General features: G+C 36.8%; 7 protein-coding genes and 2 long non-coding RNA genes across 11 annotated transcripts in view; 3 read left to right on the top strand and 6 right to left on the bottom strand.

Moving 5' to 3' along the window:
• Window positions 1-23574, bottom strand: part of LOC307147691 — a 46638-nt gene extending 23064 nt beyond the window's left edge. Inside the window, exon 1 of the long non-coding RNA XR_013819350.1 lies at window positions 23486-23574. This is a non-coding gene — a long non-coding RNA (uncharacterized lncRNA). The remainder of the gene's footprint in view (window positions 1-23485) is intronic.
• Window positions 23575-24747: 1173 nt separating this feature from the next.
• bmp2a (bone morphogenetic protein 2a) lies at window positions 24748-30857 on the bottom strand. The gene is made up of 2 exons (XM_079852505.1): window positions 29729-30857; window positions 24748-28958 (listed from the first exon to the last, which is right to left on the bottom strand). The coding sequence occupies exons 1-2, from the start codon at window positions 30057-30059 to the stop codon at window positions 28132-28134; spliced, it is 1158 nt and encodes a 385-aa protein (XP_079708631.1). The 5' UTR covers window positions 30060-30857; the 3' UTR covers window positions 24748-28131.
• A 1509-nt stretch (window positions 30858-32366) lies between these two features.
• Window positions 32367-35272, bottom strand: gdf3 (growth differentiation factor 3). 2 transcript variants are annotated; one of them, XM_079853663.1, is made up of 3 exons: window positions 35011-35272; window positions 34713-34910; window positions 32367-33370 (listed from the first exon to the last, which is right to left on the bottom strand). In XM_079853663.1, the coding sequence occupies exons 2-3, from the start codon at window positions 34870-34872 to the stop codon at window positions 32553-32555; spliced, it is 978 nt and encodes a 325-aa protein (XP_079709789.1). In that variant the 5' UTR covers window positions 34873-34910; window positions 35011-35272; the 3' UTR covers window positions 32367-32552. The 2 variants fall into 2 exon arrangements, with proteins under 2 accessions (XP_079709789.1, XP_079709788.1); XM_079853662.1 differs by lacking the exon at window positions 35011-35272 and having other exon boundaries at window positions 32462-33370; window positions 34713-35004.
• A 19325-nt stretch (window positions 35273-54597) lies between these two features.
• Window positions 54598-62805, top strand: LOC307148173. Its single transcript, XR_013819419.1, has 3 exons — window positions 54598-54878; window positions 55640-55778; window positions 62296-62805. It is a non-coding gene; the product is annotated as an uncharacterized lncRNA (long non-coding RNA).
• An 854-nt stretch (window positions 62806-63659) lies between these two features.
• crls1 (cardiolipin synthase 1) lies at window positions 63660-69826 on the bottom strand. Its single transcript, XM_079852574.1, has 7 exons — window positions 69174-69826; window positions 67444-67581; window positions 66667-66796; window positions 65789-65874; window positions 64823-64891; window positions 64115-64206; window positions 63660-64019 (listed from the first exon to the last, which is right to left on the bottom strand). The coding sequence occupies exons 1-7, from the start codon at window positions 69621-69623 to the stop codon at window positions 63929-63931; spliced, it is 1056 nt and encodes a 351-aa protein (XP_079708700.1). The 5' UTR covers window positions 69624-69826; the 3' UTR covers window positions 63660-63928.
• A 410-nt stretch (window positions 69827-70236) lies between these two features.
• On the bottom strand, window positions 70237-84435 carry mcm8 (minichromosome maintenance 8 homologous recombination repair factor). 2 transcript variants are annotated; one of them, XM_079852535.1, is made up of 20 exons: window positions 84369-84435; window positions 83780-83983; window positions 83411-83446; window positions 82836-82913; window positions 82624-82706; window positions 82396-82545; window positions 82188-82291; window positions 80247-80445; window positions 79894-79979; window positions 79220-79368; window positions 78142-78340; window positions 78026-78056; window positions 77660-77800; window positions 77412-77553; window positions 76837-77032; window positions 75057-75276; window positions 73816-74025; window positions 72946-73022; window positions 72175-72364; window positions 70237-70779 (listed from the first exon to the last, which is right to left on the bottom strand). In XM_079852535.1, exons 2-20 carry the CDS (start codon window positions 83964-83966, stop codon window positions 70687-70689), a joined length of 2571 nt encoding a protein of 856 aa, XP_079708661.1. In that variant the 5' UTR covers window positions 83967-83983; window positions 84369-84435; the 3' UTR covers window positions 70237-70686. The 2 variants fall into 2 exon arrangements, with proteins under 2 accessions (XP_079708661.1, XP_079708662.1); XM_079852536.1 differs by lacking the exon at window positions 83411-83446.
• Window positions 84436-84771: 336 nt separating this feature from the next.
• On the top strand, window positions 84772-94807 carry napba (N-ethylmaleimide-sensitive factor attachment protein, beta a). The gene is made up of 11 exons (XM_079852580.1): window positions 84772-85082; window positions 85362-85441; window positions 85709-85825; window positions 87141-87187; window positions 87323-87400; window positions 87508-87563; window positions 87730-87814; window positions 89933-90037; window positions 91276-91344; window positions 91707-91757; window positions 92449-94807. Exons 1-11 carry the CDS (start codon window positions 84985-84987, stop codon window positions 92548-92550), a joined length of 888 nt encoding a protein of 295 aa, XP_079708706.1. The 5' UTR covers window positions 84772-84984; the 3' UTR covers window positions 92551-94807.
• A 29-nt stretch (window positions 94808-94836) lies between these two features.
• Window positions 94837-117241, bottom strand: LOC307147644 (cytolytic toxin-alpha-like). The gene is made up of 5 exons (XM_079852543.1): window positions 117101-117241; window positions 108008-108098; window positions 98052-99755; window positions 95735-95823; window positions 94837-95623 (listed from the first exon to the last, which is right to left on the bottom strand). Exons 2-5 carry the CDS (start codon window positions 108042-108044, stop codon window positions 95297-95299), a joined length of 2157 nt encoding a protein of 718 aa, XP_079708669.1. The 5' UTR covers window positions 108045-108098; window positions 117101-117241; the 3' UTR covers window positions 94837-95296.
• A 22357-nt stretch (window positions 117242-139598) lies between these two features.
• LOC307147650 (uncharacterized protein) overlaps window positions 139599-144179 on the top strand; it is a 15932-nt gene continuing 11351 nt past the window's right edge. Inside the window, exons 1-2 of the mRNA XM_079852556.1 lie at window positions 139599-140023; window positions 142757-142819. Coding sequence (XP_079708682.1) covers window positions 139867-140023; window positions 142757-142819 — 220 coding nt within the window. The 5' untranslated portion in view covers window positions 139599-139866. The remainder of the gene's footprint in view (window positions 140024-142756; window positions 142820-144179) is intronic.

Genomic DNA, 144179 nt, shown 5'->3' with positions numbered 1-144179 from the left:
AGATGGATTTATACCACAGAAGAACCATTTTTTGGTTTCCCAAAGAACCTTTCAGTCTTAAAATATCCATTTTTTTTCTTATGTGAAGAACATTTTAATAACCTACAGAAACTTTTCCAAGATAAAGAACCTTTTGTAGAATGGAAAGGTTCCAAGAATGTTAAAGGTTCTTCATGGAACCATCGATGCCAATAAAGAACCTTTATTTTGAAAAGTCTTGGAACCTTTCCATTGCACAAAAGGTTCTTTACAGTGGAACAACTTTAGATTACCTTTTAAAAGATTTGTTTTGTTCACAGAAATGGAACCAAAAAATGGTTCTTCTATATATGGCACTTTTTTGGAAGCTTTATTTGAAAGATTTTCAATGTACTGTATAAGTGTGTGATTTACACAAACGTTTTGGTGCAATGACATATTTATAAAATCTCACTATTTTTCTTCCTGTCATTTAGTCTTTTAAAAACTAAATGCCTATTATTTTAACTTCACTTACATATAGAGAGCTTTTTTTTAATCATTTTTTTTTTGCACACAGAAAAATCCGTAAAATTCTTCCCCCGCAGCATATACGTCTTAAATAAACAGTTTACATCATGGAAATGATTCTTTAGGGTCATTTTCTGCGGTGGCTCATCAAACAGGAAGGGCTTACGCCCAGCCAATAATTACCAGCTAAAATACTTCCTCGGAAAAGACATCAGCGGTGTTTGATATTTCCTTTTACAGGCAGCCGCGGGTGAGGCTCTCAGCTCTGTTCCCGTCTCGTAGGCTGGTGGAGCGAGGCCTACACAAACAGATCTTATCGCCACCGGCGCGCACTCTTTCATCAGGATGTTGCGGCCGCTATGGAACACATTTATACTAACCAGCGAGTTTCAGCCATTTTTATTGGTCTGGATCTCAGAGTCGTCTCTACGACCCAGGCTTCTCTTCTGAAGGAAGTGTTGTAGAATGCTTGCGGTTACTCCAGCCACAATAAAGAAACTCAGTAAATATATGGAATTAGCTAAATGTGACACATGTAAGGTTTGCTCCCCTAAAGCACAATGTAGTGAACAATAGAAATGCTTTTGTTTTCAGATAAAGAAACCATCAAAGGATTTTTGGTGCTAAGCACAAGAGTCAAGGGTTTGCTCAAATAACTAACTCAAAGTATGAGCAGAAGTGATAGCTATTCTTATCTTTGTAATGATATTGATCTCACAAACCAAAGCCTATTTTCATATATATATATATATGTTTATAAATCTGCATTTTCCTGCAGCTCAAACAAGAGCATGGCGTTAGCAACACCAAGGTCATGAATTTGAACTGATTAAAAAAAAATGTAAGGTATTTTGGATAAAAGCATCAGCCACATGTATACATGTAAATGCATTTAATATTTAATGCAAATTACTGTAGCACCCCTTGTGGTCGTGCAGAGATTGCAACATGTACTTGCATTGCATTATAAATTGCATTTGGCACATTTCAGAAAACAGCAACACAAAGTCATGATTGTATAGCAAGAATTGTGTAAAGGACATTTTAGGAATTACATATAAAATAAAAATGCAGGTAATGCTTTACAACAAGATTTCATTTGTTAAAATTAATGTATTAACTAACATGAACTAATAATGAGGAATACATTTGTTACTGTATTTGTTAATCTTTGTAAATGTTAGTTAATAAAAAATACAACTGTTCATTGTTTGTTCATGTCAGTTCACAGTGCGTTAACTAATGTTAACAGATGCAACTTTTTATAATGCATTAGTAAATGTTGAAATGAACATTAACAAAGATTAATAAAAGCTGTAAAGAGCAGTTCATTATCAGTTCATGTTAACTAATGAAACCTTAATGTTAAGTGTTACCAAAATGCATTAGCAAAAACAGCCTGTTTTTCATGATCATTTTCCACTCAGGAAAACTAAAATATAAATAATAATAATAATATAATAATAATAATAATGCGTTTATTTTATATAGTGCCTTTCAGGAAACTCAAGGTCGCTTTACATTAAAGTACAAATAAACATGACATAGAAACAAGACATGAAACAATACAAATAAACCGAGATGGATAACATAATAGATGGTGGTACATAAACACAGAAATCAGATAATAAAGTCAGGGATCAGGGAAACAAGTAGCAAAAAGATATATGTTTTAAGTTAGTTTTTGAGATTGTGTAATGATGAAAGGTCGTGGATAATATGACTGTTTTTGGTGCCAGAAACCTTGACGAACCTTATAAGACTCAAGAGAGCTTTATTGTCACGTTCACGCCAGCCACAAGTATACAGATGAGGTGAACTGGTATTTCTCTAAAACAATATTCAAATTGACAACATAGAGAGAGTGCAAAAGTTGAATTGAGGAGGGAAAAAAAAATTAAAAGTGCAGAATAAACGTATATAATAGTTTCTCCAGCACAATGGCTGCCCCTTCCCTCATCATGTAGGCCCAGCTGGCCAAGAGATTTTTTCCCTCTATGAAACATGGCATCTCATAATCCCGTTTCGCTCATGGAGAGCAGTAAATTAAACTGTGGGATCAAGATGGGCGTTCATTCATTCAGCTTGTGTGGTAGACGCTCTCTCTCTATAACTTTCTTTTTATTGCCCATGGTGAAGGGTGGAGTGTGACTGGCAGGTGTGATAAGTCAGCGTACCAGGGGCATGTGAAACAGAGAATATAGTGGACTAACAGGAAAGCAGTCATCTGACAGCTTGACAATAGCGTCCAGCCCTGGAGGACACCAGACCTGCGCTGAGCCCAGACAATAGAGCCAAAACCTCTCCCTTCAACTGGTGACAAGATACCGTAATGGGAAGGTAATCATCGAAGAAAAGCGCCATCAAATATTCAAAAGCTGCCGCGGCATGGGGTTGATTAAATATCGACTCCTCTGTTCCGCTGTCATGCTCGGCTTTGACTTCTCGCGCAGGTCCCGCGGTCTCAGCCTGTTGTCAGGCTCGAAGGCATGCGAGACTTTCCCACCGCCCGCTTTGGCCTCTCGAAACTGTACTCGTCGAGAACCCGTTTTTAATGGACTTATCTAGTGCCTTCTTCCATGGTGGCTCATGCCTCTGAGAATGAATGTGGGGTTCTTTCATGTCTGAACAGCATCGTCAACGCAATAAGTTCTATATGCAGAGATTTTATTAACTTCCACAAATTGTCCAGGCCTGCCATGCACAAAGTCCCTGATATTTTTGAGTGAAAATGTACAACATCATAAATGCAATAAGTTATATACGCAAGTAAATACTAGCAACCACATAGCAATTTTCATTAGACCATAGAAGAAGACTAATGCTTATATAGGGTTGTCAAATACCGGTTCAGGGTGCCAGCTTTTTTGCAGAACTGGTTGTACCGAGTACTGTTTATATTCGGCACCAGCTGTTTTCAAACTCTATGAGCATCAAAGGTTTCTATTTCACAATCATATCTGTTGAGCATGTGAACGCAATGGCCAATCAGAGGTGCTAGTCAGTCAATTAGGCCCTTTCACACCTACCTTGTTTGGTCCAGATTTTCTGACTTTTCAGTTTGGTTCGAATCAAAATTACAGGTGTGAAAGCTCCCCCGGACCACGGTCCGGACCAAACACACGGAATTTGGTCAGACGAAAAGAGGTAGTCTCGGTCCGGATCAAACTGAACAAAGGTTTGGTTCGTTTCTAGTGTGAAAGCATTTTCTGTATGGTTCGGACTTTCAGAACATTTACTGGAAGTTCTGTTGGTTCCTGCATAGCCTAAACAACTGAAGAAGAATATTTATGTGCAGATCTGTCAGTCCTGCCCTCAGCGTTTCTTCTGACACACACACATATATTTTTCCTGCATCCTGGCGACAATAAAATGTTCGTTCATTTGGCGAATGTGAACTAGCCTCGAGTATAGTCGGTGCTGCAGGGAGTAATGCCGTAATAATTACAGTATAGTTGCAATGATATGCGTCTGTTCATTCATTCTTGTCAAAGTTACCCAACGAATTGACAACAAGCTGACGTCAGACGCACGTCCGTTTACAAACCAATCAATGTCAAGATGCAGCCCACATAGATGATGACGACAGGACACAAGTACGTCATGTAAAGTTCTTTAGTGCGCTCGCATAATTGCAATGTGAAACCAAACCAAAACTAACCACATGTATAAAATGCATCAAAACATGAACTTTGGTTCGGATCTCGGACTTTCAGGTGTGAAAACACTGCAGAAAATGCACAAGGTTTTGTTTTGTGGAACGCTCGCCGAACGCTCACCAATCCTTTAATTATAACCAACAAAATGTAAACACGATGTAAATCAGAATTTCATTGTACAATTAAGAAAGCTTTTTTATTAATATAACGAGGTTTTTCTTGAGAGTGCAGAATTCAGTGAGCTTGCGCTTTACAGATTGACAGCTTTAGTGAATATAAAGGGAGGCTCTTCTCTTTCTTTTTATTTATTACCCATTCACAATCTGAATACAAGTTTAGTTTTTTATGCTGCTAAGTACACTGCAAATTTTTTGGATTGACAAGCATATTTAAATGAGCGATTGAATCGTAAACTGCGATGATTGAAAGTGATAACTAATGGACGGGACAAAATTGTTTTAAAGTACTTAATTCAACAGTTTTTCTCTGGTACCAAAACTGGTACTGAGAACGGCAAAATATTGTTACCAAATACTGAAATTTTGTTTCTATAGGGGCTTTCGCACCGGATAGTTAAAGGAACTAACAGCCAGGATGGTTCCCTGAGAACTAATGGTTCCCGTAGGAACGTTTTCTGGTTGCATTCGCACCGCCTGCAGGAACTCTGAAGTGACGCAAGACACGCTTGTTGTTGTGACTTATTTCAACGGTGTTGTGGACCTTTATTTTGACGACGCTGAGAAAAGAGCCTGAGCAAATAAACAAAGCTCGCATTCTCCTTATTCATTAGTTTACGATCTGTCTAACAGTCCTAATATGTTAGATAGAACTAATATACATAGAAAGTACACAGTAATGAAAAGTTATTAGCGTATGCCGGTATTGTCAAACCGGTATTTGACAATCAACACTGGTTGATGTCCAGTGTTGCTGAGCAGAAATACATACCTAATCATGTTTCTCTTGGTCCCCTCAGAGTTGCGTTGGATTTTCTCCTCAGCGTAAAGGTTAAGAGGCCCATCTATCACTGTTTTCCATGTTCGTAGAGTTAGTTTGTGGAGTAAATATATAGGCTATTATCTGTGTTTACACAGCCTTTTTAAAAATGGCGTGTGCTGGTGTTTCGCGTGTGTTCGGCCAATCAGCGAACACTAACGTCACCGGTAGTTCCTATAGTGCTGGTTTAGAACCAACTCTGAAGTAGGAGCTAAATTAGTTCCTCCAAAAGGAGATCCTAGAGCTAAAATAGTTCCCAAAATACGGGTACTTTCGCCAATAGTTCCAGGAACTATGAAAAGGTTCCTCCGATGCGAAAGCCCCTTATGACACCCCTAAATGCTAATATGCACTATATCGCCCCTTGTGGCAACTCTAGAAATGCAATTTGCAATTTTTAATATATATATATATATATATATATATATATATATATATATATATATATATAATATATATATATATATATATATATATATATATATATATATATATTTATTTATTTATTTATTTTAACTTAAAAAGAACAATATTTAGCCAATTAAATGAGATAACTAAAAATGTGCATTCTTATGAGAACTATCAATGACTCTTTTAAGATTTTATTAACTTCCACAAGGTTTCAAGGCCTGTCAAGCACAATTGTAAAAGTAGTCTAGTAACACTTTACAATAAGTTTCATTAGTTAACATTAGTTAACTACCTTAGTTGACATAAACTAAGAATGAATAATACTTCTTCAGTATTTATTAATCTCAGTTAATATAAATTTCAACATTTACTAATACATCATTAAAATCAAAGGTTGTATCTGTTAACATTAGTTAATGCACTGTGAACTGACATGAACAGACAATGATCAGCTGTATTTCTATTAGCTAACATTAACAAAGAATAATAAATACTGTAACAAATGTATTGCTCATTGTTAGTTCATGTTAGTTAATACATTAATTAATGTTAATAAATTAACCTTATTGTAAAGTGTTAACAGTACTCTTTATGTCCAAACAGCATCATAAATGCAATAACCGCTATATGCAAATAAAGACATTTAGAAAACTGACCATAAAAGAAGACTATTGCTACCACCCCTTGTGGCAACTCTGGAAATGTAATGTGCAATTCAATTATATATATATATATATATTATATATATATATATATATATATATATATATATATATATATATATATATATATATATATATATATATATATATATATATATATATATATATATTTTTTTTTTTTTTTTTTATTATTATTTTTTTTCAGATATAATTATTTCCAGATTTGATATTACAATATTTTATTTAGTTTCTCAGACAAATGGACAGCTAAAAAGCCTTTTTTTACTGGAAAATATAAATGTTTTCTATTCTTTGTCTGAACAGCATCATAAATGCATTTAGTTCTTTATGCAAGTAAATAATAAGTAAACACCTATAACAATTTCTTTAGAAAATACAAAAATGTAGCTCAGCTATTTTTCTGCACTGTTACACATTAATGTACACATTTGAAACCCGCCAAGTAATGTTAAACTAAATATTTTTTGAGTGCCCACAACTCTGTCAAAGTCCAGCATGTTTCATACAGTGAGTGGTGATATAGACGCCGCACAGAACCTTATATCCTTGATTAAACCCAACGGTTTAGGCTGCAAAAACCCCACAATGCAGGTGCCTGCCATGCTTTATTAAGCTCAAATCGTTTCCAGAGTCCAGACCTGTGGACAATTTGTTATCTGAAAACAGTTCGTTCTGTAGTAATATCACAAATGTGTTGCAGGTTGAAAAAACATCAAAAAGGTTCAAGCTCCAGTTCTTTCAGAATGACGCATTTATGATCAGTTAAGATAAGTTTTTACATGTGTTGCATGGTATTTTTCATACCTGCAAACTTCATAGCTAAAATGAGCAGCAAATTATGAAACTTTAAAGATGTCTTATTTTCAGGGTTCCCATTCTTTTTGACCAATGCATTTGCACAACTTTACTTGTTACTGTGATTATGCTGGGTAAGTGTTAAAAAAAAACCAATAGCCACTTAAATATTTCATGAGCATTACTAAATGTATGTGTATTCTTTATAGAAATGTTTAAAGATTTCATTAATGCAAGTCAGACACATTCAAGTACACAAGCACTTAAGAAATGATGAGAAAGAATGGAAAAATGAATGAGAAGAATATTAATTAATGTGTGTGTACACTAAAAAATGCTGGGTTAAAAACAACCCAAGTTGGGTTGAAAATGGACAAAACCAGCAAATGGGTTGTTTCAACTCAGCGGTTGGGTTAAATGTTTGCCCAAGGTGCTGGTAGTTTTATTTAACTATTATTTAAAAATACTCAACTAATACTCAAACTACTCAACTATTTAAAAATAAATAAAAAATACTACATGGCTGGATTAAAATTAACACAATATAGGTTGTAAATTAAAAATCAGACACATAATAACTAGAGGCAACAATAATAATCAAAAGGTGAACATTTATCAATAAGCAATTTAATAAATGTTTATCGTTTAATTCTTCTTCTTCATTAAACATATTCATAAATGTTCATTTTCAACATACTTCGGGTTTATTTTAAGCAAAAAATACAGTAATTATTAAACAATAGTTGAGTTAAATAAAACTACCCAGCAGGTTGGGCAAACATTTAACCCAACCGCTGAGTTAAAACAACCCATTCGCTGGGTTTGTCCATATTTTAGAGTATATATATATATATATAATTTTACTTAAAAGAGCAATATCCAATTCAATAAAGAAAAACTAGAAATATGCATATGGAAAATTTGTTTAGATTTCTTAAGATTGTATTAGTCTCTATGTAAGTGCACAAGGGCTGCGTCCGAAATCGCATACTTCACTACTATAGCAGGTGGAAAAACATTATGTGACAAAAGAAGTATGTCCAAATCCACAGTACTCTTTAAGGAGTCGGCAAAAACCCGGATGGCCGATGAGATTCTGAAGCATGCTTACGATGGATGCTTTACTATCCCATGAGGCCACAGGAGAGGACTTATGAATGGCAGTGAAGCGACGCGACTGACGCCCTTACGAAAATAAGTATCCTTTAAGTTCATTTTATTAAGTATATAAGTAAAGTTCAAGTTCATTTGTAAGTATACTTTATGTAGAAAGTATACTAATATTAATGTACAAGTAGTATACTTGTAAGTGTACTATTTCAATACTACTTGGGACTAAACTGGCCCACTTTTTAGTGTAAAAAAGTATACTGAGAAGTATACAACTAGTTTTTAACAACGTTTTTCATTTGTACTGCAACTATATAATACAAGTGAACTTATAGGTATACTAATAGTTTACTAGTCAAATACTTGTAACACATATTTTTAGTTTGTGAAAGCACACTTTACTCTCAGTAGAAGACTAATATCTACTCTAGCGCCTCTTGTGGCAACACTGAAAATGACTTTTTTTTTTTAATCTTAAATTTTGCACTATATATATATATATGGTATATAATGGCCAGGAATTTAGAAACTTTTTCCCGCGACTTAATTCGTTCTCACGTTGTAGTAAATCATGGCCACAATCGCTAAGATTTAATTAAAACGAATGATTACCACGTGGCCACGATTTAGTAAAATGATGGGAAATAATTAGACCTGCTGACATATTAGTAATTCTTGGGAATTCATTGTTAATTTATGGCCACAATACATTTCCCCCCCCCGCATGTCATGAGCGAGGCTCCATAAAAAGAGAACAATACATAACCAAATAAATATTAGCATGACTAAAATAATTTTTATTAACTTCTACGCTAGAAGTTTTTTAATGAAAATGCAAAACACTTTGAGAATTACACTTTGAGAATTACAATACATCGCATATTTTTACGCCGGCCCCATTTCTCATGACAGCTGCCTTTCGATGACACTTTAACAAACAAGATCTGTGCATGTTCACTGTCCCGGCTGCGCTATCAGCACAATCGCTTTGCTAACAGGATGTTTATATATCTTTCATTTGCGAGGAGAAATCCAGCCCAGCTCGGAGGTTGACCTAAAAACTAATTGAGCGTTGAGCATGGTTGTTCTCACAGCGCAAGACGTGTTAGGAAGTCGAGGTCAGAGGTCATGCTGACACATTGTCCACCCCCAGTGTGAACATAAACATTTTAGAAAGCCTTTTGACCAAATTAACGGCTCTTATGAAAGCAGCGAGTTCAGACAGAGATGTGTCTGTGTGGCCGAGAGGTCTCGGGAGGAATTCGCTGGACTTTAGCATGCGAGATGTTTGCTTCTGACACAGGATGCTTGTGAAATGGTTTTTGGATAGACTCTCAACAGAAGCTGTTGCAACTGTTCGCCGCGGATGGCCAAAGCCTTCTGTCATTGTTTTACAAGCTGACTAACAGTCACTTATCTCGTGGAAAAGACTTCGAATCAGCAATAGCTCAGGGATTTAAGTGCTTCAAGTCAACACGACATCTAAACTGACCTTATTTACTTTCTTAATGCACATTCCTGCTCGTGTTGGGAATGGTGATTCAGTGCATGATATTACAAGGACAATTTTTTTTTGTCTTATTTAATAATTTCTTCACAACGCCCTCCTATTTTTAACTGCTCCATCCACACAGTCCCATTCACAGTCTCAAGAATATGCATACACACCAGTGATGCGCGGGTTGATCCAAAATGAGTGGGTGCCTGTGGTTACGAGTCATCCAAAAATGTTTTTAATAATATTCGGGTCGCGGTCGGTCGGGTCGTTTGAAATAAAGATGCCAATTAAATCTTTGTAATTTATATAGTACTAGACACAATTTTCTATGAACTACATAGGCCGACACTTTTATGACGCACGAGCTCAGTCTGCAGGTAGAGATGGAGGCAAGTGAAAAGGTGAAGACTGGGGAGTGGAAGCTCCGCAAATACACAAATGTTGTGCTTGTGAGAGCTTCAATTGGGCATCCATGTGGCGAAATAGCCTAAGCCTACTAATACAAGTGGGAAATCCTTATTTACCTTTTGAATGTTGAGCGTTATTAACTTTTGAATAAATCCTGACACGGGACAAAATGCCCGATTTCCCAACACGTTGAACTGAGCAATGCCATTGTACCATTTTAATAGGCTACTTTTAAACGCATATGGCTCAGTAATGTCAGTTTTATGTATTTTCTGAGAGGGGGCGGGATTTTTGTTGGGAAAGTCGGGGGAGAGACGCACACTTCGATTAGACTGGATAAACACATGCAGCATCTTAACTGTTACGAAAATGAAACGAAATAAATGAATAAATCAAGCCTTTATTACATAACACTAGGCTATATCATACAGCACCCCTAGTTCCTACGTCTATGGCCCAATGACGCTACGATGAGCATTTACTACTTTTAAAAAATGCGGGTCGGGTACAATGTTTTCTCTTTTTTTTTTCGCGGTCCGAGTTGCGGGCGGGTTAGTTGAAAACGCCGGTCGGGTGCGGGTTGTTTATACATTGACCCGCGCATCACTGATACACACACACACACACAGACTCTCCATAGACTTAATGGTTTTTATACTGTACAAACTGTATATTCTATCTCCTTACACTAACCCTACCCCTAAACCTACCCATCACAGAAAACTTTCTGTATTTTTACATTTTCAAAAAAATATAATTTAGTATGTTTATTAACCCATTCCCCTCGTGGGGACCGCCGGCTGGTCCCCACAATGGAGGTGATCTCAGGTTTTACTATCCTTGTGGGGACATTTGGTTCCCACAATGTAATATAAACCAAACGCACACACACACACACACACACACACACACACACACACACACAATGTAGGGTATTTCAGTTGGTCCCCAAAACGTAATATAAATCTGTACATACACACACATACACATTAAAGTAAAAAGAATTAATCATAGAAGAAAACTAACGCTAATATCCCCTATAGATGCACTTAAAAAAATGCACTTAAAAAGACATGTACTTTTAGACATGAAAATAACAGCCCCTGTCAACTTTAAAGGACTTCAACTTTAAATTATATATAAATTGAAGTCAGGTGCAATGAAGAACTGTACTAAAATTTTGACCTTTTACTGTGGCATAATGAATATTAATGGATAAATGGTGCATTTTATGATGCTCTCTCTCTTTATATATATATATATATATTCAAGTTCATTGCTTATGAAAATTCTTTGAGTAAATTTCCTCACTTTAGTTGGGATCTGCCCACATTTATTTGTCTGAGAGGCGTGACTCATATAGAACATGAGTGACCGATACTATAGTAAACACACACACACACGACTCTGATTCATAATTAACAGTTTCGCCTTATTTCACAATTGGATTTGTAAACATGTTTGTGTCATATCTAATGCTGCAGGCCTCCAGAGGAGAAAAGCAAGTTTGCCTGTAGCCTATGTAAGAAATTGAGTTTTGGAAAAAATGACAACAAATCTGAGGTGAACAGGAAATGACGCACACTTCAAACTAGGGGTGTAAGAAAAAATCGATACACTTGAGTATCGCGATATTTTATTTTGCAATACTGTATCGATTTTCAAAAACGCAATATCGATTTTTTTTTTTTTTTTTTTTTTTTTACGTCCAAAAATATTTATGGTAAGACCGCAAGACAGTGGTTCACGTTTATGTTGTTTAAATCCCTACCACTAGATAGCTATGCTGAGACGCACCACTAGTGTCCTCGCCAGGCTCGCCTATAACGGTGCGTGTCCACTGGACATTTTAGGATTGACAGCGGACCGGAGAAAGCGTTGAGAGCGACCGAGAGCGTCAAAAAGTTGGGCAGTTCCTTTATACAAATATCAAGCGAAAAACGCAGTCGGCAGCCAATTGCTGTGAGGTTCGGGATGTGACGTCTGTCTCTCTTGAGAGTTTAAACATATGCAAATTGTGCCGGAGTTTATGCTGGATTTAGTGCGTAAATCATTTTGTTTACAAATTAGACGTTGTGCAGTTGTTATATAGCCTATATGTTAAATATTTCATTTTGGATGTGTTTATTGTGATTATATTGGCTGGTTTTATAAAAGTTTATACAACTGAAAGGATATCTTTGCTTGGTGCATTTGGAAACAAAGCTTGTCTATTTCTAAATGTAATCGCGTGCATCGTTCACACCAAATGCGAATAGAGCATCTGGCGCGAGTGATTTCAATGTTAAGTCAATGCAAAGACGCGTTTACGCGCGTCTGGAGGTCCTGCGGCACGAGGCGTTTAGCGCGGCGCGGCGCGGTTCGCCTCATTCGCGCGTCCAGTTCTTTTAAAATCTTTTATCACATAAAACGTGATTTCAATATGACACATTCATTTTTTTCACTTTCATCCACTTTCATTCATTTTCGTCCAGTTCACGTTGTTGTTTTGTATTGTGACAGGGGCTATGTACCTATTTTCTTTTATTATGGCCTACTTGAGCATATAAAAATTTGCTCACTAAGAACCTGTGAACCACAATCCCAAACTGGCAGTTTGATTTTCTGTGTACTGAATTGTTTACCTAAAGTAAACTTCTTTAACTTTTATGCACATCATGTCTTTTTAAAAATATTTGTAATATATTTTACTTTAAAAAAATCCCAATATATCGCCTTATGCACAGTATCGAAATATATTGCAATATATTGAATCGTGACCCATGTATCGTGATACGTATCGTATCGCCAGATTCTTGCCAATACACAGCCCTACTTCAAACTACAGTTAGACACACACAATGACATCATAAGTGCCTTAAAATGAAGGTGTTTGAGAAAACAACATTCCCAAACAAGCTCTTGACAGGAGAAACTTTTTCAGGACAGTTTTTCTGCTGTTAATGTGAATGAGGGTGAAAACAAATATTTGAAAAGCCTATCTAAAGTTTCTGCTTAAAATAAGGGAAAAAAATCTGCCAATTGGGTAAAAAGAGAATTATTTGAGGGATATTGTCAAAATAAAATCATGTTTTAAAGGGTAACTCCCGCCAAAATGCAACCTAGGGTCCTTTTGTGAATCTACCCGAGGCGAACTTTCGTGTAAAAGCATAATTAGGATGGAAACGCCACTTTTAAGTTTGACTGTATTTTCGTTTTCGGTCAAATTGGCTTTTGAATGGGAGTGCTTGGGGCACGACTATGATAGCATCAAAAGTCGCTATTTTTAAAACACTAAGAAGGCTCGACACAACATGAAACTTTGCTCAAAGTATCACCAGGGGCTCTAGGCATTGAGAACATTGTGTACACAGAGTTTACTAAAAAGAAAGATTTTGAACAACTCACTGTCTCTGTGTCCGCCGGCATCTTGTCAGTCAAAAATAGTCGATCTCCGAATGCGAATAAACTGACTCTGAATTTTAGTATTGTTTCTAATATTAGGATCCTTTTTCAAATACAAGGTCAATATTGATTTTCACTAACGACAAAACAACAATGTTACGTTGCATTCGGAAATCGACTATTTTTGATTATTTCCTGTTATCCAATCACATGATCTGCTGAGGAAAAGTCACATTTTGTCAAAGTTTTTTTTTTTTTTTTTTTTTTTGGTAAGTGTGTCTCTGTTGTTGTGTATGTGGATGTTGTCTTACTGAATTAAAAAAAAATTTAAATCTCAATTTTATGCACATCTTGCCATTTCCACCCAACGTTTTTTAAGCGATACTCCAACATTTGCATCAAAATACATGGATGGAAACACAGCAAAAAAATTATTTTCTTACTCAGAATATTTGTCTGAAAGGATTAGTTCACTTCAGAATAAAACTTTCCTGATAATTTACTCACCCCCTCATCCAAACCAAACCATCGGTAATTTTCTAAAGAAAAAATTGCATAACATAATCATGTTGGAAAGGTCAGGCGGTAACCTGACGTATGTGGAAAATGTAGGGTAGGGCAAAAAACTCGTCCGACTACTTCCGCCGACTACTACTTCCGTGACGCTTGACCTTTCAACGTGATTACGTAATGTGTGGCGCATCACACTCACTTTTTGAGTATCTATACTTTACTTGAGTATTATTTCTTCTGGAAACTTTTTACTTTAACTTCACTACATTTGAAAGACAAATATCATACTTTTTACTCCACTACATTTCTGTCAAGGTCCTTAAGTAGAAAGTAGTAACGTCAGTCAGGGGATGTTTTTGGTTGGAAATGATTTTCGTTTTTCAACCACAATACAACGTCTGTCCAACGCTCGAGATTAATGTCAATCTGGCGTTGGATTCTGACATCAATCTGATTTTCATTTTCAACGTTGGGTTTGGTCTTCTAAATGTGAATTTTGTCATTGTTTTGGAGCACACTAGCTTATATATAACAGTAAGGCTAACATATTCATACTAAAAGCCAAATGGACCCATTTGGGTGTCCGAAACCATTGTGGACGCTATTGAGTGCGCTTATTCAATCTCACATTCAATCCCACTACTGGAACTGTGCTCTAGAAATACATGTGATATTGATATGAGGGAAGGCATAGATTCAGAGGCATAAGGTACTGTAAGTATTACATACAACAATGCAACAATAATAAAACAATGCATTGAAATTTACTTTTGACACTTAAGTACTTTTAAAAACAAGTAATTCTGTACTTTTACTTAAGTGAAAATCGGTCTTAACAACTTTTACTTGTAACGGAATAATATTTGACCAGTAGTATCTGTACTTTCACTCAAGTAAGGAAGTTGTGTACTTTGTCCACCTCTTATGTTTCTTTTTTTTAGAAAATGGCCAATGGTTTGGCTAGATAAGACTCTTATTCCTCGGCTGGGATCGTGTAGAGCCCTTTAAAGGGTTCCCGTTGAAGTCCACTATAAGGAGAAAAATCCTGGAATGTTTTCCTCAAAAACCTTTATTTCTTTTCGACTGAAGAAAGAAAGACATGAACATCTTGGATGACGTACGGGGAGAGTAAATTATCAGGAAATTTTAATTCTGAAGTGAACTAATCCTTTAAATCAAGATATATTTACTTGACTCTTTCCGGTCGGCTTTCCGTGTTTTCACTGTTATCTGGTAGGGGGCGCTATTAGGCATCTTCTGAAAGAGTAGAGAATCTCCGGATCAAAACACAACAAGTGAAGAAGATGCAGAAACAAGCGATATCACATGCAAGCAGATGCATATGTAAAATAACGTGATCATCAACATTAAACGGCATATAAATCAAAACTCAACAGATTTTCTTCAGAAATGTATAAGTCTAGTGACTACTGCCATCATCATTCAGTCGGCTACTCAGTTTCAGTCGTAATTGAATCATCTTTTTCAGCTTCAGTTCTCATAACGGACTTCAGTCTGTGTGTTCTCAGCAGTGGTGGTTCAACGGTCCAGTATGGCAGGGACATGTGGGGACAGACTTGACTTCCTCACACACACACTGACTTTATTAAAGGCGTTTGAGCGCGGCACGCTGCAGTTCTCTTATTGTGATGCAGCAGCCTACATTAGCTGGGCTTTCATGTGGCCGAGTGTGTTTAGCACATGACCGAACGGACTCAAACGCTGCACACACTTGGCACGTCGGCTGATCAGTCAGTGCCCTATTTTAGAAACTCAGATTAAAGGTTTCTGTTTGTCTTTGGTTACTTCCAAGTTATTATAGGCTGACTATGACCTTGGCATATTCTAAATTAAAAAGGTTATGTCATGCGTTGACTGTAGAGGCATATAATCTTCTCCCTCTTTGCTCTTTCTTTTTGTTTTTTTCTCCCTCCAGTCAATCACATCCATATAATCGGCGAGGCTTCAGTCAGAGGAAAAAGTGGATCAAATCAACTCAATTACACATATCTCAGGATTACTATCATCTTTAGTAGTAGTTGTACTATAGTGTTGTTTTGTAGTAATGCCTGGAGCGAGAGCGGATGGACAACAGAAGACTTCAATACAATGATCAATTTAAAGGCCTGCTCAAGTGAACTCCATGTGCAACTAGAATTTAAAATGAAACTATACTTTGGACATTTTCTGAAGAAAATACTGTATAAGTGGCGTTTAATCAAGCAAAATCAAGTAATCAAGCTAACAATGTGAATAGGCCTTTAGTTGTGCAAACAACAATCAAAGTAAAACAAAAAAACATATACAAAAATACGATTCGCATTCACAAGTCACATAAGTTGTCCAGATGTTGTTTACGTCGCAGTGTCTGGCGAGACATTAGTCGCAGAACAACAACAAATGCCTCAGATCAGAGATAAACACACAAATACACTTCAATCGTCACTCCGTCTGTGTATCAGTGCTGTTATTGTTAATTAGAACTATTTCAAATCTTGTCAGTAATTGAAACGAAGCAGAATTAAGACAATATATAAATATTGGAGGAAAAACTTGAACTTAAAAAACTTGAACTTAAAAAACTTGAACGAAATGTTGAGTTGAAGTACTAAATTTAATTTAAAAAATGTAAAGCTATATACATACATATATACATATATATATATATATATATATATACACACACACACACACATATATATATATATATACACACACATATATATATATATATACACATATATATATATATATATATACATATATATACACATATACACACATATATACATACATATATACACACACACATCGTAAAATTAAATGCAAAAAACTGAAAATATAAAAATAAAAGCTAAATCAAAATATTAATAAATAATATAAATAATAAAAGAACTCTGTAGTATTTTAATGCGCTTAATGTATATTTAATTGCCACTCAAAATTGTTTTGCAAACAGCAGAGTAAAGACAAAAAGTTAAAATAATAAATATATATAATAACAAAAAAAAATAAAAAAATAATTCATACTATTGTCAACAAATGCAATGAAATTCAGATGTTTTAAAGTGTGACTTAAATAGATAGTTCATCAAAAAAATTCCATACAATAAAAGTCAATGGTGTCCAATGTTTTTTCGGACCTCATTCACTTTCATTGTATGGACATTTTTTTCGGGGTGAAATATCCCTTACAAATGTCTAAAATATCTTCTTTTGTGTCCCTAAGAAAGTCCAACATGATCCCAGAATATCCATTTTTCTGTCTACTGTGCCTTTAACAGTCCCGAAGGCCTCTGTATAATGAAATATTAGCCGTTAACCCTTAAACTGTCTGTACGGCCATACGCTTCCACTTCTTCAGTAAGAGCAATGACTTTTCTGTTCCCTCGAGACCGCAGAGCTAATTCAGATCTACACTAATGACCGGTCGCTCCGCACAATCAGTTTAGACGTTTGGACAAGCAGAATAAATCCATTGTGTGTGTTTAAAGAAACACTTCTCAATCCAGCACGACATTCTCAGCGTCTGGAATGAAACGACCCTCATGCCTGTTGATTGGATTTGTTCAGCTGTGATCAAAATCCTTTCAGTTGAACAAATCTGCTTATTTTTAAACCTCTAAACCCTTCGCTTCCCTTCAGGCCGCTTCTGAACAGCACAACTACACAATAGTTCACTTTAACCAAGACATGATGAAATACTGTTGCGCTTTGCAGCAAGAGAAATGAGAGGACAATCTATGCGGCATGGCATGCATATCCTTTCTTTCCGATGCATTCCTGTCCAAGCAAAGTCTCGGAAAGCAAATTAAAAAATAACAGGATTAGCAATCTTTTTTTTTCGTCCGCCGCAAGCACAAAGATCTGTTTCTGAATTCCCGCTGAATGCGAGCGGCCCATGTCGAGCCCTTGTGTTCACGCTCAGGCTCGAGGTAAACATTTGTAAACACAGCTAATCAATTTCATGGAGAGGATATGACAACGATCTCCAGCTGTGTCTGCAGGGTGTCCGACTGCGCGGTTACGGGACTCGCCCTCAGAGTTCCCGATGTCGCATTAAATGCATAATCATTCATTTCACGGAGCAGCCAAAAGTTTTCAGGCTTGTTTTCGTCAGTCCTGCCCCTTAAACTCACCGTCAAACTTTTTTAAGAAGTGACAAGTATCACGGACAAGCTCAGTGTTCAAGTCTGTCATCCATTATCCAATACCGTAGCGACTGTAAGAAACACTAAATACTTAACAGGCCGCTGTAATTGTGCTGCGCACTGCCTCTCGGGGCAGATGTAATTAAGTGAGCCAAGTAAGAGCTAGTAAAACAGTAGGCCCAGATGGAAGCTCCATAACTCACTCAAGTGCACCATTAAAACGTTGCAGAAACAAGAAACTTAAAGCATTTAGAATTATTACGACTTCCTTAGGAAAGGAAATGACGATTAACAGACTCTTGAAGGGCTTGACTCAGAGCTTAAACAACAACACCCTGACATATGCACACACAAAAAAATAAAAACATTTTTTGTAACATAAGACAGCTTGTGAAATATAATATGCATTCTGACACAGGATGCATGTGAGTTTACACACCTAGCTGATGTTTTAAGAGTCAAGGCCAAATAATGCAGTGATTACTATAGGGGTGAATTCAGGGCGATTGGGACACTTTCCCCCAGTCATCTCAATGGCAAATGTCCCAATCAACCTCAGTTCATTCCTACTGTAGCCATGCATTCTCAAGGTTATTGTAAAATATTAAGAATTTAAACACATTTACACAGCAAGAAGAAAAAAGCTGTCTATGAAAGAGGACAACTAAAAGAAAAAGTCTTTCTATATCAGTGCAAGTAACAGTTGTGAAGTTAGTTTACACAGTTGATAAAGGTATAGAGAGAACTGAACGTTTAAGCTCACGTGTAGTCATTTTACAGCTTCATCTATTGATTCTAAAGCGTATTTATATTACCTTTATATAATTATGCTTTTAAACTGTGCATATAATAACTGATAAACAAAATGTTACATGTGTGATCGATTAAGGGTATTAGAATTACATAAATAATATCAAAATCATTATTATTCTAAATAGGCATAAAAGCCAGACGATTTTGTCGTTAAAAAGCATTTGCTATGTAGTGACCTTTAATTTGGAGTAGACTAAATGCATTTTATGAAGTTTCGCCACATGGGGGTGATATAGGTGCACCTCTGTCGGTCTTGGCGGAGCAACATGGCGATATCGTTCTGTTTCTTCTAAAGCGCGCGTTGTAGTTTTGTCATCGTTCAGAAAGTGATTCCAGCGATGGCCCTGTTTACACCTGGGTCCTGGACCATGAAGCTGGTTTAGGTGGATAGCCAGGTGTGTTTCAGTTTAGTTTGCGCCGCCAACCCTGGGTTTTAGGCACCATGAAAGTGTTCATCGACATAGTAACTTGCTCTCCTGGTCCAGGCTAACCTGGTCCGGGTCAGGTGATGTTCCAGGTAAGAGGTTGCAAACCGAATTTGCTGTGAGCAAAGGATAAAGTCACTCCACCTGTTTCTACTCCAGATTAAATGTCACTACATAGCAAATGCTTTTTAAAGACAAAATCGTCTGGCTTTTAGTAATGCTTATTTAGAATAATAATGATTTTGATATTATTCATGTAATTCTAATACCCTTAATTGATCACACATGTAACATTTTTTGTATATCAGTTATTATTATGCACAGTTTAAATGCATAATTATATAAAGGTAATATAAATACGCTTTAGAATCAATAGATGAAGCTGTAAAATGACTACACGTGAGCTTAAACGTTCAGTTCTCTCTATACCTTTATCAACTGTATAAACTAACTTCACAACTGTTACTTGCACTGATATAGAAAGACTTTTTCTTTTAGTTGTCCTCTTTCATAGACAGCTTTTTTCTTCTTGCTGTGTAAATGTGTTTAAATTCTTAATATTTTTCAGTCTCGTAATATTCTGCAGAAGAGAGAAGTGAATCGTGCTGCTTCTCTCGCGATTTAATTAGTTTAATAGTTAAAATCTTTTTTTTTCAGAAATCAAGACTTAATTTGCCTCTCAATGTTCTTAAAAAATGTTCTTAATTTGTTAAAAAATGTTCTTAAAAAATGTTCTTAATTTGTTAAAAAATGTTCTTAAAAAATGTTCTTAATTTGTTAAAAAATGTTGTTAAAAAATGTTCTTAATTTGTTTTAAGAATTTTTTTTTTAATTAAAACTAAAACAAAAAAAATGTAATATAAAATAAATGCTAATTCTAAATGTATATAAATACTATAATAGTATAGAAAAATACTACAATAAAACTGCTGTGTATTTTCCAGAAAACAAAACTTAATTTGCTTATCAAGTTAATGCATCTTGATTTAAATGTTTAATTTGTACAAGAAAACAAGAGTATATCCATCTATATCCAGCCCTCTATAACCACTGCATTAGTTCTCCACGATCAGACAGTTGATTTAAATCCACGGGCTCATCCAGAAAGCAAATAAGATAATGAGCGTTCAGTCAAAACCACTAATCCACGATGATTAATGGCACAAAGCCTAAATGGGCACTAAACGTTCTTCCCTATGCAAATTACAGCACTGATTTGTCTTTTAACACTCGTGTAGCTCGTAGAATGGAAGGCTTTTGGAAAATCTGCACCACCACCACCACCCAGGGAAACCGATCCCGCCCCTCCCAGCTGCCTCTGGACGTCCCGTAATGAGGCACAAAGACAGGGTGTAAGATACTTGCATTCTTCCCAGGGGCAACTCCAGCTGGGAGCTTGACACTAATGCAAAACCCACAGCCGAGAGACTGACATCTCCGCCAACTCTGGTAATATTAAAGCCCTTTGAAACCAGGCCCTGTTTTAATGGGCTGGATGACAGGGGAGTTGCCTCTGAAGGCTTTATACCTGGACGAGCGCAGGAGATAATTAGACCTTAGTCACAGCCGCTTTTGATAGCACTTTAATAAGCCTGTATGCTTCATCGTTTTTTAGTGCACGATAATAATTAAAGGTGAAATCAGACTGCGGGTTGGAACGCTCAATATTTTGGAGGTGATGTCACTGAAGCATCATCGTGCAATAGTTCATGATGTAACGGTTGAGCAGCACATTTACTGTAGAAATGCCTCTTGCATGAATGTAAGCGCAAGGATAGGTCTGCATTGGAGAATTTGTCATTAGCGCTAATAACTGAGATTTGCATCCGACATCCGTCAAAAAAAAAAAGTGCAATTCTAAAGCTTTTACTTTTCCAGCTTCTTGGTGAGAAAATGTGTGCATTGATTTCCAAATCTGTAAACGCCAAAGTCAACATTGACAAATTTGCGAGTGAAAGGAGACACTGCGAGAGAGAGAAACGCAGGGCGGGGTTTGATTGGATCCAGTGGGGATTGATTGGAGGACTGGAAAATAAGAGGGCTGACGTCAGCCGAAAAGGAAAGTTATTGGAGCAAGTTATTTCATTTTGATGAAAGATTACACAAATTTGGAATAAGGTGCACTAATGAATCATTCACAGTAAAAACCAGAAACATGCATGCAACAAAAAGGGTCAATGTTTGTGTCACGTTGACTTTAAATGGTATAATTTGAAGGCCCGGGCAGAAGAAATGACAGGTGCTGCATGCATTCTGGAAAAGTTTGGCATGTGCAAAAATGCAGGAAAGCATGACTCAAGAAAACCTAAATGAGACGAGCTAAATTCAGCTCTCGTATTCCACGCAACTCCGGTTTGAAGAGCTGATCACACACGTCGAAGCGGTCGGCACAAAAGTATTTATATCGGCCTGTGTTTTGTTTCAAGTCAGATGGACTAATGGTTGCCATCTGCTGGTGAGACCCAGTGGAAGTAAAGCATGTATTTACACAAAATAAATCTCCACGGAGACAGCCAACTGCACATGAAATTACAGGTCTGAATCTCCAGCACGACAGCTGAGTGTCAGAGCGAGAGTTTGTTATGGTGGAGGAGGGTTCCTGTTGCTAGCCGATCACGAGCCCAATACTTCTGGAACGTTCTTTGAGGCCTTTCGACTCAATAACGTTATGCTTTCTCTGCGATTTTCACAAAGCGAGCGTGTCCAGAGTTTGACAGTGACAAAAAAGTCCTAGCGTATAATTTGTTTAGGTTCCCATGGTTGCTCCGTGACCTCAGATGTTTATGTTGGAAAGGGAAACTGACAGCTTTAGAAGCACTTGTCGGAGCGCACGAGGCATTTCGGCCTTCGAGTGTATGATGCGCAACGCTGGCGCGTCACAAACGTCTTCACGTGAAAGCAGTGATTTGAGCCATGAATCATCTACTCTGTCGTGCACTCACTGTTATCTTTGCACAGCTGCACTGAATGATCATGTGTGAAGGTGCAAAGCTTGAATTGGCAGCCTAAAACTGCACCTCTTTTAAAACTAAACAAAGAATTTCAGGATGCATGCAGTGGAATTAGATTACAATTAGAATTAAGACATGGAAGTTCTTGTGTTTTGATAAAATGTAAAAATAGAAATATTATGACATAAAATTAGGATTTATTGGTCACTAATACAATAGGGTGACATTGGCCATAAGAACACTTTTGGTGATAATATCATTTTAATTTATTTATTTCAGTAATATAAAAGTATACTTATTTTAAATGATTAATTTACAATAATGATTAATAAATGCATTTCACTTGGAATTCAAAATCAAATTAAAACCTGATCATTTTAGAATATTAATAAAATAAAATAAAATATTAAATATTATGGCATAAAATGGATAATACATATTTGAGATTTTTTAGGTCAGTAATACAATAAATAAATAAATGTGTAGCATTGACCATATCAACTCTTTTCACTCATTTAATTGATATTTAATATATATATATATATATATATATATATATATATATATATATATATATATATATATATATATATATATATATATATATATATATATAAACCGTTTAAATTACATAATAGGGTGATAATATAAAGTGATTTAGAAAAAAAAAGTTCTAAATAAATGTTCTGGAATCTGGAATTCAAAATTGAATTAAAACCTGGAAATTTTAGGATATAAATCAAATAATAATAAAAAGAAATATTATGGCCTAATATGAATAATATTTCTAGCTCAGTAATAAAATATATAAATTTGTGACAGTGGCCGTTTTAACTCTTTTCACTCGAAAAATAAATATTTGAAAGCATTTAAATAATTGAATAGGGTAACTATTAACCGATTCATTTAGAAAACTGCGAAACAGAAGCATTTTCTCCAGCAGTGTCGGAGTCAGACACACAAAGCAACGATGCAGATGTGTTGAAGCACATTCTGTACACACACGAGATCATGGCACATCAAAGAGAAGCAACTTTGAGTAAGTTCAGCTGAAGGGCGTGTTCAATGAGCAAACAGGCCCTTTTGACTCATGCACAGGGTGGTATTTGAGGATTTATGCGTAAGAATAGTCAAATGACACAGTGCGAGCTCATCACCCGGCTGTGTCACTGTGGTTAGGGAATTTCCTCTGTAATTACCTGAGCGATCCCTCTGCACCTGGACACGATGCTGAACAAACCCACGGCTTTACTCTGACCGCTGGAATGTAAACACACTTCCTCTACAAGACGCAGGGAAAAAGCGTCAGAGAAATCAATACAAGACACGTGATTTCAATTATTGCTAAATAAATGTGTGGTTTTCTTTAAGGAAAAAATGCAGCCATTATTTAGCCTACTCACCCTCATTCCGAACCCATTAATCCCATGCAACACAAAGACGACGTTTTTAAACGTTCATGTTCAAAAAGGCTCCATAAAAATAGTTCATACGACTTGAATCCATAAAATTTGATCTAATTTGTGCATGCATGCAATCAAACTTAGCGTGACTAGATGCACGAGAGCCAGTGCCATGGTGGTGTAATGCACGAATGAGAAATGAGAGAAGTGGTGGAGGGGAAGAGTTTCAGTGAAAAACAACTTAACTTTGGGCCTCTTCCTCACTCGAAGCATCATATTTACATCTATTCATATAGCAGATGCTCGCAAAATAGTCAGCAGCAGAAGGTCTGGACTCCATCACAGCTTTCATTGGTCAAGAGGCCGTCTGACTGACATGTACAGCAACCAATCACAGTTCTGAGTCATGTTTAGGGGCGTGGAAATGTAAAGTCGATGCAATAACAGACAGGTATGTGAAACTTTTGGACGTATTTTAAAGAGTACTGTGAACTTTACACACTTAACATACTTTTGAAAATCCAGCATTTAGTTGATCCTGATAAGCCCTCATCGTCACAGCTGTAAACATTATGGCTTTCTTCTTCCATGAGGGGGTTTGGCTTCACAACGGCTTTGTTAAAGAACACACGCGTCTCCCGGAAATCCTGTACAATTCAACCAATCCGAGACGACTTTGAAACTCCTGGAATGTTTCCCATTTTGTGTGCCTTATTAGACATTCAGCCCACGGTTGAGGCGTTGAGATGACGAACATCACAAACAAAAACATTCATAATCAATGCCAACTTATCATACAGCAGAGCTGAAGTTGTCCTTTTTTTGATCATTTTAGAAGAACGTCCACTGTGAACGTTCATCTGGTGTTCTCAGTTGAAACTAAGTAAATCCTGGGTTTGGATCATCAACGTGAGGGTGAGTAAAGAATTTTTGTGGGTAAACTAATCCTTTATTGTTCTTTCCCATGACCACAAGAAAGAAACCAACATAAACCTCCCCCATCGTATAGAGCGCAGAAGATTCTGCGAGTATAAAAATGACAACTCGCTCACTTTTTTGGCCAAACTATATTTATTCTTTTGCCATGGCAGGAGTACAAACCTTTCAGGCTCCTTATGAAGCCGTACGGCCTGCTATTGAGTAAATATACAGTAAAGACAGAATCATTCTGTAGTCTGCATGTCCAGAAATTATGGCATTGCAAGACAGGACTTAGATGACGGAATATCTCCACTGCCCACAGCTGCGCATGAGTCCACACATTATATTCAAGCAGCGCGCGAACACGCTGTAATGCATCATGAGAGAGGAGTTTCCACACTCGCTGGCTCATGCAAAGTTTATACACTTGGGCAATGAAAACAAACAATTAAACTAGCAAGAGTCTAATACCCTCACAGGCATGAACCTATTTTCTGGTGCTGGCTTTGCGAGGACTATTCAAAGTTTAATGTTTGCACGCATATAAATTAACGCGTTGCCTCCTGAAGTAAATAAAAATACCAGCAATTGGCCACTGCCTCTGCAGCACTGCAATTCTGGGTCTATGATTTCCTTGCGCTGTGGTCAGGCCCCTACGGTGCAAATGCAGTCCAGATGAGTTCCTGGTTCACGGTTATGAGCTAAATGAAAGGCTTCAGGACAAATTCCCTCCATCAAACTCGCCTGAAATCAAGGCCTGCTGGTGTTCCAGCCGAGCCGGTCGCATGTGCGCATGTGCAGAGTCGGGTCACGTGACTGACTGAATTTGACGGCATTATGGTACACGCTTGAATTCATATAGCATCAGCGGGTCTTTTCGGATCGGGTCACTGACGTGCATAGTGTAACTATAGCAAAACAAACAGGCTTATCGGTGTTTAAAAGGGAGGAGAAAACACCTCCCATATCTTTTGTTGTTTATGTCAAAGGTCGTGTGTCCAATCAAACACAGTCGAATTAGACAGATGCGATGTTGACAGGTTGTGCGACATGCCCTCATCCTCAAAAACCAGAAAGTATGATCAAGGCAACATTAAAATATTAAGATAAACATGATTTGGACTGAACACAATGCTTTTTATGAGGTACGTTACTGGCTGCTGGAAGCATGAAAGCATCAAATATCCAAAAATCATTTATCCTGAAGCAAAACCAGGTGAGATTCACTGCATTGCATCATTTGCAAAATACATGCAGATAAACTAAATGGTAACACTTTACTTGAAGCGTTACAGTATAATGCATCATAATGATCTACATTGTAACGCATTATATGTAATCAAAGGTTAAATTCATTACATTTGCAGATTACTTGGTTACACTGGTTGCTTGAAATATGTATAATGTATTATAACTGTGGTTACAATTATTCATGAGATCTTTTAAAAGGTGCATTACAATGCATTACAATGCTTCAAGTAAAGTGTTTTTTGATGGCAAGCATGATTTAGAAAACCAGACATGATTATTAACCAAAAGTTATTCTTCTTTAGACACTGTAATCATTCTCCAGTGGAGGTCAGAATGTGGCATGGCACACGTCAACGCGATATTTCCACGTGTTTGGCTGTGAATCACATGTGAAGCAGGTGATTATTATCCTTCCTGCCATCAGAGAGGACGATTCTCTGCGCCGGTTCTGTGCTCTTATCTCGGTCATTAAAGCAATCTCATCACCAATTATGAATCATAAAGACGACCGTGTCGGCCACCTTATCTCTGGAATGCCACAGGAATGCAGGGCATCATAACATCTGCGTGTTGCCATGAGCATTCGATTGGTTTTATCTGCTAGCTGAAGCACTGCATGCGCGTATCGTTCTCCAGTAACCAGTATCTTGATAGGTAGGGTGTGTCTCTCCCAACATCTGCAAACCATACATGTTCATTTGAAGCGTCCACATGCCCTATAGCACAGCACCATACTGTTACCGACCCCTTAATGAACTCAAACTGTCCATTTTCAAATAGTTCGACATCAAGGCATTTTTACCAGCGGTGCATAACACGTTACATTTCAGAGAAACCTGCCTGCGCGAGGAAAGCTGTACTTCCCACAGTCCTGCTTTATGATCCATAAGAAAGTCAAGTTGCGATTCCTTTGACGTGTGTTTAACCTCAAGACAACCCAATAAAAGGCTATATTTTCTAGGGCCAAAGTGGAGAATGATTCACACAGGATAAGTAGATGTTGCTAAAGAGCATGTACTCCTTCAATTTTGGTGCATATAAAACTCTGGATTAGACTACAGTCATATTTTCACAAATGCATCTGATTTTGGCTGTGAAATATCAGAAACTCAAGCATACACAACCTACAGCTGTAGTAACAGATAAAAGCATGTTTATGGATCAAATTCTATTTTGTTCATTGGCTTCAAATGAAAGATTTTTAAGCTCAGCCTAACAGAACATCATGTTGTAGTTGTTTCTGTCAACGCATACATTTTGCATTCTGCACTCTTTATTTTGGGCAACTTAATTACATGGCAATCCTCACGTTTTAAACAACGTCCCTCTAATTAAACACTTCCTAGCTCTCGACTTTAGAGCACCATGTAGTGAATGGCTCTTAATTAGCCAGACTCAATAAGCTGACTTCAGTATAAAGCTGGAGGAAGACACCTTTACGCTACCAAAGCATATAAGGACCTGTGAGAAGAAACACAATAGTCATTGTCTCCAGGCAATAGGTCAATTTCAAGAGCTCATACTGTGGGACTAAACTCACACCGGCTAATTTCCTGAGCATTCAGTGTCAACTACCTGTCACATTGGTTTGAAATAAGTGCATTCACATTTACTGCTGTGTAACAAAGACCCATCTCTAAAACACTGGCATTCCAGTGCTGCGTGCTCACTGTTTTAATGGAAGTCGGTCTAGTTCGGCCAATGCCGTTCCAATGGAAACCCTCTAAGTGCTTTTACTGCATTTAATGCATTTCCACCTATAGGCGAGGAGCTCTTGCATTTTGCATTGCTTGAAGAAACATAGTAACTATTAATGACACATAGCTATTTTTTTCGTTGATTATGCATTAAAAACATGGTAACACTTTACAATAAGGAAAACAACAATTAGTAATCTTAATGTTAATCTCGCCATTTACTAAGTTGTATCTGTTTCTATTATTTTATGGACCTGAACTGACCATGAACAGCTGCTAATGTTAAAGATTATTAAATATCGTATTGCTCATTGTTAATGCGTAATGTTAGACCTTATTGTAAAGTGCTACCAAAACTATTCTCTAAAAAAGGAGTGCGGTAGAAATAAATACAGAATACGAATACTTCATGTGCGAAACGTACATCAGAAAATACCTTAGTTTAACTCTGATTAAAATATTTATTTTCCCAATAGTGAACATAAATATATCTTTATATACTTCTCCAAAATATGTGTTTTACTTTATTATAAATAAAGTTTAGTATTGGGAAAAATAAAGTGTGTGGAGACTTCAGCGGCATCCGCAGCCCTCCACGACCATGTCCTGGTAGTTTTTTAGGATCACCCGCTCGTACTCGTCCAGATAGAGCAGGGAAACGGGACTCAGGTCCGTGGGAACGCAGCAGGCCCGGGGAATGTTGCTGTTCACCGAGTTCACCAGTGTCTGTACAATAGCGTGGTTGGTGGAGTTCAGGTGGTCCGCCAGCGGGAACGGACACTCGCCCTGGCAGTAAAAGGCATGGTATCCTGGCGGGGCGACTATCCAGTCGTTCCACCCCACGTCGCTGAAGTCCACATACAGGGAATGTCTCTTGCAGTTGGGTTTGTGCTTCTTCCGCTGGTTTTTGGGCCTCGCTTGCCGCTTCTCGCGAGAGTGAAGCACGTTCCCCTTGCCGTCGTGGCTGTAGGTCACCAACAGAGGCCTCATCTGGGACCACGTGTCCTCCCTGTCGTGCAGGGACCTACTGACCCGGACGTGTCTTTTGGAGTCCTGGTCCGGGTGAACTATTTCCACCACGAAGCCATGGTTGGGCCGTCCGTCTGCGGTCCACCTCGTGACGGCGGGGCTCACGTCGAAACTCTCCCACTTGCTCAAGCTGTGCTGAACCAGCCTGGTGTCCAGGAGTCTCGTGATGGGTTCCTGAAGGGAAGCGGACGGTCTGATGATCTCGTGAACGTTAATGCGGTGGAATCCGTTGCTCGGAGAACTCACGATCTGCTCTCGGAAAATCCTTAGCTCCGCTGACGTCACGAACTCCTCGCCCGGGATGGAGGTCAGGTTGAAGAGGAAGCGCTGAGTCGTCTTTCCGCTCGAACTGGACAGATCCTCCGTGGATTCTGGGAGAAAAAAACAAAGACAATTTTGGAATAAATATATGGGAAGTTTATGGCTGTTTGAATCAAAGCCAGTTCCTTGTACTGTGACAAACTTAGTGTTTACACTCATTGACAGGATGTGACTTTTCCTGACCTCTTACTCTACACACTGGTTCAAAACACTTAAAAATTATAAATTATCATGACATGATTTACTTCAGAGGTGGTAAACTAACACAAGCGGCTTTTCTAGTTTATTTTAATGTCATCTAAGACAATCCACAGGATTAGTATATGCATTCAACATTTATAGTAAAAAAAGCACCTGCAACTCTACAACGCAAACAAATAAATAAAAATATACAAAACTATTGTATATACAGTATAGACAGTATGAGGACATGTACCCCATATATATATATATATATATATATATATATATATATAGGGTGAATTCAGCCTGATTGGGACACTTTTTGCCATTAAAATGACTTGAGATAATATATAAGTATAAGTATATACACACACACAAACACACACACACACACACATATACATATACATAAGCACGTATATATATAAATGTATAAAATGATTTAAGAAAAATTTGGGAGTACAGAAAATGTGTTCTCAACATAGGACTTTATACAAATAAACTGCCAATTCCTCATTAAATAGCCTGTAGATAATGTCAACTCCTGTCAGGAATGAAGGATAAAGCAGATAAGAAAGGAAAGAAGGAATTTAGGGAAGGTGGAGAGGAAGAATTCGTGAAGTAAACACTTGCTTACCATCATGATGGAAGCTCCTGATAGTGTTTGCGCGGCTGGCAGATCTTTCTGAGGCTTTCCCTAGTGAACCCTTGAGTCTGTTGCTGTTGTTCTGCTCCGCGTTCACCGAGTGCATCGAGTACAAGTCCATCATGTATTGCGGAACCACCGCAGACCTGCTGGGACTGGGTCTGTGTTTGAGTCCAAACATGCTCAGAAGTCGAAGTTCAAAAGCATGCAAGACATCCTGAGACAGAGAGGACCGGCCGATCTGAGGTACGAGTCCACTGGAGCCTCCAAAGAACACCTGAGTGACCATCAGAACCATCAGAGCGCCAACGGACGAGACCATGATCACTCTAAAGCTGACAGATCAGTGACGAACGAGATCAGATGGGCTCGGGCCAGGAGATGGGAACATATTCCGTGTTTAAGTGAGCCATTGTAAGAGTTTGGAGGATCCTTCGTGCATCAAAGCCACCTTAAGAGCCGCTTTAAGGAGGAACGCAAACCTGCGCTAGATCCATCTGGATAGGAGAAGGTCCATGAGTCCAAGTCTGTCATAATACTAGATTTGCGCTCTTCTTAAAATAACACAAAGTGTAAAAACTGAACATTCGAACTCTTCTAAATAATATGGTTTTCCACATCAGCAACGTTCCAAATAATAAAACGGAGGCTAAATCGAGCTCAGCGGTGTATTTGCAGGTTTCTCCGTAGGTGTACAAGTGCAGGACCTGAAGATAAAGTCCAGATAAAGTTAAAACTCCAAACGCGCAGCTGATCTTCTGTTCATGGCATATAGGATGATCAATGCAGGTTTTCATATAAAGCTGCTCCTCTGTTATAATTCCCCGTTTCAATGTGTTCCATCTTCGAGATCACCAAGGAAAAGCTGTTTATTTGGAGAAAACAGTGGGAGATTTCCAGGAGAACGCCCGCCTCTTTTTACTCATATTCTACCGTCACTGCTGTATTAAGAGAAGCTGTAGGTGCTGTAGCAGATAGAAAAGTCCACTTCATTGACCAAACAAAAGTTTCTTCCTTTACGAAGAGCGCAACTCGTCGCGGAGAGGGTTTGGGTACGTGTGTCTTTACGCGCAGTGCGCAAGTGTGCAACAGCGTCCGTCTCTCTCTCTCTCTCTCTCTCTCTCTCTCTCTCTCTCTCTCTCTCTCTCTCTCTCTCTCTCCTCATGTGTCTTTAACTCTCTGATGTCATGACAAAATTCATCACCTTTGAACATCAAGGGGTCCGTGTGGTCAATTGCTCCTTTGGAGAGCTCAGACATCATCTAATTAAGTAACAGGGGGGAAAATATGGAAAGTTCCAGATTTACTCCATTACTGCTTATTAAATTGAATGCAACATAAGGCATTAAATCTCTCTTGGACATTTTAATCAGTCCTCACTCTATCACATATTATTACTAACGATATATTTAGATCCATAAAAATAAAAATAAAATAACTTTAATGAAAAAAAAAAAAAAAAAATGAAAAAAAAAAAAAGACACTCACTATTTAGCGCTCATATTCAGAGCCAGTGCGCCAACTTGTGGAGAACTGAAGTAACGACGTTTGATGTCAGTAGGAGGGACCGGGGCTAGTTGTCACACTTTAGTCCATTGCATATACTCATGACTGAAAAAATAAGGTAACAAATGTAAAATCATCGTTTTATAATTGCATCTTAGGAAACATGACAACTTGCCCCAAGATAAATATGTAAAGGTGAGTGGTGAATAAAATAAATGCCATTGATGAATAATGTTTTTTTTTTTTTTTTTTAAAGAACAGCATTTATTTAAAATAGAAATCTTTTGTAACATTAAACATTACCATTCAAAAGTTTAGGGTCAGTAAGTCAGAAAAGATTTCTATTTTGAATAAATGCTCTTTTCAACTTTTTATTCATTAATGAATCCTGAAAAGTATCACAGGTATAAAAAATAAATCAGCACAACCGTTTCCAACATTAATAATATCTGAATATGAAATCATCATATTAGAATGAATTCTAATGACTGGAGTAATAACGCTGAAAATTCTGCTTTGCATCATAGAAATAAATTATATTTTAAAGTATAATAAAATGGAAAACCGTAATTTTAGATTGTAATAAAATTCACAATACACTCTCAGAAAAAAAAGGTACAAAAGCTGTCACTGTGGCGGTACCTTTTTAAAAGGTTTTAAAAGAGTGCATATTAGTCCCTCAAAGGTACATATTGGTACCAAAAGTGCACATATTAGTACCCTTTTGAAGGGTGCTGTCCCAGCGACAGCTTTTGTACCTTTTTTCTACTTTTTTTTTCCCTGTTTTTTATCAAATAAATGTAGACTTGATGAGCATAAGATACTTTTTTCAAAACAATAAAAATAGTCATGTTTCCTAAAATGTTCCTAAATTTTGACCAGTACTGTACATACATATGCCACAGATTTATCTGTCGTGGTTTTGTTACTCATTTACACAACAGAAACTACACAAATATTTCAGTCTGGATTGCAAAGTCCACTAACATATTACAATTTAATAGGAATTTAATTTGTCCTTGTAATATGGATATTTCAAACAGATTCCAATGAAGGTCTAATACATCATTAAACATGAACATGCCTCTAGTCTAATATATTAAAAACCACTTAAACCATGTTTGATGGAAAAAAAGCAATTTATTATAAAATGAAGTTTATTTTGAACACGTCACAGCTCCGTCTGCCTGCATCCACATTCTCCCATAATGTCCTCCATGTCTAAAAGCATCCACATTATCATTGTTAATCAACTCTAAAACACCATTCACCTTTTAATCAGTGTTTGAGAAAGATGTTTAAAATGAGTTCATCTGCATCCACACTCATCCACCACCATGTCTTCATAATGTCGAAGAACCACATTGTCGTTGTTGTCGTAGTAGAGCATGGAGATGGGCGAGAGTTTGATGGGAACGCAGCAGGGCTGAGGCGTTCCTTTCGGGTCGAACGAGTGCACCAGCGTCTGCAGGATGGCGTGATTGGTCCCGTTCAAACTCTCGCTCAGAGGGAACGGACACTCGCCGTGGCAGTAATTGGCTAAGTATCCCTGAGGAGCAATGATCCAGTCCTGCCAGCCCACGTCTTTAAAGTCAATGTAAAGCCTCCTGGGTTTGCACACGTTACTGGGGGTCACGGGTAAGTAATACGGCGCGCTCCTCTTTCTCCTGGACCTGCACTGAAGCGGGTTCAGCGACACCACCACCAGAGACGTGTGCATCTCCGGGAACTGCACGCTCTTCACGTGCGCATGCTCCTGAAGCATGTTGCTCAGATGCGTGAGCTGCATCTCAAGCTGCATCCCGTAGTTCTTCCCAGGTTTCCTCCAGGATTCAGCCAGGTCTGTCAGATTGACCAGCACTGACCCGTGCGCACCCGGCCCGAGAGACTGAGACTGGAGTAATCTACGGCTGGACTCGGGACTCACTCCCTTCAGCGTGGTCCTTAAAACCCTGTACAGGTCCACGCTGAAAACATGCTGTCCCAGGTGAGCCAGGTCCTGCTTGAACTTCATCTCCAGCTGCGCGAAGGAGAGTTGCTCAACATCCTCCAGCACCGACATGTTGAAAAACAGATGCTTTCGCTCACAGTTAAAGCAGTGGACGGCCGGAGCGGAGATCACACTACCTGTTTGGGGTACATAAGGGTTAACATAGGGTTTCATTTGGTAACATAAGGGTTATTATTATGGACAAGACACCCCAGATGAATAGGGTTAAAAAAAACAACAACAAAAAAACAATATCACCACACTTATAGGAAAAGGTTCTGTATAAGGAACCCTAAAGGGTTCAGTCAGGTGTTCCATATATAGAACCTTTCATGGGACCCTTTTGTGGATTTACTTTTAATTCATTTAAAAAAAAAATGTTTTTAATTAAACAGTTCATAAACGTACTTTACCAATAGAAACATTTAAAAGAACCTGTTAAACATGAAAGCATTATGCAGTAATTTAAGACATTTCCCCTTATATAGAAGAGTTGAGAATCCTAGAGTTCTATTTAGAATTCCGTTGAACCTTTTTTTTTTCTGAGCGTACTTTCCCAGTTGACTGATTACATTAAGAATTGCAAACATTTTTTGTATGCAAGTTGTGTTTTTTGTAAGTTTTCTGAAATGTTTAGATATGCAACCGAGGCATTATCGAATTAAACACCCACTAATTTGCATATATTTCCATAACAGAAATCTGAACACTGGAGGACACCAGGTTCAAAACTGCTTTTTTATTATGATATTAGAGACAGGTTTTTACAGAGGTGATTTTTTATCTCTTTTTATTGCTCTGTAAATCAGAAAATACTGTCAACAGCAGGGGGAAAACATTTTCACCATGTTTTTATGAATGAAATGTTGTATCAAATCAAGTGAATGATATCCTACTAACAAACCCCTCAGTAAAAACATCCAGAATAGATAGGAATAAAACTGTACATTTTTGGTGCATGTACAGGAGAAGAAAAAAAACTCACAACCTTTAAAGATATGTATTGTAATTGAAATCTACAGACACAAACAGATAAAGTGCAGTAAAATAAACACTTAAAGTATATTTTGGATTTTTTTTTCTTTCTATTAGTCTGAAAGGCATATAACAGGCTAAAATCTCAAAACTGACCAGTCTGTGGTGTTATTTCTATAAAAGGGTGTAAAAGTCTGATTACACTAACTTGATTTACACAATAATGCTTAATGATGTCCAACCACCCATAATGAAGTCACTTCCTGGAGAATCAAGTCATAAGTTTTACAATTTTTGTCTGTAAAAAAGATTTTACAGAAAACTAACATGGAAAGAACTAAACTGATTGCAATGATTCCCAAGAAAACTTTTTAGAGAACGGGACAATAAAACAGATGGCATCAATTCTGAATCAATTCACTTTGGTTTAATTCTGAAAACTTCCCCCAAAAAACTGAGACATATGATTTAACATAAGGTTGACCCAAATCCTCAAGGCCTCACCTTGGTCCTGGATGAACCTCACGATGTTTCCTCGGACGCCGTACTCGGACACCACGCATGGGTCAGTGTGGGACGTCCAGCTGCTCTTCTTGAAGATCTTCCACAGCAGAGAGGGAACCGGAGCCTGATGGGACGGTTTCGGTCGACTTGAGAGACCCATGGAGCTTAAAAACAGCTTTTCTTGCACGTTAACATTTTCTGTGTTTATAAAAGCAGGAGAACAGAGACTTAACATTAAAAACAGGACACTGAGATCCACACACACCATCATTAACATGAGCAGGACAGTCAAACACACCTCACGGCCCGGACTGAGACTTAAAACAGCTGATCAGCTTCAGATGGCCAGACCAGTGAAGATTAACACCTGTGAGCTGATTGGAGGAGATAACGACAGGACTGATGGATTGTGGGGGTGATGTCATTGATATGCAAATTAGTTACAATGCCTTTGATGTTTATAATGGATCAGATTGAGATGCTGACACAAAGATCTACATTTTTTCATAGATTTTGTTGAATTTTATTGAATTGAATTGTATTTTTTATTTATTTTCAGTAAAAACAAGGAAAAAGCAAAAAAAAAAAAAAAATTAATCAACATTCTGACAATGCAGTTTTTATATTTGACACACTAACACACACACACACACAAAATACAAAAAAAGTACCATGGTATTACCATGTTTTTTTTTGTTTTTTTTTTTGTAGCTGTACCATGAAAGTATGGTAGTATTTAAATTACCCATGTACATACTAAGGTACTTAAATGTGTGATAATGTGATCATTTGTATGTATATACATAAACACAAACTTTCACAATATAGCACAAGTCAGATAAATATGAAAAAGAAAAGGAAAATATAAACAAGAGAAAGAAAGACTAAACAAACGATGTGACTTTTAACAACTGATTAATGAGTTATTGTGTTTCATCCAATTTAGGATTTGCAATTTGATGTGTAATAATTTAATAATCAACTCCTAATCCCCAATCTAAAAGACACAAAAGTCGATTACAGAGAAATAAAATCATTCTCAATCATTATCATTTTATCTTGAAGAATTTGATGAGAAATCTTTGTGTTTATTTATATCAACATATCTATTTTTGATTGCAGCTCAATTATGGGCATAAAGTGAGACTTTACTTCTAAATCTCTATAGTGGAAATATTTATATTTATATTTAATTAAGATTTCACGAAGAAGTCTGATTGACCTCTGAATGGTTTTTGTGTGTGTGTGTGTGTGTGTGTGTGTGTGTGTGTGTGTGTGTGTGTGTGTGTGTGTGTGTGATTCTGGATTTATGATCAGAAATAATTTCCCCACTCATCAGACAGCAACACTGCAGCATCATTCCTGTTCTTCATCAGACACATTCCTGCAGTCATCGGTGAAGACGAAACACAATCGACTGATCCATCAGGCCATCACTGATAACAGGATCCTGACTGAACTCTGGGCCGGCGCTCCATCTGCTCAACTGACTGAAAAACAGAGACCAAACAAACAACAATACAAAACAACAAAATAAAAATGGGCTAGTGAGCTGTGAACATAGACAAAACAAAACAAAAAACAACTAAATAAAACAAAATAAAAATGGGCTAGTGAGCTGTGAACATAGACAAAACAAAACAAAAAACAACTAAATAAAACAAAACAAAAATGGGCTAGTGAGCTGTGAACATAGACAAAACAAAACAAAACAACAAAATAAAACAAAACAAAAATGGACTAGTGAGCTATAGAGACAAAAAAACACAAATAAAATAAAACAAAAAATGTTGTAGTGAGCTGTGAACAGAGAGAAAAAAAATGGAAATAAAATGTCAAGCTTTGGTAAAATATGATTATTATTATCATAAGAATCACAATCACAATAATAATAATTTTACAAAAATACAATAATAAAATAAAATATGGGAATGAAATGTCAAGCTTAGGAAATGTTTGTTTCCAAAAAAAGATGATGATGATTATTATTAATAACAATAATAATAAATAATATTTATTTACAAAATAAAGTACAATACATATTGGAATGAAATGTCCAGCTTTGGAAGTATTTATTTGCAAAAAAAGATGATTATTATTATTACTGTTATTCTTTACTAATCATAATAATAATAATAATTATTATATTTACCAAAATTTTACCAAAAAACGTATTTAATTTGTATTTAAATATATTTAATAAATATATATATATATATATATATATATATATATATATGGGAATGAAATAGGTTTTGTAAACTGACAATATTTATATAAATGTATAATATATAATTTCATAAACATTTTTATACAAATAAATAAATAAATAAATATAAATATAGCAAAAGTTGCTGCTTACCTTTTGGAATAGCCTTTGCGTGCCAATTATAAGGCTTTAGAATACAGCATATATCTCAAAATCTACAAACAAAAGACAAAAAAAAAAAACCCTGCAATTGTTAAAAACACATATATGGTAAATACATGACATGCAAAATGCTAATGTTGAAGAAACAGTTTCTAGCACGGTGTGAGGTTACAGTGCTAGCATTGTGACTGGAAACACAATAGTGTGTGTGGTCTAGTCAGGATATGAAATACGGCCGTTTGAATAACATGACATTGTGTTCACCCCTTCATTCATCACAAGCACACGTTGTGCTCTGAGGTTTCCCTCCTGATCTTCAGTTTCACACACACAGGACACGGAGAATATTCCTCAAACTGATGTAAGGATCACCGTCATGATGTTGTTCAAATCTCATGTTTCACTTGATATGGAAATATATTCTGTGTAATGGGGAATTTGAGCGAATTAAGCCACAGAAAGCTCATCTTTCACTGTTTACCTTCCCCTTCAAATTATGACTGTCACCCACATCTCCCTAGAGGTCAAGTATGAGTTATACTGAAGCTCATATTATCCACCTTTTCACCTTTCTGAAGCACATCTATATATAAATATAAATACATATATGTATATACATGTATATTTGTTTTTATTCATATTTTGAATGGGATTTTATTGGATTTTTATATTTTCTGTTTTCACTTTAAAGTTGTAGTAATTTTGTTTGAGTATTTTTGTGTTTTCTGTCTATTTAAATGCATTTTCTAGTTTTTTATACATTTTTATTCATTAGTTCAGGTTTGTTTAGTTTTAATTATTTTAGTACATCACGTTAAACTAGATGAAAATGTTGGCAACTGGCTGAAAGAAATGTAAGTTTTAAAGGGTTAGTTCACCAAAACTGAAAATTCTGTCAGTAATTACTCGTCCTCATGTTGTTCCAGCCCCGTAAGACCTTCGTTCATCTTCAGAACACAAATTAAGATATTTTTGATGAAATCTGAGAGCTGTCTCACTCCTTCATAGGCTTCTATGTTATTGAAACTTGCCGGCCCAGAAAGTTAGTAAAGACATCGTTAAAATAGTCCAAGTGACTACAGTGGCTCAACCTTAAAGGGGTGGTTGATTATGATTTGACTTTTCTAACTTTAGTTAGTGTGTAATGTTGCTGTTTGAGCATAAACAACATCTGCAAAGTTACAACGCTCAAAGTTCAAAGCAAAGGGAGATATTTGCTTTTAAAGAAATCGCTTTTTAAGGGCTACAACAAACGGCTGGTAGAGACTACAAGACATTCCTCCAGGGTTAGTGACATCACAAACCCTAGAATTTACATAAACCCCGCCCCCGGGAACGTGATTTATAGATTATCATGACAGAATATGCTAATCAATGACTAGAAGATAACTACACATAAGCTACATAAATTCATCAACTAACCATTCAGAAATGTCCTGTTGCTTCTACATGTTGTCACTTCTTCTTGAGTCTCTCCATTATTGTCTGACTCCGGTTTAAACATAAAAGGCTAAAAGTTTGTGAAATTTTCAGTGCATGTGTGTGTGAGGTAAAAGGACACAAGCTGTTGAAGCTCCGCCCCCTGTGCCGGGAGCAGCAGCTCATTTGCATTTAAAGGAAAAGACACAAAACGTTGCATTTTTGCTCACCCTCAAAAAGTGACATGCTACAGTATATAAAAATAACTGTGGGGTATTTTGAGCTAAAACTTCACATTCACACATTCACAAAGGGCATTATACCACCCCTTTAACTAAGTTTATCAAGCCACGAGAATACTTTTTGTGCGCAAAAACAAAAATAACTACTTCTTCCGTGTGGGCCTCTGAGTGAGTTCACGAGAGCAACACAACGCATGCGTGAGAACTGAGAAGAGGACGCTCACGATCATTTGATGGGAAAGTATGAAAGGTAAACCATTCATTTTGCGGCATTGGTAAGGCACTTTTACGTTTTCTCGTCGGTTTCTCACGATTCGGACATTCAGCAAATGCACACTACCATTTTAAACACCACATCGAGACCCATCTGCGTCATCTTCTCAGTTCTACCAGAAAGACTCGGGAGACAGAATGATGTAACAAAGCACTAATTTATTGACAGCCAAGCAAGCAATTATTTATAAGGCAGGGGCGCAGGCGACCCCCCGGAGGTATGGACAGGACCATCCTGGTGGTGGAGGGGAGGGTGGAGGTAATTGTTGCGTCAGCATCTGCGAATTCAAACATGTGTACCAATCTTTTATACAGCAAGTATTAGGACATGATTGGATAGATGTGAAGGTAATATGTAGTGTCTTCCTGGCAGAACTTATGCTAAAGCTTTCATTTCTCGCGCATGCGTGAACTCACTCAGAGAAACACAGAAGAAAATGAAGAGTTGAGTAAAGTCGTTATTTTTGTTTGTTTTTGCGCACAAAAAGTATTCTCTTTATACCCTTTATACCCTTTAAAGTAAAAATAAAGTTTTTTTTATATATATTTTTTAAGTTTTTAAGTAAGTAATTTATGGTTTTAGTTTAATTTAAATTTAATAATAATAATGCCATGTTATGAATGAATTTCTGAGCACTATTATTCCTAAATAACAGTACAATAAACATTTCAAATAGTATGCTGCTGTATTGTCACATGACCATCATGATGCATGTTTAATTCAGCAAACGCCAAAGATGTTTTCAGAAATAAATACTTGTTTTTGCAGTTTTATCAACTAATGAGTTTGGAAGAAGTGGGCTTGATATTGGTTATGTTCGAAATGGAAGACTACCGAATAGTGCACAGTATATACTGTATCCTGGCTGCTATTTTCAAAAAAAAAAATCATATGTTAAACAATACTAAAGTTATTCAAAGGCAGTGCACTCATATTACTTATAAATGGGAAGTCCCGCCTTAAATAAAAGAGCCAAAGTTCATGTCCGATGTTGTTGTTAATTTGAAATATGTTATTTTATTGTGAGTTTGGAAAGTTTTTGATATTTTAGGATTTCCCCATTCAAGCAGACAGGACTTGCCCATGCTAAAACAGACTTTGAAAGAGACTTTGATAATAAACCATATGCAAATATGAAGGCTATTAAATGTAGCTTTGTCTATTGTTGACACATGATCTCTTTACTGTATTACATGCATGTGTGCGTCCATCATCTCTGAAATAAATACTATTTTGTATGAATAGAATATATATATTTTTAAATATCTCGTTCTTGACCTATTATGTTTTATATGTAGCTGATTCGTTTTTGTTTCATAATTGACTATTTTTGAAACATGGACACACTGTTATTGAACTGAATTTGAATCAAAGTGGACTGTCTTCTGCTTATAGCTGAATTAAACTCATTTCATCAGCGAATCTTTACAGATATTGAACAGAACTGAATCAACACTGAACTGACTTCAGCTGAATGACGACACTATTATCTTGTTAGAGCTGCTTTACAGAAGAACTGAATTCATTTTGCATCAGTGAATCATTATTTTTTCAGTTTATCACTGTAAAGCTGCTTTGAAACAATCTGTATTGTACAAAGCGCTATAGAAATTAGACTTGACCTATGACATATGAATGCTGGATTACTACTTGCTTGCAGAAATATTAGTTAGTATGCATTCTGAACATATACACATCTCTATTACTAACCACCACCATCTGAAACCCGAGACCTGCAATGAAAGTAAAGACAAGACATAAGCTCAGTAAAATGACAGTATAAATAAGTATTGGTCATGCATCTGAGCATTACAACAGACTCAACAGTATTTGATGCAGGAGTTAACCACAGAAACTCCAGCTGGCGAGAACCAAAACTGAGATGTTTCACTGTACGATCTTCAGTTTCTGAATGTTTTAATGTTTCATCGGTTTCGCCAGGTGGGCGTAGAGACGACTGTACATCAGTTTTTTACGTGCTCAGGAATATTCCTCTTCAGCGTGTCTGTCTCCTTCACATAATTACAGACTGAAGCTGTTCTAGACGTTACATCAATGCCACAAACAATCATCTGGTGTCTGGCCCCTCGCTGGGTCATCTGTGAGCTGGATGAAGAAGATAACAACCTTTATCACACACACCATGATGCAGCGTTTAGCTTACCGGTGGAAGACGGCAATGGGTGGTTGCTGGAAAGACCCAAAATCATTCCTAATCATTCCTTCCCGGTGTTTTGATGCGATGAAGACGCACATTTGGTTGTTTACAGGTCTGCTAACAGATTAGTTCATGAGAGAATTCACATAAGCAGTGCTTGATTTCTGAACATTATGATTCATAAGAAGGTTTGCTGCAGGTGCTTCCTGTTGAAACAATATTTTAGAATCAAAATAAATAGATTCCACATATTTTTTCACAACCACTCTAAAATAAATGCATGGTTTCAGATGAAAAATTCTGTGAAATAATACACTAAAATGACTATAACCAATGATTGTGCTAATGTCAATGACAAGTAATATCTTATTTGTTCATTAGATTTACATGCCAAGTACAGTAAGTTACATGTAGCATGTGCTAAACTAGCTGTTGATTATAACATGTAAGATTAAAGGGTTCCAGGGGCACAACTTAAGTCAAAACTTAATTGAAGCAATTTGTAAAGCTATGCTACAAATTATTAAGTTCCTCTAACACAATGGACTTAAGTTGTCATAACTCATATATATAAATATAATAATATACACACATACACACATACACACACACACACACACACACACATATATATATATATATATATATATATATATATATATATATACACTCACCTAAAGGATTATTAGGAACACCTGTTCAATTTCTCATTAATGCAATTATCTAATCAACCAATCACATGGCAGTTGCTTCAATGCATTTAGGGGTGTGGTCCTGGTCAAGACAATCTCCTGAACTCCAAACTGAATGTCAGAATGGGAAAGAAAGGTGATTTAAGCAATTCTGAGCGTGGCATGGTTGTTGGTGCCAGACGGGCCGGTCTGAATATTTTACAATCTGCTCAGTTACTGGGATTTTCACGCACAACCATTTCTAGGGTTTACAAAGAATGGTGGGAAAAGGGAAAAACATCCAGTATGCGGCAGTCCTGTGGGCGAAAATGCCTTGTTGATGCTAGAGGTCAGAGAAGAATGGGCCGACTGATTCAAGCTGATAGAAGAGCAACTTTGACTGAAATAACCACTCGTTACAACCGAGGTATGCAGCAAAGCATTTGTGAGGCCACAACACGCACAACCTTGAGGCGGATGGGCTACAACAGCAGAAGACCCCACCGGGTACCACTCATCTCCACTACAAATAGGAAAAAGAGGCTACAATTTGCACGAGCTCACCAAAATTGGACAGTTGAAGACTGGAAAAATGTTGCCTGGTCTGATGAGTCTCGATTTCTGTTGAGACATTCAGATGGTAGAGTCAGAATTTGGCGTAAACAGAATGAGAACATGGATCCATCATGCCTTGTTACCACTGTGCAGGCTGGTGGTGGTGGTGTAATGGTGTGGGGGATGTTTTCTTGGCACACTTTAGGCCCCTTAGTGCCAATTGGGCATCGTTTAAATGCCACGGCCTACCTGAGCATTGTTTCTGACCATGTCCATCCCTTTATGACCACCATGTACCCATCCTCTGATGGCTACTTCCAGCAGGATAATGCACCATGTCACAAAGCTCGAATCATTTCAAATTGGTTTCTTGAACATGACAATGAGTTCACTGTACTAAAATGGCCCCCACAGTCACCAGATCTCAACCCAATAGAGCATCTTTGGGATGTGGTGGAACGGGAGCTTCGTGCCCTGGATGTGCATCCCACAAATCTCCATCAACTGCAAGATGCTATCCTATCAATATGGGCCAACATTTCTAAAGAATGCTTTCAGCACCTTGTTGAATCAATGCCACGTAGAATTAAGGCAGTTCTGAAGGCGAAAGGGGGTCAAACACAGTATTAGTATGGTGTTCCTAGTAATCCTTTAGGTGAGTGTATGGTTGCATTTATTTATTTTTAAATACAAAAAAAAATGTAATATTGTGAAATATTTACAATTTAAAATAACTGACATGCAAAATGTGCTGTCAAATCGATTAATCACATCTGGCATAAAAGTTTGTTGATATAATATATATATACACTCAAATAAAACTTTTTTAAATAAAGTCTTACCAATCCCAAACTTTTGAACAGCAGTGTTAGCTTTATATATATATATATATATATATATATATATATATATATATATATTATTATTATTATTATAATTATTTTAAGCTTTCCCTCCTTTTCAAGTTTATGGTAGCTCACTAACCCTTCTAATGTAATGTTTTGGGTTTTGTTTGTCCCAAAGTAGCCGGTACCTCCTAAGTATATATATATATATATATATATATATATATATATATATATATGTGTGTGTGTGTGTGTGTGTGTGTATATATATTCACTCAATTACAATGTAAAAATGTTCACTCTTTCTCTATATTTTGCACAACATGGCATTTACTGAACAGATAACCCATATGTGGATTTCACAAGAAAATGGATCCTTCCTCTAAAATAACACAGAAGCTTTTTGCAAACATTCATTCAACATGATACACAAAAATGACAAAGATATTGTTCTATCATCTTGAGCCATCTGGAGTCTCATACAGAATCTAATAGAACAGTTTGTTGTGTTGACAGCTCGCCTGACAGGATTTACAGCGTTTATTAATAATTCAGTGATGAAGAGGAACTGGTTAAAAGCAGCAGTTATCACTTTATCTGTGAACGGCCTTCAGAACATCACACGTGTGTGTGTGTGTGTGTGTGTGTGTGTGTGTGTGTGTGTGTGTGTGTGTGTGTGTGTGTGTGTGTCTCCTCTGGCTGTTTAACTGACCCAGACCACCATGAGTAGAATCCCATTGACAAAAACCTTCCTCTCAACCTGTCCCCAGAGGCCTGAAACCCTCATGAAGAGCTGCTGAACATATGTCATGCTCTATTGAACCTATTGGCTTTGTACTTAAACTTAAAGAGGAATATCTTATTGTTAGAAATAAAATGTGTAAAAGCAACACTATTGACCTACACATCTTTAGTGATTGATGTAATTGTGTTGGTCGAGTGAATAATAGAAAACTAGAAATAAAAATATTTTCATCAGGATTATTATTTTATATCATCCGCCACATGGTTTTGTTTAAACATACCTTCTTGATACTCAAACAACAGCAAGGTCATGGGTTTGATTCCCAGGGAATACATGAACTGATGAAATGTGAACCTTCAATGCAACTAAAGTGGCTTTGCATAAATGCGTCTGTCAAATGCATATATAAAATCTTTGTTCAACATAATCATTTGTTGTTTAAGCTTGATCTTTCAGTGTTCAGGTCGGGGCTAAATGTTTTCTGGTCCTATAATAAATGATAAATGTAAATAAATTTACTTTTTTTCATAATGCATGCCCTTCAATATTTTGTTAAAGCTGCTCCAAGCGATGTCACGTGTTTTTTAGGCCAAAACATTTTTTGTCACATCCAGCAAACATCTCCTCACTATCCACTAGCTGCCTGTCCCCTGAACACACTGTAGAAAAACGCGGTCTGAAAATTTACAGAAACCCTATAAAAGGGGAAAAAAAGATTAAAATCAAGTAAACATAAGGACAGATACAGGCGTCATTTAGAGTAAAGAACCCCAACATATAAGACCAATAGTGATATGGCAAAATTAGTTAGAAAGATATCATTAAAATCCTGTTGTTCTACACAAAATCACACAGGTATTCTGCATGTTTCTGATTGGTTAGCTCATTGTACTCTAGTGTAAATGCACGCTAGGTTGTTTTACGCTGCATTATACCCTGCACTAATTCAGAGAAGATCTTTTCTGCTGTTAGTATTGTGGGTAAGGGATCTTTATTTCGGCACGCTGGCACAGACGACGGACTGTCGATGTGTGTGACATTGATCTCTGTGGCTTGAGCTCGGCCTGACCAGTGGAATTTTGTGGATTTCAGTGCAACTTCCATTTTTAGTCATTCACCAGGAGTTCAGCTTTTCTACAACAGTCTCAGCATCTAAATCTGGATTATTAACTATCATCATTTTATATACATTTTTCAAACTATGCTGAAAAGGCAGTATACTGTGTGTAGTATGCTAGGCGGATACTTACTTCGTATATCTGTGATCCTCTGGTCTAGATATGGCTCAGGTCCTTCAATGTGCACCTCGGGGTTATTGGAGGAAACTAAAACTAAAGCAAAACCAAAAAAAAAAAAGTTACTTGAAATAAAAGTTGACTTATAATATTTTTAAAAAGTGATGTATTTTATTTCAGCTAGGTGGCAATGAGACATTGATCACTTTTATTTTGTTTTACTTGATGCACTAAAATAACAAACAAAAATGTCAGGGTTATTATAGTTAACTAAAAGCTAAAATATTTCCATTACTTGAAATAAAATATACGTTAACAGATATACAGAACGTTAACAGAACATAATATATATGTGTATATATATATATATATATATATATATATATATATATATATATATATATATATATATTCTTATTAGAAATAAAACAAACTGAAAGAAACATATATATATATATATATATATATATATATATATATATATATATATATATATATATATATATATATATATATATATATATATGTATATATAGGCCTATATATCTTACTAGAAATCAAATAAAACTGACTGAAATTAATGTAAAAATAATACAATTATATAAAAATGAGAAATTTTGCTTTGACAAGTAATATAAACAAAAATGTCAGGGTTATTATTTTAGTTAACTAAAACCAGAAAAAAATATTTTTGTAACTTAAACAAAACAAAAAAATAATTACTTACAAAATACTCACAAATAATTACATATTTTATTTCAGTTAGTTTGATGTATTTCAACTAACTTGATATACTAAAATAACTAATAAAATTAATAAAAAAAATATATAGAAATTTTAAAAACTAATATAAATGATAACAACACACACAAAGGGATTAAATAACTAAAATGAAAATGTAAAATGTAAAAACTAATTTAAAATATTATTAATAACACTGGTGCATCTGTGGGATTTTTTTTTCACCTTTTTATGGTTCATCAGGTGAAAATAATGCATTTGATCACTGTCAGTAAAAGCACATCTTTACCATTAAGCATGAGCAACAGTTGTAGTGATGCTCGCCGTAGGAAGCACATGACTAATAATGACACAGTATTTGTCCTGGATAGAGCCCCTCGAGCTCTGGTCTTCTCATTAAACCGGACAGATGTTTTCCTGCGGTTGCTGTTTAGTAGGAAATGATCATGATGATTGTGGCAACTGCTAGAGCATCACTGTGTGTGAATTTGTCATAGATTTGCATCCGCTGAAACTGGAATTTCCTGCTCTTAAAGGAAAATAAGCCAGATTTAATGGCATCCAAGCATGCATGGAGCCCATAATGTGCAATGTCCTAAAATGACATGCAGTTATTAAGAAGATACTTTCGGTTTTGCCATTTCTTATCAAAATAAATCCCCGTTCCTGATAAACCACATGCAGTGTCTAAAAGCCCTTGCAGCAAAAGTCCTGCCTATTTTTTATGCAACAAATTATAACGTTTATCTGTTCAATAAACAGATCAAATAATGTCTAAATAACCCCATGCAGCACTATATATATACTTATGTGTGTGTGTGTGTGTGTGTGTGTGTGTGTGTGTGTGTGTGTGTGTGTGTGTGCGCGCGTGTGTGTGTGTGTGTGTGTGTGTGAGAGAGAGTGGTGAAAACACTGGTGAAAATACAGGTACAAATTTATATATTAGGAAATATATATAAATATATATATATATAGCCTAATTAAAATCTATTGTAGTTATTTTTTTCATATATATATATATATATATATATATAATCTTTCTAAAATTTAATCTAAAAATTTAAAAAAAATCTAAAATTTCAAAATGAAATGTATGAAATAAATATACACTGCAGGATATAAAAAGGTATGTACATATGTACATGAATAATGTAAATGTATAATATATATATATAGACACAAATATTTTTTATAAATACAAACTTATGTTAGATGCGATTAATCCTGATTAATGGACTTGACAGCACTAATATTTACACACACACACACACACACACACACACACACACACACACACTTTCAGTTTAATCATTTCTCATCATAAAGGACACTTCCCCTTTCCTGCTAAACCACATGCAGAGTCTAAAAGTGCCCGACACTTGCAGCAAAAGTCCTGCCTAGTTTTCTGTGCAGTAAATTATAATTATTATCTGTTTCAAAGGCTTTCAAAGAGCAGGAGGTTAATGAGTCACAGAGCGCTTTCATGTGGTCGAAGCGTCCCGTCCTAAACACACGGTGTTGGGCTCACACACTCTCTGCTGTATCTGGGTCCGGCGCAACAGAAAAGCATTGCAAACATTCCCTTCTAATTGTACACTTGTTGTCTTCAAAGGACAGAAGCTGTAGTCTAGATTCATGGAATCTGGGATACAACAATAAGCCACACATCCGTCCAGCCCAAAGCCGCAGGCTATTTAAAGATAAAGTAGGCTGTACTTTTTTTGCCACTAAATGAAGCACCCACCCTTCCGCCGCGCTACATATTGGAAACAGATGCCGTCGGTTGTGATGCTCAGCTAATTTTTGTGGATTGTGTGTGTGTTTTTTTTTTTTTTTTTTTTTTTGCTCGATCTAGATTTCTTTGTGATCACGTATGGTCACCACTTTATAAAGGCATTTATCAAAATTAATTTATGACACACTTTGCGCAACTAGACTCACCAATCAGATTTGCAAAAATAATGACTGTTTTCAAACAGGTTGTCACTAGTCCCGCCCCCAAACTCTCGCCATTGGTCAATGTTACTCTTTTAGCCAAAGCTTTCAGTGGTTAAAAAAATAACACACTTTACCTTTAACAAACATGACTTGATTAACACAGTTTGAATGCCACTAATTACATCTATTGTCCTTCCATTAAGGCTTGGTCAGACTGTAGCTGAATAATTGAACATGTTTATAAATGAAGCATAACAATCATTATAAATTAAAGAAACACACCATTGGAGGTGAAACAACAGCAATATGATTAAAAATCATTGTTCAATAAATAGTTAAACTAAACCTCAAAAAAGCACAAAATATATATTTGATATTTTTAGATGTTAAAATACAGGAATATCAGGAAAATATATATTTAAATTGTATTTTATTTATTTGATATTCATTAATAATATCTATTTAAAATCAATTATAGTTATATATCTATCCTGATAGATAGAATATATAATACGTTTATATATATTTTTATAACTTCAGTTTGGAAAAGATAGTGAATGTGTGTATATATATATATATATATATATATATATATATATATATATATATATATATATATATATATATATATATATATATATATATATATACACACACACGCATTCACTATATGTCATCTTTTGTGGCAAATAATAATAATCAGATTAAACCATGCGTCCTCCAATAATATAATTCATTACTCTAATTGTAGGCTGTCGATTGTCACTTTACAAGGGCTTTGAACGCAGCTCATCCAATAAGAATGAAGGATCAAGCAAACTCTCCCTTTAACATGAATTAAAAACATCAGTCTGAGACGCATGACTGATCCGTCTATCAGCACATCCATTACGCAGCCTCTTTAATTTGAGCTGACAGTGTAAGATCAATTATTTCCCGTTTCGCGGCGTGTTTGATGTGCTCAGCTGTGTTGTGGTCTTGGCTACTGTGAGACGCTCCTACTTACTCACTTATACCATCATTATTGCATCTGCTCTGTATTTAAAGACCTCCAGCTCAATGTTTTGACAACTTTATGGCCACACTTAACTGTCAACGAGAGATCTAAAGTGATCCAGAGTGATTTTTTAGGGGAGTAATAATCGGCGACTGCAAATTTCTAGACGCCAAACACATCATTTCTGCGCAGAGATTAATGCAAAATAGTTGTCATCTTTAATACTGTGGTTCACATCTTTTCAAATGAAGAAGCTTTCTGAGACTCTGCATGTGTGTCATCCCTGATCAACAGCATTGCTAATACTTACTGGTGTTTGTGCCGTTGTTTTCCCACCAAAATGATGTCACTTCCTAGAGGATGATGTCACTGAGGCATTAGGTCATGGGACACAGGAAAAACATATACACTGATTAGAAAACATGTTTAATTTATCTTTATACATATATCTTGTAAAGTTAAAATTGTCTCAGGGTTGACTAAAACCATTAAAATAGAATTTTGTTCATCGAAAACAAAATAAACATGAACTGAAATAAAATAAAATATAAAAACCTTAAACTTATTTTATTTCAGCTAGTTGCCAAGGCAATATTGATCATTTTCATTTAGTTAAACTTGATGTAGGGTACTTCAATAACTAAAATTAAGTTAAAATTAAAATAAACTATAACAAAAATTAAAACTATATATATTTTTTAAGTAAATCTATTAAAAATGACAATTCAAAATATTATAATAGTATCTCAGTAATATTGCACTCTATTAAATGAGCTGTATAAATAAACTTGATTATATTCAATATTTATTAAGTTTTAAATTCATCCTAATGTTTACTTAAATGGGATAACTGTGCTAAAATTGTGATAAAATTGTTATCCTGATCCTAATAATAAATAGGAATATGAAAATGTTGTCCGATATCGATAACCGATAATTCATTATATTTGAAAGCCGATAACGGGTAAATTTGCAGATAAATCCAAATTTTTATAACATTTCTGAGAGCCTGATTACAAAAACAAAAGTCTCACCATTAAAAGCCATGTCCCAAACACACAATTATAATAATGTTCTCATTATAATTTCATGTAGCCTATATGACACTTTACTGTATTTTCCTTTTAAAGTGATATCAATCATATTTCAAGTTCTTCAAAACCATCATGTTGAACCGTGCGCATCTGAAGTGTCTCAGCTGAAGGAAATAATGCATTATTAATCAGCTTTAATATATCGGCACCAATATGGTGGCTGATATATTGTTCATTAGTAATAAACCGTATTAAATAATAAGCAAAACGGGACTTTTGAATGTCACCAGGTCAACTTATGACTAGAGAATATGAAGAGCACCTTTAATATGTTTTGAAGTGTAAGTGAACGTATAATTTTTCCCACGCCGAACAGAATCGCTGCATTCCATCACACAATGTTTCTCCCAGAATGATCTTGTTGTAGCAAAAGGTTGAAAGGGAAGATCTGAATGAAAGGCAAGGATATAATCATCTCTGGCTCTGCCACACGTGATGCAACCCATCCGAGGCTTTACAGGCCGACATGTGAGGGCAAGTGCTTTTTAAACAGACTTCTCGAGAAGAGCATCAAATAAAACGAAGAGAAGACGTGCCGGACAACCTGACATGAGACTAAAGACAAGCGTCCATTGTGTCCAAACGCATCCTGGGACACGTAATGCGTGTAAGGTGTGTAAACACATCACGCTGCTGTCAACTCTTTCAAGTGTTGCTGATGAATCCATTATTAAAGCAGTGGAGGGAAAGTACATCTCCTGAATGGCCCGCTAACATGCAGAAGCTTGAATCACGCAGTGCCACTGTACACACACACACACACACACACAGGCAGGTGTCTGTGGCCCGAGGGCTTTGGGAGTGCTGCCAGATGATTTTGTTTAGAGAGACAATAAGACCGGTGAAGTTTCAGGTTTCTGAGGATGCGAATGAAGACAGCATCGAGTCTGTCAGCAGAAGCTGGGAGTTCTGCCCATTGTGTCCATGAAGAATAACAATACGGTTATTATGAAGAATGAGTGTGTTTCCTGCGTCCGGTCACAGGTGCTTCTTCTGAACAGTCATACTTGATGCCGCTTTTCTTCTCTTGCAGATTGTGTGTGAGAAATGAAGCTTCTTTCGCGAAATACAGTATAGATGCTGTTCAAAAGTCTGGGGTCGGTGAGATTATTTCATGCTTTTCAAAAAGTCTCTTCTGCTGCATTTATTTGATCAAAAATACAGTGACATTATTACAATTTAAAATAACTGTTGCCTATGTGAATATATGTTAATATGTAATTTATTGCTGTGATCAAAGCTGAATTTTCAGCATCACTACTCCAGTCTTCAGTGTCACATGATCCTTCAGAAATCACTCTAATAAACATTTCTGATTATTATTAATGTTGAAAACAGTTGTGCGGTGATGCATTGCTGCTCAGAACTCTTTGATGAACAGAAAGTTCAAAATAACAATATTTATTTGAAATAGAAATCTTTTGTAACATTATAAATGCCACTTTTGGTCTATTTATTGCTGAATACTTGTATTCATTTCTTAAAACAAAAAAACTAAAATTCTCACTGACCCCAAACCTTTGAACGGTAGTGTATATATTTCATAAAGAAATACCTAAACCAATTTATACTCATTTACTCACCATCATGTCGTTCCAGAGCTCTGATTTTCTTTCTTCTATGGATCATTTTCAAGACCGTTTACACTTTTCTTCTCAATACAACAAAAACGAACAGGAACAGATGTTGCTGAGCTCCTGAAATGACAAAAAAGCAGCATGAAAATACTTCATTATGAAGTCATATGATAGCTTTATGTGAGAAACAGACCCAAATTTAAGTCATTATTTGCTAAAAGACTTGTCAGATATGGCATGAGACGATTCATACAGTAGATGTGATATCAGTAACTGACTTGATTAAAAGCACTAATGAACTAAGGTTGAGAGTGTTCAGGATGAACTCTGGCTCGGGTCACGAGGTGAACGGGTCTTCTTGTAAGCGTGTGAGTGGGCATGTAGATGTTTGTGGATGTGGTCATGATTAAGCATGTCCAATGAGTGAGATTTACAAAAGAATGACCATGGTAACCATAGCTACCGCCAAAACATCATAGTTACTATTATTGTTTTATTGTAAAACCACAAATTAATTTTGGAACCTCCTTTAAACTACATAAGAAACTTTCAGAATTCATCTGACACGTATTGTTATTATTTTTGTCATTGTAATAACTAAAAAGTATATTGGATAATTATGGTTCATTGTGTACACTACCATATAAACTTGAAATAATTTGATTCTGATATTGTGACGCTTTGCTGGAGCCTCCAGATCTCTATAGCATATACAAATACAGTGTATTCTGCATTTAAAATGAAAATAACACGCAAGTAATGCATTTTTTAATGTGGGTTTAAATATACTGCACATCCAGATACCGTACAGTGAGGTAAACGAAGAGATGGAGCAAAATGAATCAACGCTGCCCTCTGTTGAGTAAAGCACACAATACACTGATCATGAAGAGTTCCCTAAAACAACCCATCAGACACTTCTGTATTATGAAATGTAGTTAATATAATAAACAATTATCAGGTTATATTTGTCTATTCAAAAGGTTAATTGCACCTGAATGTGTCTGAATGTTAGATACAAATTATGCATGACCTATAAATACTTCTTGGTTATCATACTGTATGCTCAGTATGAATGTGTTGACCTTCAGACATTAGATGGATGGAGGGAGAGAGGGATGATGGATGGATGGATGGATGGATGGAGGGAGTGAGATAGAGATGGATGAATGAAGGGGATGGATGGATGGATGGATGGAGGGAGAGAGGGAGGGGATGGATGGATGGATGGAGAGAGGGATGGAGGGAGAGAGAGATGGATGAAGGGAGGGGATGGATGGATAGATGGATGGATGGATGGATGGATGGATGGATGGATGGATGGAGGGAGAGAGGGATGGATGGACGGATGGATGGATGGATGGATGGATGGAGGGAGAGAGGGAGGGATGGATGGATGAAGGGAGGGGATGGATGGATGAATGGATGGAGGGATGCATGGATGGATGGATAGAGGGATGGAAAGTGATGGATGGAGGGATGGAGAGTGATGAATGGAGGGATGATGGATGAAGGGAGGGGATGGATGGATGAATGGATGGAGGGATGCATGGATGGATGGATAGAGGGATGGAAAGTGATGGATGGAGGGATGGAGAGTGATGGATGGAGGGATGATGGATGGATGGATGGATGGAGGGAGGGAGGGATACATGCAAGGAGGGATGGAGGGATGAGAGAGTGATGGAGGGATGGATGGATGGATGGAGGGAGGGAGGGAGGGAGGGAGGGATGGATGGATACATTCAAGGAGGGAGGGAGGGATGCATGGATGGAGGGATGAGAGAGAGTGATGGAGGGATGGATGGATGGATGAAGGAGGGGAGGGAGGGAGGGATGGATACATGCAAGGAGGGATGGAGGGATGAGAGAGTGATGGAGGGATGGATGGATGGATGGATGGATGGATGGAGGGAGGGAGGGAGGGAGGGATGGATGGATACATTCAAGGAGGGAGGGAGGGATGCATGGATGGAGGGATGAGAGAGAGAGTGATGGAGGGATGGATGGATGGATGAAGGAAGGGAGGGAGGGATGGATACATGCAAGTAGGGATGGAGGGATGAGAGAGTGATGGAGGGATGGATGGATGGATGGATGGAGGGAGGGAGGGATGAGAGAGAGTGATGGAGGGATGGATGGATGGATGGATGAAGGAAGGAAGGGAGGGAGGGATGGATACATGCAAGTAGGGATGGAGGGATGAGAGAGTGATGGAGGGATGGATGGATGGATGGATGGAGGGATGGAGGGAGGGATGGAGGGAGGGATGCATGGATGGAGGGATGAGAGAGAGTGATGGAGGGATGGATGGATGGATGAAGGAAGGGAGGAGGGAGAGAGGGAGGAAGGATGGATGGATGGTGTGTTTGATGCATATTGATGCTGGTTATTTCATTAATATACATCAACCACACGATCACTATATTGACATTCTTGCAATGTAAGTGAATGTAAATGAATCTTGTGTCGTTAATAAGTTGCCAAAAACCTACATGACTGCCAATGCAAGTTATGCAAAGAAAAAACAAAAACTCCAACCAATCGAAAAGCATAAAACTCCTTTTTCAGGACCACAAAATCAGCCTCCAACAGCAGCCAAACAGTAGAAAAATCTTTAAACTCAAAGTCAAACCCTGAATACATGTTCAAAATATTAAAGTACAGTGTAAATATTGTATCTGTTGACTTCAAATGTTGGTGGTAACATCAAAATCAATATAACTCTATACATAACAGCAACAAAAGTCACTTTAATGGTGGAATCTGATAGAAACAGCTCATTAAGATCAAAACTGCATTTCCCATAGTGGAGAAGAGAATCCTTACTCAGAGGAACCGTTTGTCAAGTGTTATCAAGGACACTGTCAGTTAAAAATGCAGGAGGAAAGGAGTCGGTGCGGGGTGAGCATGTTGCCGGGTCAGGCCCTCACACACACACACACACACACACACACACACACACACGACTTATGATCACGTCCAGCTTCATGAACAACTGATTTACACTCATACCTGTGAAGGCGACACTCATTCAGTCAGGTATTAACAGCACGTTTACCAGACATGCAGATGTTGAGCGAGATGTGGCTGTCTCTCGTTCAGAGAATTAAATGTGAGAAAGCTCGTCAGATTTCAGCAGAGTTCACCGGTTAACAAACTCCCACTCGACAACATCTGCATTCCTGAACCCGTTCAGAGAAACACACACACACACACACAAACCTTCAGCAACTTCAGCTCGACGCCGTTTCTGACGCTTCATGCATTATACAATCAAATCCTGAGACGGAAGAAGATCTGTGTGAGTATCAGACTTCAAATCCTTCATTGTGTTCAGAAGAGCTCGTTGAACAGATTTACTGTATTTATAATGCAAACAATGCAATGTGTGTCTAAACTGAAGTATGCTCATTTTATTTTGCATTCGGTATACATTTTAGGTAACACTTTACAATAAGGTTTATTAGTTAACATTAATTAGCATTAGGAACTGCACTTCTACAGAATTTAATATTCTTTGTTAATTTCAACTAAAACATTATTAAAATCTTGTTAACATTAATGTTAATGCACTGTGAACTAACATGAACAAACAATGAATGACTATTTTTATAAACTAATGTTAACAAAGAAGATTAAATACAGTAACAAATGTATTACTCATGGTTAGTTCATATTAGTTAGTACATTAACTAATGTTAACTAATGAACCTTATTGTAAAGAGTTACCACATTTTATGATGCTGACAGTAGAAAACAAAGTTGTTTGATTTCTTCATAAGATTTCACCTGCATGTTCAAGAAGATCTCATGATTTCCTGCCATTCAGAACAAAGTATGTTTAGATGCTCCATAATGCATTTAGAAACAGTATGCATCATCCTAAAGTGTTATGAATGTCTCAAACAGCTTTTAGCCCTGCTTGAAATATTAATATTAGTCTGATTCACTGACCTTGAATTTCACATCTGAGTCAGCGGCACCATCAGGTCATCTTGTTAAAGAAATGCTTTAGTATTTCATTAAAATGTCTATAGTGAAAGAAAGTGCTCTGATCAACAGATCATGGGACTGGCATCACAGTATGCGGTAATGTGTGTGTGGAGTGCTGTGTGTGTGAGATCGCAGGACCCTCCGCTACTGAACTCTACGTCACCACCATGTTTCATTATGATGGGAGATAACCCGTACACTAAATGTGGTATGGAAATGCATTGTTATACTGTTTTAATACTATATACACATTACTTTTTATAAACTGTTTATATATATATATATATATATATATATCTATATCTATCTATCTATCTATCTATCTATATCTATATATATATATATATATATGAAGAGTTCAGAAGCAAAAGCCTCTAAGTGCCATCTGAAATTCTCTTCTAGAATGGTCATTTTTATCAAGCTCGTATATTTAAGTTCAGTAATTTCACTTAAATTACAATGAAAATAACCTATTAATTGTAATTTAAGTGAAATTACTGAACTTAAATATACGAGCTTGATAAAAATGATCATTCTAGAAGAAATTTTCAGATGGCACTTAGAGGCTTTTGCATCTGAACTCTTCATATATATATATTGTTTTATGATGCTTAATCTAACCCCTTTTATGGTTCTTAAATATAGACACCTTCTACCTTATTTTAGTTTTTCTCAGGTTAGGTAAAGTAAGTCAAATTCGTTCTAAGCAATATGTATTTAAATTCCCATACTTACAATTCTCCGTGGTTTAGTTCAGCTCAATTCTTTTATAAAGCAGAGACATTATGGCAAGTAATTTTATTATTTCTAAATCAATTAGTTTACATACAAAATGCCAAAACAAAACAAAATAAAAGCAAAATCATAAAATAAGCAGTTCACAAGCTTCAACTGCAGGTGGCAGGCTAGGACATCCAAACAAAGGAGAAGCTGTACTTTTTATAGTTCATATCACATCCCCTTCTCACATATTCAATCTCTTATAGTCAATTTATCCAATCCAAAATCTTGAACTATCATGAACTCTTTCAGTCCCTCCAAGCCTTGCGCTCCTTTGTTCTTCTCCTTCGAGCTCGGATTCTTTGTCGTCTTCTACGCTTGCTGCAACACAACAACTCGGTAATACTTGTATTTCTACTTTGCTAAAATACATACTTTCTACTACCTAGTGTTATTACTATCTACTGTAGGCTATTGTTTCATTTGATTAAATGCTTAAAATACAGAATACAGTATAGTCATTTCTGCATTATCTTAATAAATAACTTTTATAAAACAAGTTACAGTGTTTTTCTTAATAAACCAGTTTCACAATAAAAATCTTTATTAAACAAAATACAGTGTTTTTCCTTCACAACACTTTCACTTACAAGGTTACAATTGTGGTTAATACCATATATAAGCCTATACATATGAGGCATTAATCATAACAGAATAAATTGCATGTTCGCTTAACACGCCCCTAATGCAGATTTATTCTTCTATCTCCAAAGTCAAATAATGCATGAGGCATCCTTTCTTTTTGTCATATTTTGTCAATTTAGCATATACTTGTCCTGTCTCAGTGAAAACATTCATTTGAAAAATATTCATATAGTGTTCCACCCAGGTTCTGATATTCGTTGGTTTCATTAATTTAGTTTCAATAACTTTTCCATATGAGCAGATAAATCACTGTCTCTGACCTCTGGCTGGAGCACCTTACACCTGTTTTTATATTTGTCTAATACATCGACGTTAAGATGCTTTACCAGTTCAAATACATCCACACAATATTCAATTAAACCACATTCATTAAACCAAATCACTGTCTTTGTTTTATCAAAACAGGTGTTACACAGACTACCCATCATTAAACCAACTTCTTTTCCCCGCAACATTTCGTGGCAATTCATACACTCATCATCTCTAACTAAAACCCAGTAACTCTGATGTTTGGATAACACTTGTCCTGTAGTGGTTTTCCTAAGTTCCTACAAACAAATTACAGTTCAATGTACATTTTCCATCTTCCTTTTTATATTTCATACAAGAAATAAAAGATTATATTTTTTCCATATAATCAATTTATATTTACCAGGGTTCCAAAGTCATCCAGCATATCCAAAGTACTCTCAGATGGTCCAGGGGTGCTGAGTCTGCTAAAGGCCATGGTGCTAGATCTTCTTATCTCAAAACCTCGATGCAATGTGCATATACATCAGACATAACTCCCAATATAAGGCGGCCTTAAATCAATGTCGTTGGATCTGGTCACTCCCTTGTTACAACATTTGCTGTTTTTACACATTCTCCATATTACAGAACCAATCATCCTAAAAATCCTTCCTAACCCAGAACATTCCATGAGGATCAGTACAAACAGAATCGTTACCATAGTCAATATTAGCTTAAAATTGTTCACAACCTACTTTATTGTTCCAGATGTATTTTCTCCTATACCCCTCCTATTTGTAGGATTTTTCTCTGGGCTTCCTCACTCAGCAAAGACCATGTCTTTCTCATCTCTCCCTAAATACTCTGAATCTTCTGTGGCTCTCTCTCTTGCATTTTTTTGTCAAAAAATTGTTTTCTTGCTAACATGAAATAGAATGGAAATGGGGGCATATAAATAGTTTTTTCAGTTATCACTGGTTCATACAATAATCTGCATATCCCTTGATTTATTTCATTTCTTCTCCAATGTCCTGCATCCTGCATACATCCAAGGCTGTATTCCTCCAATACATCTCACAGTCCAGAAACTTTTCAAACTAAACATTTCTTCATCCTTTTCTAATTTACCCCAATAGTCCCATGTCATCTTGGGCATATCTTCCTTTCTATGATATTCCTTTATTTCTTTCAGAATAGCCCAAGTAATTATCTCATAATCATTTTTGTATCGCATTCGAACTATTGGTATCGGATAATATCTTCCTAATCTTTTATTGCTATACTGGACACTCACTCCAGATTGACTCAATTTAGAGCTCTTTGCTGATGTACTTTTAATATTAATTGGAATTATTTTTAATGGCTATATCTTCCAATAGGTCAAACAGTCTAAATTGAATTATCATCTGATCCGTGTTACTGCACCATCTTCCGTTATTAAATTTATCCACATCTGAGATCGCTTCAACATTGTTATTATTCTTACACCTTGACTCTTAATTCCATTTCCATTTGTAAATATTAACCAATGATCTTTGTCACTATCCATTCTTTTTGTGATAATTCTGATCACATTTCCATACACGCACATCCTATTCATTTCATAAGCTTTACAATCTTGATCATTAAGTTGGTCACTTCATTTTTCTAACACTTCATCTCTCCAGATATTATGTCATTTCCAATTGTATCTAGTTTTAACACACTCACTAAGGTCACCTTCAGGACATTCTTCCCAAAATGTATCAGTTTTAATACTTATCTGATAAAACTGTTCTTCATTTTCTGAGTACCTATTTCGTCCTAGAGCAACGTCAGCTTTCCGTACCGTCTCACTATACCATACCTATAGCCAGGAATTGGGTTACTTCATTTTTTCAATGTTTCATGGTATATTTCTCCTCAGTATATTGTCCTTTGCACTCTATACCAAAATATCTTTCCTTCAGGCTTTTTGTTTTCTTTTTACCACAGGCTTTGTCTCACTCAGTTTCTCCTTACGATCTTTCAGATCAATCTCTTCATTTACCACAAAAGTTGTGTCTATCTCATAATTCGGATCTACATATTCCGTATCAGTATCTTCATCTTTATCAGTTTCCTGATTTGTCATAGTTACAGTATCATTTAACTTAATCCTAATCCAAAATAACATAATAACCAACCCAATAGATATAATTGCCCCCATAAAGATTGGTCTGTTTAAACAGTTTCGTGTCATTCTGGGGCTCCTTGACCTCGAGGGCCAATCCTGGTGCTCAGACTCCGTGTCCTGCGAGATAACAGAGTTACACTTCCCTGTTAGGCCTCTTTTCGGTCGTTAATCTTTAGGTAACTCCTAAATTCCACCATTCTCTTTCATTCTAACTTCTTATGAATGCTTTGTGTGTTGAAAAGATTTTTAATAATTTAAACAATGTCTTTTCCCCCTTTTTAAAAATCTTTCAACACACGTTCCCCTTCTATGTAAAATGTTTTATACTTACATTGTTTGATATCCAAGCCATGCACCTCTAACTTTACATGTTTATATATTCTTTTTCACCTTTTACAAGCTCTGCCATTTTTAGTCTCGTTTTTTAGTTTTGTTTTATTCTTTCTGTATTCCGCTTATAGCTGTTTATTTATTCAACTTAATCCTGCAGCTTTGATTTTTGCAAACTTCAGTTCCACCCAGAAATCCTTAAGCCTTGTTATCTGAACATGATACCATGTTGTTCTGTCTTACTAGCTTCATAGGGGTAATTTATTCATCTATAGGCTACTGCTCTCACAATTTACGACGTGTCACTGTGCGCTGCTGCTTAAAATTCTTCTGCCTCTCCTCTCTTCTTAAGGAATTTTCAGTCTTTTACGATCATTTAATTAAAATCAAATTCCTCTTGCTCCAAAGTCCAATCTCTTGAAGTTCAATGTTTGTCAACAATTTTTATTACTTTATCTTTCTTTGTAAATCTTTAAACATCGAAACATCATCTAAACATCATCTAAAAAAAACACTTTAAACTGCCGATCGCACGTCAGACAATCCATTGCTTTGAGGCGAATATCGTAAAGCTTTATGCATCACAATATGTTTTTCATCTAACCATTCTTCATGGTAGAAGTATCGCTACCCTACTTCCGGTCTCGGTCGCCATTTTGTGAAATAGGCCTATAGTCCTCAGATGAAATTATACATTCTGTTATCGGTTCACAGGGCACTTAACTATCTTAAGTAGGACTACACTGCAATGCATTCTGGGTAAACAAAAAACATGGCGGATCGAGTAGGCGCATTCAACCGCTCAGTGCAGTTTACCCCAGCGGGAAATATGTGTTTGTTGGAGGAGTATAACAGTTACAAGGACATTTTACTTGGGAAATTTAGCGGAGAATGTAGTAACAAGAAGAAATGTGTAAATTATGAGCCATTTTCCCTTTTCTTTCGGCTGTTTGTAATGTAACTGATTGTTACTGCTGGTTGCCAAGGTAACATAGAGTCTTAGACCTCAGTTAGCCTTAAGGTGTCTAATTTTTTTGGTCTAAATTAAGTCCGTCTTTATTTTTGTGAAACAGTCTAGTCTATGAGCACATTTTAGACTTGTCTAACACTATAGACCGGTCTAAAATAGCTTTGTGAAACCGGCCCCTGGTGTCATTAATTCTTCCAAAGCTTTAATTGTATTTTTTGCATAATCTTTCAAAGCCTTAGCCCATATTCTATTTTAAAACCCTTCCACTGCAACCAACATATATTTATTTCTTAACTTTGTTCGAAGATTTAAAGGTCCAGCTATATCTAATGACCATTCTTGATTTATTCTTTCAGGAATTATTTTGCCGAAGTCATTTCTTATAGTCCTGTGATATCCCTTTCTCATGCAGTTCTCACATTTTGATTTAATCCCTCTATATTTTTCTCTCCAATTGGGAATACTTATATGATTATCTGACAACACCTTTCCCATTAAATTCATGCCAGGGTGTTTCATACAGTCATGTAATTTTTGAATCGCATCTGTTCCTTCATCCTTGATAATTATAATTCTTCTTAGTTTCGCTAATTTATCTACAGCGTCGTTACCTTTAGCGATCTCTTGAATGCCCTTTTTGATGAATTACTATTAAGTCCAAATTCTTTATTAAACCATCAATCTCTCATGTTCAATAGGCTTATTATTATATTTATTATACCCATTCTGCCTCCAAATGTTTCAATTTTCATTTAAACTAGTCTCAACGTATTTGCTATCTGTTATAATTATAATTTGGGTGGCATTTATTTCTTTGAACTTTTTAAGTGCCTGTAATACATCCATTACCTCGGCACTTTGAGCTGTGCCTGCAACAGATCCTCTGTCTGTCTGTTATCTCCCCACATTTCTTCCTTCTAATTATATATGTCCAGTGAGCATTCTCATCTGCAAGAGTCTTAGATCCGTCCGTATAAACTATCGCACCTTTGAATAACTTCAAATTAGTTTATTACAGCAGGATTTGCACCTGCCCACACTGCCAAAAGAACCAAAACCTGGTTCAATGACCATGGTATCACTGTGTAATTACTGTGTGATTTCATGTAATATTCTAATTTTTTGAAATCCTGTTTTCGTGGGTTTTATGAGCTGGAAGCCCAAATTATGTACAAATAAACAACTAAACACTTGAAATCGTTTAAGTTGTGGGCCCTGAATCTATCATCTATGGAAGTAATGTACTGTTATGTATATGTATGAAGAGTTCAGATGCAAAAGCCTCTAAATCCCATCTGAAATTTTCTTATAGAATGATCATTTAAATATAGATAAATAGGTAATCTTCATTGCCATTTAAGTGAAATTATTGAATTTAAATATACAAGCTTGATAAAAATGATCATTCTATAAGAAAATTTCAGATGGCATTTAGAGGCTTTTGCATCTGAACTCTTCATATATATCTTATATATATATATATACACATACATATAACAGCATATATCTCTTTTAACAACACATCATGACTCAATACATGAGTATTTTGCTTTGCTTGAAAATGTGAAGTATTAAGACCAAATTAACGGTTTGCATATACATATATTGTTGTAGATGTCGATACCAACCCAAACTCATCGAGTGCAGTTACCAACTCAGATCCCACTACAGTCTCTGCCATCAATCCAACATCTACAACGTTGGAATCAAGTACAGCGAAACCAAAACCAGCAACAGTCACACCTACAGTGCATCCATCTCCAGATTCACCGGATGAGATAAAGTTCATGACCAAAACTCCGACACAGAGTCCCATGATAGTGGATGAATCCATGCATAAAGACCAGGAAGGCGGAGGGAATAAAACTGGATCTCCGAACTGCACCTCTGTCTGGATGGGTGTAAACACAGAGGTGTTTCTGCTAGTGGTGTGTGGCGTCCTGATGCTGATCATCTTGACACTGAGCTTCTGCCTGTATAAACAGTGTAAGAAACAACCCGTGGAGAACCTCAATCTAACCAGGCTAATCTCCATCCCCAATCCAGCATTTTACAACCCATAGGAAAGAGCAAAGAGTGGAGGAACTTACCTTTCCTGCACGCTGCTGTACAGCGCCTGGCTCACAGCTGTCAATCAAAGTTTATTTCATATATATATATATATATATATATATATATATTTAGCTAAAGCTATTTTCCCTCCAAGTAACATCACTAAATAATTTCATATATATTCCAAAACCTTGCCTGCATAATAGCTGTGCAAGGCCAGAACTTCGTGCATTTACAAAACTGATTTTTGATTTATGCATAAATGTGTTCAACCGTGCATGATCAAATTAATATATTAATAAATATGAACTACACATTTTGTTAAGGTCCATTGATTGAAATCCATACATGAAAGAACACAGAATCACAAGGCGATTTTAAACACACACGCACACACATGTATATATATATATATATATATAATTTAGAAAAATTTGTATTGTTAATGTTCAAATTAGTATACTTTGCGATTTGAGGAGTACAAAAAAATAATAGTGCATAGAAACCTACATTTATATCCTTTGAAACTATAGTACAGTATGAATGAATGTTTCACTGTAATGGATTTAATTATTATATTGAAATATTTAATGACTACTTAAAACAGTTGGTCAATTTGTATAGTGATTCTATAAGTTCAAAGTTCAATATGAAAGCAGATTATTCTTAGCAGTTCAGGCAATTTGGACTTTGCTCCTCGCTAATATTCATGTAAACACCTAACCACTGATTCAGAATGTTTTCTATTTTTTAAACTATCTATAGTTTTATTTCTTCTTAAAGGAAACACACATTGTACACTGCTTCTAATGTCTGTGATCTCAGAATGTTTCAGTAAAAAGCTGTTAATCAAATCTACAGTCACACTACAATACATTCAGCGTTGAAATCTTTTTCTTTTTAAACTTGTTATAAACACGACTGTGTATTTGATGTCCATTTTTTATTTTCAAAATTGACCCAAAGTTCATTAAAAGTGATTTTTTAAAAAAAGTTTCCAATGGAGTTGAAATCATATGATCAGAAGTGACACCACATGAATTTAATATTGTAATCAAAATAATTTTTGACTTTATACAGACTAAAGTGCCTCCGTTAGAGAAGTAAGACCATGGCATTCATTTCCATTATTCACAATGACTGATTATTCCCAGCATTCCCGAATGGATCCGTCAAAGGTCCGATGACTGCAGGACTACTTGGTTTTGTTCAGAATCTCAACGGTCTTTTTGCCGTAATGATAGTAGCTGTAAGCAGACGCGGTGGTCGTCAGTGCGGTTATGTACCTGCCAACGCAACACACATTCATTTAGTTTGATTGAATAATGAGAATAATGTGAGTGATGATGATAAAGGACTGATATGAGGAGTGAAAGCTCACCACAGTGACTGCAGTAACACACTGTCAGTGTAGTGAAACACAGGCGCCGCCAGAGACGCCGCCACCAGGAACAACTGCACCGCCGTGTTAATCTGAAACACACACACACACTTTTCTATCTTACTGTACATTATCAGACACAAGACAAAAGAATATAGATATATAACACTGATCATCATAATGGTTCAGTCCGGCATGTCACAACCATGAATTTTGTGCTGACGATTAATAGTCATACAAATAATTGCGATTAACTTTTATAATACAATTAGGCCTATATGATTTACTGTGAATTAACTGAAAATTAATAATATTTATATAAATAATGATTTATTATAATGTAATAAATAATAGTTTATATAAATATAAATTTTCACAGAAAAATATAAATGTTTGTACTATGTTCTATTATATTATAAATAATCAATTTTACAAATATCATTATTTTTTTATATTAGATTACATTATTAAAAAAATAATAGTCTAGTGTTTCCCTAATTTGAATGACTGCACAATTATTGTGGTTATGCCAAATAACTATGATCAGACGATTCATTAATAATCGCGACAGGCCTACTATCAGTACTGGCTTAAATTTCTATGCATTCTTGGTTCAGAGTGATTCAAATCTGATATTGGTAGAAATACAAACTGAAACTTTAGTAAAAACATATATGCATTGAAACAAGGTTTTATGTTTTAGTCCACCTTGCTGATGAGTGTTGGTCTGAGTCGGGCAGTGGTGTAACAGGGGTTGAAGAATTTACTGAGTGTTACCTGTGCAGAAAATAGAGACAAACGTCACATATGTGAGCCTGGACCACAAAACCAGTCACATGGGTCAATTTTCTGAAATTGAGATTTATACATCATCTGAAAGCTGAATAAATAAGCTTTCCATTGATGTATGGTTTGTTAGGATAGGACAATATTTGGTCGAGATACAACTATTGAACATCTGGAATCTGAGGGTGCAAAAAAATCGAAACATTGAGAAAATCTCCTTTAAAGTTGTTCATTTATGTTCACGATTGTGCTGCATTCACTCACAAATAAATGTTTTATATATTTACGGTAGGAAATTTACTAAATATCTTCATGAAACATGATCTTTACTTAATATCCTAATGATTTTTGGCATAAAAGAAAAATTGATCATTTTGACCCATACGATGTATTGTTGGCTATTGCCACAGATAAACCCGTGCGACTCGAGACTGGTGACGTGATCCAGGGTCACATATTGTTACTTCATGAACTGTAAAACACACTTATGTCTGAGGACACAGATTAAAGGGATAGTTCACACAAAAATGAAAATTCTGTCATTTACTCACCCGCAAGTTGTTCCAAACCTGTATGAGTTTCTTTCTTCTGTTGAACACAAAAGAAGATATTTTGAAGAATGTTGGTAATGTTGACGGTAGCCATTGACTTCTATAGTATTTTTTGTTTCCATACTACAGTCAACTGTGTGATTACCAACATTCATCAGAAGAAAGAAACTCAACAACATGAGGGTCAGTATTGACTTATTTTTTGGTGAACTATCCCACAGTCCACATAAAATAAACAAGTGCAATGATGAAACATAAATCTGACAACAGCATTCCTTATTTTCTGTTAGAAATGTGATAGAAAGCACCACAAAACGGCTCAAAGTTCTTCACTTACTGGAGGAGGAACTGTTTTATAGCGCACATAGAAGACAGCAGCGATCAGCGCTACGTCTCTGGAGATGATCAGCACTGTCAGAGGAGCTTTGAGGAAAAACAGCATGAGTTTAGAGATCTGCACGAGTTTACATCTACAACTAAACAGCTGTTTGAGGAGTTAACTGCTATAATGCACAAGGTGCTTCCTCAAAACGTGAATAAATAATTATGCAAATATGGAGTGATGAAGCATAACGGTTGTAAGCTGGTAAGTGGTTGTTCAAACCACATAAAGGATTTTAAAAGAACATTAATAAACCAACACTGTGTGAAGTGAACTCTAAGTCAGTCTGGATACATTTCAAATTGGTTATTAAAGAGGACCTATTATGCCATTTTACAAAGTCTTGAAAACATATTTTCCTCATATTCTCAATTGTTGCGGCTCCTCTCTTCTCAGTCTGTCATAGTTCCTGTCTCTATGAAGCTCCTCCTTCTGAAAAGCACACTGTGCTCTGATTGGTCGGCTGGAGCAGTGTGTTGTGATTGGTCGAGTGTGTTAGGGAAATGTCCCGCCCCTTACCATAACCGGCAGTTTAACACACTACTAACTAACTCAACCAGGCCCCGCCCCTTTATTCTGCACATGAATTATTTAAATGAGGAATATTGTGACGTGTTCGTTCCCGGAAGAAACTCAAGACTACAATGGAGGCGTTTCAGGAGTTCAGAAACACTGACACTGATATAGAGAAGAACTCCCGCTGGAGGGACTTTTTCATGCTCAAACAGCAACTGAAGAAAGAGGAACATGGGAAATAGCAGAATAGGTCCTCTTTAAAGAAATTAAGCTACAGAGGTGAATAAAAAAATGACAGAAAATGAACATCATCTCACCAGGGATGAGTTGTGCGTATGTCAGACTGACGTAAAGAACACTGATGAGAATCTTATCAGCCAATGGATCGAGAGCGCTGCCCAGAGCCGACTTCTGATTGGGCCAGTTGCGAGCGATGTAGCCGTCCAGCTGAAGGCCAAACCATTGATCAATACAACGAAATCTCCTTTAGGACAGTTCATTATAAAATCCTTAAGCATTACACATCATAAGATCAGCCGGTTTCACAAAGACAGACTTTGACTATGGCTTAGATATAGTAGATAGTCAGACTTCAGATAGACATCTAAATCAGACCATTGCACAAAGCACTGAAGACTCTGACTATCTTAAGTAGGACTACACTGCAATGCATTCTGGGTAAAATAAGACACTTTTCAAAACAAAAAAACATGGTGGATCGAGTAAGCACATTCAGTTTACCCCAGCAGAAAAATATGTGTTTGTTGGAGGAGTATAACAGTTACAAGGACATTTTACTTGGGAAATTTAGCGGAGAATGTAGTAACAAGAAGAAATGTGTAAATTATGAGCCATTTCCCCTTTTCTTTTGGCTGTTTGTAATGTAACTGATTGTTACTGCTGGTTGCCAAGGTAACAGAGTCTTAGACCTAAGTTAGCCTTAAGGTGTCTAATTTTTTTGGTCTAAATTAAGTCAGTCTTTATTTTTGTGAAACAGTCTAGTCTATGAGCACATTTTAGACTTGTCTAACACTATAGACCGGTCTAAAATAGCTTTGTGAAACCGGCCCCAGATCACGTTCTCTTCAACTCACCAAGTCTGTTGCTCCAGCCAGTAAGAACAGCCCCAGAGAGACGTGAAAGTACTGTTCCATGATCAAGTATCCCACGACAGGAGACAGGGCGATCCGGGCTATACAGAGGTAATTAGGGATCGTCCAAGGATTCTCATACTGTGAAGAAATGGCATTACATAATATGGATATGCGTGAACAAAAGACATTTAACACACTTAAAAATGCATGTCATTGTTGTAGATATTAAAGAAGTATCAGCAGTATCTGTAGAGTTTTATTTAATACCATGTCCACATCTATGACTATCTTCATGGCAAAAACTGAATTACAAAAACACAAGAGTTACATAAATAAAAAATAAATAACAGAACAAGCAAACAGAAGAAAAAAAAAATATTAAAAAGATTTTTAACACTAAAATCTTACTAAAGTCCTTAAGTGAGCTTACTTGAAATGTTTTCTACTGCATTAAAAGCGGGACAGTCCAATAAAATGTGTTTGATATTAAAGCAAACTTATTTTTTTGTAAAGAACACAGCAATTTGATTTTCTAACTCAGATATTTTTTTACTGGAAAACAACACAAATTATATATTTTTTAGAAAATATCATTATTACATCAAAGTGACAATACTAGATCCAATGTTTCATAAGCTATTATTTTTTATTGTTTATTTATTTATACATCTAATTATTGTTTGATTTAATTCAATCTTTTTATTATAATTTACTTATAATTCATTTGTTTAAAGGTTGTATCATTGATTTCAGGCCCAATTTTTTTTTTTTATCACATTCATCTAATTCCAACCAATCACCGACAGGGGGTGGGTGTTGTGAGGTTTTGAGCCAGCTTCTTCTTCAGCTCTGACTTTATTCTTTATTCTTTATTTCAAGGATAGCCCCTTGAGATGTACCATCTCATTTTCGAGGGGGTCCTAACAATAATGACAAACAATACAAGATAATAAAAAGTAAATATTAAAGATAATTCCAAACACATAAACACAAAGACACACACACACACACACTCGCATACCCACGCACACTCCAACAATGCTCCCCGAAACTAGCCCCCCACCCCCATCACCACCCAGTATTACACAAACTTTGCACAGACAGGGTATGATCAAAAAATAAATAAATAAAAAATAAAATAAAAAATAAGTCCCTCTGCGAAAAATAGAGGTAGACATTTGTACACATAAGCATACTATACTTCGCGTGCAGCCGTGCACGAGCACAAAACCTCACAACACCCACCCCCTGTCGGTGATTGGTTGGAACACTATTTGTTTTGGTTTTGAGTGGTTGGTGAAACCAACTGTTTTTGTGTGCAGATCTCAGAGACTAGGCTGCCTACAGAGACGCGGTTTTGACGGCATGCTTATGGGGCGGGCAGCTAGCGGATCGTTATGAAAGATTAGATGAATGTGATTAAAAAAAAATTGGGCCTGAAATCACTGATACAACCTTTAACAATAGAATAAAATAAATATATAAAAGTACATTTATTTTAATATAATTTTAACATTTACTTAAATATTTACTTCTATGCATTTATTTTATTCTAAAAAACAACAACAACTTTTTTTTCTTCTTCACTGTTTTCACCCTGTGGCCCCATGGAGTTCCCCGGACCACAATTTAAAAAACGCTTTAGTACTTTACTAAGAAGTGAGAGAGGTCAAAACACAAGTGTGAAAATAATAAGAGTGTAATAAAAACTCTGATCTGTCTCGACTCACCAGCTCGTTAAACTGGAAATGTCCCTCTTTAGCTGGAGGTGGTGATGAGGCTCCTTGTCCTTGAACTTCCTCCTTTTCCCTTGAATCCTGCTTTGAACATTTTTCTTCCAAAACTGGCTTTCTAGATGCATCAGTGCAGAAGCCATTGGAGGCAGCACACACACTTCCAGCGGTGAAGCCTGGCAGATGAAGCCTGCACTGATGCCTCTGGAGCCTGGCTCTGCATATAACCGAGCTGAGGGGGTCTGATCTCTGATGAAGCTCCAGATCTGGTCCACAGGTCTTCAGTCTCTGAAGCCAGGTGAGTTGTGCTGCTGCAGTAGTGTGTTTGAGCTGTGTGTTTGCAGATCTTCTGTAGTGGCAGGTGGCAGCAGTGCTGACGCTCAGTCTGTGTGTGTGTCCTTTAGCACAGCCGAACCCGCTCTTCGCCAAACAAGCTGCCAAAAACATGTCAGCTGCTTTATCTCAGTCAAAGTAGATGATATATATCCGCGATCTGTTTAACCAAGCATCTAGCAGCATATTTCGACATTAATTCGTTCATATTCCTTTATATTTCAGACATTCATTGGCGACCCACATGTTTTTGCCCTGCCGTGTTTCGACCATTCGACCCGCCTGCTAATGTTTACGACAGTTGTCAAAAAGGGCGTGTATTAAAGGAGCCGCGCTCTAATACGCATTATAATAAACATAAACTAACGCATATTAAATGCTTCAGATCAAGTGGAAATATAATATAATCTGATGTTGATGGCAGCGGATACCAAGTTGCCACATTTTTACTGTAGTAACAATTATCTCTAGTGAGCAGCAATGGTAGTTTGCTTCGCTGTACCATTATCTTTTATATTCTAGTATAACATACATTATAAAACTGCATATATATATATATATATATATATATATATATATATATATATATATATATATATATATATATATAAAAAATGTATACATGTATAACTACATTTTTTAATGTATGATATTGATGTCATAATCATAATTAAAAGGAACTCCTTCAAATAGAGTAAAAAACTTTGGAATGTGTCATTTTGTTTGATTTGTTTATTTTTTTGTGAAATTTTGCAAGTCTTTAATGAATGCATATTCCATATTATTTTCATTTTAATCTATTGCAATTAAATGTATTAGCTTCACATGTGTTGGTTCTTATAAGGTTATTTTACTGTTACCTAAAATTGTATAAACAGCATTCAGTATTGAACACAGCAGGATCTGCTGAACGGACACACAGCTAACATTGCAATGCCAAACATATCATATAAACATTGTTTTAATGTTCAGAAATATGGTTACGGTTTGGTTTTTGTACATAGTATTTACAAGTACATGCTATTTAAAGAGAACTAGGTGTCTATTTATGTACATGAAAACAATGTACAGTTAATGTAAACATACATTACATAAATATAATATTTGTTGCATTAAAAAAACAGACCCAAGAGTATGGCACAATAACATTGTAAAAACATCATAAGAGATGGTTCATTCATATGGTTTGAAGCTGATACATCCGGTGGCCTTTCTTCAGAAGGTAACCCTGTTCATTGAGCGCACCGATGAAACCCTCAAAATCCACAACCTGAGAAAAGAATATGATAAATTAAAGAGGGAAGAACATTAAAGCGCCCCATTTAAAGGTTCCTAATTTTGTTTTGAATCTCAACAGGTTTACATGCATCAAAAAAACCCAGTTAATAACTTAAACGGCTAGTCGGATGAATCAGTCTCTCTAAACCCCACCTCTCTGCGAGCCAGCTCTGCTCTGATTGGCCAGATCTGATCGGCTCAGTCTGTTGTGATTGGTCTATCGCGTACAGCGCGTGTCGGAAACCAAACACTCATTACCATAACTGAACTTCAGCTCCGGAGGCTTCCTAAAGCTCAGCGATTGTACAAAGACAGTAAAGATGGCGTTGATTTTCCCGAGCGCGAGTCCGATGATGAAACATTGGAAGTTATTCAACTTGAACCTCTATCGCAAGGTTGTTTCTCAGTGATATGCTACTGTTTTGAGGTTCATTATGAGATGTTGCAGCTGTAATTCCTCCCCATGAGCATTAACAAGAGCATGTTCATCAACAAACCCATGGGTGCATTTCTGCACATGTGGGAACTGTATCATTAACTGTATCAATAACGGTGCGTACTTTAGCCTAGCACTAACGTGAATGACTGATGTAACATTAAAGTTTGTAAAACAGATCTTGCTCCATCCTTTATCTTTCCTCAAAGTAGTAAGAACGACAGATGATCTGCATTAATAGACAGTTTTAGTAATAGTGGCCCACAGCTGATTAGCAGAAGTACTTCAGTAAGAGTGATAACATGAGTTAACCGGCTAGCCAGAGGCCTACACAATATAAAACTCAAAACAAAGTATTTTGAACACCCGGTAGAAAATATATACGTCAATAATTAATCATAAGTACAGGTTGTGATTCTAAGGAGCAAGCTGGTCTAAATAAAGTGGGTTCTGTCGCATCTTTAATAGACCTCAGAGATATGAGAAGCAGTTGCCCGATTGCTGTTATATCGCTGTGGTAATTTAAACCACTGACTCTTCTCCACATCCTCATTATTTGGAAGTGTTTACAAAGAGATTTCACTTTTGCAGAGCTGAAAACAGTAATATAGAACCAGATACAGTGTTTGAGGACGGATCAAAGTAGACGTTGTTCGCGTTAGCCATTGAAGGCTGTAGGTGGGCATTATGCGAATGAGTTACCGAGTGAGACTGGAAGTCCTGACGACTCGTTTAGGCAGTTTAGAGTCGATTCTTTCTTTAGGGAGACAATAACTTTATTTATCATGCACTTTCGACTTTACAACTTTGCAGAGCATTTACATTCACAGACAGCTATATTACACACTGCATGAAAGGACATATTTAAAAAAGCATAATAGGGGCACTTTGAAAGAGAATTTCAAATTCAAGTCATCTGACAGTGTACTCAGTAATGTAGCTGATGCTCACCTGTACATGCAGATCTTTGGCGAGCTGTCGCAGCTCCTGGAGCTCAAACATGCTTTTGTGTGTGCGCTCAGCGAGTCTGTTTAAAGCCGTGACAAATTTCTTGACTTTCGAGCGGTTGCTCATGCCAGAGCCGAGCTGAGAGCGGTCGAAATCCAGACGGCCAAATTCATCAGAGTATGTGTCGGTCAAGCTAAACGTAGAAGAACATGAAGGATGGAGTTCAGCATTTGTTAAAAGCTCTTGTCACTCTGTTGCATGTATAAATACTTATCAATTTTGCAAGAATTAAACAACTGAGGAAATATAATCAAGACTGCCATAAAAATGTTATTTAATTTGAGGATGTATAGGGAGTTATCACATGTTTAACACAGAGATATCAATGAAGACACATTTCAGAATCATGCAAATTGTCTCCTAAATGACGTCCTCAACCATCAAGTGTATGAGGTTTAAAAGGTTATTTTGTGATCCAGCAGAGGAGTCTGATAGCCCTTCCCTTTTGGCTACAAAAATAGAGCTGCGAAAGTGCATGATCATGCCACACTTTGTTGTTTTTTTTGGTTAAATAAGTGCATCATCAGGGTATTTGAAGTGCACTTTTTGAAGTGCATACTTTGGGCTTTAGAATAGTGCAGACATATGCGAATTGGGATTAGAATATTTGAATTTTTCCAATATGGGTGTAAATAAATATGCATTACTTAGTAACAATCATAACTCACAGTCCTCACGTCAAAATTCTATATAACTCGTAGAAAACACAGTCACCTGTGTTTCATGATCTCCACAACGTCCTCTGCATCACTTTGAGTCGCTTTTTCCCTGAGCTCAACACGAGCTCTCGCCTGCAGAGAGAGAGAGAGAGAGAGAGAGAGAGAGAGAGAGAGAGAGAGAGAGAGAGAGAGAGAGAGAGAGAGAGAGAGAGAGAGAGAGAGAGAGAGAGAGAGAGAGAGAGAGAGAGAGAGAGAGAGAGTGAGTGAGTGTGAGAGAGAGAGTGTGAGAGAGAGAGTGAGTGAGAGAGAGAGTGAGTGAGAGAGAGAGAGACAGAGAGAGAGAGAGAGAGAGAGAGAGAGTAAAAAATAGAGTAATACAGTTTAAAATTAGATAAATTAGACCTCAAGGAATCAAAATTGATTATATTTTTGATTATATCAAAATGAAAATATTTTGATTGTATTTTTTTTGTTTCACTTTTTAAGTTTGTCTGTGGAAAACAGACCAATAATACTGAAGCCTCATCTTGCAACTGCGACTTTATATCTCACATTTCTGAGAAAATGACAGATTTGTGCGATGTGAACTATAAATACTATTTCTCAGAATTGTGACTTTATAACTCGCAACTTCAAGTTTATACAGAATCTCACAACTTAGAAAAAAGTCAGAATTTTTTTTATACTTTTTTCTCAGAATTGCAAGACATAAACTTGCAATTGCGAATTATATAGTCCGAATTGCGAGATATAAAGCAAATTCCTTTTTTATTTTTTATTCCCAGGTGGAAACAAGCTTCCATAAATAGGCAACGCCACCACTAAAAAGAAAATTGCCCATGCTTAAAGTCAATAATAAATATAAAACGGTAGATGCTGTGTGATGTGATCAGTAGATCTGATCTTGTATGGAGATCATGTCCACCTCTGTGAGCCGGATGAGGGACTCCAGCTGGCGGGTGGTGATGGGTGTGCTGTCGGCTGTCTGGTTCTGTTTGCGCAGCTCCAGGTAAAAGTCCTGCAGGACCTGTGCAGCCTCTGCGGAGAGAGACGGGTGAACGTAGTGCCGGGCGTAACCCACGTACTTCCGCAGGAGCTGGTGAGGAATGGGGTCAAAGTTCTCCCCCGGAACCAGCTACGGATGAAAAAACAGAAATGAAGAGTCATAAAGCTGTAATATACTGAAGTACAGTGACAATAAATGTATAGAAGGTGCAATAATAAAACATACTGTACATACGGTAAATTAAGTAAATCAAAATATGATCAGTAGCTATACATTCAAATATGCATACGCAATAGTAATAGTGAATCTTGCATAAGGAAACATTAATAAAAGTTATTATGAATTAGTAACACTACAATATTCTCATTTGTTAACATTATTTATGCATTAATTACCTAACATGAACTAAAAATGAACAATACAGCATTTTTTAATCTTTGTTAATAATAATAATAATAATAATAATAAATAGAAATTGTGTTAGTCAACAATACAATTGTTCATTGTTTATGTTAGACTGTGCATTAACTAATGTTAACAGATACAATTTTGAAATGTATTAATAAATGTTAAAATTAACATAATGATTAATAAATTGTTACTAATGTAGTTAACTAATGCTTGTTTAAAAATTAAACCTTATTGTAAAGTGTTACCATGGACTACCAATAGAACCAGTTCAGAAAAAAATCATAAATAAACACACAACACATAACAGATCAGTAGTTGTTGTACATTCAGATATGTATGAGAAAAAGTAATAATGATAATAGCAAATACCACTAATGTTAGTTAATGTTAGTAATGAAAGCTATTAGGAAGTCTCATTTGTTAACATTTGTTATTGCATTGGCGAACATGAGCAATGTTTTTCCAGCATTTGTTAATCTTTATTAATGTTAGTTAATTAAAAAATACAACTGTTCAGTGTTTGATCATATTATTTCACAGTGCAATAATGTTAACAGATATAGTTTTTGTATTTTGTACAAAATGTATTAGTAAATGCTGAAATGAACAAAGTAAGATTAATAAAAGCTGTAGAAGTATTATACAGGGTTAGCTCATGTTAATTAATGCGGTTAACAAGTGAAACCTTATTATAAAATGTTACCATTAAGGAGTATCAACAGAATTGGTTAAGAGAAGGTGAATGTTACCTTGAGTCTGTCTGAGAGCGGTTTCTCCGAGGAGACCTCCAGAATGGAGATGTTGGACTCCTGCGTACAGTAGCGTGTGACCGCAGCACTGCTGACCGCACCATTCTTCCCTGCTCGCATGGCCATCACGTGCTCGGACAGCAGGTGGTCGTGGTCCTCATTAGGGGTGTCCAACAAGATGAAGACCAGATCAAACCTGGACAGCAGTGCACTTCCCATTCTAGAGTGACACAGGCAAGACTTTTAAAGAGGGCCTATTATGCCCTTTTACAAAGTCTTGATTTTGTTTTTTGTGCTCTACTAGAACAGGTTTTCCTGCTTGAATGTTGATTATTTTCCCAATATTCTCCATTGTTGCGGCTCCTCTCTTCCCAGTCTGTCAGTAACGCTCCGTTTAGTTCCTGTCTCTATGAAGCCCCTCCTTCTGAAAAGCACACTGTGCTCTGATTGGTCGGCTGGAGCAGTGTGTTGTGATTGGTCGAGCGCTTCGAGTGTGTTTGGGAAATGTCCCACCCCTTACCATAACTGCCAGTTTAACACACTACTAACTAACTCAACCAGGCCCCGCCCCTTTATTCTGCGCATTAATTATTTAAATGAGGAATATTGTGACGTGTTCGTTCCCGGAAGAAACTCAAGACTACAATGGAGGCGTTTCAGGAGTTCAGAAACACTGACACTGATATAGAGAAGAACTGGAGCTTTTTCATGATCAAACAGCAACATTACACACTAAAGAAACATGGAACATGGAAAAAAGCATAATAGGTGCTCTTTAATACAACAGGGTGTCTAACTATTTAAAATCTTATGAGGCAAACGGTTATAATGATGTTGAAACTTATTAAAGGCAAGGCACCACAGGTGAAAAAGGCACAATTTTTAACTAACAGATACATCCAGTTAGTAAATCATAGTACGTTAAGACATTACATTTTGTATTACAAGGTTTCTAAAATGTTATGTTTAAATATCCAATTTATGCATAATTAAAACTTATTTGCTTATATCCAGCACAGAAATTTGAACACTGGAAAACACCAGATTTAAAATGCTACTTTCATTTTGTTGACATAAAGGTTAGTACAGAGGGGATTTTTAGATATTTCTTTTTATCACTCCATAAATCAGAAAATAATCAGCCAGCATGTTTTTAGGAACAAAACGTTATATTAATCAGGTGAATGATATATGGACGAACGAAACCCCTCTTTAGAAACCTTCAGAATATAGATGGGAATAAAACTGGTGTGTGTAAGTGCTGCTGAAGTGGAAATGTCTGTCTGAGAAAACGGCCTATTGTAATTGAAATCTACAAATACAAATAGATAAAGTGCAATAAACACTTGAATGAGTATTTGGGATGTATTCTTTCCACTAGTCTGGAAGTAAACATGTTATGAAAGCAAAATTTACCAGTGTTTGAAAAAAACAATGGTTTTGCCTGTATTCGTGTCTTGCCTTCAGTTTTCAAATCTAACGTTTGACATTATTAAAGAGCCAAAATATACATATCAAATAGTTAGTCTAACGAACTATGTTACTTGGCAGCTAAAGTGTTTATTATTATTAATTTATTAAACACCATCATATTGCTTTTGCTGATCTTTCATAAACCATTAGCTACTCAGGATTACTGCTGCGTTAACACTGATTTTATCGTGGTTTACAAGTCTATTTGTTACTTATCACTTTATCTTAAACCCAATAAACGTTATAATCAATGTACAAAAAAAAAAAAAAAAAGAAAAATTTGGTTTATTAGTAGGCATTGACTCACTTCAGGTTCTCAGAGACAGTCTTGGCTTTATTGTAATGCCCTCCGACAGGATTGGCCGCTGCGATGATGGAGGTTCGAGCAGGAAGAGTGCAGACAATCCCAGCTTTAGCCAGACTGATGCTCTGCTGCTCCATGGCCTCCAGAAGAGCCTGATGCTGACTGCCCATCTTATCAAACTCATCAATGCAACAGATGCCTGGAGGAAATATTAAATGCACTGTTTTTAAATGAGTAAACCCAGGTAATGCTCTTCCACATGTGTATCCCGAATTGATTCAGAAGACCATGTTTCTCAAAGTTTAAATACCTTGATCACCCAAGTATAAAGGAGGAGCGATGACAGTGAAGATCGAGAGAGGAACAGGCCTGGACTTATGTTGTGTTTTGTTTTATTATATGTGACAGCAGTCGTCCGTGAGAAGCTGTTGTCTTTTACTTTCGGTATTAAAATGTGTGTTAACGTTCGCAGGTTCTCCTTCTTCCCACAACATCTAACCTTGCTACACCAAATAACGCTCTTCCACATGTGTATCCTGAATTGATTCAGAAGATCATGTTTCTCAAAGTTGAAATACCTTGATCTCCCAACACCAGCGCTCCAGCTTCAAGAGCGTAGTCTCCCGATCCGCTGTCCCGGGACAGAGATACAGTCAGTCCTGAAGTGGTGGTCGTGTTTCCACAAACATACACACCCCGTGGAGCCACGTTACACACGGCCTGGATACACACAACAACAACAACAGCAGCACACATATGGCATATTAATAAACTTAAAATCATCTGACTAGGTGATAAATGCATCAGATATTATCATGTACTGTACCTGTAACATCTGACTTTTACCAAGTCCAGGGTCTCCAACGATAAGCATATGTGGGTCTCCTCTTATTGGGATACGATTTTTATCGTCAACATACTTCTGACATCCGCCAAAAAGAGCCAGAGCCAATCCTGCTTTAACAAGCTGAGAAAGCACAGGGATTGCAGACAAGTTAAAGGAGTCATGTCATTTTATGTATCGTTTAATTTACCAAATCTAAGATGCAAAAACAACTCAGATTTGGTCATGGTTATGATACAATCTCAGTAACATATGAACACCCAGAATAAAGAAGCCTAGTGATACATTAAACATTAAAATGACAGGAATAATAATTCAAGTTAAATGAGAACATATTTGGACACTCACCAAATGGCCGTAAATGGCAGGACAAAGAGAGCTGCAATCACAGTGACGGTCACATTAGCTTCTTCATTGATAATACAGTAAATGTGAACATGTTTTAGAGTCTAAATGTTACACACTTCACTATGAGCTTGAAAAGGTCCTCTTGCGCTTGGATCTCTTGGATGGCGTAGAGGTCTTTGATGGAGAACTCCACTGAAGGACCCGGGCCCTCAGATTCAGACTCGGCTTTGCTTTTCTGACCCTTCGAGTTGCTGACCGAATTTGCCTGGATGTACAACAGGAACATACACTTGTCCTTCTTGTTTCTGCCACTTCCTGAAGAAAGACACAAACACAAATCATGGAATAACTTAAAAATAACTTTTAATGTTACTTTATCCAGGACTGGATACTTAATCAATTACGTTTGGATGTGCTGTTATAAGACATTATAAATCTAAAAAGTCCAGTCACCTTAACCTAATGTTATCGAACAAAATAATATTGGTCATAAAATATATAGGTTTTTCTCTAATCAAAGCTACTAAAAGCTTATTACACAGCGACTTCCCGAATGAACAAATACAGAGGTTATTTACACTATTGATATGAGATGGTAATAGGGAGAAGAATGGGATCAGGAAAAGGCGGATTCACATTAAAAACTAATGTGAAAATATTTTTCTGTTATCAAAACAAAGTTGCAAAACAACTTTCCTGTTATCGATTCCTACTATTCCCACCATTTTCTTTATTAATCCTTTCTCTTCCTGGACTGGGGAGGAACGTAATAACGGCCTTGTGTATTTTGTCGGTTTTGTCTCACCCACCCAGACAATGGCAGGCTTTTTGAATTTAGTGTAAATAGACACTCTGATAAATATATAAATGGATATAATATATCCATTTGAGTCTAAGTAATTTTATTATGTGGAGGGGTATAACAGCTCAACACAAAGAGCAGTGAATGTGAGCATCATCTAGTAACTGAGTCAGACAGAAGGCCACCCGAGGCTGTCCTGCCAGACCGCTGAGGTCAGATGTAAAAATAGCACCCACTGATATTTGCCTGACTGTAATATGGACACATTTCTGAGATGCGAAATGAATGAGAATCAAACATTTGTTAATAAGAAATTGCCTTGAATCTAAGTAGCAGCAGCTTCATGTATACGAGTCTATCTTTGCACTGACAGTGTGGACAATGTGTCTTACTCTCTTCACTGGACACTTTAATGACCCCTGTGATGGTGACCATGTCTCCAGGCACACAGCTGTCCACCAGGTCCTGCGTGAGCTCACATTCAATGGTGCGCGGGATTCGACCGGACTCACGCTGGTCACCTGACATCATCTCCTGAACCCTGTGAAGAGCAAAGGAGGAGAAATCATGGCAATGAGTGATGGTGTTCTCTTAAACATCTCACACTTAAACTTAAACCAAAACTATTAAAAATCACTTTCAGTAATTGAAATAAAGCTCAAATTAAATAAAACATAAATATTTGATAAAAAAAAAAAAACTTGAGAAATAGCTTAAGGTGAAGAACTAAAATAACTAAAACAAATAAAAATGAAGGTTATACAGAAATATTTCAAAACACTAATAAAAATGACAAACCACATAAAATAAAATGTATATTAAAAAAAAGCTAATTAAAAATACTGATAAATAGTATGATAGTATATGGATGGATAATACTAAAATAACACTGGCAAACACTATTATAACAAAATTATGTTATAATAGAAAAAAAAAAAAAAAAGAAATGCTCATGAAACAATAGCTGAACATTCGATGATGAGATTTACACTGAGAGCAATGACAAATAAAGCTCAAAAAAGCAACATGAAATTTGTTCTGCTCGGGTAATTATATATTTTCATACTTTATTGTTTGCCAGTCGACAGTGAGTGTGAAAGGTGAACTTCTGTTTGGAGTGAATGACCGTCCGTGACATTCAGCCTGTAAACACTGCAGAGAAAATGAATAAACATCATGTTAGATGTCACTAAAAACAGCAACACTGACATTTACTACTTATAATATGCAATGTCTAATTTTATATGTATTGTTTACAGATTATTCTTTCTTTTCTCAGTAATTTTCCACAGTTTTTTTTTCCACTGAACAAAATAAAATATAGATATTAGATAAATATGGGTGGAATGTCACAAAATCAAAACTTGTTAAACATGTTATATACAAGTAATGTCGGTTGAAGCTGAAAGCACACTGTACCTTAGTGGGTATGGTGTATTTCCCATCAGGCAGTGTGACGCTCTGTGTATCTCCACAGCTGTTACAGGCGAACGCCAGCTTACTGCAGAGTGGTTTAATGTTACTCACTCTCACCACCGTTCCTCTGATCGCAACAAACTTCCCATATAAATTCGCTCTCAGACTCTTCAAAGGAGTCAGTGGCTCATAGTTATACAGCCTAAAAGAGAGAAAAAGAAACATACAAGAAATGAAATTTTTTTTTTTTTTTTTCGTCACAAAATGAAATATATATGGAAGCTTGTTTCCACCACAGAGTGAAAAATAAAAAAGGTAATTGCGACTTTTTAATCTCACAATTCTGACTTTTTATCTCAGAATTACGTGATATAAAGTCGCAATTGTGTGTTATAGAGTCAGAATTGCGTGATATAGTCGCAATTGTGTGTTATTAAGTCAAAATTACGTGATATAAAGTCGCAATTGCGTGTTATAAAGTCAGAATTATGAGATATAAACTCGCAATTGCGAGAAATATACTTGAAATTCTGACTTTAAAATACGCAATTGGGAGATATAAAGTCAGAATTGCATGATATAAAGTCGCAATTGCGTGTTATAAAGTCAGAATTGTGAGATCCGTCTTTTTTTCCTTAGAATTAGACTTTATATCTCACAATTCTGAGAAAAGATGTCAGAATTGTGAGATATATACTCGCAATTATGTGTTATAAAGTCAGAATTGCTTGATATAAAGTCGCAATTGCGAGAAAAAAAGTCAGAATTCTGACTTAAGACTTTATTTCATGCAATTCTGACTTTATATCTCACAATTCTGACTTTATAACACGCAATTGCAACTTTATTTCACGCAATTCTGACTTTATATCTCGCAATTCTGAGAAATAAAGTCAGAATTTCGAGATATAAACTCGCAATTGTGAGATAAAAAGTCGCAATTATCTTTTAAAATGTTTTATTCTGTGGCGGAAACAAGCTTCCATACCTGTATTATCGCCGAACTCTATAAATAAAGTTGGACATATAAGCATGTCTTTATCCGGATACATGCAATATATTATATCTCAACTGCTTGATTGCTAGTATTGTCACTAAATGTAAACTAAATTTACATTTAGATCTAAACTGCTAAATGCAACTATAAGGCATGAAGATATTATAAACATTAACATCATTATTTTCTATAAAGCTCCTTTTAAACAACGTGCATTGTGAAATATACAAATAAATTTGACTTGACTCTCAATTTTTAATTATTTGAATACATAAGGAAAGTAAACAGACTCACCAGGCGCTAGGCCTGTCGCAATAATCAATATATTGACTTATCGCACAATATATGTACGTGACTTCAATAATTTTTGGTGACGCAATATATCGCCCATTATGTTTACATGGTAATGAATGTCACCAACATTCTGCCTATCGTGCTGTCATCTTGTCTGTTCTCCATGTCAGAGGCAAAAGCGGGGTTTGGGCAGATCCTTCATGATGAATAGTTTTATTCATACACAGAGCGGTCATCGACAGGTGAACATCGACAGGTCTTTGGGCCGTTATAGTGTTTTCCTGACAACTACAGACAGTTTGAAAGAACAAGTCCAAATGCACTTGATTTCAAAGCTGCAATCCACTGTTCTGGTGCAAATATAAACGTCACAGCGTAAATAGTTTTAGCAGCAGACAAATAGTAAATTTACTATTTATTCAAGTTTTTTTTATTTAGGATATTTCATTTTTTGACACTTTATTTCCATGATATAAAGAATGATTGTTGTCATTTGAAAGTATGTAAGCCCACTTGCATTATTATCCTGTTATATTATGATTATATATTCAGTGGCATAAAATGGTCTTAAAATGGCAATAAAATTGTTATTCGCAATTATTTCTGGGAACAATATATCGCACAGCAAAAAGTAGTTATCGTGACAGACTCACCTGGCGCTGATATGTGGGGTGTTGATTATGGGCCGTACGCCTGCGGGAAGATCCTCCTGCCCCTGCAGTTCTGCTGCATGTCTCTCCAGATCCACAGTCAGCACCTGCAGAGAAACATTCAATTATTTCAGCTTGATCTTCCGAGATTTTGGCATAATGTTAAACTGAGAACAGTGACGCATATGTAAATGTGTAACACAAAACCCACCTGATGAATTGCCACACCCAAGCAGTCCAGGATCTTCTCAGGCATTTCTTTAAGATCTTTGGCAAGATCAGGTAAAGTGTGTGAAACCTGTTTGTTGGACAACAGGTCTTTGTAATCCACCAAAATGCTCCCTTTCCTTTCAATCTCATCCTGAGGGTGAAAAAAAATAAATAATATTTTGTTTTTCAATACTGGAAATAGGGAGAATCATGCTTTGAAATCTGATACCTTATCATAAAGATCCATCTGCGATGTGAAGTACCGTTCAAACACTTTTATCTTCTCAACATAAGGTGAACTCTCAACAAATCCTGGAAAAGGAGCAAACGCAAATCATAAACTATTGCAATCATGAATCAAAATCAGGAAGACGTTCAGACATATATAAATATCCCACAGGTCAAGAATACATTCATAATGGAAATGGGAAAATATAAAACCTTCAGAAAAATAGAGTCGCCATCCTTTGTATAGACACGTGATATCAAGGGTTGCTTGACTAACTTGTGGAGTAAATCCTGTGGAGTAAAAACAACAACATAAATAATAATAACAATAATTTACAAAAATGGCAAATGTCAATGAAACAAGAAATAAATTATAATTTCTCAAATACAACATTATTAAAGGGTTAGTTCACCAAAAAAGCTTGGAAGAGCCAGGATATTTTTTAATATAACTCAGATTGTGTTCGGCTGAAAGAAGAAAGTCATACACACAAGATGGCTTGAGGGCGAGTAAAACATTGGTTAATTTTCATTTTTGGGTGAACTATCCCTATTAATTATATTTAATTTGTTTCCTAGTTCAGTTGTTTTTTTCTAATCTAGCTTTCTAATAAATCTGGCATTCATACTATGAATACTGTTGTGCTCTGTGACGAATTGCTTATGTTTTTCTATGACAAGTTGGGTCAGATAAAAGTGTCAACTAAATGCATGAATGTAAATGTAAATTATTTTAATCAACTTTTATTGTCAATAGTCACAAGCTACCCAGCTGTTCAGACACTTACTATTTTGTGTATTGTTGGTGGAATAGTTCCCTCTTCCTAAAAAAAAGAAAGAAAAATCTTGTTGTTTTTGTGTCGAGGGAACCAGTGTGATGCGAAGTGCCAGTTGGCCTACAAAGCGACATCATACCTGTACCACTCTATTAATATAATTCATTTAATTAAATTTGTTTCCTAGTTCATTTAGTTTTTTCTTATCTGACTTTTAACAAACCTGGCATTGTATACTATGAATGAACACTGTTAGCTCTGTGAAGAATTGCTTATTTCTATTGTAAGTTGCTTTGGATAAAATGCATAAATGTATAAAATGTATTTGAATCAAGTTTTTTTGTCAATGGTCACAAGCTATCCAACTGTTCAGACACTTACTATTTTGTGTATTGTTGGTGGGAAAGTTCCCTCTTCCTCTTCCTCCTCCTCCTCCTCTCCACTGATGGCCTCTCCATCCTCCCCCTCCTCTCCATCCTCTTCCTCCTCCTCCTCTCCATCCTCTTCCTCCAGCAGATGAGCTGTTTGCACCCCTCCATGACCCCCGGTCAGAACCCTGACTGCTCATCCTTCACCCTCGAAAGTCTGAAAGCAAAATCACAACAAATAAAGCTATTAACGTGTCACAGACACATGTTCACCCAAATATAGATCAATATACACAATATACGGAATCAAATCAATTCAGACCTGCTGTTTTACTTACACTTTATCATCTATTATAATAACTGAACACGTATCTAATATTTTACTAAACGTAAAGAGACAAATAAAGAGAAAATAAATCTAAATTCGGCGATATCAGTTCTAGAATGAGTCAAATAATGACACAAGTAATTTACAAACTTGTTTCTAACTTTACAACGGCTCCAATTAATGTGGAAGAAAGAGCATACATTGGGGAAAATTTTCGACATATATTTTATCAAAGAAAGATAATTTAACAGATCTTATTGAGAGAAGTACTTACAGCCACTGTTTGTTTACTTCCTCAGTGAGTGACTTCAAGTTTGGCGCTAATCGTGACGCCACTTCCGTACATGCGCTGAGCCGTAAACGTCGTTATCTTTTTTTTTTTTTTTTTTTCGTCCTTTGCATGATGTTAGTTTTCTTTCGAAGCTACATTTAAATCCCATTTATTTTTAGCAAATTCACGATTTTTCGAAATGTATTTATAGCCTACATGTTTATTTGTGTATTTTTCATGTTTAAATTCCTTGTGTATTTCAGTATTTATTGATTTGATGCATTTGTTCATCCGTGGATGATAATAAAAGGACGTAGCTACGTCTTCATTCATGTATAATAATAAGAGGGCGTGATTACGTCTTCAAGTATGATAATATGAGGGCGTGGCTACGTCTTCATGTATGATAATAAGAGGGCGTGGCTACGTCTTTCAACCAAATAGTGTCGCAGTTTCTCCCTCAAGAGCGCGCATCATCATCAGCATCACCCGACAGCAGGAGGAGGAGGAGGAGGCGAGCATCCTTCATGATTCTGCATTAAAGCCGCACTCTATATCAACAAACACCGGGCCTTTACAGATCCAACAGCAGCTCTGCGTGAACACCACACATTAAATCATGGATAATTCCGGGAAAGAGAAGGAAGCCATGCAGCTGATGGCAGAGGCGGATAAAAAAGTCAAATCATCGGGTTCATTTCTCGGAGGGATGTTCGGGTGAGACAGAAATTATGCTGGTCACGATCTGACATTCAAAGACATCCAATTTCCTGTAGTATTTTCAAATAGCATATGTCTATAGAATGAAAATACCTTATTTTTTGTGCATTTTATACCCTAAGCACGTATAAAATGAGCTGTATCCTTCCACGCGCTTCTCAACATGTCCAATGTCAAATATTTTCTATGTTGCGACATACAATCTGCTTTGTATTTGATAGGCCTACATCATTTTGAAATTGCCTTTAAATGAAAGAAATGTTGATGTTTTCACAGGGGAAATCATAAGGTTGAGGATGCATGTGAAATGTATGCCAGAGCTGCCAACATGTTCAAGATGGCCAAAAACTGGACTGGTATGCACAAGTCATTTCATAATTGATATGTAAAGTGGTAAATTATTTCACCAAATGCTTAAAATTTTGTAATGCTGTTGAAGTAGGCCTATTATTAGATATTCACTCCAAAGCATAATTTGACCGGCCATCTTTGTCCTCGAACCCAGTTCATGATTAGTGATCTTACTGCAGTATACAGATGTGTGTTTAAGCATTCACCCTGCTTCTGAAGAGTTCTGTCATTATTGTCAGTGATCTAAAGATGTATGTGTTTCGCTGCTGTAGCTGCAGGCAGTGCTTTCTGCCAAGCTGCAAGACTTCACATGCAGATGCAGAACAAACTGGACTCGGCCACCAGCTTTGTTGATGCTGGAAATGCCTATAAGAAGGCAGATCCTCAAGGTGAGAGAGCTTAAAATAACACTGGTTTTAAAGGGGACCTATCATGCAAAAATTCACTTTTAACATAAATGTGTGTCGGCAGTGTGTTACACAACCACCATATAATGGTAAAAATCCACCCACTCCTCCTTTTTTAATCCCCATAAATCAGCAGTGTCTCAGAACAAGCCGTTTGCAGATTCTAGCATATGTGACGTCACAAATGTGTAGGCCCCGCCCACTACTGCTGACAGACTCCGCCCTATTAGAATAGACCCCGCCCTGAGTGAGCTGTACACAGTCCACCATGTTTATCTCCTCGCCAGAGCATTTAACACTAACATTCATGTAAGATTTCAGTCAAGAGCAGTGAGTGATTTTATATTTTTCTTTTGTTGTTTGATTCATATTAACAGTATAGACAGCAGTAGGTACTGTATATTACGCTGCTTTCACTTTAATACACAGATCTAATATACACATGCGATTTCAGACGTAATCGACTGTGTTTAAGTGAACTTGTTTAACATAACTGAGAGTATTTGACAGTTTAAGCGCAATAATATGTGAAAGAGAACTTAGTTTAATACTCACGGGACGCGCCGTCTGACATCCAGCTTTCTGTGCGCGTGCTTCGATGTGTGCGCTCAGAAAACCATATATCAGAAGTTTAGACTGATATGGTTTTAAAACACATGCAGATGATACACTTTCATGATGATGAAGAACTGCAATGTCACGTGAGCGTGACCGCGATAGAGATGATTATCAAAACCAAACATATTTGTAGTTTTTAGAGTATCTGAGGCACAAGCTGTAAAGGCTCCGCCCTCTTCTGGAAAGCTAATTTACATTTAAAGATACATGCACGAAAACAGCATGTTTTTCCTTCCACTCATAAATATTATATTACATCATCAAAACTTATATTACATCTTGTAAAAAGGGACATAATAGGTCCCCTTTACTCATAAATATTATATTACATCATCAAAACTTATATTACATCTTGTAAAAAGGGACATAATAGGTCCCCTTTACTCATAAATATTATATTACATCATCAAAACTTATATTACATCTTGTAAAAAGGGACATAATAGGTCCCCTTTACTCATAAATATTATATTACATCATCAAAACTTATATTACATCTTGTAAAAAGGGACATAATAGGTCCCCTTTAAAAACAATCTAATTTCCAAAAGTTGTAACACGCCTACACATGTCTGTTGCTTGATTTAATAATTGCTTGGATGAGATTACGAGTGAAGATGAATTTGTAAGAATTGCATTTGACTAATTTTGTTCTCTTCTGTTTGAATGAATCACACAGAGGCTATCAACTGTTTAAACGCAGCCATCGATATTTATACAGACATGGTAAGACACTGGGACTTGTGCGTATATTGATGCGTAATAATTTATGCATTTTTCTGTGGTTTGTTATGTGCCTGTTTACCGAGCATGTGGATGTTATATAACATTAAATCTCTAATTTGTATGTGTGATTGACAGGGAAGGTTCACGATTGCTGCAAAGCATCACATGACCATTGCAGAGATCTATGAATCCGAGCTAGTGGATATTGAAAAGGTGCTGATGCCTTTAAACATATATTAGATGCAGTCTTGCGCATTATTTCCCCAAAAATGCTTTTGAAGGTCAATGTAACAGGCCTGAATGTTGTGATGTTGTTTTAGACCATTGCACACTATGAGCAGGCCGCGGATTATTACAAAGGCGAAGAGTCAAACAGGTTTGTATTTTCATTGTTTGTCATTGTCGTTTTCCTCTGTGTAAATTCTATTAGAATGTCATTCAATATTTATAATTATCCTCCATTTCCTTTTATTGTGGGTTGTAAAAGAGCTGTCCACTCTTTGTAAATGCTCATTTATATTGCTTGATGTTTTCTGGTTAAGCTCTGCTAATAAGTGTCTGCTGAAGGTGGGCTCGTACAGCGCTCAGCTCGAGCAATACCCCAAAGCCATCGAGATCTATGAGCAGGTCAGTGGGACAGACTCAACCCTTCTGTTATTATAGCACTCATTTATTTATATTATTATACATAATAATACTAAATAGGCATGTTATATATTATTTATTTTAGTTTTTACAAAAAATGTAAATGCAAAAATACTAAATGTATTGTTATTAGTAAATAAATAAATAATATTTCTAACAGAACAGTACTACATTGAGTAGCAAAAATCACATAATAATGTAACATAGTAGAAACTAAATATTTTCCAAATAATTTTTACACATCTTTTTTTTTAACAGTATAAATTGAGTCTTTATAGAGTTGCACGATTATTGGTTAAAAGATTGTGATCTCGATTCAGACACCCACACTATCTTATTCCTATATTATGTCTGCGGTAACGTTAAAAATAGAGTAAATCACCTTTTGAAGGTAACTTGACGCTTCAAATAAAGATTGTATCAGTTACATTGGTCCTTAAGCATGTGGCGATGAATGACTGTTAAAAAATGTGTTTGTCATTGAATCTTTCATTCAAGTGATTTGTTCAAAAACGCTGATTCATTCAGTAATGAAACATGAGTAATGAAACATGAGTCATTGAATCATTCTTCCAAAAACATTGTCTGCATCCGAAATCGCATGCTTCCCTACTATATAGTAGGAGAAAAACAGAACATGACGAAAGAAGTATGTCAGAATTCACAGTACTCATAAAAGAGAAGGCAAAAAGTATTCCTTCTCTACCTCCGGTAGATTCTGAAGTGTGCATACAATGGACACTTTCCCATCCCATGAGGCCACGGGAGAGGATTTGTGAATGTAACTGATGCTGGAAGGTCACATGATCATAACAACATGGCAAATGTAGTCAGATTATATTCATACTACATACAGATACTAAATAGAACATATAGTATAGTATTCATATAGTATTTTTTAGTGGTCGTGAAGTAATTATTTATTAAAAATAAGTACCTTCTCAAGAGAGAATGCGATTTTGGACTCAGCCGAAGGTTCATCCAGTAATGAAACAAGTAAAGTCTTTATGAGTGAGTCAGTGAATCATTTATTCAACCTGGTTTTTCTTTTTTAATAATTCAAATTAATTTTTAATTAATAATATTCAATATTTTTATATTAATATTTTTTATATAATATTAATATTTATATTTTTAATAAAAAAAATCGAATTAATACTTTTAAATAGACTGCAGCAATTAACATTTAGCCAGAATATCTAGTAAAAAAATATATATTTGTTTAGTTATCTGTTCAGAATTGTAGGAGAATCGTGATCTGTTTTAAACAAAAATATATAGCTTCCTCACTTCCTATTGTAATGCATCATACGAAGGCAGCATTTGTAAGATTTCGGACGCAGCCAATATCTCATAAACCTAGATTACAGGTTAGTGAGTCAATAAGAGTCAGGATTAACGAAAGAGGATTCAGTAGCGAGTGTGAAAACAGTATTTATTAAAGGAGCTAATCAGAATAGATGGCGTGGGTCAGATGAACAGAGCCCAATCCGTCGTAGACACGAACACCGGGAACTCCAAACAATCTGACAAACACATGGTGGATGGAGGACAATAAATGGCAGCCGCAGCGCTGAAGATCTGATCAGTGGCAATCAGCAGCCACACCCACACACACACACACACACACACACACAGACACAGGGAGAAAGAGTCAGTGAATTCATGAACCGTGAAAATAAGTAAATTCGTTTTTACAATATGTTGTGGAAATGAGAGTGAGAAAGAGAAGTAAAATCCCTTCAGTTCATTTCAGTTCAGTTCAGTTCAGGACAGACGATATGAGAGGTAGGGAAGTGGTTTACAGTAGTCACCAAAAGGTTAAAAGTTTAAAGCACAGAAATAGCAATTCATGCATCATCAGTATTGGGAGCAAAATGTACTATAAGGAAGAAAGCATCTGCTGAAAAAGAATAATAATGAAAGAGATCTAAGGAGCATGTAACATTATTGAAGGAGACTCATATGGAATATAAGGATGGTTTAGGTAAAGTAAGCATGCTGAACACCAGTGCACCTTCATGTTTGCATTGTAAATCTAATCATATCCTTCTGCCCTCGGTAAATGATGAAAGTTAAAGCTGGTCTCTTCACATTCAGGTTGCAACCAGCACAATGGACAACCCTCTACTGAAATACAACGCTAAAGAGTACTTCTGGAAAGCTGCTCTGTGCCACTTCATCGTGGATGAATTAAACGCAAAGGTTAGTCATTTTTTAACTTGCAGTATAAAGTGTGTAGGCTATTCAGTTCTTTAATTCAATTACTATAGTCTCTTATAGCAACAATCCTTCTTGCTAATCACATTTATTTATCAAAAATAATTTTTTTTTTCAAAATCTTGTTTTTCATGCCGAGCAATAAAAACACATAGGAAAAAAAAATCCTGCCTGAGGTTATCATAATTCATGCATGAAAGTGTTAAAATAACAGTGTTAAGGCCTGTTCAGACCAAAGATGATAACTATAAATATTGAGTTAGAAAAATCGTTCTAAGTATTAAAGAATAGCAGAGTTCACACCACAGCTACAACGACACAGAGAAACAATATCATTGGAATCACATTCAGAATTATGAACGATAAAAACATTGACAGCCAATCAGAATCCATTCTGCTTTAAGAGCTTGAGCATTTAAAGCGGCAGACGACAAAACTGCAGCGTGTGCTTACAATAAACAAAACGATATTGTGCGTTGATGTGGATGCTAATATAGTTATTGTTATAGTTATCTTTCTTGGTGTGAACGGGCCTTTAATGTTGTAAAATTAAGCATTTATGAAACAATTTCAGTTGTAAAGCAGCTCTACAGAAGACACGAGTGTCATTCAGCTCAATTTAGTTCAGTGTCATTTAGTTTATTTTAATAACTGTCAATGTTGCAGAGTTCATCAATTATGAAACAAGTTCAGCAATTGTGTTATTATTTAGCTCAAGTTAGTAGTAATGGCGATAGTTCACCCATAAATGAAAATTCTGTCATCATTTACTCGCCCTCAAGTTGTTTCAAACATTTATAAATTTCTTTCTTCTGTTGAACACAAAAGAAGATATTAAGAAAAATATGGGTAACCAAACAGTTTATGGGCCCCATTGACTTCCATAGTATTTTTTTTTTTGGAAGTCAATGGGGCGCATCAACTGTTTGGTTACCCATATTCTTTAAAAGCTCTTCTTTTGTGTTCAGCAGAAGAAAGAAATTAATACAGATTTGGGATTACTGGAGGGTGAGTAAATGATGACAAAATATTCATTTTTGGGTCAACTATCCCTTTAAGCTGGTTGATATTGCAGTTGTCTTACACTGACACCTAGTGGCATTCATGCAGCAAACATTTTCAGTCACCAATGCCCTTGTATATTAAATATGCTGTTCCCAGTCAGCTGTCATTAATTCATTTCTAGCTCATCTGATGCAAATGTTCTGTTTGTTTTCTTTCAGCTTGCAATTGAAAAGTATGAAGGGATGTTTCCTGCATTTTCTGATTCAAGAGAATGTAAGCTGTTGAAAGTAAGTACAATTGTTTCATTTATTTTGCAGTATTGCGCTGCAGTGATGATGCATTTAGGCCATCCCAGAAGTTAGCATCCCCTCGATGAAAACCCAACAGGATTTTTTTCATGGGCTTTTGGATTATTTTGCTCTATGAGCAAACGTTTATGATTTTTACATGTTTTGTTTATCATGATAATCACAAATGAACACAACTTTTATGAATTTTGAAAATACAATCGGCAGAAGTAAAAGGCGTGTGGGCTATAAGTGAACAATCAGTGTAAGGCAATCGGTCAGTATGTACAGTTTATTGAGTGCAATAATGTGGTTGTCATATTTTGCAGTATTTGCGCTGATGGTTTTGTCTTCTTGTACAGAAACTATTGGAGGCTCATGAGGAGCAGAACAGCGAGGCGTTCACTGAAGCCGTAAGTTTAGAACCTCTGAAATGTGCAGTGGCTTTGGATGATCATACTGTACACTTTCGAATATAAAGGTTCTTTATTGGCATTGATGGTTCCATGAAGAACCTTCAATCACGTTCCATTTCACAAAAGATTCTTTAAAAATGGTTCTTTTAATAACTGATCACTGAAAGGTTCTTTGGGGAACCAAAAATGGTTCTTCTGACATCACTGCGAAAACACACTTTTGGAACTTTTGTTTTTAAGAGTATATAAGAGACACCGGGGCTAGTTGTCACTCGTGGACTCTGAGGTTTTAAGTCAAAAGTCCAGTTAAACAAATGCTTGTTTTGTTTAGTACTTTTATTTCAACTCTCTTTAAAAAAAATTGATGATACTGATATTTTTGTTACATTGTTACTGATATTTTTGTGTTGCTATTGTGTTCGTTATTTTGACTTGCATAATAGATTTAATTTTGCTGAAAAGACTATTTTTGAAGGTTCATGTCTATACATTAATTAACTTTCTTAAGAAATAATTGAGAAAAAGGTGTGACAACTAGCCCCTACGTCATATATATTTATGCATTTGTCATCTGTTCATGTTGTGGAACATACATCACAGAATCACTGTACAAATGTGTAGAAAAATCAGATGCAGCGCATATGTTTTTCTCATTTTGATCTCTAAATCATGTGCTGACCTCCTCCAGGTGAAGGAGTTTGATTCGATCTCCCGTCTCGACCAGTGGCAGACCACCATGTTGCTGCGTATCAAGAAGACCATCCAGGGTGATGCCGGTGACCTGAAGTGATGTGTCCAGGATAAATACTGTGGCATTATATCTAGTTTAATTTCTTACCGTATTGTGTGTGTGTGTGTGTGTGACAATCTGGTTGAACATTTCTGTAGTGATACTAGCTCAAATATCAGCCGTTTCTTGGAAAATTCAGAGGGAACTTGCATTGCAATTGCCTTGCGTTTGAGAAAATAGAAGTATATACAACACTAATATGGATAATTCTCTCATGGAAGGCATTTCTCTATCCCTTTACTTCGCCATGAGGAAATCTTTACCGTACACCCTTGTTTGTACTTGTGTGTGGCATGCGAGACCCGTAGAGCTGTTCTCTTTCTAATGTTCACCTCAGTGTTGTCACTGGCATTGTCATGCATGATAAATGTTTAAAGTGTGTTAATGTGCTGTAGAATATCAGGATTTTGTGAGTGCACTTTATTTCAGGCCTAATCAGCTGTCTACTCTGTTTAGATTGAAAACACATCGCCTTTGCTCAGTTAAACCATCTTTGTGCCACTGGTCTCAGAAATGCATCCTCACGTTGTCTTTGTCGATATGGCAGTGTCCGTTCTGTCGGAGTATTTGCTTTAGTGGTTGAATTAAGCGTTGTACATGTTTCATAATCAGTAGAATAGTGTCTCTTGCTCACTTATGGTGGTGAATTTCTCGGCTCAAGTGATTTTTCACAGTGTGATATTACAGAAAGCCTTGATTCTCTAATGCAGATCATGTTGAATATGTACATGCAAGTTCTGATTGCTGATTTCTTAAGTATTATTTGTAATTTTCACGTTTATTGGTTGTCGTTTCACATGGATACGGGGCATTTGTTGTTTTGGGCATTCAGACCTTATGGATTATTTTAGTTTGAGTGCTACTTTTTGTGCTTTGAAATTCTTTACAATATTGTTGATAATTTAATGAAGAATAAAGAGCTTTACTCTTTGTGTCGGTAATTAAATTGTTGATTGAATGCTCTATCTAATATGTTGTATGACTGAAAGGGGATTAAAAAATGTATGTTAAAATGTGCTTTAAAATAGACAAGTCTTATTAAGACGTTTTAATAAATGTTCTAACTATTTATTCAAAGAGAAATGAATAAATTATCATCCACACCATGTCTGGAGTTTATGGTCATATTTTATATACTCATGCATGGAAACTCTGAATAGCAAACATCTGCAGTAAGACGTAATTTTTCTGACAGGTGTATGTGATTTCAAATGCTGTAAGTATGTAAATATGTATAGAATATATTTAGACAAAATGATAAAAGCTTAATAGGGTTTAAGTTGCTGGACTGGCTTGCAATTGAAGCCCTCACACTAATACAGCGTCTCCACACTGTACAAGAGCAACAGGAGGACATTATAGCAGAGTACCTCTCAGTATTCTCTGACTTAGGCAAATTAAAAGATGTGTTGCTGTAATATCTTCAGAATTACTGAGAAGTCTTTATTTTGAAGTGCTGGTGCTTAATGTAACACTATATAGTGTATTTGATAAATCACGTTTGACATTTGTGCTGGCTACTATCAGGCCACCAGGGCACCATACAGACTTTATCAAAGAATTTGCAGGCTGCAGATAAAGTCCTAATTGTTGGTGATTTCAATATACATGTAGATAATGAAAAAGATGCATTGGGATTGGCATTAAGAGAATGCCATAATGCAGGGGACACTGTAATTTGAACTGCACCAGTGCTAAACTGTGCACTGCATCATAATTAACAACACAAACAATCAGTGTATGAATCAAACTCACTAAGACTGCCGTCAGTTTCTTTTCCATGCATCATTTTATTATATCCATGTCTGTGGTTACAGTTAAATCATATAAAACAGTGAAATCGCTCCAGAACTCTGCCCTGTCTTGCCTGCACTGGAGACGGTGACGTGAGCTCTGAAAGTCTTCACTCCTATTGGCTGTCGCTCACGAAATTCGCTGCTCATTTGCATAAAGTTAAACTTTCTTTAACTTTCGAGAAGTCGGATGTCGCCAGCTCTCCACTGAAAATGAATGGGATCAAGTCGCTGACGGTGGGAACAGGGCTTCAGTCATGGGAAAAAGCTTGTTGACAAACATTTTTGCACAACGAAATTAAAACTGTGAACTAAGCACTTTCTCCCTCACCATTCCAGACATCCGACCCTGCAAAAACTCATTTCCGGGTGGTATCATGCGACCTTCCCCATCTGAACATAAAAATTAACATTTGTGAGCAATAACTTGCAGCTAAAATAAAAAAAGCATGAAAAATACAATAATCTTCAAAAAACAAAAAACAAAAAAAAAAAACAGCAAGATAGGCTTGACAGACCAAATCAAGTTAAACTCTTTGTTGTAATTAAACAAGTACATCAAGATATTTTGAACTTCCACAAGGTACAGATGATACAGAACAAAAATATATAGATGGACATAAATGATAGAATAAGATGCAATAAACAAATCTCCCAGAATATCCTCAAATACAATCACTATTTATTGACTTACCCATAAATTTGATACTTTAAACTTGTCATTTATTAGTTTATTATGGTTCCATTTACATAAAAAAAAAATTGTTATTGTCTGATTGACACTTGAAAATATTTAATACTGCTGACTTATTCAGATTTGATACTTCAATCATAACCAATCATATCCAATAATACCATTATGTATTAGTAGGCTACATGATTGATGTTTAGATGTCATTATTTTAGATCTTCAGATATTTGGATACTGTCAGCAACAGATGTATAGCTGGAGGCTAAATGAAGTGGAAACCCAGAGCATCAATTTGATCTCCGCTTCTTCCCATAATGCCGTAACACCTTCCAGACTTCACATCCACACTCACAGGCTCACCCAGGTGATCACACTTAACAGATAATGATTTTTTTTCACCATTCATTTTGGCAACCACAAATTCCAGACCCCCACATCTGGTATGATCAGTATTTGGCCACAGTGTTGCAGCAACAAATTTATCATTTTTGTCAAGTTCAAATGTTTGTACTTTAGATCCTGCTACAGAACCAACTTTCACCATTTGGCCGCCAAAGTTTAAAATCACCTGGATTGTGCTCAGTGTCATCTGAAAAGCACAAATGTATTTAATGTTAATCAAGTAGCTAAATACAAACAATCTGATTCAAATAGTAGGAATCAAAGAAGATAAATTAGAATAAAAACAATCTTCACACACCTCATTGTAAGTAATGCTGATCTCTGAAATGCTAAAGCACTTAAAGGAGAATTCACTACCTCCGTTCCCACCCACAATCACATCTTGTGCTGAGAAAGGAATTAAGAGAGAGAGAGAGAGAGAAAAACATTTATGCTACAAATTGCTACATTTACACAGCAGCAGAATACAGTGGTCAGTCCTGTTTTAAAGAGCTAAATACGATAAAATTCACAGACAATTCTGTTAATAATGCGAATGACAACGGAATTCAATAACTGAACTGACTCACAACTGGATTTCCGGTAAACCTGCATAGTTTGAAAAGAACCGCACTGGACAACTACTATAGTTTTCTCTCAAGTCAAACAACAGGTCAGCCACACCGCACACATGCATGTCTCTCTGTGTTGCATGTTTTCATGTAGGGGTCCAGAAACCCACAGAAACTGAGATATAAGCTGTTTGTCATCCGAAAGTTTTAGATCCATAAACCCATAATTTTTGCTGAAAATGTAGGTACAAATGTAAAAAACATTTAAAGATACTATCCATTATCCATTGATTTTTTACAGCATGTTAAAATTGTCCTTTTTTGAGGGTCAGAAAAAACGCAAAAATGTTTCGTGTGTGTCCCTTTAAATGCAAATAAGCTGCTGCTCCTGGCACAGAGGGCGGAGCTTCAAGAGCTCACATGTTAGCAGCTCAGATTACCTCACGCAGACAAGCACTAAAATGTCAGAAACTGTTCTGCCTTTTATGTTTAAACTGGAGTTGGACAATGATGGATAGACTCAAGAAGAAGTGACAATATGTAGAACGCAACAGGACGTTTCTGAATGGTTAGTTGATGAATTTATGTTGCTGATGTGGAGTTAACTATCTTCAATTAGCATATTCTGTCATGATAATCTATAAATCTCTCGTGTGGGAACTGTTGTAAGATGCCTACAGAGTGACATGCTATTGCATTTGTGTTATGTACTGTATTGCATGTGAAAATACGGATGAGACAGCTTGACAAATGTCCTGTACTACAACAACTCTTCCTCTTCTCAACATGGACTGGAGTATCTATCCCTGTTCCAAAAGCGAAGTCTATTAATATCGCAGGCCCAGTAATATGGCTGGAAGTTGGGAGGTGTGAGGCATCCCTTAGCCTTAGGACTTTGTAGGATTGATTTCTTAAGGCGAGTTGGTTTATTCCTAGAAATGATCGCAAAATACTGCCAAAGCCAGTAAAGAAAGGTTTAATAATGAAAATAGGTATGTGTTGGAAAAGGTAAAGAAATAGGCAGAATAATAATTTTATTATGGTTTATGGTTTATAGGTTAATGTGACCTACAAGTGATAAAAGTCCCACCTACACAGGATTTGGATTCGGATTTAAGTGTTTGAAAATTGCTTGCAAATAAAGTAACATATATTATAAAAAAAATTTATATATAATTTAATATATATTATATATATGTATATAAAGAACCCCAGGTATTTGAAACCGTCAGAAGCAATCTTTAAGGGTAAATGTGATCGTGGAAGTTTTTAGCTTTAGACTAAACAAAAAAGTTTTGTAGATTTGTCTTGTTGTTAGAAAGTTGGCTAAATTTCTCTAAGATATCCAAAATATCTTTTTCTGGGGGCAGAGAGGCAGCATGGTTTGAGATAAATAGTAAAAGGTCATCAGAATAAAGAGAAAGTTTGTGAACCAATCCATGAAGTGCCATGAAGTCTTTTAAAATCATTGTGGCTATGAAGCCAGATAACTAAAGGTTCTATGGCTAGAATAAAGAGTAAGGGAGAGAGGGGCAGTCCTGTCGTTTCCCGTGTTGAAGAGAGAAAGAAGGTGACTGCATACCATTAGTGTGTACAGATGTCATATTTGAGGAGTAAAGAAGTTATTACGGCGAAATACAGGAAATACCAGGAAAGTCAGGTAACATTCACAATAAGCACACATTCACTCTTCTAATATGATGAAAACTGCAACATTAAAGTCCCTATGTCTTTGCTTGTCACATTAACAGTTAGGTTTACATTAGGAATTGTGTGACAAATAACCTAAATTACATTCAAATCAGTTAAATTTGCCAAAGGTGAGCATCCCTGGATATTACTGTAAGTTGTTTAACATTTTTTTTTATCATGAAACAGTTAACCAATCCCTGTATTCATTCATACAGTGGCAGCTGGAATACTGTATACTGTGTGAATGGGACAGTTTGAGAGTCACTCTTGTTATTAAATACAGTTAAATACAGTTGTCAAACTCAAAGATTGACTGTGTGAATGTAGCCAGTGAAAAAAAGATTATAAAAAAAATGTGCAGATGACACTTACCTGAAGATGGTACGGGGCCTACAGTCTCACTGGCTTCACTCACTCCCACTTTACCCACTATCCTGTAGCGGATCAAGTACTGCTTTCCATATTCCAATCCAGTCAGAGTAAAGTCTTCATCAGCTGTGTTTATGAAAAGCCACTCCTCAGCTTTTACCTCCTTGTACTCTACTCTGTACTGCACTGTTACTCCACTTGGAGACTTCTGCAGTTTCAGGGACACAGTTTGTTCCTGGGCATTCTTCACTATCGGTGGGGGCGGCTTGGACACGGGCTGGAACTGGTGGTCTGTCAGATTCCCTTTTTCGTACAAATAGATAGAGGAGCCTGGATTGGAGGGATCAGAGACAGCAGAAATAATGAAGCGGATTCCCTTTTCATCTTTGTTGGCTTCTGAAAAGCCTCTGAAGCTAGACAAGTTCTCTCTCATCTTTCTTATCACACCAGGATCATTGAACCATTTTCTGTCAGATGCATCATGACGCACATTTCTGTTTCCATCTAACTCTTTAAACTCATCAGATTTCAGGAACTCATTCAGGGTTGAAAGATACGGGTCTTCATACTTCAGAGAAGTGAAGGTCAAGCACACCACAACATCAGTATCAGGATCAAGGAGGATGGTGTTCAGATCATCCGAGTCTTCAATCCTGATCTGCTCCAGTGTCTTGGTGTGAGTTCTCAAGACGTTACATTCAGACTTTGCATCATTTAACCACTGGTTGAGCTTGTCAGCATTAAAAGGGGAGCTGTAGTGGATCTTCAGGATGTTTGCCAGTGACTGTTCCTCCTTCCCATCTCCTCGAATAGCAGGCAAGACCCTGGCCACTGCTTTCTGGAGCACTATCTTGTAAATGCTAAATGAGTCCTGAAATGAGACCAGCCTCTCTTCAATGTCACTGAAAACATTTACCTCTGTTCTTTTGGACAGATCGTTGTATGTCATCTCTAACTCTCCCAGCTCCTCCATTATACGTTCAGTGTTGGAAACCAGACTTGTGCTGATTTCTCTCACTAACTGAGCGGCTTTTTTGTCCAATAAATGAAGAGGATAAAGCCAGACATTTATTGGAACTGCATTCAGTGGATTCTCCTTCAGCAGAGTTGGGAGCGTCTTGTACACATCCAGGGCCTCCATGTAAGTGGTGGGGTTCTGCTCAAGATGAAAGTCACCATGAAAAGTGCAGGTGATGTTCTCAGCAGTTTTCTTTTCAACATCTGTCAATTGAACAGATCCTTCTCCCTCAATAGAAAATCCAGGAATCTTCTTGACCATGACATTCAGTTTTCCCTCAATCTCCTGCTTGCTTTCATCTTCTGAAGACATCTGATCAAACACCATGAAGGCCTGAGCTCCGTACAGAACAGCCGTGACCACATGAGTCGCAGTCTTCTGGTCAAACACCTGAGGGTAGGTGATCTGGCCAAGCTGGGTCATTGTGAGCTGATCGAATCTGGAGGTATCACTATAATACATTGTAACTCTGGACTGTTTGTGTGAGGATTTGGTGTCACGCAAGTATTTGGCAGATCCCCCTACCTCAATCAGCCCCCCCATGAAGCTGAGCTTCAGGGAAGCACTTATATCCATGAGATCGGACTTACTAGAGAGAGAGTCAGAGCTACTGAACTTCAAATCTGTCATGAGCTGAGGACGACTGTCCAAATCTTCAGTCAATGATTTCTTATCCCACAGAGTAACACCTGAAATGAGAAGTGGCTTTAACAGTTGTGTACACAAGTGATATAGTGCTGAAGTAAATGTGCAGGTCTTATATCTATAATACAGATTTAAACTAATTTATAATAATAATTATAAAAAAATTGTCACAGCATCAAAACGATATGCAGTATGGCGACTGGACAAGACACAGATGGAAAACAGCTCCCAGGTATGGTGTATGTTTTATAATGTGATTAAATAATGTGATAAATAACCTCCTAATGGCCCTCATTTATCAAAAGTGCGTACACCAAATTTCCAGCGTACACCTGGCGTACACCCAAAACCACGGTGACTTTGAGATTTATCAATATGGACGTTGGCGTACGGCACGCTCAAATCCTACGCCAGCTCAGGAGGTGGTGTACGCACGTTTTGAGTGCGGGAATGCGCAGAAAAACAATTCCTAACACCACAAAACGCACTGACAAACTAAAAGATATAATATATTATGACCCACTGTAAAAAAAACAACAACATAGTAATTATAAACTTAAGTGTTTATTTTTGTGCAACATGGACTTCAATGTTTAATTTGTGTGAATTTACCAAAGCATTTGATTTGTAGGCATATGTATTCCTTAAGTTGCGAGCCTGTTCGCTTTACCTGACGTTTCAAGCCTTGTTTATACTTTCGCCTGGCTCCGCAGCGCGAGTCTCCGCAGACTGCGCGCACACCTCCCCAAACGGACGAGGTGTTTATACTCGACGCGCTCGCCGTTACTATTCTTTGAAACGATGGTTAGGCCAGGGTTAGGCCCGGCAGGTGTGCACGGACTGGGTTTAGTAATGAAAGGCTTTCAATGACCAAAAAAATAATTCAGACTGACAAAATAATAAAAATGTCATTCTTCTTATTTTAAATAATAATAATAATAATAATACAAATAATAATAATAACGACATTCTTCTTCTAAATAACAATAAGCGTCATTAATAATAAAAATCTAGAAATCAATTTTGTTTCTTTCCACTTCCCTTTCGCTTTCTCTTTCTCAAAGAAGTTTCTCTTCTTTGCCGTCTTCCGTGTGTCCATGGCGTAAAATGAGGGCGTGGGGGAAGCGGAGACTTGAATATAGGGGCGTGTTATTCTAATGACGATCGATTTCAGCCGCGGCATTTATCAAGGGCAGGTATTGCGTACACCAGAATTTCAAAGGTACGCACAGCTTCATAAATCAGGCGATGAGAGGAGTGTAAGCATAATCTTACGCCAATATATACGCCCGTTTCTACGCAAGAATGATAAATGAGGGCCAATGTGTTAAAATGTGGTCATATTTAGTGTTATATTTGATTTATGTTATTGAACAATTGAAGAAACATTAACAGTATGATCGTATAAAACAGAGTTTTTTTTACTCTTACAGCCCTCTGCTACTTATACCAACAACGGAAATAAATATAGTTAGATTAGCAAAATATGCATTTCTAGAATGTCACTATATTATATTACAATAAATAGTATTTACATGCTGACTTTAAATCAAAAACACTTTACATAATTTGTAACAGAAAGGATTTAATAGCGGTAGTGAATAAATTATAAAAATGGTTACAATATACGTAGATGTATAAGATGATAAAACATGTACAGTTAATTCTACTCAGCATGTATTTGGAACGTTATCTGAGAGTTAAAGAGAGAAAGGTAGAGAAAGTGTATGCTTTAGACAAGAGAAGAGAGAAAGAGCGATGCCATTGAGGACTTGAGTCTGGCCTATGGCTTTTACAGTGTTTTATAGACACCCATGCTAAAGTTGACTAAAAAGAGGAATAAAAAATCATCTTTTGGAAATTGAACTTAATGCCTTAATTAAAAAAATGAGGAAAAATCCAACCTTTAAGGACACCAATTTTCTTGGTGAATGAATAATGTATCATAAATAAATAAATGTTCTTCCTTAAAATACAGGGTGCATAAGTTTGGACACCCCTATGTTAAATTTCCATAGAGGCAGGCAGATTTTTATTTTTAAAGGCCAGTTACTTCATGGATCCAGGATACTATGCATCTTGATAAAGTTCCCTTGGCCTTTGGAATTAAAATAGCCCCACATCATCACATAGCCTTCACCATACCTAGAGATTGGCATGGAGTACTTTCCATAAGATCATCTCTCAATGCAAATCAAACTAGCTATTAGGCTAACTGAAATAAAACCATGCCAATCTCTAGATATGGTGAAGGCTATGTGATGATGTGGGGCTATTTTAATTCGTTTAAAGACTCCATTTGAAGAAACACGAAAATGTATAAAAGGCTCCATTATCTTGTATATTACGTTATGGCCCCGTAGATGCAGTTTTTGTAAAAATAGGTTTAATGATTGCGTCATAACCACGCGACTCTCTGTCGCACAGTAGAGAGATTACAGTATGGACAGGAGGAGAAGCTCGCAGTCAAACGGGGGGACGTGGAGAAAAAATGACAAAATAATTAATCAGAATGCTTAGCAAAAGTTGCAAATCTCTGCAAGTTTCGGAAGGGAATGATTCAGATTTCTCTAAGCACAGCTACTAGAAGACTTACAACTGTCAGACAGGTTGCTCACGTCACATCTACGTCGTCAAGCTCAGTTTGAGTCTGCGCAGTATCTCAGCCATCAGGAAGTGAGAGCTTGACTTCACTTTTCTCCATTGAATCCAATCTTTTACTATGGCAAAGCTGCACAATGCTGCTTTAATTTTTCACTGACACATCAGCGCCTGCGCCCGTACACGGTACGTACATTTTGACAGCTAGTGAAGTGATATCAAATGTCCAAGGGTCCAAGTCTCATCTAGGGGGGTCGGGTCAAGAGATAGTTTTGTAAATTATCAAGTACCCTCTCCATTCCTTTTTTTTTTAGTTACTAGAACTCTTGTGTAAGTGAACTATACTGACTAAGCATTTGTCACATTGTCAGTACAACATACTATTTATATTTCACTGTGTGAATAACTTTGAGTCATTACATGTGGATTACCATGACCTTCACTTTATAATTATACTATATTATACTGTTATACCTGTCAGCTGCAGTGCCATTATGTACCATCAGATGGCAGTCTCATCCCTCAATGTCTCCATAGACTCTGTTATACCTGGACTCCATTTCCCAGAACCCACTGCTTATTATTAGTTGACTGGTTTCAGCTGTGTCTTGTTAATTATATCCTTACCCTGTCTATTTAAATGCTCTTTGCCATGTATTCATGAAGTCTTGTTTGGTTTGGCTTGGCTGTTACTGTCAGCATTCCTGAGTAGTGATGGCCAAATGAAGCGTTTCGAAGCATTATTGCTTTCTGATACAATTGTGTCGAAAATGGTTCATTACTCGAAGCTTCATTGAGATAGAAATTGCAGCACCATCTCCTGGTGAAATAAATGTAATGCAACAAAGCTGACAACCATAAAATGCAAGGCTTATTACGTGTTTACCGAGGCGATCAAAGCTGAAACAGTGTTAGTGCTGTGAAACTCATTTATGTAGGTGAATTTTACAGATACTTATGAATTTCATGTGTTCACCTTGATAATAAAACATTAAGCATGATGTGTGTGTGTAATTATTTCTTTAGACAAGGACAGAAAATCAGAACAGCTTAAAAAAAGTTGGAAACCATCAAATAAATTCTAATGGTTTCTATTAAAATACCAATAGGAACCATTGGCTTTTACCATTTAAACCACTAAAGAATTCTTTTTTGTAGTGTGTTTGGGACATATTCCATTAGGATTTAATGCCCCCACCAATAGAACCCAACACATATCAGTAGAGACCCACAGAGACCACTATAATTCCCATTACAACCAAATAAAATTCCCATGAAAACCACTAAATCCAATAGAATTTCGGAAATGGTTTCTAGTTTTTTTTGTTTGTTTTTTTGCAGGGCAGTAGCCTATCATGTGTGAAAGCTTTATCTTGTTTAGCTGTGGGAAGCAGAACTCTATATTGTTGGGACTGATATTTTTGTATGTTGAAAAGGATATGCTTGTGTAACTGGTTGTACTTGTATAGTTTTTGAAGTTTCTGTCTTTGATGCATGTTTTTATGTAACAATGTTCATATGTTCTCTAATTAATAATACATTTTTTTTTAAAATGTGGCAGAGGGTGTGCTTTGGGTACATGCAGAAGGCTTAGACAAAGTGTTAATTTAATGGTATGGTTTTTATTCAGAAATATTATTTACTGACTACTACTACAACCCACGGTGTTGCCATGGTTTGGCTTCACTTTTATAAGAAATACAGCCGCCAGGTTTCAAACCTGTCAACACTGGATTGGGCTGTCAAAGCAGTCAGGTGGTTCACTACAGGAGTGAACCAGTGTGTTTGCTTCAGAAGTCATTTTCACGTGACTAGTGACGTAATGATACAAGCTCCGAAGCAGTGGTTCATTGCAAGGACCGTTCGAGTTTGAAGCAAGCTTCGGAGCGTCGGTATCAGACGTAACATCACTATTCCTGAGCAGTCTCTTTGTTTCTGGTTATTATCTCTGCCTGTTAGTCTTGGATTTCTCATTCCTGTCTGCTTCTGTGGATTTTGTGTGTTCGGACTGATAACATGTGCTTTGACCCTCTACCTCAGAGGTCTTCAATCCTGCTGGACTCCTGGGCCCGTATCCCTAAAGAATTTTTGTGCAAAAAGTGGCTCCTAGCGGCCAAATTCTAAGAAAATTCTCAGAGTCATGACGTTTTCTTAGAATTTCCCCTAAAAGTGACACGAAAATCCCAGTTAATATAAAAGCTATTCCTCAAGATTCCTAGCGCTTAAAAGGGCTCCTAAGGCGAGATCTGCTAAGAGCAGGGAAGAGGACTTTTAGTGGCTTAGGAGTTCCCCTAAGCAGCTGCACAAAATGGCCAACAGAGGATTTTTCTCCATTTTCTGTGTTTGTAGGATATTTGTTAACAAGCCTGCATAAATAGACCAGCCAGCAATCACAGACATTGATAAAAGCTGAGCCGTGTTACCCTCGTTAAGACCACACTGAGTTGTAACGTTGCAATTTCTACTTCATTAAGGACAGCCCCTTGAGATAGGCCATCTTGTTTTCAATGGGGTCCATATGGGAGTGAAAGTACAAAATATGCCAGCTAGGATATTAATATGAGCAAATAAGACACAAATCATTATTTGAACAGGGTGTAGCCTAATGAGCTTAAAGGAGAACTCCGGTCAATTTTAACATTGAGCTCATTTTTTTGTACATTTGGAGTGCTGTCAATACAGAGAACAACGACAAAAAACGGTGTTGCCTACACCGAGTTATTCTATTTTTAAAATTTGCACCCTGTTGACTTCAATAGGGCAAGTAGTAAGCCTGCTTTTTAGCCTCTTAACATCCTTTAAGTGTCATTACAAGTGCACAGAAAATGTGAGTGATTCCTTCCGAGTGAACACGGGTGGATCTGACTGCCGTAGATGTTAGAGATATTAATAAAAACGAAGTTAATTCAGCCAGCGCTCATACCTTTGTTTACATCCTGTTTTCGGTGGAACGCCATAGTAATCGATTGTCGAGTTCACGCGCGTGATCATTGGTAACTAAACCTATGCGCGTGAACTCGACAATCGATTACTATGGCCTTCCACCGAAAACAGAATGTAAACAAAGGTATGAGCGCTGGCTGAATTAACTTCGTTTTTATTAATATCTCTAACATCTACGGCAGTCAGATCCACCCGTGTTCACTCGGAAGGAATCACTCACATTTTCTGTGCACTTGTAATGACACTTAAAGGATGTTAAGAGGCTAAAAAGCAGGCTTACTACTTGCCCTATTGAAGTCAACAGGGTGCAAATTTTAAAAATAGAATAACTCGGTGTAGGCAACACCGATTTTTGTCGTTGTTCTCTGTATTGACAGCACTCCAAATGTACAAAAAAATGAGCTCAATGTTAAAATTGACCGGAGTTCTCCTTTAAGTTTTCACATATTTTAGATTCTAATGTTAGGCAATAACCCCTACAGCTTACTATTCATTTTCCAGATATTTTCTTGAATGTGAAATATTATTTACAATTACAGTCTGCATAAGATTAGAGTGTATAATTATGTTTATTGATTTGAGGGTACATCCTTTGCTCATTATCACCAAAAGTTCATTTTCATCAAACTTGTAGGATCAACCAATCACGGCTTTTGAAATGATGACTCATACCTAGCAACGGGGTCAACCACACCTCCTCACTAAGATAGGATTTTCCATCCATTCCTTGCTCAGAGTTCACTGAAAATGTTCTGGAATCACTTCTAAGCTAAAACTCCTGGCAAGGAATTTTTAGGTTAAGTTAGGAGCTCTCTGAGAGGATTCTCAGAATCTTTAGGGATACGGGCCCTGGAGGGCCACTGTCCTGCAAAGTTTAGTTCCAACTCTAATCAAACACACCTGAATCAGCTCATCAAGCACTTCAGAATCGCTTGAATATTCAAAGGCAGGTGTGCTGAAGCAAGTTGTAACTAAACTCTGCAGGACAATGGCCCTCCAGGAGCAGGATTGAAGACCTCTGCTCTTCCTGGTATGGACTATAACTTTGTATTATAGTGAATAGATTGCATTGGATCCTCACTCTCTGCTAGGGATGGTCAAATGAAGCCAGAGAATGTCTAATAGGAAGAGAACTGGCACTCTCTGCTTACTTCCGGTTTCTGGACTGGCTGCAGTAACACGTCTCTGTCCATGCGGGGGCGCTCGCAGGCGAGTGCAGAATGAATGGAGGTCTATGGCGAAAAACCCTCAAAATCCACTTTTCTCAGGATATAATTTTTTGTCTAGTAATTTGAATGTTGTATTCGAAAGGAGATGCAAAGAAATTACACATTGCTGGGTGTTAGATTTTTTAGAGTCACTTATTTGGTTTAAAAAGTCTTTTAAAATGTCAATGACGTCAGAATGCTGACGTCATTAGCAGAATGCTAGCGTGTTATGGGCAACAACAACTCAACCTGTAAGAAATCGAAAAGAAATAAGTACTCATTCATTCAACTTTCGACCTATAACCCATGTTGAACTTGCAAAACCTACAATAAAATCTGAGATTTCTCAACGGCAATCGGGTGAAAGAGACACATTTAGCCGTCTAGCGCCATAGACTCCCATTAAGTCTGCACTCGCCCGCGATCACCTCCAGTGGAATTCTAATGGAACTGCAACCAAGATCGATACAATGGGGCTAGAAGTGCCAAGGCTCTCCGTAGACGGGCTCTGATGAAGCCTCATGAAACACTAAATGTTTCGGGAAAAGATTCGAAACATCAAGCGTGTTGAAAACAGCGTCATCTTGTGGCAGGTCAAATTCATTGCAGCCATGTTTATGAGCAGCTGAGTGTGCAGTGCCGTTGTTTTATCCATTAAGCACAAATAAAAGCCTGACAACGCTAAATGTTCAGTTTTCTGATAATATAATTCACATAATAAAATGTAGCAATAAAATAAATGTAACAATTATATTAATGCTAATTATAAAAATACCAACTGAGTTGCTTGATGCAAGTAAATGTTGGTCTAATTATTTTATGGTTTCTATATGCTGTTTATGTGTCAGAATATATGATCATGTAACATAGGCTATATGCTTATTTATATATATAAAACATTTTTTAGTAAATGGACTTAAACTTCCAAAAACCTGTAGAGTAGTGATCTGGGTTCAAACATTCCGACACACAAAGTGAAGCATTCACGTGACTGGAAAGAAAGTGAGGCTTCGTTTTTCATTGATCACGTGTTTCTCTGAAAACAAAACGCACTCCGGCATGGAGTTTCATGAGAAATTGCGCTGCGTAGCCAACTCGATATGCGCTTGGAAGCTTAAGTCTCAAATGTAACATCACTACTCTCTGCTCAATGCTGTTTTCCCACCACCAAATCATAACATAAAGCATTATTCACATTAATTATGGGCCTGTATATAGAGTAGATGTTCTTAGTACTCTGGGAAGTATGGGGAAAAAAAGTAATTACTGATGTATGTGCTTGAGACCACCTGAAAAGACTGGCCTTTTTTTGGCCTTTATATTGGTGAGACAGGGAACAACAAGGCCGAGAGAGGGAGAGGGAAAAGCATCGGTATAAATGACTTGAACTCAGTTTGCAGAAGACAGTTGCGCTATATGTGCAGTTGCACTGCCCACAAGGCTATGGCTCCCACATCATGCGCCTCTAATCCTGCCATGCAAGTACTGCAATTTAGCATTTGGGTGTAGGCTAAAAGTGTAAAAATACATACGCACGCACGCACCTGGAATGAAGGAATCCTTGCGGCAGTCATACAGCATACCAGGAAACAGAGGTCTTTAGGGCTGCAACTTTGATTGGCTCTGGTTCCATGGCTTTAAAAAATAAATGAAATGGAGAAAAAAATGATAATATTTATAATCTGTCACCTTTATTATTCTAAAATTCTTAAGGCAAGTTTTTAATTTAAATTAAAGTCAATGTAACAGGTTAGCAGGTACAAATAAAATGTTGAACTTTAGTTCTCACAAAATGTAAAAATCCCTTAAAAATATTTATACATGCAGTGTTTTTTAAAATATCCAAGGTAACACTACTGTTCCTTCATTAATGAATAACAACACAGGAACAAATGAGTAACTCAAAATTAGCATGCATACTATTAACGACAAGAAACGAATTAAGTAATATGTGCTCAGTCAAATGTGGGTTCACTATTAGCTAATCAATAAAAAAAAAAAATCATACCTACAGGAGAACAACCAAGAACTTGTGTGAATGAATAATGTATAATTAATTCTAAAGTGAAGGTAATGGTAACCAACTAGTAATGACTCAAGTATTACCAAATCCTTCAGAAGAAACAGTCTGGTCTCGTTGTTAAAACGCACAAATTAATAACTTTTAAAGACACAAAACATACTTTTTTATACATTTGGATAGATGCTGAAACGTACAATATGGACGTATCAGCAACATTTAAACGTAGCTTTATTACGTTTTTACAGCTACAAAACGTTAAATATTTACAAATCTTTCATATCATGAATATATCTGTATAATTTCCCTTTCACCATTTTATAGATAAATGTAAGATCCCTTAACCCTACACTATAAAAAATGAATAATGTGTCTTGTAATTTTAAAAGTCAAGTATAAACCGGTAAATTTCATTCACTCTAATTCACACTTTTGAGAGTCAATAGACTTCCATAGTATATTTTTTTCCTACTATGGAAGTCAATGGGACCCAAAAACTGTCTGGTTACTGATAATCTTCTTGTAAGAGCCATTTGGTCTTTATTTAAACCTTATGTAAGTGTGTGTCCAGTAGGGGTCTCTCTTTTGGGTAATTGGTTGCTGCATATAGGTAGGAACCTTCCTTCAGGTGACATGTGTTGCTGGAGGGAAGGTGCACACAGTTTTTTGACCGCTAAGCTATGCTACACTGTATGCCATGCTGAGGAAATCTGTATTGGTGAAGGACTTGGAACTGTGGATTTATTGACTGTTTGTTGGACTCTTGCTTACTAGAAATGAGGACCAGTCACGGTAAAATAAATCTACAATGTAAGCATATTAACTTGGTGTGGACATTGCAGTGAATAACACCCAAGCGAGCGCGTCCATTAACAAGCACCTTCCAGCAGCCATCAGCTGCTTAAAGTAATTGACTTGGCTGCTTACATTTAGTCAAAAAACTGTTTTTACTCAAAAGGAACTGAGTTTACCTATTTTTGCATTGGAGTCTCATCATCTGTTGAACGAGATTGAGTGGAATATTGGAGGAACTTTGTATCGATTTCGTTTACATCTGAGATCAGCTGCGGCCACGACAGGAGGACATCGCATATCTGTGGATTATATGTGTGCGTCTTTGCTTTTGGGTCAGGGACCATCTACCAGCGCATGGAAAGATACTGGAGCTGCTCTACAAACTTCAGCAAAGGAGCGAGCTTTTGTTCATATGGCGCCCAACGTGAAGAGGTATGTTTAGTAGCGCTACTTATTGTTGAATGGCCATTTAACTTTCTGTGCACACAACATGGGGACATAAATCCAATGCATTGGTGGTCAAAGAGTATAACTAACTTTGCGAACTAGATTCACTGTTGCTTCGATTGTGCTTTGAAAACGGTAGATTATGGAGCCTGCTGAAACTGAGCACAGGCCTATGGAAGCGCTTCAGTTGAACAATGGCGTTTTTACTGATGTTGATGTTCAAATGGACAAACAAAAACGTGTTGTGAAATTAACTCCTAAAGCGTTTGTAGAAAAGGTTGAAAGGTTGCAGAGTGATAGAAAATCTGTATTAACTAAAGCTACTAATTTAAGGAAAAAGATACAAGGTCTGATGCAACAAAGAAATGTAAAAGAGGTGCAAAGTGCTTTTGTTGATCTTTTGGATTTGTGTGATGAAGTAAAAGGTATTCATGGTGCTTTGATGGGTATGTTACCTGAAAGTGAGAAGGAAAAACATGACACATGGTTTAAGGCAAAAATGATTGTAAATAATGATTTTATTTCTGAAATCAAAATGTGGGTATCATGTAATGAAAATGTTGAAATTACTACAACTGAGGTCATGAATGACAATGTTGATGGGGTCAATCCAGATGATAGTATTTCAAATGTTGGTAGTAGACATCCAAGTAAAATGAGTACAAGCAGTAGTGTTTCTTCTGCCAGAATTATAGCTGAGGCAAATAAGGCTGCACTGCTTGCTCGTATGTCAGCTTTAAAGGAAAGACAGGACTTGGAGGAACAAGAGCAGATGATTAAGAGGAAAAAGGAGCAACTGGAACTAAAAGCAATGCTATTAGAATCCAATGCTAAACTTGCAGTTCTAAAGGCCGCTGAAAGTCGCAGTGTTTCTAATGCCTCTCATGTTGTGAAGTCTCAATTGGAAAAGGAAGAAGGGAAAGCATCTGCAACCATCTTAAATCCAATGGCAGAGGAGTTTGAACTTGTTGGCTGTAGCAAAACTGCAAATAAAGTACCAGCAGTGGATCCCTCTTTGATGTCTTCTGTGCCATATCAGGAAATTCGTCAGCAGCCTTGGCATGAATGTATGGACTCAGAAAGGTGGAATTCCCAGCATGCATTAGGAGACACATCAGTTCAACCTCATAGACCTTTTGTATCTGAAATGATTCCTCGACCCACATCAGTTCAATATGGACAACAAGCATCTGAAATGATTCCTCGACCCACATCAGTTCAATATGGACAACAAGCATCTGAAATGATTCCTCGACCCACATCAGTTCAACATGGACAACAAACATCTGAAATAATTCTTCGGCCACAAATGCAGAGTCAGTATGGTGACATTGGCACTATAATGCAAAGGCAAAATGAAATAACATCAGCTCTTGTCCAACAGCAACGTTGTTCCTCTTTACCAGCCAGAGATATACCTTTATTTGATGGAGATCCTTTTCAGTATGTTTCGTTTATCAGAGCATTTGAAAAGGGAGTGGAGGAGAAGACAAGCGGTAGTGATTGTTTATATTACTTGGAACAGTTCACCAGGGGGCAGCCACAAGAGTTGGTACGTAGTTGCCTGCACATGACTCCGGACCTTGGATATGCTAAGGCAAAACAGTTGTTGCAAGAACATTTTGGCAATAAGTACAAGATTGCCACTGCTTATCTGGAAAGAGCCTTGTCTTGGCCCACAATAAAAGGCGAGAATGTCAATGCTTTGCAATCGTATGCCCTTTTTCTGCGTGGTTGTTGCAACGTCAATGAGGAATTGCAATACCTTCAGGAGTTAGATATGCCAAGCAATATGAGAGCTATTATATGTAAATTGCCTTTCAAGATCAGAGAGCGGTGGAGAACTGTCGCACATAATATTCTGGAAAATACTCAATGTAGAGCTTTGTTCAAAGATCTTGTGAATTTTATTGAAAGACAGGTGGGCATCCTAATGGATCCTTTGTTTGGTGACATTAGGGATCTGCCAACTATCACAAGACCTGTTAATCGACCAAGGCTATGTCCAGAAGGCAGAGTTAAGGGAAACATCTTTGCCACTAACATTGCACCAGTGGAATCTGGTGAAACCTCTAAGAATATGAGGACAGAGTTGCCACCAAACAAATCTAAAGTGATTCCATTATGTGTGTGGTGTGCTAAGCATCATGTCCTGGAGTACTGTCAACAATTCAAAAGGAAGAAGCAAAGGGAAAAGATGGACTTTCTAAAGGAGAAAGAGCTTTGTTTTGGTTGCTTAAATGCTGGGCACATGAGTCGTAATTGTGACAAACGGTTGACTTGTAGGATATGTAGTCGGCACCATCCCACTGTGCTTCATGTTGACAGATATACGGCCAATTCAGAGGAGGCGGATGCATGCAAGTTCGTAGGATCTGCCGAAACATGTGGTCATACAGGGGCCGGAAAAGATCGCTGTCTGCTTTCTATCTTACCAGTTCAAGTCAAGGCCAGTAAAGGAGATCAGATAATCCAGACGTATGCATTCCTGGATCCTGGCAGTTCTGCGACTTTTTGTACTGAAAGTCTTATGCAGCGGCTTAATCTTTCTGGTAGAGGAACTCAATTTCTGTTACAAACTATGGGACAGGAAAGAGTTGTATCAGCATACGCACTCTCAGGTTTGGAAGTGTCTGGTATTGATGGTAACATCTTCTATCAGCTCCCACAAACGCTCACACAGAAACAAATGCCTGTTAGTTCTGACAACATTGTGTCTAAAGGAGATTTGTCTAAGTGGCCTTACCTGGCAAAGGTTAAAGTTCCCCGCATAATGGCTAACGTTGATTTGTTGATTGGAAACAACGCTCCTAAGATGTTAGAGCCTTGGGAAGTCATAAACAGCCATGGGAATGGCCCTTATGCTATGAGAACGGCATTAGGTTGGGTCATCAATGGTCCTTTGCATGCAGGTAGCTTTGAGGCTGAAGACTGTTCTGCAGTGGTTAACAGGATTTCTGTGTGTAGATTGGAAGAGATGTTGTTTAAACAATACAACCATGACTTCAATGAAAGAGCTGCAGAAGAGCAAGGATTGTCAAGAGAGGATATTAGATTTTTGGAGATTGCAGAGAATTCTGCCAAGCTTCAGGACAACCATTATACCTTGAAGTTACCCTTTAAAAAAGAAAATGTGTATCTTCCTAACAATTTCTCTGTGGCAAAACAGCGGATACTTGGATTGAAGAGGAGATTCCAGAGAGATGATCAGTTTCATCAGGAGTATGTATCATTTGTAAATGAAATGATCAAAAATGGATATGCAGAGCAAGTGCCCACTCATCAGCTTAAACGTGAGAGCGGAAAGGTGTGGTACATTCCTCACCATGGTGTACGTCATCCCAAGAAGAGGAACTTGCGGGTGGTTTTTGATTGTGGTGCTGCATTCAATGGAACATCTTTGAATCAAGTCCTTTTACAAGGTCCCAATTTCACAAGCACATTGATTGGAGTCCTCTTGAGGTTTAGGCAGGAGTCTGTAGCGGTCATGGGTGACATACAATCAATGTTTCATCAGGTTTGGGTGGCAGAAGAGGACCGGGACTTTATCCGTTTTTTGTGGTGGCAGAACGGAGATTTTACAAAAGAAGTGGCAGTGTTTCGCATGAATGTCCATCTCTTTGGGGCTGTCTCTTCTCCGAGTTGTGCTGCCTTTGCTTTGAGAAAAACAGCCGATGATCATCAATCTGAGTTCCGAGAAGAGGTTGTTCAAACTCTCAAAGAAAACTTCTATGTAGATGATTGCCTTAAGAGTGTGGCTTCTGAAGATGAAGCAGTTTGTTTAGTTAATGATCTTTCCATTCTTTGTCAGCGAGGAGGTTTCACTCTGACAAAATGGAGTAGCAACAAGCGCACTGTCCTGCAAACCATTCCCGAGGAGCACCGAGCCAAAGAGTGGAAGGAGCTGGATCTGGACAGGGACAGCCTGCCGGTTGAGAGAGCACTTGGATTGCTGTGGTGTGCTGAGACTGACTCATTTAAGTTCAAAATGGAGGTCCAGGAGAAGTCCTGCACAAGACGTGGGATGTTATCAGTTTCCAGTTCAGTATATGATCCACTTGGATTTTTGGCACCAGTTGTGCTGCCTGCTAAGATCATGCTACAGGAGTTATGTCGGAGGAATTTCGGATGGGATGAGACTGTGCCCTACGACATTTTGCGTGACTGGACAAGGTGGTTGAAGGAGCTGAATGCACTGTCTGAATTCAAAGTTGAGAGATGCGTTAAGCCCATAAGCTGTGGGTCTTGCATAAATGCTCAGCTTCATAATTTTTCTGACGCAAGTGAACAGGGGTATGGCACGGTCACTTACCTTAGAATCCAGAATAGCAACGGTGACATTCATGTTGCCTTCCTCATGGGCAAAGCCAGAGTAACACCTTTAAAGGTCATCACTGTTCCCCGTTTGGAGTTAACTGCTGCTGTGCTTGCTGTTCGTGTTGACCTGATGTTAAAGAAAGAGTTGAGGCTCCAGTTGCAAGAATCTGTCTTTTGGACAGACAGCACATCTGTGCTCAAGTATGTCATGAATGAGGACAAGCGTTTTCATACTTTTGTTGCGAACAGAGTCTCTATTATCAGAGAAAGCACAAAGACATCACAGTGGCGATATGTTGGCTCAAAAGAGAATCCAGCTGATGATGCATCCAGAGGAAGGAGGGCTGGAGATTTTATTAAGAAAAACCGATGGATAGAAGGTCCCAAGTTTCTGTACAAACCAGAAGAGGAGTGGCCCAAAAACCTTGTACACACTGCAGTATGGGTTGACGACCTCGAGGTCAAGAAAGAAGCTGTTGTAAATGTGGTAAATACTCAGGGTTCACTGAAGGGTACAGATTGGCTGATGGCTTACTTTTCAGATTGGAGGAAACTTCGAGTAGCAGTTGCCTGGTTGCTTAGGTTGAAGAGGATATTATTGTTGAGAAGAATTCGCAAGAGGATGGAGGCAGATATTGCTGATGCCAACAAGCAAAGTGCCTTGGTGCAAGAGAGTCGAATAGTTAAAGGTGCAACAGGAGGACAACCTTTGTCAGCAGAAGATCGTATGGAAGCTGAGCTGGCCATAATTTGCTACTGCCAACAGCAAAGATTCCCTGAGGAGATCGCTGCTTTGTCTTCTGGAAAGGATATAGTGAGCAAAAAGAGTACCATCTATAAGCTGGACCCATGGTTGGATGATGGGCTTTTGAGAGTCGGAGGGCGGCTGACACGAGGCTCTTTGCCAGAAGACACAAAATATCCACTACTCCTCACTAAAGATCAGCATGTGTCTACCCTCATACTGAAGGATTTACATCAACAGCTTGGGCATAGTGGGCGTAACCACATGTTGTCTACATTAAGGAGGAGGTATTGGATCACAGGTGCCACCTCAGCTGTTAGAAAGATCATAGCAGAATGTTGTTTCTGTAAAAGATATAATGGCCGGATGATGGGGCAGAAGATGGCTGACCTACCCAAGGAGAGGATTCTGCCAGACCATCCACCATTTACCAACACAGGTGTTGACTATTTTGGACCAATAGTGGTGAAGAAGGGAAGAGGCACAGCGAAGCGTTATGGTGTTATCTTCACCTGCTTGGCCAGCAGAGCAGTTCACCTTGAATTGGCTACTTCTCTTGACACAGATGCCTGTATTAATGCTCTGCGCCGATTTATCAGTAGAAGAGGACAAGTGGAGCATTTTCTATCAGATAATGGTACAAATTTCATAGGGGCAAAGAGAGAACTTAGGGAGGCACTATCATCATTGAATCAGGCTAACATTCAAGGAGTTTTATGCCAGAAGGGCATTAAGTGGAGTTTCAATCCTCCTGCTGGGTCCCATTATGGTGGGGTTTGGGAGCGAGTCATCCGCATGTTGAGGAAAATCCTCACTGCAGTTCTCCAACAGCAGATGCTTGATGATGATGGTTTCCATACGGTCCTGTGTGAAGTTGAGGCCATCTTAAACGATCGTCCAATCACCAAATTGTCTGATGATCCAATGGATCTTGAAGCTCTGACCCCTAATCATATTCTGTTGCTGAAAGGAAAACCGACATTATCTCCTGGATTGTTTGATGCACATGATTTGTACATAAAAAGAAGGTGGAGACAGGTCCAATACATTTCCGATCTCTTTTGGAAGAGATGGGTGAGAGAATACTTACCTTTGCTGCAGGAGAGGCAGAAATGGAATAAAACTAAGAATAGCCTCAAGTCTGGAGACATTGTGACCATTATGGATCCAACGGCGCCTCGAGGCTCCTGGCCACTCGGAAGAGTTTTGGAAACATTCCCTGACTCAAAGGGGTTGGTTCGCTCTGTCCGTTTACAAACTAAGACCAGTGTTATAGACAGGCCTGTAGCGAAGCTTTGTTTTTTACACGAGTCTATGGGCTAAGGGGTTTTGTTATAAGTATCACTATTTGTATTTATGTGTGGCTCTTTGTTATGTGTTGGGAATTGGTATGTTGATTCATCCCAATTAGGGGCCGGTATGTAAGAGCCATTTGGTCTTTATTTAAACCTTATGTAAGTGTGTGTCCAGTAGGGGTCTCTCTTTTGGGTAATTGGTTGCTGCATATAGGTAGGAACCTTCCTTCAGGTGACATGTGTTGCTGGAGGGAAGGTGCACACAGTTTTTTGACCGCTAAGCTATGCTACACTGTATGCCATGCTGAGGAAATCTGTATTGGTGAAGGACTTGGAACTGTGGATTTATTGACTGTTTGTTGGACTCTTGCTTACTAGAAATGAGGACCAGTCACGGTAAAATAAATCTACAATGTAAGCATATTAACTTGGTGTGGACATTGCAGTGAATAACACCCAAGCGAGCGCGTCCATTAACAAGCACCTTCCAGCAGCCATCAGCTGCTTAAAGTAATTGACTTGGCTGCTTACACTTCTAAATATCTTCTTTTCTGTTCAGCAGAAGAAAGAAATTCATACAGGTTTGAAACAACATGAGGGTGAGTATATGATGACAGAATTTTCATTTTAAAAGTGAACTACTCCTTTAATTATGAACCTGTATTTAGTAGTTCTTAGTAGTCCTCTGGGAGGTATGAAAAAATAGTTATTGATTAGCTAATAGTGAACTACCACATTCGACTTTGCACTATTACTTACTAATAAATTAATCATAATTTCTTGTTAGTTAATAGTAGTTAATAGAATGTTAATAGTGCATTACTCATTTGTTCCTGTGTAGTAATACATTAATGATGGAACATGCAAAAGTGTTACCAAATCCAATAAAGAAATTGAAAGAAGTATTTTTTTCCTTCAGTGAATCCACTAATATTTCTCTCTTTATCTAATTTAAAATTAATCTATTTCAAATTCGATTAATTCTTATAATCTTGACTATTTACAAGTCTTGACTCACCTGGAGTGTCTTCGGTATGAAAATATGTTGTCTTCTGAAGCCCACTGGGTTTCTGTAGTGATATTTATATTCCCATTATGTAATGTTTAACTGGGGGAAATTCACCGAAATGCACAAGAAATTTTTGTTTTGCACATTCTCATGAAATGGCTTACTGTACATCCGGGGGGTGTTTCCCAAAAGCATTGTTAGTCAACAATTTTGAAACATAGATGACAAATAAGGGTGAAACAGCATTTTTTTTAAAACAAAGTTCTAAATTGCTTGAGAATTGTATGATTTTGTAAAGTTCAAATACTGTTGTTTTTAAAATTGTTAGAGGTTAGCAGATTTTTTTTTCTCATTATGTAATTTATTAAGCTTTTCTCACAGCTCCAGGCAAAATATGTCCTGCTGTGTGACATGACATTACTATAAAATTCAAATATTGAAATATTATTATTTTCAAATACAAATCAGGTATGTTTTAAGTTTAACAAGTATTCTTAAAGAATGATCATTAAAATTCTGCATTTTTTTTACAGCTGTTTTTCTATTATATTCTTTGCTTGTGCCATCTTTTACCACTCTCTCCAGTGGAAATATTGTGTAAAATGAGAAAAAATATTTGAAAATGTTTATTATTTTTTTATATAGGTATATGCAATGTTTTCAAATGCATGTAATCATTTAAGCTAGTTAACATAGTAAAAGTCATTTAATTGTGTTTAAAGTGATGTCACACCACAGGACATCCCGTCACACCACAGGACGAAATGAAACACTATGAACATTTATGGTGAAATTTATTGAATAATTTTGTAACAAACAAATTCATTTGCATCTCTCTTTGAACATTAATGAAAATGCAACATATCAGTACAATCTTATTACTTAGTCTTAGTGTATGAATTTGAACTAAAAACATAGTGAACATGACAAACTGAATAATTAACATTTTGGAGGCGTCAAATCAGACCCCGTAATAAAGACGATTCATTTTTATTTTTAACTTAAAAGATTAAACAAATATCTTGTTTCTCAGGAGAAAGTCATTAAAATCATGCTAAAATAATTAAAAGCATGTTAAAATCATCAATTCAGCTCTTTGAACAAAGATTCCAGTGAACAAGAGAAATTTGACTTCATCCTGTGCTAACCTTTCCCTGTACCTCCTTGTCCTTTCTTTGCTCATGCCTAAAAACTGACAAAAATCACTTTAAAAACAATGATCAGTGACTGTTAACATACACATACAACAAACAAATGAAGACAGATATATATTTAAGTTTAATATATGTATATTATAGGTATATTATGTATAATGAAGACAGATATATATTTGTTTAATATATGTATAATATATATAGGTATATTATATATAATATTTGCAATATTTGTTTAATATATATATATAGAGAGAGACAGAGATATATTTATATTTATGTTTAATATTGCAAAGATAACAGACGAGAATCTAGCTAGACATCTGACTTAATTATGTCACACTACAGGACAGGCTGTCACACCACATGACTCTTTCACCTTTGCAGCCATTTTGAGTCATTGCTATACAAGACTGACCTTGGGCATTACAGGAACTGAATAAGTTCATTGTTTTAAACCTGAATATGATTCTTTTTTTAAAATATTTTAATTTTTTCTCGAACTAGATCAGTCTAGATCAGTCACACCACAGGACTATCAAAAATGGACACGTTCATAGTCTGACAGAAATTATGAAATATATCAAATTAATAAGCGATTAACACTCATCTTTTAACCTCCTTAGCACATCCAAACATCTGGGGGATTTCCTGGTAGTGGTCTTGACTAAAGGACCCCTATGGATGTCCATGTAACTGCCAGTACAAAAATCTAATATCCTATGTCACTACAGGACAGCATTTGTGTTTCAAAACTAAATGTACTGTAAATATTATTTTAGTATTTTTTAGCATTTTGAAAACTTAAGTTAATTAAGTAAATACATACAAAATAATGCCAAGGCATTTATTAGCTGCCCCAAACATATCTGCTTTATTTTACTAATATTTACATTTGATGAGTCATCAATGTTACAGTCACACCGCAGGACATTTTGCTATTCACCTTGAAATATGAAAAACACCAAATACATTTTACGTCCCAAAATCATAATATTAAAATAAAATGATGTTCTATGACCCACTGGCATGTGTTGTTTTAGTTGAAAAATGCAGTTCAGTAAACATTTACACTTGATTACAGAAGTAACATGCGTCACGTCATCTTCCCACTACACACAGGTTAAAACAGGTTAAAGAGATGTGTTTTTAGTCTAGATTTAAACTGGCAGAGTGTGCCTGCTTCCTTGACAATGTAAGGAAGACTGTTCCAGAGTTTAGGTGCTAAGTGCCCGTATGTGTGTGTGTGTATATATATATATATATATCACAATCATTTGAATTTATACTTTACCTTTGCAGTTTAAATAAACCACACATTTCACATATTTCAACAGGGTATCTTGCTTTATTTGTTTTTTATTATGAATTTCTTAACCAAACTAAAACAACATAAGGGCAGATCCTTTGAGCGCTGCTGATGACGCTGTGAAGTGACGCTCGAGAGATCAAGTATTCCAATATATAGAAAAGCTTTCATTCAATTCCACCATCCTCCTTTTCTTTCCTTGCAGCCTTCCCTCGCATCCTACAGGGGTGGAACTGAGATGTGAGGAAAGGAAACGAGGATGCAAAAATAAGAATTGAGAAGCACCCATAATCTATCCACATTATTCCTATGTACCATGACACTTTGCGCAAACTTCCATTAAGCTGTAAACAATCAGTGAAAGGCTAGCTCTATGGACGCAATAATTTTTTTTTGTAAACTGTGTACAATGACATTACAATATTCTACTCGCCCTTCAACCATTTAACATTAAAAGGACATTTAAAAGTGTAAAAACATCAACCAGGTACTTTCAACAGACCATAAATAACCCCAAAAGTGTGAATCTTTCCACAGCAAAAAAAAAAAAAAAAAAGAGATTCCACGCGGTTCCATGAAGGGAAATGTGAGCGGTGTCATCGTGGTGTGTCAGCACTCACTCACATTTACGTCTGACAATTTCAGTCACAAAAGGGAAAATCCCACCATAACTCCGTTTCAAAAGGGCAAAGTCCAGCCGGGCTCTTGCCATTCAATAGCATCAGCATTCACCACAGTATACGGCACTCCTAACTTCCCATCTTTATATGGCCTATACTCTCTCACCACACCCGTTCTCTCTACGCAAACTTTAAAAACGTGAACCTGTGAGAACGCTTATGGCGTGCACATGCGTATTACAAATTCAGTCCATATGTATGCCTGTAAAATAAGGTATAGGCCACAAATCTGTGAGTAGAGTTACTGGTAGTTACCCCTACTGGTACTGAATATTACACCTGTCAGGGACGGATTATGACTTGTAAAGGCCCTGGGGCCAGTTATCTCCAAAGGCCCCCCTCAGTTCCATAATAAAATCGTTTTTTTCGATAAATATAATGCACAATGTTGTTGTTGAAGACAGGGCTGCCAAATCTCACGCATCGTGTTGACACTGTTCTCCGTTTTTTCACGCAATGAAAAATCCCGAAGCAAAGAGGCCACTGACACCAATAGACAAGACAACGCAGGCTACTTTTGATCAGACGCGGCGTCAGACGAGTTTGCCGGGGCTTCAGCCCCGAATGTATTTTCAAAAGTTGACTGACAAATATGAAACCGGACAATAGCCTATGTAAAGCCCCGAAATCATAAGCTGCCTTATTTCTTTTTGCTTTGGCTTTGTTGCTGTCTCTGACTGGTGATTGTTGAAATCTCTCACACAGAGACGCACCACGAGAGTGATTTCAGCCTATCCTAGAATATCTCCAGGATTTGTGCGCAACAGTAAACAATTTCACAGCAATTAAAAAATAAATAATAATAATGCAGTCAGCACTGCCTCACAGTCCTCTGTCAGATGAGATGTTTTCAGGCTATATGCAGGGGCGTTTCTAGGTTTTAAAAACATCAGGGGCTGAGCCCGAAACGTCAGGGTCTGGGGTTATAAGATAACATGATTAATTCAGCCCTGGCACTGTAGCCACATCAACCCACCAAGTTGCTTTCAGCAACTTTTTTCTTTCTTGAGTTGATCAATGTTTTTGGCACTAATCAAAGAAGAAAACCAACTTTTTCTAACTTCTAACTTTTAAAAAGAAAAAAGTTGCTGAAACCAATCTTTAATGCTAATATATAAATTGCTCATTTGCCTCTGGACACAAAAAAGATTGCACTGGTGTTTGATTGAAATGTAACATCTACTGTATGCAAAATAATCCTTGCACAATTTCTCATTTAAGGCCATTCCTAGGAATATGTGATTGTGTTGTCAACAATATACTGTGGATCATTCATTACAACATTTATCCCCATTCTCATGGTTAAGAATCTGTTATCTGCTTGACAAATAATTTATGCTACTGCCCACTGACATGCATTTAAAGCTATTGTTATCCAATTTTTTGGCCTTCAAACACCTTAAAATGCATATATGGAGGTCTGAGAAATTCACATTTTAGAAACCCCCTATAACTCACATTTCAATGCGTGTGTTTGTGTGGTAATGTGGCTGGTGTGGCTACAGTGCCAGGGCTGAGTTTATGACCCAGTCTGCCCCCTGCATATGGCCTATAATATTATTCTCTGTATCGAATCATGTTATCTTCTAACCCCAGACCCTGACGTTTCGGGCTCAGCCCCTGATGTTTTTAAAACCTAGAAACGCCCCTGCTTTTGATATGAAACATAGTCTCAGCTTTCAAATTATGTCCATTTTATTATGAAATCTAAACAATAAATACCGCTTTGGCGCTCTTTAATATGACGTGACAGATCGCTGTAGCGCCTCGGTTCAAGCGACATGTGAACTGATCTAAAGCTCTTCTTTAGTTAGTAAATAAATTCGAATGAATTACTTGCTGAAATGTATCATGTCTCATGTAATCACTCAATCATTGCTTCAACGACGGAAATAGGTCAATAAAACAACTGGAGAATAATGTCACATCACGTAACGTAACATTTACCTCAGAAAAGCCATGACCACAGCATATAGCGAGAAAAATTAACTTGGCCTATAGAAAGGAGTATTGAGAAAGGAGTAAATGGAGACAAAGCACCTGGGTGACGATCTTACACAAAGCATGCTAATGAAGTATCCAGGTTTAGGAACCCGCCCTAGAGTTTAGAGTGTTACCAATCCTATGACAATCAGCATAACTATTCAAAGACTGGGACAGGGGCTCCAAGATCTATTAAAGACAGAGGGTGAGAGTCTCAGTAATCTGACTCATTTAACTTACAATAGAGAGAACAGGACTGGCACAAATCTCTTGCTGGAAACTTTGATTAACAGCTGATATCATCATCATAACCTTAAATGTTAAATTCAATGTGCTCTACCTTAGATTTTCATGTTATGTTGTTATGTAAGGACATAAGATCAGCAGATCTTATACAGATTCTTAAATTTGTAACTCCACAGGGCCTTCATATTCACATAGGGCCCAAAAGTAAGTTCCAGGGAGCCCTCATAGTCCAAGACAGAGCCTTGTTTAAGAGGCCCTGTGTAGGCTATGGTACACATATATTACAGCATTAATAAACATTTGTTTTCATTGTTAATGGGTTTTCCGAACCAAACTGGATTGCGTGGCCTTAAACCCCAGGGCCCCCCGGGGCTTCTGGTAGTCAAGGGCTCCTGGGCACTGGCCCCATAGGCCCGGTCAGTAATCCATCCCTGCATGCACGCACCACTTAAACAGATCAGAGCTTTACACACAGGCAAACACGGCTTGGGTAACGCAGGAAAGCACATTCCTATAGTCTAGTAAAGTAGTGTAGTTACTGATATTTTAAGTGTAATGCATTACTTTATTTCGTTACCCAAAAAAGTAATATCGTTACTGTAATCCGTTACTTTGTAACTCGTTACCCCCGACACTGATCGGGCCATCCCTACATTTATGCCTAATGTAGTGTAGGAAATATAAGCTGACTACACCACCTCCTTATTTAAGGCAGGAGGAGCCCTGTAGAGGTCACAATATGGATTATGGACAACAAATGTAGTTTATAAAAAAAGTAACAATTTTATTGTTCCAATAGAACCATCAAATGTTAAAAACTGTTGATAACATTCACAGAAGTTGGAATAAGCTCTCAAGACTGCAAGAGGGTCGGACCTGCTCTTGTGGACCTCCTACCACCTGTAAGAGACAGAAGAAGACTGAAGAAACCCCACAGCATACACCGCAAATAAGTAGTAACCTTTAAGTCACTATTTCAGTGCCAACCTCCAGTACACACCACACAGCAGTGACACACCACCCAAATCACCTACACCGAAGGAGGTTTAGTGTAGATGCAGGCCCGGCCCTGTACAAAGTCTCTGACCACTGGAACACACAAAAGGAAGAGAGCAGTACCAAAGAAACAAAGCAAATGACAAACAACATTTAAGATCAAAATCAATATCAAATAACAATAACAAACCACAATATAAATCTAAAATATACAAGAAACAGTGGCTGGTCTGCACCTTTAACAATAAAGAAACATGCATGTTAATATACATCACTGCAGCCCACAATTTAAAACAAAACAAAACATAACCTATTTTAGAGAAAGTACGACTGCAACAGTTACCCAATCTCAGCTCTCAATCCCCAAACATGATTGATAAAAGGTACTATAAAACAAGAGAAAAGATTACCACAACATCAAATACATTTGTATATTAATTGCATCAAACTCATAAATAATCGGTCTTAAAGTGTATATACTGCGTTTACCGTTATTCAGCATTCCAACACGGTCATCAGCCCATTGAAGGTACCGCAGCAATAAATGTTTGTCTGCCTTATTTCCCAGACAGAGAATAAAACCTCTTAAATAATCAGCCTAAAAGAAGAAAATAACAAAGATAGAAACTCCACGCAAACAACCCAAACAACTAGAAACATACCTATGAAAGGGTACAGAGGCTGCACGTTGAGCACAACAAACACACGCCAGAACTGCAGAAAAACCACCATCTGTTGCTGTAAGAACCCTTTATGCAATCTTAATGATAGAACTAACCACCTACACCTGAAACTGATTGCTGGCCAGTCTCCTCCCACACTAGCTCTGCTGGCCATTGAGAGGACACTGGTCAAGTCACTGGAAAAGACGCCTAGTTGTACGACAGGGTCACAGAGCATTTTCTTGAAAAGGAACGTTGGGCAGAATTTACGTATAAATAAATGGACAATTTTTATGATGTAGGCCGAAAATGAGCTTCCCCTCTTTGAAAGACCAGCAGCCGCCACTGCCTTGTACATAGGTTTTTTTTTTTTCTGTATTCTATTTTGTTAATAAATTTTGCTTTGTATTTTGGCTTTCTCGTGTGTCCCTATTTTTGTTGTGTCCCTTTTGAGCCACGGGGCGAAACGGGTACGGATTGAAAAAACAAAGCAACTGTACGGTTTACAAATCTGAGCACAGCTTTTGACTTTTTCTCTGGTACTTTTGGCGTAGGATATTTATTTACGTCAAGGTCAGGCTGCGATGTCAAATGTATATTCCCAGGAATGAGCGATGCGCTTTCCGCTTTTAAAGTTTTATAAAATAAGTAAGTGACCGCCTCACTTCATCTGCAAACCACCAGTAGGCCTACGAGCAACAAAAAACTATTGGTCACAGACACAGCTCACATTTTATTGCGTGTAACTGTAGTTTTTAAGTGTGCTGTTGGTATTTATTATGGATTTGTGTGTACGATTGTAACATGATTCTTCTCTGCCAGAGTGAACTTTTTAAACATATTATTTAGACTTCAAAATGAATCACATTACAATAGCCAGTTGTACACTGCATATATTTAAAAATGTTAAAAATCAGCTTTTAACACAGTCGTGCATTTTAACACTTTCTGAAAGAAATGCTCAAATAATAAAGTGAATTTCATTACAGGGCCTGGGGGGCTCAATGCTGTGGGTTCAGAAAACCCATCAAAATGTTTGTTTATTTATGCTTGAATTATGTCTCATAGCATATGCAAGGCCTCTTAAACAAGGCTCTTGGACTATGAGGGCTCCCTGGAAACTTCTGTTACTGTTGGGCTCTATGTGAATATGAAGGCCCCAAAACCTCTTATAGAAATATTGTCCCATGGTTTTACTTATTTGAACCACTCTTTGAGGTTCTTTGCAAACAAACTCGATCTGCTTTGCAAAGGTAAACTGGCAAACAAACAGAAAGCCCTGTGTAAGTACAAAGGTCAATTTGAGTGAAAATGCAGTGGAGTAACAAATGTATTGTGTTTTACAAATATTAAATAAATGAGCCTAGATAATATTTCACAAATAAATACAAACCATCCTTCAAATTGCATGTAACCCTTGAACAGTTTGAGTTTGTTTGCAAAATGCTGGATTTGTTTGTTTAATTATGGCACAAAATTAACTCCATACTTCTTTCTTTGTGTAAGGTATTGGAAACATAACTATTTTCTATAAGTTGAAGACTAAATTTTAAAATATTGCCTAAATTCTAAATGATCCAACAAAATGTGTCTAGAGAGAGCAATTGAGCATGTTTTAGCGGGCTTATGATTTAAAATTAAACAAGTAATAAAAACTCGGTGAGTGTTTTAGCGCAATTTTCTCACCTCATGGGATCACAACACTAAGAGATAGTAAATCTTTTCCTGGATTTTTTTTGTGCGTTCCCGAGATTAGACCTTCCTTAACATAATGCTGAAAACCCGAAGTCTCTAGGTGGTCTGGTTGAGGAGTAGATAGAAGTGCAAGATTGGTGCGCACAGACGCACAGAACAGAACAGTTAACAATCGCAATTTGTCCGGTGGAAAATTGCGCTAAAAATTGTGATCCTAAATTCTAAATGATCCAACAAAATGGGCCTAGGGCGAGCAATGGAGTATGTTTTTTAGCGCACTTATGATTAAAAAAAAAAAAAAAAAATTGTGATCCAAGCCACTCTGAAAACACTGGATCTTGAGCTGATAATGTGATCAAAGTCTGCACTTCATACTAATTTAATTGTAGCATTTTGCAATTTGATAAGGACACTATTCAGTGGCGCAAAAACGGGGTATGTAGTACATAGGGGCGCCGGACGGGAGGGGGGCGCCATTGTAGCAAAATAATTCTTTGAAAATATCCTTTAATAAAACTTTAATAATAATCAAAATTAGGAAACGTATTTATTTAACTTTTGTTTAGCTAACTGATTATTTTATTATATAAATATCATCAACCTCTCAACTTGCGACTACTTTAAGTCTGTCACATGACCAAAAATGGATCGATGAAGCGATCTGCATGGGGAGCAAAAAAGGTAAAATGATAAGCTTAACCTATTATTTATTATTTATCAACATTTAACAACGGTTAACTTTGCATTTCAGGGCTCGACAATAACGCTTGTTTACTTGTCCGGGACAGGTTTTTTTTTTTTTTTTTTGAAGAGGCAAGTTAAAGAGAATTGTACTTGCCCGAATGCCCGGCCTAACAAGAAGCTTAAAAATAACTTGGGAAGCATCGTAACGCGAGAATGATTCTGGCTGTATTAGCTACATTCAGTGGATTGCTAAAGCATAGTGTAACGTTATGCCTATTTCTGGTAACTAAGTTGCGCTTTCTGTCTCTTTCTCGATTAATACCGAACTTGTCCTTTAACTAATTGTTCCGCATTTGTCAATGAGAGCATACGTAATTTTGATATATTTTTAAGATGGAAAAATGTGGTTTTACAGATACTAGACACGTGACTTTCTAATGAAAGATTGGTATGAAAGAGCACACCCAGGTTCCTAACCGACGACGAAGACTTAACGGAGCAGTCATCAAGTGTTAGACAGTAAACTGATAACTTTGCATTTAATGAATGAGCACTGTGTCACTGTTTGTCCGACTGTTTATACTGTATCTTATTTTAGTCTTTATTCTAAACTGTTTTAATTATTTTTAGTTCTTTCTCGTTTCTTTATTTTAAACTGTTCTTTATTCTAAACTGTTTTAATTATTTTTAGTTCTTTCTCGTTTCTTTATTTTAAACTGTTTTGTATATTCTTATTTCTTCTGATTATTTTTAATAGTATGTAAAGCACTTTGAATTACCATTGTGTATGAAATGTGCTATATAAATAAACTTGCCTTGCCTTGCCTTGCCTATTCTAGATTATTACCTGAGAACGTTTTTTGTCCAATAATTACAATCTCTGGGGGTTTTTTTTCTCAGAATTAAGAAGTATGAAATTACTAGTGATCCAATTTTTTATATCAGCTATGCATTCCATTAATTTTCTGAATGGGTAAGTTTCATCAAGGCGTGAAGAAATATAGAGCTGAGTATCATCACATAAGAGTGAAAACTAATTCCATGCTTCCTATTGATATCTCCCAAGGGTAGCATGTACAGAATGAACAGCAACGGTCCTAGTACTGAGCCTTGTGGTACGCCATACTGAACTTGTGATCGAGAAGACATCTCTTAATATACTGCTACAAACTGATAACGGTCTGGGGCCGTATTCACAAAGAATTTTAAGGCTAAAAGTAGCTCCTAACTGGCGAATTTAGGAGCAACTCCTAAAAATAATGGGCGTGTCACTCGTAACTTTAGGACTCCTAATTTTTTTGACTAAGAGTAATTCACGAAGCATTTTAGCCCTAAAAGTAGCACCTAAGCCTGGGACAGCTTAAAAGAAGTCGAGAGGACTCCTAACTCACTAAGACCTATTCACAAACCGCTTTTTGTGGCGTTTCACGTTGCGATGTTTTGAAATGCGTATGCGGCGGCTACAGGAGCTTCCAATCGCGAGGGAACAATGTATGCATTGTATGCACATAATGCAATAACGCCACCAACAATAACCAAAATTAGGCTACTCATTGTAAACTATTTGTAACGTTTCATTGTGAATCAAATTAAAATATTCTTCTCTTTGCAAACGTTGGCAGAGGCATATAGTGACAGATTAATTCAATAATGTTGCAAAGATATTGCATCAATCCATATGTTTCATTAGGCTACTAGGCTATTTGTTTTGCCTTACTCTTTATTCATTTCGGCTATTTATTCAGTTATTCATCATCTTCCGTCCTTCGCACTACTTGTGTAGCGCACATTCTCAGACCTGTCACCTGTCACTCATCATCGTAGGGGAGGTGTTTGGAATCATTCCCGCGTTACAATCATCAGCCAATCACAGTGGTCACTTCAGTCAAGCTCGTGCATGAGTAATGACGTCATCCATAGCAACGAAGACTCACTCTTAGTTTAGGAGTTGTCATTTTTCTTTACTAAGAGTAGGTCTGAAAGGCGTTGTGAATAACTTTTAAGAGAAAACTCCTAGCTAAAATCTTTTAGTGCGATTTAGGAGTACTCCTAGCGGTAAGATAAAATGCTTTGTGAATACGGCCCCTGATAAGGATGATTTAAACCATGATTATGCAATTCCACTAATGCCAACATAATTTTCGAGTCTATCTATAAATTACAGGAACGTCTGTCTGTCTGTCTGTCTGTGTCTGTTCCTCGCATATCTCTCGAACCGTTAGTCCGATTGATTTCAAACTCGACAGGTGTCTCGCCACGGGCACGAGTAAGTGCAGTGCCAAGTTTGACGTTGTTTGGATGAGAAATGCTAAAGATATCGTTAAATATATCATTTTTAAAAGGTTGTGGTTTAAAAATAAACATTCTGACATAAACACTCAGTCAGCTACACTGTTTACTTCTGAATATTATAGTTTGGTTCCAGAACGTGATAAATACATCTATCTATAAATTACAGAAACGTCTGTCTGTCTGTGTGTTATTCGCATATCTCTCGAATGTGAGATAACCACTAAATGTGTGAAAACCACTATTTTCTGTTTCAAACTTTCACATAGCATCTTATTTTGGTTATAATAACATAAAAAATTCAAATCCAGACTTTGATTTTCAAAGATTTATTATAAAAACGGATAATTTTTTCCCAAAAATGCAATAAATTCATGACTTTTTTTTTCAAAATGCAATTAATCCATTGAATCAATATAAAGTTATTTTTGATCATATTGCCATCGCAAGAAATATCTCCTTAACTTTTTTGACGGCGATCAGCTCACAAAAACTGATTTTGCACGGGCACTTTGCACTGCTCCCTGAATTGAGGCGCTTATTCATTTGTGGATGTAAACTGAATCTGTAACTCAGCTATGCTGTTTACTTCTGAATATTATATTTCATTCTGGTGCGCTTAACGTTATCGCCTCTGTGTAATAGTAGCCTATGCTATTCACCAACTAAACATATCCTATTCAATGCGTTCACAGTCTCTTTCACGGGCATCATTTGTAGTTGCCTATTCACAAACTGTTTACTCAAGCATAGCGGTTTCTCGGAGTTCACTGTGTGCTTTCTACCATGCACAAATAAAAATGTCACTGAACTTTTGCTGTGTAATTGTAACAATGAGCACTCAAACACACCAAACCAACAATTACTAAAACACACACAAAAACTGATTTTGCACGGGCATTTTTTGCACTAGTTAAAAAGAATGTTGTGGTCAATAGTAGCACTAAGATCGAGTAACACCAATAGCGAGATACAACCACGATCGGATGATAAGAGCAAATCATTTGTTTCTCTAATGAGAGCCGTCTCAGTACTATGGTACGGTCTAAATCCTGCATAGTTGCAGATATAATTTCTTTCTAAAAAGGAACATAGTTGTGAGGATACTGCCTTTTCTAGTATCTTTGACAGAACAGGTAGATTCGAGATCGAGATTGATAAAGTCTGTATGGTGCCCTGGTGGCATGTATGCATTAGCCAGCACAAATCTCAAACATGATTTGCCATTTACACTATATATTGTTACATTAAGCACTAACACTTCAAAAGAATTATATTTGAAACTATAGTAATTTTGAAAATATTACTATAAATTACAACAACGCCTCCCCCTTTGCCTTTCAGACGATTTTCATGTTTATAACAGTAATCTTGTGGGGTGGTGTCAGGGTATTGCAGGTTGAAGACGAGGAGACAGGATTTCAATACATCTGGTTTATTCACAAACTCAGATTACAGGAAAACTCAGGAATATAATGACATTCAACACTTGACACTTCAACGACCGACAAAGACTGAAGGAACACACAGGGCTTAAATACACAAGGAAACAGATCAGGGGCCGTATTCACAAAGCATTTTAAGGCTAAAAGTAGCTCCTAACTGGCGAATTTAGGAGCAACTCCTAAAAATAATGGGCGTGTCACTCCTAACTTTAGGACTCCTAATTTTTTTGACTAAGAGTAATTCACGAAGCGTTTTAGCCCTAAAAGTAGCACCTAAGCCTGGGACAGCTTAAAAGAAGTCGAGAGGACTCCTAACTCACTAAGACCTATTCACAAACCGCTTTTTGTGGCATTTCACGTTGCGATGTTTTGAAATGCGTATGCGGCGGCTACAGGAGCTTCCAATCGCGAGGGAACAATTTTGCATTGTAGGCATAACTAGGGATGCAATAACGCCACCAACAACAACCAAAACTAGGCTACTCATTGCATGTAAACTAATTGTAACGTTTCATTGTGAATCAAATTAAAATGTTCTTCTCTTTGCAAACGTAGGCAGAGGCATATAGTGACCGATTAATTCAATAATGTTGCAAAGATATTGCATCAATCCATATGTTTCATTAGGCTACTAGGCTATTTGTTTTGCCTTACTCTTTATTCATTTAGGCTATTTATTCAGTTATTCATCATCTTCCGTCCTTCGCACTACTTGTGTAGCGCACGCATTCTCAGACCTGTCACCTGTCAATCATCATCGTAGGGGAGGTGTTTGAATCATTCCCGCGTTACAATCATCAGCCAATCAAGGTGGTCACTTCAGTCAAGCTCGTGCATGAGTAATGACGTCATCCATAGCAACGAAGACTCACTCTTAGTTTAGGAGTTGTCATTTTTCTTTACTAAGAGTAGGTCTGAAAGGCGTTGTGAATAACTTTTAAGAGAAAACTCCTAGCTAAAATATTTTAGTGTGATTTAGGAGTACTCCTAGTGGTAAGATAAAATGCTTTGTGAATACGGCCCCAGGGGCCGTATTCACAAAGAATTTTAAGGCTAAAAGTAGCTCCTAACTGGCGAATTTAGGAGCAACTCCTAAAAATAATGGGCATGTCACTCGTAACTTTAGGACTCCTAATTTTTTGGACTAAGAGTAATTCACGAAGCATTTTAGCCCTAAAAGTAGCACCTAAGCCTAGGACAGCTTAAAAGAAGTCGAGAGGACTCCTAACTCACTAGACCTATTCACAAACCGCTTTTTGTGGCATTTCACGTTGCGATGTTTTGAAATGGGTATGCGGCGGCTACAGGAGCTTCCAATCGCGAGGGAACAATTTTGCATTGTAGGCATAGGGATGCAATAACGCCACCAACATCAACCAAAACTAGGCTACTCATTGCATGTAAACTAATTGTAACGTTTCATTGTGAATCAACTTAAAATGTTCTTCTCTTTCCAAACGTAGGCAGAGGCATATAGTGACAGATTAATTCAATAATGTTGCAAAGATATTGCATCAATCCATATGTTTCATTAGGCTACTAGGCTATTTGTTTTGCCTTACTCTTTATTCATTTAGGCTATTTATTCAGTTATTCATCATCTTCCATCCTTCGCACTACTTGTGTAGCGCAAGCATTCTCAGACCTGTCACCTGTCACTCATCATCGTAGGGGAGGTGTTTGGAATCATTCCCACGTTACAATCATCAGCCAATCAAGGTGGTCACTTCAGTCAAGCTCGTGCATGAGTAATGACGTCATCCATAGCAACGAAGACTCAATCTTAGTTTAGGAGTTGTCATTTTTCTTTAGAGTAGGTCTGAAAGGTGTTGTGAATAACTTTTAAGAGAAAACTCCTAGCTAAAATCTTTCAGTGCGATTTAGGAGTACTCCTAGTGGTAAGATAAAATGCTTTGTGAATACGGCCCCTGGTGTGTATCTTTCAAATGTCGACTTATTTAATTTATTCACCTTGACAAATGGTTGTGTAGACAAATAATATATATTTTTAGGGCTGCAACAACTAATCAATACAATCGATAATGAAAATAATCAAGAAAGAATTATCGATTAGTTGGGTCTGTGTCATCACTGTGGAAAATCCCAGTCAGTGATGTCACTTCACAATGGTGAAAAATGCATTTCTATGCATAAAAAACGCATCTGAAAAACAGAGTAGATGTCGCCGAGTTAGCTGCTGCGGGAAAACTGCACAATACAAAACATGAGAATGTTTTATATTAAGTTCTTCAAACTGACTTGTAATTGTATTAACGTGGCCTGTTTTGTCAGATGCTGCGACAAATGTGTGTGATGTTTAATGTGTTTCGAGATATGTTTTCCTCAGCATTTTACACAGTGTTTTTATGAGAGCATAACTGATGAGATTATGTAATGGTATATAAATGTTAAAAATCTCATATTTACTGAATAATACTGTGTTCAGAAAATTTTATGTGTGTTAACATTCAACCTCTAACCAGTTTACACTTAGTTTGTGCTTTTGTTTTTACATTTAGCATTTTTAATATAGTGGTTTATAACGTTATCATAAATATATATATATATATATATATATATTCACAATGTATAGTATAGCCCACGTAGATTAATTTACCGTTTTCAGGCTTCAATTTACACAATGTTTGAAGGAGAGCATTGTGCAGAATAAAATTTCCCTGACAAAATACAGAAAATAAAAAATTGGCCTTTTAATCCAACCAATTGATTAATAATTGACAGGTTAATTGATTTATCAAAACAATTGTTAGTTGCAGAACTAGTATTGTTATTGAAAAGAGTTTTGAGTTTTAATATTGATGTAGTATCAAAGGTTTTGGTCAGGTGTATATCATGCTTAAAGCAGGTGCTCCTGCCTTCTCAGGTTGGGATAGTGTCATGGTCTACCTAGCCACCACCTCCAAGTGGAAAGAAGGGAGCTGTAAAGATCAGTACCCGGGAAGCTGTGGACCATGTAATCAAATTTCATAAGGTCAGTGTGTCCTGATCTCTAATTGCAATTGTGTAACCCCCCAAATTATTGATCGATTTCTTTTCAATGTCACCTCCACAGAATTTTAAGTCTGATCATTTGTTTTGCCTCCTTGAAGTGCATAGCGAATAGAGAGTGGAGTTCACCTCTTTTGACTGCAGTCTTGTGCTCGTTCATTCTTATTTTTAGTTGTCTGTTTGTCTTGCCAACGTATTGGAGTTTGCAGGGACATGTGATAAGGTAACCAACATTGATGACCTCAATGTTTAATTCCCTCTCTTTGTGTGACCGTGGTACAAAATCACTTATCACATGCTGAATATATCCTGCATGGGGAAGCCAACTGTGCCATCAAAGGTTTCTATCAGAGTGTGACATATCCATCAAAATGTGATGTTCAGTGTAGATGAATTTCAGTTTATTGTTATCTTACAGTCATATCGCAGCCTTCAGGAGCACTCTGGTCCAAACCAGCGGAGGCAGCCCTACATCCTGGCAGTTGGGACGACAGGAAAGCACATCCATGAGGCTTTAGAAAACATCTTCATAACAAACATAGCGCTAAAAGTCTAGATCAATTTGAGAACAAACCCGTCATAGTTGACGTATCTGATTAACCCGTAGTTAATTTAATTCCAGAGCAACCAGAATTCTCAAAGCTGTAATGAGACCAGGCAAACATACCCAAGACATGTGTATATATATATATATATATATAAAAATAAAAATATATATATATATATATATATATATATATTGTTGTGGCAAAAATATTAAACAATCATCAACTGCGTAAGAGACACTCTGAAATTCAAATTGTCTTTTTAAAAGTATTTATTCTTGCAAGAAGGCCCAGTTGCCACACAGAAGTCACCAGTACAGTCTGTGAAACAAGTGCGACCAGGGAGGGAGGGCAGAGGAGCCTTTATACTGCTTTCAAGGTCTTCTGCTTACAGGCCCTTATCTAAACAAGGAGAGGCTTCCCTGCTAGTTTTCTGATCCTGCTGAGTTTATTCTTACAAACTCACAAGTTCTAAATTGGGCGGCCACTGACCCTAAGGGTCAGAGGTCCCTTTTCAATCTGCCTCCTCCTGACGTCTCACCTGTTTCCCAGTGTTTAAAAACACACACACATTAGTCATATGTTGGCAGACTACGTACAGCCCAGCAAAGATCATTTCAATGTCTTAATAATGAAAATCAACACTGTAAATCAATGAAAATCAAAATTTTCCATTACTATATATATATATATTTGGGTCATTCTTAGCATTCGGTACCATTTGAGTCCTCATGACATAATGTGGTATATTTTGAGTAAAAATGGGCTAATACTTGTTTTTAAATGATCATCTTAAATAGTTAACCCCCCTTTACCATAGAACACAATAATATGTACCCAGAATTAATTAATTAAAAAATAATTACTCTGATTTTAGTGCAAGTAGGCTAAACTGCCATGTCCCCAAGTAAGCTTGCATAACTTCAGCCACAAATATAAGTAATAAAAATCAAATAAACTCAATTTTTTTATATATTGTTGTATATTCTTATTTATAATATTCCTCACCAAAATATAGTTTTTGTTAGTAATACATTTCTAATGCTTAAAGTCTTTAAAATATGTTGTGTCCCTGAATTGAATGTCCCCCCTGTTACTCTGATGGAAAATTCCTCTGAACACACCTCTTGACAGTTCCTCTAATCACATGACTCTCAGGAATTTGAATACTTTTTGACGGCAAATTCTCTTCAAGAAGCAGAGTAAGTATCACTCCTTAATTCACAATTTTTTCAATGTTTTAGAATGATTAATTGATGTGGTAAAGCATAACATGTCCACCCTGTTATGCCTATTTATAGTGGAAACTGATAATTGTTTGTAATTTTGAAAATATGGTTAATAAATAGGTTAAAAATCTTCCTCAGTGATCACTGCACACTAGCTTGTTTTTCATCACATGAGTAGCAATGGCTAACTTTAGCATAAAATGTCCCCCATGTTTCTGTCCACCCTGTTACTGTTTTGCACTGTAACAGGGTGGACATATTGTAACAGTGGGTGTAAATGCTAAATAAATAAGTGTTAATTAATGAATTATACATTTATTTGTTATATACCTTCAAGAAAGAGTAGCTTAAATGGTATGGATGTATTTGTCAGGAAATGGCACCATTGTCTGCTGCAGAAAAGCAGCGACGCTACAGAGCACGTTGTGATGCAGACTCTGAAAAAAGGCAGATATACCTCAATAAAGAGAAGGAAAGGTGGAGAAAGGACAGAGAGGAAGGAAGAAAAAGGAAAGTGTTAGAACTCAGTGAAAGAGAGAAGATAGCACAGAGAAAAACATGGTGAGAAAAGAAGAAAAAGCAGAGGGATTGTACCAGAGCCAGGATAACATCTGAGTCAATGACCACTCCTCCTCCAGACAGTGCCCCAGAACCAAGAAATGTCCCATAGCCAGGGCCCTCAAGGTTAAAATAAAGTTTACAATTGAATGCTTTGATGATTAGGTAGAAACTGGAATTAAATTCTCTGAGATGATTTTTTTTCACTACAGTGTGTGTGTGTGTGTGTGTGTGTTTTTTTTAATCTGTGCGGTGTGTGTGTGTGTGTGTGTGTGCACCTGTATGTGTGTGGGAGGGGTGTGTGTGAGAGTGAGTGAAATAGTATGTTCTCTAAAACTAGAAATTTTAAATTGTAAAATACAATGATAAACATATAAGGATAGTAAAGCAAATTAAATCTTACAATAATAGGTATAAGAACAACTTACTTTGATGTGATAATTGGGCTTATATCCTAAATTGTTGAATACAGAACCATTTATCTGTTGTAGTAATTGTAAATTGTGACGATATGCTTCTTGTGTAATAGGCAATATGTTGTTGGAAGGAGAAATGCCAGACAGGGAAGAAGGAGGCTACAGAAGGAGATTGAACAACTAAAGGCCTTGCTGGAGAAGGAAAAGAGAAAAAAAGAAAAATTCAAGAAAAGTTACCAGCGGTTGGGAGGAGAGAAAAAAATCACCACTTTCTAAAGTGGATGCACTGTTGTGCCATCAAACAGTTAACAACACTATAAGGAAAAGATTGTTGTTGCAGAAATCAATAATTGAAGACATCAGAAATAAATACAAACACACCAAGAAGGAACGGGAGAAGCAAATTATTGCAAAAACAACAATTGGAAAAATTAAAGAAATACAGGCTGCAGAGGGCTGCACAGGAAACACTGGGCTTTTCAAAAAAGCGAGGTCAAAGACCAGATGGAGAACTGTTGACATTTAAAAGGAAGAAGTGCAACAGATTACCTGCTGAATCCAAACAGAAAGTCAAGACAGTCTTTTTAAGAGACGATGTCAGTCGGATGACAACAGGACGAAAGCAAACTGTTACTCAGAAGAGGAAGAAAAAACAGAAACGTTTGCTAACTGACACAATGAAGAATCTGCACCAAAAGTTCCTTTCAGAAAATGAACATCAGGTCTCTTACTCTTGTTTTTGCACCTTAAGACCATTTTGGGTTGTGATACCCACAGAAGCTGATCGTGAAACCTGTCAGTGTAAAACTCATGAGAACTTACAGTTCGTGTCCAACACCCTGTACAACCAAGGTCTGTTAGGAACAAAAAACCTAGAGGAGATGGTAGATGCAACAATGTGTGATCCCAAATCTAAACTCTGTGCATATGGCGAATGTAATGATTGTCTCGTCTCAACACATACAATGCTGAGACCTGCCACTAACACAGAGATAGCCCTTACCCAATGGTCTCTGGAAGACAATTCCAAAGTGAATGATGGAGAGGAGTCTGGAAAAAGGTCAACAATCACTGTGAAATTTTTTTTTTGATGACAACAGAGGATGCACTTGCAAGTGAATTCCATGACATGCTGTTCAGATTCAGGCGGCACATCTTTAATATCCGTTGGCAGTACAAGGCCTACAGACAGCTGAGAGAAAACTTGAAGAACAATGAATGTCTACTACATGTAGATTTCAGCGAGAACTATTCCTGTAAGTACTCTCAAGAAATTCAATCAGTCCATTTTGGAGGGTCGCACCAGCAAGCAACACTGCATACTGGAGTGCTGTACACTGCAGCTCAAGAGTCACCGGTGTCTTTCTACTCCATCTCACCTTCCAAGCAGCACGATCCCCCGGCTATCTGGGCCCACCTCAGCCCTGTGTTAGATATGGTGAGGGAGCGATACCCTCTCATCAATCGCCTCCATGTCTTCAGTGACGGCCCAGCTACTCAGTATAAACAAAAGAAAAACTTTTACCTACTGTCAAAAGAACCTTTCAAGAAAGGCTTCAAAGACATCAGCTGGAACTTCTTTGAGGCCAGCCATGGAAAGGGGGCTCCAGATGGTGTTGGGGGTACCCTTAAAAGATCAGCTGACAAAATTGTCCGCCATGGAGGAGATATCCCCAATGCAGAGGCCATGTTCCACCAGTTGAGGAACATCGGCACCCCTGTGAAACTTTTTTTTGTGGGAGAAGATGATGTTGAGAGGAAAGTCAATGAAATGATGGATGTACCCCCGCTTGAGCCTGTCAAAGGAACAATGAAAATCCACCAAGTCATCAGTTTATCTACAGGAACAATCAAATACCGGGACATAACTTGCCTTTGTCAGGCAGACAAAGGTGTACTCGATTGTGCATGCTATGGGCTGAAGGAGGTTAGCCTGGGAGAAGAAGAAAGCCCACACTGCTTTGAAGAACCATCACGCCCTGAGGTCATCACAAAAGAAAACATTGGGCAGTGGTGCGTTGTCAATTATGATGGTGAACCCTACCCAGGAATCATCCAGGAGGTGGAAGATGATGTAAGTGTAAAATGCATGCACAAGAATGGGACCAACAAGTTCTTCTGGCCGAGTCCACGAGAGGACATTAGCTGGTACAGGGATGAGCAGATTGTGTGCCTGATGAATGAGCCACAAGCATTAAACAAGAGGTCCGTCCAGCTAGAGAAGAAAGTGTGGGATTTCATAGGAAAACACCTGGGATGCTGGTTTGTTCAGTAGTTTACTGTTGCTGTTACTGTTATCAGAAAAAAAAAATTAAGTTTGATTGTTGATGTGGACATGTGTCTTTCTTCAGGGGGTGCCAGGGTAAATGAGTTGATGACATTTATCTTTGTTCAGTGGTGTGATGTCCACCCTGTTACCCCTCTGTCCACCCTGTTACCTCTGTGTTTTTTTAAGTTAATAAAATAAGTTCAACAAATGTTATGCATATCTTTGTGGTTAATTTTAGGGAACAACATGGCAAAATGAAATGATTTAAAAATGGGACAAAATTCAATTGAAATGTCTTTTTATTCTAAAAGAAATGTGTTGAAATTACCACTGAGCCTTAAAATACAACAACTTTTTTCAAGATAATGCTTGTTGATGAACACTTTGTTAAAATACATTTGCAGGGTGAAGTGAGGGACATTTTAGCTCTTAGAAAATGTAAATATTTCAATAACTGAATTCAAAACATTTATTAATTGATATGAGAATGTCTGGTAACAGGGTGGACATTTGGCCTTTGCATGTGTTAAGAATTTGGTCAAAATTAATAAAGAGTCATTTCCTGAGCTGGACCAATATATTTTTCTTGTAGTGTAAAAAGCCATTCTTCAGATACAATGATTAAATCGTGGAAATTTTAACTTTTTTGATAGAAATTTACCAAGCTGAAATGGCACCGAATAGTAGGAATGACCCATATATATATATATATATATATATGTGTGTGTGTGTGTGTGTGTGTGTGTGTGTGTGTATATAATTATTTTAATTATATATTTTTATGTTGTTTAATATAGGCCAACAGTTCTCTTACTTGTTTCCCCTTATTTAGGATTTCATGATCCTTTAATTTATAGATATGACCAGTGAATTAGTTTGAATACTGTTTTAACAGCAGATCCGACTGGCAATAGGAGAGAGCAGGTTGAACATAAATGAGATCAGAGTTTATGATTATTAGAGAAATAAAAGGCTAGATAAGCTAGAAGTCATTTCTCTACCTTTAAAGAATATGCTTCTCCCACAATAAGAAAACTTTATTTAATTTAATGTGAAAATTAAATTATATCTCAGTATGGGGGTGTTCACAATTCTTATCCAAGAATGAAAAGCCAAATACATGACAAGCCTGAGCTTTGGCCATTCCTTATTGAAAAAATAAAATAAAAATTCAACCACTGAAAAAATATTTTTTTTTTTGAAAAGCCAGTTTTTAAAAACTTAGCTGCTACATCGAAAAGCATACTCCTCTCCCACTCCGCTACCGCTCGCGTCGTCCGCCATTACGCTCTGCCGAAAAGAATTATGGGATATGTAGGACGGGAAAGGATCCACCACACCCATCCTTCCAATGTTTTTCAACGGCTCTGGTCAGCAGCAGAACAAATTTATAAAATGCACACTGTGAATTCTCTGTGACATCACTTGGAATGTGACTAACTCAAGTTTGTTTACAAGATATGTTACGCTTGACAACGGTATTAATTCTACACGTTTTAATCTGCTCATATTGTTTTATAAATAATAGTCTGATATTTTCAATCTGCAAGATTGTGTACAAGACTAAATCTAGAAGATTCAGCTGTTTTTCAACAAATGCCAAGCCATGCTGTTCACTGTTGGTCAGCTGCTGTTAGACTGGTTTACCGGGGTGAAAAAACCTTCACCTGCTAATACAATAAAGTCGGAGGACACAAAACAAGACAAAACGGTCAGGAAGGCATCCAAGATACAACTGGGGTTAGATTTCACAAAATATCAAGGTGAGCACATTTTTATTGTATCTGTTCTGTCCATAGGTTTGTTCCGATCAGAACATGTGAGTGGCATTTCTGATTATTCCGCTCCGCTCGCTCAACCCAGAATGGCCTGCTGCCTGGTTCGAAAATATGGAATAAGGGCTGCCTTAGACAGCTTACCACAGGGTGCTCGCTCATTCGTAACATGGTGCATGTACTTGTAAATAACCATAACTTGCTCAATTTTCTACCGATTTTCAAACGGTTTGTTATAAACGTCAGAGATGTAGCTATGACACTGCATAGCCTACATGAGTCATTCCACGAAACCGGTACGATTTGAGTCCCTCTGAAGTTTTTAAGTGTATTTTACCTATTGGGTCACCAAAATCTATTCTTAAAAGCTTTTTGTATCAATTGAAATGTCTCCTTTAATAAAGTTTAAAAATAATGACATACATATTATCTTTATATTAGAAATTATCTTGTTTTTCAGTTGACACCACCTATTTTGTCATGTCCCTCATGGCCTTCTTTGAAAGTGTACTTGGAATATGAATAATATAATTAGAAAAAAGTCCATACATTTTGCCATTCCCATGAATATCTATCTGTGCTTTTTTGCTGGTAATGTTTTTTTTCTAAGTAAATTCATGATTATTTATTAAAATCACATTATTTAGTTCCGTCCCTCAGTAATCCCTCAACCCCGTTACACAAACCATTCTCCCCCATAAAACTAATGAACAGATCCTTATATGTGACATCAATAACATGAATTAACATCATAGAAGTCTTCTGAACAACACTGTGTGTAGACACAGGCAAGTTACCACCTTCTTTTATAACTATAACTTATTTAGAATCTGATATTGTGGTCGTCAAGCTCAACGACTCAACCCCGTTACATCAAATAAAGATAGAATTATATTACTTGTGAAAATTATCTTTGTTATTTCAAAAATATACATGATTTCTTAATACAATGAATGCCATGTACTCTCTTGTTGTTCACTACATGTAGAGCAGTGGCCATTTTCAAGCAAAAAATCACAACCCCGTCACACTCAACCCCGTTACTTTTTTGCCACGAAGCGCGCGCACATGCAAAAAAACACACAAATACATGTTCGCACAGACACACAAACACATCAAAAAAGCACACAAGTAATATGTTTTATTTTGATGACCTATTTAGTCAGTTTATAATGTTCTAATGTATTTAAAGTTATTGTTGTTTTTCCTGCAGTCGGGTTAATAAAACTGAGTTGCAATTGCAATTTATATATGTTGTTTTTCTTGGTTACATAATGAAATACAGTGGTCATAGAAAATCTTTCAGTGAATTTGAGAAAAAAACAACGATGTATATGTTTAGCTGTATTTGTCTCTTCAACCCCGTTACCATCTTCAACCCTGGTAATCTTAGTCTCAACCCCGTCACACCTACATTTTTATTCTTTTTTTTTTAAGTTTATGAATAAGTAATTTAATGTTTGTTGAACTTAGTCAGAAATGTTCAGAGCAATCATAAGAATACTGATTTTAGTTAAAATTCTGAAGTTAAGCCACATCTTTGATCAAAAATGATGAGGTTGCTGTCACAAAAAGTGCCCATTTCAGGCTTTAGTATAGCATAAGTGTAAAATTATATGTAAATTTTACATTTACAATTACTGAATTAGTGTGAGGGACATATGATTAATAGGAAAATGTTGATTTCATTACAAATATATTTTATAATCATATTCAGAGAGCTCCCATAGTGTCCATAACGGGGTTGAAGACTAATAGTGCCCATATCTTAAAATAATTACCAATAATAATAGGGATTTGATGCCTGAGGTGGGAAAATATGATTTTCTGTAAGTTAAACATGTAATTAATGTTGTGGGTTGTTCAGAAAAGTAATACATAAAAGTAAAAAATCCAAAAATGTGTTTGTCCAAATCGTACCGGTTTCGTGGAATGACTCACATATTAATAATTATGTTCAAAATGTTTAAGCATTCAGAATTATAGCCACGTTAATAACGTTTGTAAGAAACCAAACCGTTTGTAAATCCGTCCAGATTTCAGCAGATAAGAGGATTTGTGTGCGTGCTGATCACTCACCTTAAAGGAATAGTTCACTTTAAAATGAAAATTCTGTCATCATATACTCACCCTGTTGTTGTTTTAAACGGGTATGAATTTCTTTCTTCTGCTGAAGAGAAAGGAAGATATTTAGAAGAATCAGTAACCAGACAGTTTTTCGGTCCTATTGACTTATGTATATTTCCTACCATGGAAGTCAATGGGACCCAGAAACTGCCTGGTTACTGACATTGCAGCCGTGCACGAGCACAAAACCTCACAACACCCACCCCCTGTTTTTTTACAATTCAACAAAATATTTAAAGAGCAAGCTATTACAATCTATATTAGGCCTATGTATACGCACAGATAATACAGTATATTAGTCAGTAATTTTTATTAAGTTAAACAGTGATTGGATAACGTTTTTAATTTAAAGTTTTTAATTTAAGGCCCACCCACAATTGGTCTGGCCCATCCAAAACTGGAATCCTGGCGCCATGCCTGTGTCCATCTGAGCATATATTCAAGAAAATAAAGAAAATAATTATTTAGGCAGTAATTAGCTCCATTGAATGTTTTGATGAGTTCACAATTTATATATTTGTATTTATTTATTTATTTATTTATTTATTTATTTATTTATTTATTTATTTATTCTTTTATTTTTTATGTATCTAGGCCTTGCAGTCATTCTTGATAAGGAGGAAGATGCTCTGTTCAGGGCAAGCCCAGCTCTGAAAGGTATCGAGAAATACTTAATTTTCTTAATGTTCTAGTTTTACTTAATACTTAATGTTCTAGTTTTTCTTTTCTTTATTTTTACTGATATCATTTAAATACTGATTATTACTATAGCGCTTTAAGTCTAGTCAAGTATATTTGTATAGCGCTTTTCACAATACAGATTGTATCAAAGCAGCTTCGCAGTATTAAATTAAAATAATACAAAAAGGTAAGTATATATTAAAACTTATGATTTCGGCAAGTCGATTTCTTATCAAAACAGTACTCGAGTTACTCGGGCCAAACAGCTGATCATAGCTGTACAGGGCGGGTTTTTATTACTCATCTCCATAAATAAATCTAACAATTGAATCTAAAATAAACAAAATATTTTGATCAGTCTTAAATGGAAAACATTTTAACATAACATCAATTTCTTCAAAGTTAACAAGACTCATAACTTTTCTTTGCAAGTAATTACTGAGTTCTTTCCAAAACATTTGGGTCTTGGGACAATCCCAGAATAGATGGTTGATAGTCTCAGGGGAAATTTTACAAAAAGCACAAAAATCTTCAATGTTCACTTTAAAACGCTGTACCACGAGTGACTTAACTGGGTAAACTCGATGGAAAATTTTATATGAAACCTCTTTCACTTTGTTTGTGATGCAATACTTATGAGGTGTCATCCATCTTTACTCCAATCAATACATTTTGTAAATAAAGAATTCCAGTGAGTAGTAACAAGAAGTATACATTTAGATTGAGGCAGGGAACGCAGAAAGTATTATTACATCAAAAACTTGTGAAATCCTTTCCCTGCAACTTAATACAAGGAAATTCTTCTGCTGTTGTTTGTAGAGAATAATTATGACTTTCTAATAATCTCAAAATTCCCTTGGGAATTGCATGCAAAACCAAAAAATATTGGACAGCATCAACTGAAAAGTTATAAATATGAACAAATTCAGTATAATTGTATAAAACACCATCCTTTTTGATCAGCTGTTTAACCCAAATAATTCCCTTTTCAAACCAATTCTCAAAAAATATTGATTTGTTTCTAACCCTTATAAATCTGTTATTCCAGATGTTACATTTATGGGGGAGGGGGGGGGGGATTATGACTATACATAAGAGTCTATGAGAGTAATGCTTGTTTGTGGAAACTTGCAAGTTTAATGGGTATTTTGTTAACATCATAATCACGTTTCAGTATAAATTCTATACCACCTACTTTTTGAAATATAAAATTGGGTACTGTATACCATATACTTTGTTTATTTTTTAAATAATTTTGGAGCCATTTTATTTTAAATATCATATTAGAGGTCTTAAAATCCAATGCATTCAATTCTCCTTCAATTCATGATCTACA

This window comes from Squalius cephalus (assembly GCF_949319135.1).
Source record: "Squalius cephalus genome assembly, chromosome: 20".
NCBI lineage: Eukaryota > Metazoa > Chordata > Actinopteri > Cypriniformes > Leuciscidae > Squalius > Squalius cephalus.
This window is presented reverse-complemented; position numbering and strand designations above follow the sequence as displayed.

Excerpts from the sequence above, each read along its gene's own strand:
- bmp2a (XM_079852505.1), bottom strand. The coding sequence starts at position 30,059 with ATGGTCTCGTCCGTTGGCGCTCTGATGGTTCTGATGGTCACTCAGGTG. Across the intron at positions 28,959-29,728 it reads CAGGAGCTTCCATCATGATG|AATCCACGGAGGATCTGTCC; the intron begins GTAAGCAAGTGT and ends TTTTTCTCCCAG.
- gdf3 (XM_079853662.1), bottom strand. The coding sequence starts at position 34,989 with ATGTTAATGATGGTGTGTGTGGATCTCAGTGTCCTGTTTTTAATGTTA. Across the intron at positions 33,371-34,712 it reads GAGGTTCATCCAGGACCAAG|GTAGTGTGATCTCCGCTCCG; the intron begins GTGAGGCCTTGA and ends TACCCCAAACAG.
- crls1 (XM_079852574.1), bottom strand. The coding sequence starts at position 69,623 with ATGTTTTTGGCAGCTTGTTTGGCGAAGAGCGGGTTCGGCTGTGCTAAA. Across the intron at positions 65,875-66,666 it reads ATACGCACAACTCATCCCTG|CTCCTCTGACAGTGCTGATC; the intron begins GTGAGATGATGT and ends TTTTCCTCAAAG. Across the intron at positions 64,892-65,788 it reads ATAAAACAGTTCCTCCTCCA|GTAACACTCAGTAAATTCTT; the intron begins GTAAGTGAAGAA and ends TTTTCTGCACAG.
- mcm8 (XM_079852535.1), bottom strand. The coding sequence starts at position 83,966 with ATGAGCAGTCAGGGTTCTGACCGGGGGTCATGGAGGGGTGCAAACAGC. Across the intron at positions 77,554-77,659 it reads GTAAAAGTCAGATGTTACAG|GCCGTGTGTAACGTGGCTCC; the intron begins GTACAGTACATG and ends GTGTGTATCCAG. Across the intron at positions 77,033-77,411 it reads GCTGGTGTTGGGAGATCAAG|GCATCTGTTGCATTGATGAG; the intron begins GTATTTCAACTT and ends TATTTCCTCCAG.
- napba (XM_079852580.1), top strand. The coding sequence starts at position 84,985 with ATGGATAATTCCGGGAAAGAGAAGGAAGCCATGCAGCTGATGGCAGAG. Across the intron at positions 85,826-87,140 it reads TAAGAAGGCAGATCCTCAAG|AGGCTATCAACTGTTTAAAC; the intron begins GTGAGAGAGCTT and ends TGAATCACACAG. Across the intron at positions 87,564-87,729 it reads AAAGGCGAAGAGTCAAACAG|CTCTGCTAATAAGTGTCTGC; the intron begins GTTTGTATTTTC and ends TTTCTGGTTAAG.
- LOC307147644 (XM_079852543.1), bottom strand. The coding sequence starts at position 108,044 with ATGCTGTATGACTGCCGCAAGGATTCCTTCATTCCAG. Across the intron at positions 99,756-108,007 it reads CAAGGATTCCTTCATTCCAG|GTGTTACTCTGTGGGATAAG; the intron begins GTGCGTGCGTGC and ends TTCTCATTTCAG. Across the intron at positions 95,824-98,051 it reads AGGCCCCGTACCATCTTCAG|CACAAGATGTGATTGTGGGT; the intron begins GTAAGTGTCATC and ends TTCCTTTCTCAG.